General features: G+C 41.5%; 1 protein-coding gene across 10 annotated transcripts; it reads left to right on the top strand.

Annotated features, from left to right (window-relative positions):
• Positions 1 to 47,812: 47,812 nt before the first annotated feature.
• On the top strand, positions 47,813 to 131,838 carry ctif (CBP80/20-dependent translation initiation factor). Of its 10 annotated transcripts, none has more exons than XM_074617303.1 (15): positions 47,813 to 48,016; positions 69,332 to 69,570; positions 69,754 to 69,825; positions 73,728 to 73,850; positions 75,588 to 75,664; positions 79,600 to 79,704; positions 79,886 to 79,964; positions 99,659 to 99,735; positions 106,092 to 106,172; positions 110,765 to 110,817; positions 110,866 to 111,422; positions 112,248 to 112,547; positions 117,362 to 117,517; positions 128,124 to 128,177; positions 128,810 to 131,838. In XM_074617303.1, exons 2-15 carry the CDS (start codon positions 69,394 to 69,396, stop codon positions 129,032 to 129,034), a joined length of 2,136 nt encoding a protein of 711 aa, XP_074473404.1. In that variant the 5' UTR covers positions 47,813 to 48,016; positions 69,332 to 69,393; the 3' UTR covers positions 129,035 to 131,838. The 10 variants fall into 10 exon arrangements, with proteins under 10 accessions (XP_074473404.1, XP_074473403.1, XP_074473402.1 ...); XM_074617302.1 differs by having other exon boundaries at positions 110,765 to 110,823; XM_074617301.1 differs by having other exon boundaries at positions 110,765 to 110,823; positions 110,863 to 111,422.
• Positions 131,839 to 144,179: the final 12,341 nt, after the last annotated feature.

Here is a 144,179-nt window from a genome sequence, read left to right as displayed (position 1 = left end):
GAACATTTAAATCATGCAGCGTTTTGTTATATTTTAACCTAGTGGGCTTCACATTAGAATTCAGTTTTAATATTCAGCAGCTTATTACTAGAAGCATGCCCACACATTATACAAATTGTACGCCTCTTGATATAAAGGGTAGTCTAGTTTTATGACATCATCAGGTTGAGGTCATGAGGGAGCTTCATCAGCACTTCAGAGAACAAGGTAATTACGTGAATCATTTACTCACTTGTACTGTATCTTCATGTATACGTTGTGGTTGTGTACATGTGAAAACTGTACTTGTAAACCATAATATTATAGTTTGTGCAGTGATTATATATGGGAGATAGTACTGTGCTGTTTTTTTTCTTGGGTGAGCATGTGTCAGGCCAGTTTTACATTAATTAAAGGTGCTATTGATAACATTCAGCCACTAGCTGTCGCACTCGTCCTCCCTCGTTCCACTGCATTCACTTCACAACAAGTGGTTGCCAGTTCGGTACACAACCTGCATGTTGTACGGTCGAGTGGAGTGGTGATGAATCTTTTGTGGTAGAGTAATGAAGTCATTTTGCAACATGTAGCCGTAGACCTTCATTAGTCTGGTTAGTCTTTCCAACAATCACCAACAGTCAGCCACCCACTTCTAAATCCCCTCTGATGCGCATCGTCATTATACACTCTTTGAGGGAACTATAACGTTGGGAACCGTCACATCACTAATGCTAAGATGCTAACGTAGTTCCTAAGGAATTGAAGCTTATATTTTTCTCATTTTGACAATCAAACCGGTGGCAACACATTAGTTAAGGTTGTAAGGTCTATGGCTGTTTTTGTTTTTGTTTTAATATGCCGAAATGTAATTTTATGGGTTATTGTTGTTCAGACGATTAAGCTAAGATAGCTAATATGTGCTAACGTCAGTTGTCACTTGTGTCCATGGTTAATATCCACGTATTCTGCAGCCTAATGGAGACACCAGTGTCAGTGCGGCCAGGCAATGGCAGAGGCAGCCTCCTTTTATTGCTGAGCACTTGATGGATTGGTACCGGAGTGAAGCCGGACACTTTCCGTCAAACTCAGCCATTTATCCGTTTTTTTCCCCACAACTTGATTGCTGACGACCCAGAGATACCACGCGATACCAACGTTGTTATAGTATTGGGTCACAAGCCTTTCTAGAAGTGGGAAATAACCGTTAGATATCTTCCACAGATATGAACAAAACATTCATTTTGGAAAATGAAATATTTTTAAGTGATTAATTCACAGTCATAATAATTGTTTTGAGGAAAAGCCATACTTTAATTATTCTGCACCTTTCTAAAAGCTCTGTGGATGTGTTATTTTAAAAAAATTATTTGTCTACATAAAATATTATCAATATGACCTTTAATTTACTGTTTTTTATTTTTCTTTGTAGCGGATTTATGACATGTAATAATCAAAAAGTGATGCTTTTGAAGCTGTAAAACCTCAATTATTCATCACGGTTATGCTGAAACCCCCCAAAAGGGTTAGCCAAATGATCATCTTTCACTCGTCAAGGTCACAAGGAGCCAGATTCTCTCCCAGTATGCACTGGGACAGGTCAACGGTCCATCGTAGGTCTCAAACAAGTATGTAATCGTCAGCCCACGACTGCAGACGTCATGTGCTGACAGTCAGGTAGCCCGGCAGTTCGACAGATGGTACTGGTATTTCACTCTTGCTAATCACAAAACTCGCACTCAGCAGGGAGGCTCAGTGTTTACGGAGACGAGCCTTCGACCAGAGCAGAGTTCAACAAGCCTCAGTGGTGCAGTGTTGTAACTGAGCCTGGCCTTTGATTATACCTGGAACAGGGTAAGGAAGCTTCAATAATGTACAGTATGCTGCTAACTTACACTCAATTTGGGACAATAAACATGTCAAGCTGAGCAAATATGTAGACTATGCATCATCTGATTTCTGCTCTGAGTTTGATTTCTGCAAGTTGGGTGAGGTTGGACCCAGAGGTGGCTGGGTACTCACACTTGACGCACACATAGTTAAGAAATGCTTAGTCAGAAATGTCACCCATGAGTCACAGGGGACTGATGGGATCCAGCAGGTGCAATGTCTCTCACTCCTTCTCTCAAACTTAGGATCAAGAAAATAAGTTCCCACTTCCATTTTATCAGACAGGAAAGCTCTTGTTCTAAAAAGTGTAACTCATTTTGATAACCATACAATTAATTGTATCATGATTGGAATTAAAAGGATATAAAGGTTTAGGTTCTGGGATTAGGTTCTGCTAGTAACAGAGTATATTTGTTCATATATTTCACTTAAAGCTGCAGTGGGTAGAAATGGAGCAAATGTTATTAAAAAAAAAGTATTTTTTTTTATAAAACGGTCACTACACTATATCCTGACAGCAGTGCATGAGACAGGTAATCTGAAAAAAATCATGTGCCTCTGTGTCCTCCAGTGCTCCTAATGGCATCTGCAAGATTTCACAGACCGGAGGAAAACAATCAATCAAAGCTGATCTGGAGTCTGCCGTCCAGCTGTCGCTGTACTGTTTAGCTGTAAAATGAGAAAGTTTGTGACCCGGCAGCCATGTTGAGATCTCTTGAGGAAATACCAAGCACCGCCCACCAGCCGCAGCACAGCCAATAGGAACGCTCTCACTATGAAATGACCTGTGATTGGTCAAAGTCTCCCTTCACGGGCTAGATTGTTTAAAGCCTGAAAACAGAGCCATGAGGAGGTGCAGAAGTCTAGTTTTCTCTCAGAACACTTGAATTACAATATGCTGAAAGGTTATTGTTACGACCCCACTTAAGGCTAGGGGGATGGGGCAGTAACAATGAAAAGTAAAACCGGGTGTAAAAGAGGAAATGAGGAAACGGAGGTTGATGAAACAGCAAAGAATGTTTATTTAAACTAAATAGAACCAAAACTGACAGCTACAAACTCATATCCACAACTTAAAGTACTTAACTAAAGACATGCTTACTGACAAAGTAAGACAGCTAGATAACTAGAAAAACTCCTCCTCTTGCGAGGAGCGAGGAACGGCGTGAGTCGGTCCGCGCACACTGGCCCCGCTGGCTCTTCTTCTTTAAACTTAAGCCCGATTGCCAATTTGAAACACCAGTGCAGGAGAGGGGGGGGGAGGGCATCTGCATGGGAAGAGAGGCAGAGGGCAGGATCACCTCCAATACACACAAACGGCGTCACGGCTGTAACAGTTATTATGGAATATTTGATGCTAAAATTGTTTTGCCTACTGCAGCTTTAAAGGAACAGTGTGTAACATTTCGGTGGGGATCTATTGGTAGAAATTAAATAGAATATTAATAAGTATATTTTCTTTACTGTATAATCACCAAAATAAGAATGGTTGTGTTTTTGTTACTTTAGAATGAGCCGTTTATATCTACATAGGGAGCGGGGCCTCTTTTCACGGAGCCGGCCACCATTTCTACAGTAGCCCAGGACGGACAAACCAAACACTGGCTCTAGAGAGGGCATTACGCGTTTTCACATTTTCGCGTCAGCCACTGTAGTTTTCCTAAATGCTTAGCACACGGAAGAAGTTCAATAAGGTCTCAGTTGGTTGCAATCTGCAACCTCACCGCTAGATGGTGCGAGATCCTACACACTGCACCTTTAAAGCTGAAGTAGGCGAGAAGGGAGCAAAGATGATTAAAAATGAAAAAAATTTAAACGGTCGCTATATCCTGACAGTAGTACATCAAATAGGTATTCCGTCCAGCTTCTGTCTATGAGAGCCATGAGTCAATCACTCGCAAACTCCGACCAAACGGTCAAACTAGGCAGCGCTGATCAAATATGAATCAATATTCTGTTACTGTAATGCCTATTTCTCTCCTCAAATGTTTTCAGAATCATCTTGTAGTGCACGGTTTAGCTGTAAAATGAGAACGTTTTTGACCTGGCAGCCATGTTGAGAACAGTTGAGGAAATACCAAGCACCGCCCACCAGCTTGAGCACAGCTAATAGCAACGCTCTCTCTCTGAAATCTTCTGTCACGAGCTGAATTTTGAATTACAATATGCTGAAAGGTTATTATGGACTTTTTGCACAATGATGCCAAAAAATTGTTGCCTACTGAAGCTTTAAGTACAATTTTGATTTCAAAGGATAATAATTTACTGAACTACTACCATTTGAGAGACTTTTATATCTTCACTCAAATTAATATGTCATAAGCTTGTTTTGTATTTTCTTTTTGTCAGTGAGGCAGTTCATTAAAACACAGACGCTGACATTTTCCCCACACTGTTAATAATGCACAATCTGAACCGTGATCTGTGAACATCTTCAGACTCATTAGAAGAGATAAGATCAGTACTTCCCCTACAGAAGCTGAGGTTGGGCCTCGCTCATATCAGGTGTTAGAATCTTGAATAACAAACTGAAAAAGACAGGAGTCAATGATGCTATTTCCGTGACCTCAGGACAACAAATGTCATTATCACAGCGGGCTAAACAATACGTGCGTACAGTGCATGAGATAGAGGGGAGGTGAATCACTGGTCTTCGATTTCCTGATACACCTTTTCCTCTGATTAGGGTGCAAGATAGAAGAAAAGTCAGTGACAGATTTTCAGTCTTTTGCTCTCTGGTATCAAGATCTTTCTCATTGTACAATTGTTGTATTAGACTGCACTAGTTTTTAGCAATATGTACATTTGCAATTGAGTGTATTATTTCAGAGGAAGAGAGTATTAATAACACTAAATAATGTGCTAATGTACAGCTGCACAGGTAAGTTAAGCATCAGTGCACTTGAAATATTTTTTTATGCTAGAAACATCTAGCTAGTTAACACAAAGGTCAACAAAATGTGGAACATTAACAGGGGGAGCCGCTGTTTGTTTCCCTTTCCTACCAACATTCAGCGTTGAATTCTTTTAACTATGACCGTGATTGTTCACTAACCTAAACCACGTGCTCACTACGTAGACCGCATGAGATATTGACGTTGTCTCCGTGACGTCACCCATATATCTGAAGAGCCGTTGCAAAAATGTCCGGTGTAATCGGTAACACTGGTGTTACAAGTCACGTGTCACAAGTTTATTAACTGGTGGGAAAATGTTCCTCACCGTCACATCACTACCAACGACCATTACAGGCATCGTATGGTACCTTTGGTACTGTAGAAAAAGAGTACCGTCACTTTTTTGAAATTTTGGCATCGACTTGGTACCGAAGTATCGGTTCTCGTGACATCCCTATTCAGCACTATAAAGATGTTCAGATGCTAGTGTTATACTACTAAGGAGAATTGTCATTCTACTAAAAAGGATTACTACACAATCAAACAAACGTCATATCAATGACATCTGAAATTTAGAACAGACGTCATCTCACCAAACTTAAATTATGGGGAGTAATCCTGGAAATTGAGTTTAAATAATGATTCCTCGGGAAGTAATACTCTAAAAATCACATGAAATCCTTAAACCAATTTTTGTGAGTGGAAGAAAAGAGACTAAAGTGGAAATGCAACGAACAAAAAAAATGAGCAGGTTGCATAACGTCAATAGGTGTGATTGCACCCTGAGTGTCATTTGAAAAAATTACATTGCCTGTAATGGATATAGATGATGATTGAAGCATAATGTGACAAGCAGTAGTGTATACGGAGGACTGGATCTCCGTATGTGTGTGTGCTTGTATGGGGAGAATGAAGAACAGGAAGAAGCTGAGGACAAAGGAAGGAAGGGGCATCATGGGAAAGAGCGGTGGCCAGTGTACACAGCTGATGGGCTGCACTTTGTGTCTTGGGGGTGTGATGCCAGAGGTGCAAAATAAACTGGAGACAAAGAAAACAAGTACATGATGGGAAAACTGAGGCTGGCATGAACAACTAACTCTATGCCATAATAAAGATAGAAAAAAAGAAGCACGATCTTTAAGAGGACAACTGATGCAGGTTTATTTACTGTTGCTACTATGAATGTTGGAGGAGTGTTGTGGTTTGAGCTGAAATACAAGTGGATGCACCCAAAGGACAGTGGCCTTGTGTGACAGTAGATAGTGTGGAGCATGGGAGACAATGGCTGTATTCGAAACCTCATACTATACTAGTAGTGCGACCTGATTTTGCCAAAATGTAGCATGTAGTATGCAAACAAAAGCAAAATCTACAGTATGCTAAAAATACCCGATGTCGTACTGATTTGGGAAAAATCTCCAGTCTGCATCGGACCAGTCTACCTTGCCTTCTGTATCCCACAATGCAAAGCGCTGCAACGGTACAGGCTACGGTCACAACAGCACAGCTTGTTTTTTTCGTTTTTTTTTCGTAGCTATTAAATTCACTTCTGAACATTTTTGAGGCGAGAAATCGACTGTGTCGATTTTGAATATTGGCAGTTTTACAATATTAGACAGCAAATCGAACATTTGCTCCGTTTTCGGAGTTTAGAAGCTCCACAAACTGTCGTGACAGCTAGCTATAGCGCCTGCAGGGGACGCCGCCTCTCCAGCCGGGCGGTCACTCTCACAGACCGCTATGAGCTGACTGGAGCTCTCTCAAGACACCGGTGTCGTAGACGAGGGGCTTTTATTTCCTTGTTGACAGATAGTTTGTTTAAATATCACAACACAGATGTCCATTATAAATTAACAGGAACATGTGTTTGTCTGCCGACCATCTACAGAGCAGCAGAGTGGCGAGGGAAAGAGCTGCCTCTGACGGTGGCAGAGAGATACCTGCTGAGACAACATGACCCTTTTTAACATTCCTCTAATATTTGTAGGGAGATCAGTCCACTGTTTTGTTGCTGTAACTGAAAAAGCAGTTTGAGTTAATGCTGTGGATCAATATTTTATATTTCCCGTCTCCCCTCGTTGATGATCGTGTTTGTCTCACTTCACTATGAGCTGTTAGAATAAATAGTTTAAACCTGCAGTATCTTATAAAGAAAACATACATATACAAAAAAATCAAAGTTGTATTTTTCGATAATATTGTAATAGTGGTACACGTTCGGTTTTTGTTCAGTGCTTTAAGAGCTGGTTTAAAGGCTAAAGCCTGGCCTAGCATACTGCAGAATACATCGCTTTAATCGTTTCATACTACATACTACTGAGGAGTGCAGTACGTACTGTATACTGCATACTGCATACTGTATACTGTATACTGTATACTGTATACTGTATACTGCATACTGTATACTGTATACTGTATACTGTGTACTGTATACTGTATACTGTATACTGTGTACTGTGTACTGTATACTGTATACTGTTGGCGGTTTCGAAAACAGCCAATGTTTTGCAAGTAATAAGAGAGATGGAGCCTGGAGATTGAGTGGCGGTAGTGGCAAGTACATTTCCTCTAGCTCTGTAGTTATGTATAACTTTGAGGTACAAGTACTTTAGTTGACTATCTCCATTTTATGCTACTTTATACTTCTACTCCGCTACATTTTAGAGGGAGGTTTTGTACTTTACATATAGTTAAAAACGTGCGATCAGTTATAAAATATGATGCAATATTATAGATTCAACTTTGCAGCAGTATATAGCTAACTAGTTTTCCCTCAATCAGCTGCAACATTTACATGCAATTTACATATATATATATATATAATAGAATATAATAAAGATAATAATAGAAAGATAAGAGAAAGCCTGGGGGATGAAGGGAATAAAAGTCTTTATTCTTTATCAGGATACACGTTAGGTTAGGTTCGCAGCATTTCTTTACTTTCTTCTGCTATTCAGTGCACAATTTAATACGTGAAGTTTGACACAACTATGTTTTTTGAAAGTATACAGAAGTGCATTTAATGTTATAAATAATGTTTTCTTTATCAGCATATTATAGTTTTATAATGTTTGATGTATTGTGGCATCTTTTTCTTATTCCTACAGTATGTGGTATGGGCCAAATGTTTGCCATAAATATGGGTCCATTCAGCACGACGAATACTTTTACTTTTGATAGTTGAAGTACATTTTGCTGATGATACTTCTGTACTTTTATTAAAGTACAAATTTTAAAGGCAGGACCTTCATTTATTGGATATTTATTTATTGAAGGCTCTCTCTGTCCCTCCTTCCAGCCACATCCTCACTCCCCCCGAATCCCCCTGCATCTCTATTCACTTTTACTACCATTCTCCACCTGTCCACCAGATGCCCTCAGGATTTTCCTCATCCTGGTCACCTGACTCCCACGTCCACCTGTGTCTCATCAGCCCCTTTTTGTGCGCTTGCTTTCCAGCCATGTCGGTAAGCTTTTGTATTTTCTTTCTAGATCACAGACCTCTTTCTGTCAGCCTGGACTATCTGCATTAGAGTCCTTCCCTTTTTCCCTTTAGGAAATAACTAGGGATGCACCGATACCGATACCAGTATCGGGTCCGATACTGTGCTCATGTACTCGTACTCATACTCGCGAAACGGCTCCGATACAATGGCACCGATACCACTTTAAGGCAGCATGACGTTAACCTCTCAGCACCATCTTTCGGGTCCTTACGCTCCACCTCCCCGGCGGTGCGGGCGAGACGGGCCGGTGGTGCGCCTGACCCTGCTGGGCCGGGATCCCACCTCACTTTCATTGCGCCACAGGGTTTTGCTTGCACCCTCTGACTCGCGCGTGCGTTAGACTCCTTGGTCTGTGTTTCAAGACGGGCCGAGTGGGTTGCCGACATCGCCGCAGACCCCTGGCGCCTTTTACGTGGGCTGCAGCACAACGCGGTTGGGGCGCACTGAGGACAGTCCGCCACGGTCGACAGTCGTACCGGGAGCAGGGGGCCCAGTCCCTCCCCGGCGGGGAGAGAGGGAGCAGCGAGCCCTTTGTCCACGGTGTGGCGAGGTCCGGGCAGGGAGCGCTGTAAAGCTGCGGCCGCGAGCCACCTTCGCCCCGAGCCTTTCCAAGCCGACCTAGAGCCGGCCGCGGCGCACCGCCTCGTATGTGGGACTCCCCAGCCTGACGTGTGTCGCTCACACCCTCCAGCTGGCTGTTAACGAGGGTCTTTTGGCACAGAGAAGTACTCGTATCGGTACTCGGTATCGGGGAGTACCCAAATGTAAGTACTTGTACTCGTACTCAGTCTGAAAAAAAGTGGTATCGGTGCATCCCTAGAAACAAGCTATTCATCTGCTTTTATAAGTCTTTGAACTGCATATACATGTGAGATTTTTACAAACGGTACATACCGTGCATACGGTACTTATACATGTGACTGCATTCTCTGACAAATGTCACTCAATCAGTAGCTTTAAGAAAGGATTGCATTATCCCCTCTTCTACCCATTCAGCCAGATGTATGAGTGACAGGTGAGAGAGTTGGTCAGAAATTAAGGTAAAATCAAACAGAACAATGGTGACATACTGAGTCTGCATAGGTTATAAGTATGTTCTCCTGTAAGTGCTAGATCCTGCTGAGAAATTTAAAAGGTTTAAAGAGTGTTGCCTAACAATAACCATTAGTTAAGGTAAAAAAAAATAATCAGCCAGTCTTAATGTGTATTTGACATGCTGTATACCAGTTGGTCCATACATTTGACTGGTACACACATCTCCTCTGTGGCTGCTCTGGTCATAGCTGCTGTATTTCTGTGGCTCTAATCAGCTCACTTCCTTGGGCATCAGCCTCTGGCCGACGGCACAAAAGGCCACACTGGGACCACCAGAATCCTTCCTGGGCCATTAAATACCACAAACACATCAACCGACACACACAAACGTACACTCACACACACATACAAACACCTTCATACGTACACACACATTTTGGGATAGCATGCGACTGGATCTAGATTGTGTGGGTCAGATCATGCTATTTGTTGAATGGAGGGTATAAAGAAACGTATAGCTTTATACTTTTCTTTTAATATTTTTTTTCATTACTTTGAATCATTTGATAATAGAAATTAAAACTTTATTATACTCTTCTGTGTATCTTTCACTATTTCAATTCATTTCTCAGCTCCTTGGTTTTCTCTTTTAGTATTTTATTTTTCGGAAATTTAACATTATTTGAGGCAAATATTATTTGTAATATTTCAGGTAATTGTTTATTTTAAAATTGACTTTTTAAAAAAAAAGGAATTTAAATTTTATTATTTGGTTATTTTATTTTTATAAATTTAAAATTATTTGGGGCAAATATTTATAATATTTCAGGTTATTATTTATTTTAAAAGTGTCTTTTTTAAGGGCTCTAAATTGTATTATTTGAGTATTTAATTTTTTTGTAAATTAAAAATTATTTGGGGCAAATATTATTTGTAATATTTCAGATTATTATTTATTTTAAAATTGTCTGTTTTTAAGGGATCTCATTTGTATTATTTGGGTGTTTTATTTTTTGTAAATTTAAAATGATTTGTAATATTTCAGGTTTTCATATATTTGAAAAGTAATATAAAAACAATAAATTCACATTAATAAATACACCTACAATGTATAGGACATATATCAGACCTTAATTATGATATAACAATATAAAAACAATAAATCCACATTAATAAATACATCTATATGACATATATCTTACCTTGAAGACAATGTAACGATGTAAAAATGACGAAACCACATTAATAAATACTCCTATAGGAGTCACATATCAGACCTTAATGACAACATGACTTTGTTTCTTTCAACCATTTTTTAACATTATTTTTAAACTGACTCAAGCTAATACACTCTTATACTCTGGTCACTGTTCAACTCATCTTAAAGCAATGCAATAGATGTGGAACAATGATTGTTGTTCAAACAATAGAGAATACAGAGATGAGGTCTGACAGGTATCGTGCTTTCTATCCGGCACAAGCTGCTGAACAACCACCTGCAGATTCTGATGCTTTCATCAAACCGAGATAGTGTTTTGTTCTTTTTCTGAGAAGATCAGTAGAAAAGCCACTGTGAGTTCTGCTATCTGTTGCCTTTTTGTAGATGGATGTGAAAGGGCTGAAGTTTCTGGGTCAGTGCTGTGGGTTTGGCCGTGCTAGGCCATCACAAGATGGGCCTTTCCACATTGTGTCTGAGTTTCACGCTGATGGCAAAGATGAGGATGTTTACATGATGACCCCTTTAGATTAGAAAAGATGTCGTCTGCATTGTGTGTTTGTGCGTGCTGGTACTTACCTTATATCTCGATTCCTTGGTTGTGAAGTTTAAAGTCGAGCTGAAGTTCATTTTTTGCTGATGCTCACTATGTATGTCCGTTGTGTCTGTTTTTACTTGAAAAAGTTTAATTACCAAAAGAAAACTTTTAAAGGGGACCTATTATGCTTTTGTGCTTTACCCCTTTCCTTTACTGTGTTATATTGTTTTTTTTTGTGCATTTAAAAGGTCTGTAAAGTTATAAAGCCCAAAGTCCACACCAAAGGGAGTTACTCTCCCCCACAGAAACACTGCTCCTGAACTGCCTGAAACGCCTTGATCGAAAACCCGCCTTTTCTTCCGTAACGTGGTGACATCATCAAGTAAGACATTTGCATAAAATCTGGGAAGTGTCTAGAAGGGAACCCCCATGTTGGGGAAATTCTCGCAAAATGATTAAGATTAGGCATTGATCTCAAATAGTTAATATTAGGCAATGACCTCGAATAGTTAAGGTTAGGAGCTCAAACAGAGCGTTTCAGACAGAAGGTGAAAAGAAGTTGCTGCAGAACAGCCGGTATGAGAAATATAAAGTGTTTTTTAAACATTGCATGTAAAGGGTTAGGGTTAGGGTTAAGCATGTAAACATGTCCTAGTAGAAACCTCAATAAAGTTTGAACCTAAAAATAAGCATAATAGGTCCTCTTTAATTTCTTCTTTTATACTTTTTAATTTATTTTTTTGCATTGATAGCGCCCCCTACATACAATACGTATGTGGTTCCAACAACAAACAGTGATGCAATATCTGGTACACACACAGCGTGTCCCACCCACTGTCCACCACTCTGAATAACATTACACAGGCCCACTTGGACTGATTGATTAAGAATATCTGATTTGGCAGTGGGACATTTCACTGGTTGCCATGGTGCACATGGAACGAAGATCTGATCGGGGTTATCGCCATGGTGACGCATAAGCACTTCCCCTTGGTGTTCTGTAGGATGAAACGTCACAGTAGGCAACTGATATGTGTGTGTGTGTCCTCGTGCAGGTGTATCCAAGCAGCACTCTCACACACTCTCACCAGTTTCCCTTTTACTCTTTCCATGTCCTCATCCCTCCACCCCTCCCCTTCCGATGCCTTTCCTGCCCGCCTGAGAAGCAGAGGCACGGCCTCGGTGGCGTTGACCTCACCCTCAGACCCCCGGGAGACACTGACCATTACTGCGCTTCCGGCTGTCTCACAGCCCAGCCAGTTATCCCTCCTGAAATAGCATCTCACCCTCACATCCTCTGCCTATTAGCAGTCACATATACCCTTACCACTGTCCCTGCCGGTTGTAGAGCGTTAATGGCACAGCACAGGCTTTACAAAAAGTATTCAGTAAAAATCAAACAGGAACAGGAAAGACTTCAGGATTTCTTTTTCTCCTATTTTTTTTCCTTTTTTCTCATCTTTCTCTAAGCTTTTTTTGTCTAACAGAAACAATGTGACAAGTTTAGAGGAGAAATGTCTCTTTTAGTGGAACAACTCAGAGGAATCTTAATCGAAATCAAAAGTGTGTTGTCAAATATTGATTTCTGTTCATGGCCTAAGCACCCAGTTCAAAGATTACGATGCAAATCGAAATGGAAAATGGAAATCTAAGTCTAATACTAAGATATAACAAACAGAACAGACAGAAATAGTAAAATATTGGCAGAGATAATTTCAGAAAAATTTGTGCAATGTACATATAGTGCAACTTATTAGAAATATGTTCAAGTTATATTCTAGTTTATTTTTAAAAATTCACTGTAGGCAATTTAAAAACAGGCAGCGGGCAGCAGTTGGCCTGCGGGCTGGAGATTGGCTTTCTCAGGTGTAGCATTTCAGGGGATCTATTGGCAGAAGTAGAATATAATATTCGTAACTATATTTTCATTAGTGTATAATCATCTGAAACTAAGAATCGTTGTGTTTTCGTAAGCTTAGAATGAGCCCTTCATATCTACATAGGGAGAGTGTCCTCTTCATAGAGTTTGCCATGTTGCTCCGTCATGTTTCTACAGTAGCCCAGAATGGACAAACCAAACACTGGCTCTAGAGAGAGGCCACCGTAGTTCTTCGCTAGTGAAACTGCAGTAACGTGAGCCGCAGAGTGCAAAACAGTGGTACCGCCTAGGGTAGGTTGAGATGTTCAAATTTTCTAACCGGCCATCGTTGGCCCAACAACCGGTGATAGCCGATATATTTGCGCAGATGTCTCTTTGTGTGTGCGCGGATGATCAGCAGTTCTAGCGGCGGAGCATCGTAAAGCACTTCATTCAAACTCAACAGAAATGAAATAGAACTCACCAAAACCGTCTTGGTTCGTCTTTCCAAGAATCATCAACTTTGGTTTGGTCGAAATAACCCCTTATTTCACAGAGTTAGATGTGAAAATATGCCGACTCTGTACGTTGTATTCTCCCGCTGTCCCTCTCTGCCCGCTGAGCAGCACCTGGGCGGCTCTCAATCTTCAAAGGTGGACCATTAAATTAGCAAAATGACAAACAACAACCTGTGATGTACTCAACCCATCACCGATAGTCGATATATTCGTCCAGTCGGCCAACCCTAGTACCGCCAGCCGCCGTCTGACTTCCGTTGCTCCTAAATTAGTGTTATTATGGTAAAGATGGCCTCTGAGCGAGGCAAACGGTGTTACCACGATTTTGCACTCAGCGGCTCACGTTACCACAGTCTTGGAAAGGGAGGAGTGAGCGGAGGCGTACTCAGTCGGCTGCAATCTGCAACCACACCACTAGATGACACCAAATTCTATACATTGTACCTTTAAGTACAGTTGAGTAAATGTACATAGTTACTTTCCACCGCTGGGTTTAACATATTAAATGGTGTATGAACTCATTTTCAGCACTGACGCAGTGGACTGAGGTCACCTCTGAGTTCAGCCGATCTGTCGCCCCCGGACTCTGTTTGACATAATTGGAGAGGAGGATGATGTTATGAAGTGACATGGGAAAGAGAACAGGGAGGCACAAGAAGCAAGTCTGGACAAAATTATTTAATAATGTATCTATAGCCACATATTTCAGATAGAAATCTGTACATTTCTATTTGTCTGTCAGGACAGGACTACAGTGTTTCGTCAGGACTAGTTCTCTCACTAAACAAGAGGTCCATAATTGCCTAGAAATGTGTTGTTCTTCGGGTGTTGGGACATCTAATGGGTTTCAGGCAACAGGAAGCCCTTTGACATTACAGTCAAAGAGAAAAACAAGTGGTTGGTAAATGTTGTGAAGGAGATAAAGATCTTTTAGCATCAAGAAGCGGATGCAGTGAAAGTGTTTGTTAAGCGTCTTGTGGGGACTGAGGGTACGTTCGTGATCTGCAGCAACAGTTTCAGCTGGTTGTCTCCAGATATTCTGAGCACAGGGTGACAGAATCCCGTCTGGTTCTGTGAGACGAAGAGCTGGTTGTTGTATGGAAGCCGCAGGTGGTAAAGATACAGTACATCAATGTGAGCCTGGCAAGGGAGGAGGAGTGTCCAGAGTTTCATTATCAAGTCACCTTACAGGGCAGAAGTGTTTAGGAGGGAATCAGCACATAGACCGCTGTCTGTGTCAGTCAGCTGTGAGTTGATTGTGCAAAAGTAACATTTCAGTATCACACACTGAAATACACTGCGATGTTTTGCCCTACACATTTACACATTTATGCAGGAAATGATTAGGGATACTGCGATCAGACTTTTTCAGACCCGATAGCGATACCTGGGTTTTGTGTATCAGCCGATACCGAGTACCGATCCGATACCAGTGTTTAATTAATCAGCTGTATGCTTCACTGTGTGGAAGTGACTGGGATCATTCTTTTATGTGTGAGGCTACATCTGGCTTGACTTAAATATTGCCTTCCTAACAAAACAAAATGTAACAATAAATATAAATAATAGATAAAATAAAAAATAAATTAAAATAGAAAGAAATTAAAATAAAAGAAATTTAGTGAACTGTTATTTGTTATTAAGATAATAAATCTCACACCAGCAACTATAAAACAAATCTTCAAAATTAGCAGGAATTACAATTCAGGTGTAAACCTTTTTAATGCAGCAACAAATTGGTCAAAACGTAAACAGTTCCAGTATATAACGTATAAAGTATACTAATATAAAATTGAATTAAATAAATCGGCCCTATTATCACCAATATCCGACAATCCGACAACAATTACTGAATTAATTGGCATTATATGGCATATAATCAATGTGGAACTAATTGAAACACTCCTCATAATGCACAAGTTTTATTTTTTATTATTCTATTTATTTAGTATTTTCCATTTCATAGCATTATAGATGCTTTTTAAAGTTTTCTAACCTATTGTGAGTTGCCTTTTTGGGAAAGTATTTGTTTAGTGTTTGTACATACAGTGTAATACAGAAGTGTTGGAAATGTTCCTTATTTACCAAAGTTATCAGTGGGCAAAATGCTGCCTCAGTACCCAGCTGGAGGCTTCTGTCTGTCTTTGACACTTGCACTACTAGTCAAGATTGTCAGTGTGCAGTCGAAATAAGACACAGTGCACCAATGAAAGTGACTTTTTCTTTTGACTGATGTAGATTCTGGTTGCCTTTTAAAGTTGATAAAGATAATAAGTACAGATATTTGTGTTATTTTTATTCTAAAATATAGTTAAGTAAGTACAAGGATTTTGTTCAGTAAGGAGAGAAATAAGACTCCATCACTAATAGCATACTTTTTTGAAGGTAAAATGTTTTATTTTATAATTTTTCATGCATAAATTGGTGCCTTTGATTGGTATAAAAATCATGGTCCAAATTGCACGACAAAAAAAAAGGCAGGGTTCGCATCTTTGTCACCTTTTTCGCCTCTGATGAGTTTTCTGCCGGTGATATACATCAGAGACTACTAAGATGAGTGGTATTTTAAATCATTCAATTTTAGTGCTGAAAATGTATATGTTTCTAACCTCTTGGCGTTTTATCGTTTTTATGCTTCCAGTAGCAAAACAGCAATTTATTTTAGAGCCAACGAAATAGTAGTTAGACTGAGCAGAGAGAGCACACAAGACAAAGGAATAACTACAGAAACTTCATTAAAGGAAAGGAAAAGGAAATGATGTCCTCAAAAGTGTCCTCTCACTTGTGTAATCCTACCAGTTTTTACTCATGCATAATGCAGCTGTTCTTTGCTTCATTTAATGTGCTTTTAATTGAATAGCAGATTAACTTTTGTTAAAGGTTCTAAATTCTATTTCCAGAGCATTAATATATTAGCAAACAACTATTAGCTATGTAAAGATATGGAGGAGTAATGTCTACCTGAGCAGAGAATGAAGTCAATCTCCCTTTGTGTGTGTGTTGTAATCAGAGTTGCTTGTGAGCGTGCCACACTGGCTAGCTCTGGCCGCCGCTCTGCGCTGCTCTCATATGGTTACAGCTGATAACCTAGGCTCTAAACTAACTCTTTTTCACCATCCTCCCGTAACCGTCCCGAAATGAATGTGGACCGTCCCAAATTTAAAATCTTTGTTTTTCTACGTGATCATTAGTTAATCATTCAAAGTGACCTTTAACATAAATCGAACATCAAAAGTGGTTATTTTTGTTCATACATTTTAGGGATGCACCAATACCGATACCGATACCAGTATCGGGTATCGGGTCCGATACTGTGCTCATGTACTCGTACTTGCAAAACAGCTCCGATACAACACGCTCCACCTCCCCGATGGTGTGGGTGAGACAGGCCGTGGGGCCGGGATCCCACCTCAGCCGGCGCACGCCGGCCCTCACTTTCATTGCGCCACAGGGTTTTGCTTGCACCCTCTGACTCGCGTGTGCGTTAGACTCCTTGGTCCGTGTTTCAAGATGGGTCGGGTGGGATTTTTGGGATTTCAAAAAGTCAATTTTTATTATTATGTTTGTTTTGATTTTGATGTTAACAATGCAGCTAAGTTAAATTAAAACATTTTCTGTTGCTGCTACAGCTGTCGTGAGGTCACATGCCGGCGGTATGTGCTGTGTGCGTGTTTATGTTGTCAAGGAGGTTTAATAATAACGGTGCGCTACACAAAACGTGCAGTCATTTTCAGATATATACGTACAGATATATTTCTTTCAACTCTTGTCCAAAATTCGCCCTAAAATTAATTTTCATCCTCTCCGATCATATTTATTTTCGGCCCCGGGACGACGGAACATCCTTAAGCTCAAGCCCTGCTGATAACTCTGACTCGACCCACGGTGCTGTTGCGGAACCGTAGCCGGCTCAACCGTCGCCATGTTGAAAGCCATGCGAAGGCACAGAAATGCTCCCAAACTCACATTTAGCACCTTTAAAGGAAATGATTGTATCAAAAGTGTCCTCTCACTTATGCATCCCTACGAGTTTTTACTCATAACGCAGCTATTCTTTGCTTCATTTACTGTGCTTTTAATTGAATAGCAGATTAACTTTTGTTCAACATAATTTTAACTCTAGTTTTTTTTAACTCCACATGGCAGTTTCACTTGAATAAGTGACTGAATAATTGACTGACTGGTAAAATATAACAAACACCTACTGAGACATAACAATTTAAAACCGAACCATCGGAAACCCGACGCTCCTAATGGCGAACGCGGGAGAGAAAATTGTGCTGCAGTTAGCGGGCCCCCTAAATCATTCATTGTGAGCCCCGCACCCCAAACCCTCCCAAAAATGAATTGAACCAAACCTGTTTATGCATTCACTCCATACACTCTGTGGCACGTTACATTCTGCATTGCAAATGGGGGTGCAGGTAATGAAGCTTATGCAGTGTGAAAAGGCCAATTACTCTGGTGTGTGGTGGCTGGGACTAGAGTGTGCTCGGGCTCCCTCCAGGCTAGAGACAGAACCTAGTAAACACCTCATCAGCTGATGACACACACACACACACACACACAGACACACACACTGCTGAAGATCCTCATAGTATGACGATTGTGAGACACACAAAAACACGCTCCAATGAAGAGCGTACATGCGTGTGTAAGGCATGCAGAAATGCACATATGCATATAAACGAATGCATCTGAGAGGTATTAAAAACATGCATAGATCAGCATTAAAACACTGTTTATACAAATGAGAAAAAAAATAATCTGCATATTCACAACAGTAACCTTGCCGGTGGTTGAGTTGGTAGGAGAAGGGAAGAAAAGGCGGAGAAAGAAATGAGCCAAAGATCCCTCCTTTGTCTCTTCTAATACTTTAAATGTTTGCTGCCCATTTGTCCCATCCTGAATGAGGACTTGTTGTGGCTTGTTTCATGTACGCGCTCACTAAAGTTTTTCTTTTTTTTAACCAATAAAATCTGAGAAAAGCAAAGAAAAATTGAGGAGACAGGAATAGGGGGGCAGACGGGAGAGGAGCAGCAGGAGGCCACTTGTGTCACCAGTTACAGAGGGTCATGGTGGGGGAGGTGAAAATTAAAGCACGCGGGCAGCGTCTTGCACCTCGGCCCAGACTGAACCCCCCTCCCATGCCCTTGGTGGTGGCCTGTGTATGTGTGTGTGTGTGTGGAGGATGGGTTTGGGGGCGATATCTCAGGGGCATGGACATGCACAGGTGAGTCACAGGTGTAGCCGCTGCCACACGCGCCGCTGCATATTTCAGGAGTGTCATCACGGGGCGGGAGGGGCACTTGAGCGCGGGGCGCGCCATGTGCCTCCCTGTTCATCGGACAAATGATTGTGATGGGCTCATTGTTTAGAGAAGGGAGTGTGGACAGGAAAATTGAGCATAGACGTGAAACCTGTTGGTTGTGTTGAGAGACAAACTGTGCAAAAGAAATTAGCTTTAATCATGCTTGTAAAAATGTAGCCTGTTTTTCAGCAGCTACGTTTATATACACGTGGAAATGATGCCAACAGGTTGTGTTTAGAGGAAGTTGAAGAAAATATTGCAGATGAGAGGTGTCACCTTTACAGTTTAGTGTGTTTCAGGATGTTCAAGATACTGTATGTGATACGTGACGGATAAGCATTAAAGGTCCCATATCGTGCTCATTTTCAGCTTCATACTTGTATTTTGTGTTTCTACTAGAACATGTTTACATGCTTTAATGTTAAAAAAACACTTTATTTTCTTCATACTGTCGGCCTGAATATGCCTGTATTTACCCTCTGTCTGAAACACTCTGTTTTAGCGCATTTCAACGGAATTGTGACAAAATTGTGACAAAATTGCAACAGAATTGCGTTGCTAGGCAACAGCTTGGGTCCATGTGTACTTCCTGTCAGCTGATGACATTCACATACACTGCAACCAGGAATAAACTGGGACACATTTAGAATGTTTACGTTTAAAACTGTGTAAAGGGTCTTAATATTGTATATTTGTGACATCACAAATGGACAGAAATCCTGACAGCTTGTTTCTAATGCAGAGTTTCTAAATATGGGATGTGTGTATTTCCCTATGGATTGAGCGTTTCGATACTTTCACAGTATTAATATAGGACTTAAGCCTGCTTTATAATAAAAGAAACTTGATAATCTCACTTTTTTATAATATGGGACCTTTAAAGATTAAGAGTCTTTAGCTCTGTGAGGCTTTACTACTGCGCTAAATACTATTATCATCATGCTAATGTAACAGGTGTGATCTTGAGTTGTGTTATAAAGACACCACGAACCAGGATTCCCAGTTGAGTTGGTTTATTCTGATAACAGACAGTGCGTGTGTCACTGGACTGTTCTGGGACATGTATCTTCAGTAATGATGTTACTAGAAATATAGAAAACACTCACGTTACTACACGCTTGGTAGTTGGCTAATTTAGCTTGCAACATAGCCTACATGTGGTTGTTCGGAGATCTACAATCACACAAAAGTCTTTGTCCGTGACTCAACTCCTCTAGATACATACTGTACATTATACATTTATACGACACAATTATGAACCAAAAATGAACACTCTCTTAAAACAATCTGCACAGTGTTATAGTCGTGACTTACCGCTCACACGGTCAAGTTAAACTGACAAAAACACAACACCGTTGTTCACAAAGAAAATATATATATTAATATTATATTCCATTTCTGCTTAATCTTAGTAGATTATTATGTTAATGAACACAATGTTGCATTTAACTTTTTTTTTTATTCAGTTTGACTCTCCTGAATTCTGATTAAGCAGCTTGGATTCAAATTTTTTAACAAAAAAAGTATGTTTGTGCTTAAGAAGAAAAAACTAATAACTGGGCTAATTAGTCTACTAATAAGATGATAATTTTCTAATAATAAATAAGTAAACACCCATGAATTTAGAAAGTTTGCAGGTTTGTTAAATAAAATAGAAATATTAAAATATATAATATTGCTTTTAACAGTCCGTAGCAACGTCAATAGAGTGAGTGGTAATGTTGATAATAAACTGTCTTATTGGAAGAAATTATTATTATTTTTTTAATACTCAAAGGGCCAGATTGAGGTTGTTAAAGTAACGGATTTGAGCCAATGGGCCTCCAATTGAATATGCCTGTTTTAGTATATGACATACATAGTACATGTCACATGAAAGAGCATTATATATTATATATACTGTATAAGACGTGTAGTATAATGTTGTATGAAATGCGTATGGAGAAGCTCATAATCACAAACATAAAATATGCAAACATTGTTAAATGCACATTTGACTAATTAATCTATTTTTCATGAGTGAGCAAGTTTTTTATTTGTGATGAGCACTTTGCAGACATAAAAGTATGATTTCAACAAAAATATATATTTTTAGCGATAAAGATCCCGACTTCAGTATGTCAACAAAATGAGTCAACAAATTTCTTAATCACTCTGCTAGAAGTCGGTGTGAAATGTTCCCGTTGTTTACAGCAAACAGGTCAAATGGAGGCTGAGAGTTAAAGGCCCCATATTGTAAAAAGTGAGATTTTCATGTCTTTTATATTATAAAGCAGGTTTAAGTGCTATATAAATACTCTTAAACTATCAAAACACTCAATATATGGAGAAATACACACAGCCCGTATTCAGAAATTTTGCGTTTGAAACAAGCCGTTAGGATTTCTATCCATTTGTGATGTCACAAATATATAATATTTAGATCATTACACGGTTTTAAACGTAAACATTCTAAATGTGTCCCAGTTTATTTCCTGTTGCAGAGTATGTGAATAACATCAGCTGACAGGAAGTAAGCATGGACCCAAACTGTTGCCTAGCAACGCAATTCTGTTGAAATGCACTAAAACGGAGCGTTTCAGACAGAGGGTGAATACAGGTATATTCAGGCAGACAGTATTAGGAAAATAATGGATTTTTTTTAACATTACAGCATGTAAACATGTTCTAGTAGAAACACAAAATACAACTATGAACTGAAAATGCATAATATGGGACCTTTAAATAATTTAAACCGTGTGAGAAACTAAAAGATATTACACGTGCATGTGATGAGATGATCATTGAGAGCGTCTCCCTCTGCCCTCCAGCCGTGTCTATGTGTGTGTTTGTTTCATTCACATCCTATCTTGACCTATGTGACTCAGCATGGGTTTCTGTGGTCATATAATCGGGATGCCCTAGCACATAAACCATAATCATCTCCCTTTCCATCTCTCAACATTAAAGGCCACTCATTTTTTTCTACCATGTAATAATAGGGAACTTCCAATTCATGCCTTACAACGGCTTGTAACTTTGTACAAATCACATGCCCATCAAAACGCTGGCGCTTCCCCGCTGGTGTTTATTTCACTTTTGCTCTGGAGCCTGCAAAAAAAGAAAAGAAGACTTGAACAGATTTCTAAACGGTTGTCTATAAATTTGGTTTGTTAAGTCAGTGAGTTGGCGTGGATATCAAAAGGAAGTGAAATTGAAATCGTGAAGGAGAAAAGGGACGGATAAAAAAACGAGACGATGAAGGTCAGCGCTGTAGACAGGAGGAGTGACAGGACACGAATCTCTGAGAAACACTCCAAATAAAGCAGCAAGAGGAGAGGGAGGAGGGAGTAATCTCTGCCTCACCAGAGGAGAGGAGGGTGGGGAGAGCTTGGACACACACACACACACACACACAGACGCGTTTCCATGCAAACAACTTGGCCATGCCGGGCGGTTAGGTGGGAGGATGTAAGGGAGAGGGCTACACCCTTGTGCGAAGCTTTGTTGTGTGACACATAGACAGCCCACCCTAGCATTCCCACCCCTATATTTGGCCTTGAATACAATTGCAGGTTTGAGAGTGACAAATCGGACTGCAGGCAGGCAGACTCAGACGACGAGGACAAGGGCAAAATTACACGAGTGGATGGGGAAGCCGCTATGGCGGAGTGGCTGTTTTTGCAATGACATTATAGATAAGGAAGCTATTGTGGAGCATACATAGTGAAAACTCATTTTTAGGTAATTTATTAAGCTTTAAAATGACTGTTGAAGGGTCCTTCCTATGTGGAGTTCAAGTGAGCTGGTCACTGTAATCAATAGGTGCGACCTGCTGTCCACCCAGTGCATGCTGGGAAAGGCTACAGATGCCTGTGAAACAAGTCAATAGAGAAAAAGAAGACAGCCTTTTAAAGACTCTCAACACAACGGGGTTCAACTTTTCACACCATTTATCTCTGTTGTTCCAATACACATCATCTTGTATTACAGTATATTTCATGTCTGGGTCCTTGGTACCTGCAGATGTTCATGTTTAAAGGTACCATATTATAAAAAAGTGAGATTTTCATGTTTTTTTATTATAAAGCAGGCTTAAGTCCTTTATAAATACTGTGAAAGTATTGAAACGCTCAATCCACAGGGAAATACACACAGCCTGTATTCAGAAACTTTGAAACAAGCTGTAAGAATTTCTGTCCATTTGTGATGTCACAAATATACAATATTTATACCCTTCACACAGATTTAAACGTAAACATTCTAAATGTGTCCCTGTTTATTCCTGGTTGCAGTGTATGTGAATGTTATCATCTGACTGGAAGTACACAAGGACCCAAGCTGTTGCCTAGCAACGCAATTCTGTTGCAATTCCGTCGAAATGCGCTAAAACCTAGCGTTTCAGACAGAGAGTGAATACAGGCATATTCAGGCCAACAGTGTGAGCAAAATAAAGATTTTTTTGAACATTGCAGCATGTAAACATGTTCTAGTAGAAACACTAAATACAAGTATGAACCTGATAATGAGTATAATATGGCACCTTTAAGGAAACTGTAACGGAACAGCGGCGTGTAGAAACCTGCGGCCCCGCAGCGAAAGCTTGACTGGTGGACAACCATCCAACGGTAAAGATCAAAGTAAACGCTGACCGTCACCTTTTCTTGTAAAATGTGCGGTGTAATCGGTAACACTGGTGTTGTCACAAGTTTATTAACTGGTGGGAAAATGTCCTCACATCACATCTCTAACAGATAGTTTTAAAAAATAAAATATTTCAGTGCTATAAAATCAGTAGTAGGGGAGAACGGGGTCAGTTGTCACATTCATTAGATCTCACTCCCTCGAGGGCGCTGTTTAAATATGTTGGTACTGAAATTTTCAGAAAATAAGGAGCCAGACGTCACCTGCAGGGTCATTCCAGGAGTAAGATACTTGACATTGAGGTGAGAGGACTTCTAGTGTTTTTTTTATGTCAAAATGTAAATATTCAGCTCTTCTGCGTTTCTCTTCCAGGCTTTTACACAATGGATTCATAATAAAAAAAATATTACAATTAAAAAGTATGAAGAGAGAGCTAGTTTTTTTCCTAGAGTATTATATATTTATAAGGATAAACAATTCACTTGATTGAATGATTTTTCCTGTTTATGTTCTCTCGATTCAGGAGATGTTAGGTTGTTGCATTTCGATGAAATTAAACTTTTTAAATTAATTTTTAAGAGCCTACATTTTTTATTTTTCCTGAATAAAATAACATACAGTAGGAACCCCGATGGGGACAGTTGTCACAAGTGCACAAGACGTATTTGACATGCATATCTTCTGAACAGAATAAGCTCAAGGAGAGTAAGGTCACTGCATTCCTACCTGACACTTTAGGCTCCCTTTGCACATTGAAGGGATTCAAATGAAAGTAAAAAGGGTGACGACCAACCTCGTTCTCACCTACTTGAATTTCAGTGAATTTCACAGTTAGGTATTCAGCTGCTTATAAGATTCAGATCCTTACCACCCTTTTTTTGCTTCCATCTTCCATAAGTTATCTCGTCAGATTTCCATTTTTCTTTTATTTAAAGAAAAAAATATGCATATAAAACTAAATTTCTTGATTAGTTTTTGCAACATAGACAGGCATAGGAAAACATAATTTTCTCTCGAACCGGATTTGAAAAATAAAAGGGCTAAAAATGTAAAATAATGAAATAGTTGAGCTCTTATTTGAATGCACACGTACAGCAACAATGATTAAACCCTTTATACTAAATTAGAAGAGAAAAAAAACAGGATTTCTGTTCTGCAGCCATGCATTGTTTGTTGTTTATTTTTCTACCCTTGTGTTACATGTTTTATCCATGTGTGTACATATGAGTGTACAGAAGGTGCGTGCTTGTGACTGTGTGTAATTATGTGTGTGTTAGCCTGTGTGTGTAAGCCTGTGTGTGTGTGTGTGTGTGTGTGTGTGTGTGTGTGTGTTAGGGTAATTATACAGTAGTGGACTGGTGGTGGGACGGTAAATCAACTGTAGAATGGCTTGGATTGGTCTGCTTCGCCGGCAGCACTCCTCGTCCTAACCGGTCATCAGGGAGGGATACACTCTTAGAATAAATACTGTGTGTGTGTGTGTTTGAGAGTGTGTGTGAGTGTGTGTGTCTGCAATGTGCGCGTGTGTGTTTGGGTGCGGGCATGCATGCGTGTCTATATGCATCTATGCATACATTGAATTTACTGTATATTTCCGTGTGCACATGTTGTGTCAGTATGAAGGAGTGTACCCGTGTGTGCGTCATGGTGTGTGTATGTGTATATGTGCACATGCAGCATGGGCGTGTCTGTGCATGAATGTATTTGTATGTTGGTTGTGTGTCAGCAGAGTTCCTCACCCAAACAGGTCATGAAAAAAGGGACTCTTGACTGCTGCCTTTCCCACCGCAGTGTGGCCGCTCTGCCTGCAGCCACACGGCTAGCTGCAATTAAAAACACTCTCCACAAACCCAGAGTGAAAGAAATATTTCAGTGCGTCACTCACAATCTAAAAGCATTTCTCAAATTTTATGAGACGGCCCTGACTACAGAAGTGTAATTTGTTAGTTTCTTTTTTTGGGGGTTGTAATCTAAAAAGGGTTACAAAATGACAAAAAAACAACATATTTCCAGTTGTGCAGATAGTTTTGGTTTTGAGATATCTGTGTCCAGTGGCGAAGGATCCTTTACTTAAAGTAAAAGAAGCAATACCACAATGTTAAAATACTCCATTACAAGTGAAAGTCCTGCATACACAATCATACTAAAGAAGTACAGAACGATCATCAGCACAATGTACTTAAAGCTTCAGTAGGCAAAAAGTTTTTGGCATCATTGGGCAAAAATTCCATAATAACCTTTCAGCATATTGTAATTCAAGTGTTCTGAGAGAAAACTAGACTTCTGCTCCTCCTCATGGCTCTGTTTTCAGGCTTTAAAAAATCTAAGCCCGTGACGGAAGACTTCGACCAATCACAGGTCATTTCAGAGAGAGAGCGTTCCTATTGGCTGTGCTCCGGCTTTTGGGCGGTGCTTGGTATTTCCTCAGTGGATCTCAACATGGCAGCTGGTTCACAAACTTTCTCTTTTTACAGCTAAACAGTATACTACAAGATGATTCTGAAAAATTTGAGGTGAAAAATAGGCATTACAGTAACAGAATATTGATTCATATTTGATCAGCGCTGCCTAGTTTGACCAGAGTTTGCGAGTGATTGACAGCCGGCTCTCATAGATGGCAGCTCGACGGCAGACTCCAGATCAGCTTTGACTGGTTGTTTTCCTCCAGTCTGTGAAATCTTGCAGATGCCGTTAGGAGCACCGAGGCACATGATTTTTTTCAGATTACCTGTCTCATGCACTACTGTCATTTTTTTTATCTGTACAGGTGGGTGTTGTTCCTGCTAAGCTCTAGGCTTGCCGCACCTCCACCAGTGCCCACTTAGTTAGATGCAGGGTGATCAGCTGGGGACCACCGTTCATTGATGTTTCACCCCTTAGCCCAGAACATCTCCTTGTGGCGGGGCAGTGAACAGGGACGTCTCCCTGACACTCCCTGCAGCTAACCTTCTTCAGGAGTTGCTTGCTCCCCATGCTTTGTCCTGTCTTCTCAGCCAGAGCCAGAAGCTTGCCTTTTCTGCCTCTTCTAATATCTCCCTGGTTGCCTTATGCAGTCTGGTTCCCCGTAGCCTCAGGTCCTTGAGCAGACATGTTGTTGAGTCTCCAACAAAGCCCCTAGTACCCATCTCCTCCGGGTAAAGCCTCACACTCCATCCACCTTCCCTACAATCCTCCAACCCCTCTTCCCATGGCACTGTGAGCTCCACCAGCAGCGCTGATTTTCTGGCTGTGGTCCACAGAACCATGTCTGGCCGCAGTGTGGTGCTGTTGATTTCTCTAGGAAAGTGGAGTTGCCTGCCCAGGTCCACCTACATCTTCCACTCCACCCCTGGTGTCAGGGACTTAGGTGCTGGTCTCTTGATGGTATGTAGTGCAGGATCCCCCTGCCTGAAAAAGTGTATCCTCTGTTGGCTCCCTCTTGGACTCTCATTGTTTGCCCCTTGCCTTCTTTTCTCCACCACCTCTGCCAGCTGCCTGAGCACTCGGTCGTGCCGCCATCTAAACCGACACTGTGTCAGTGCAGTGTTGCAACCTGACAGAATGTGCTGGAGGGATGCATTGATGTTCCCGCAGAGGTCACAGGTTTGCTCTGTCCCAAACCACTGATGGAGGTTGTGAGGGCTGGGTAGGGTGTTGTAAGTTGTTCTGATGAGAAAGCTGAGTCGAGCCTGTGGCAGTTTCCAGAAGTCTGCCCAGTTGATCGCTCGACTCGCAACACCCTCCCACGTTGTCCAACGGCCCTGCTGCCCTTGCGCCACGGCCTGTACCCTGTACTGTTCTTGCTCCATTCTGGTAACCTCCCACCACCTCCTGGTGTAGCAGTCTGCTCACCGCCTTCTGGACTTCCTCCTCAGCCCTCCATTTCCTACCCGTCACCACTCGGGCATGCATGTCCTCTACTGCATTGTCAGAGGAGTCCCTTAGTTCCATCATATCTTTGCCTTTTCTTGCCTGTACCCGAGGGTGATAGATTTCAGGGGTAGATGGAATGAGTTCCACCCATACAGGCCTGCTGCTGAGAAGCATCGTGGGAGCCCTAGACATTTGCGGATGGAGGAGTTCCATCCGCATCCTGCTTACATCCATCCTGCTTACAGCTGATGAGGTAACTTTGCACAGCTTCAGCAGCCACATTATCCTTGGGTACAGGGTGAAGTGGTAGCACCACACCTTGTACTTTCCGGGTAGCTGGCTTGATTCGATCTTCGACAGGCCTGCTGAAAGCTACTGAAGAATGTTTTTCCCCATCTCCTTGTCTGAGAGACTCAATGTATATCGCATTCCCAGACTTTGGATGGGCTGGTCCACGATGCGGGGGAAGTTATCTCCGCCAATGGTAAAGATGGTCCTATCGTCCCGATCCCCTTTCTGCAAGGAAAGACTCCTTGACTTCTGTGGCTTGAATTTCATCCTTGCCCAGGTGATCAGTTCATCCAGTCTCTTCAGGAGCCTGGAGCCTGACGTACATGGTGCAGTTTGCAGCAGGCAGGTGATGTCGACCATGTAGCTTCTTAGTGGGGGAAGTCTCTGGCCTACCGACAACCGCACTCCACCCACTACCTGCCTTGCCCCGATCAGGATAACTTCAAAGGCTGCCACGGAGAGGATAGGGGAGATGGAACATCCCATTGCGATCCCTACTTCCAGCTGCTGCCAGTCGGTGGTGAACTTTTGCAGTGCAAAGCACATGTGCATGTCCTGAAAGTAGCTCATAACCACGGTCTTAATGTTTTCTGGGATGTAGAAGAAGTCCAATGCAAAAGCAATGAGCTGGTGTGGTACTGACCCATACGCATTGGCCAGGTCCAGCCATACAACATGCAGATCTTTTTTCTCCCTCTTAGCAGTCTGGATCTGTTCCCAAATCATTGAGGCATGCTCCTCTCAGCCCGGGAAGCCTGGGACTACGGCCTTCTGGCCGCTGGTGTCGATATAGCCATTCTCCATCAAGTAGGTTGTCATCCTTCTTGCCATCACAGAGAAGAAAATCTTTCCCTCAACGTTCAGTAGGGCTATGCTCCTGAATTGGTTGATGTTCTTGGAGTTCTTCTCCTTTGGAATGGAGACTGCCACTGCCCTTTGCCACTCAGATATGATGCTCTGTTTGTTCCAGGCGATTCTGATGAGGGTCCATAGGACCTTCAGCACTCTTGGGCAGTTCTTATACAGCCTGTACGGTATTCCGTTTGGTCTTGGTGCAGTCGCTGATCTTGCCCGTAGGATCACCTGCCTGACCTTGCTGAGTTTGGATTACATTTGGATACAATCACTGCGCTACCTTTATTTATTTATAACATTATGCATTCATGATCCGTTTAGAGGCAGGTGGTCAGCTGGTGTTAGGTCTGCTGGCGCTCTGTTATCCTACCGCAGCCACGCCTCACCGTGACTGTTCAAATTCAGCATGACTGAAGCTGTTGCAGGAGTGACATTAACATTATGGTTTTCAGATAGCACTAGCAGTTAATATTTACAGACAAATTAACAGCACACAGTGCAGTGGGCTCCGGTTGTGAACACGTGTCTGAAGTCAGTCAGAGTATAGTATATAGTATGTAATATTTTATGATCACACTCGAGAGATACAGACTGGAAATATTGTCTGGTGTATATGTGGCAGGTTAACTACTTTTTTTGCAAAGTAACAGTACATTTACTTGAGTACAATTTTTGGCTACTTTACCCACCTCTGCACCCATGAGTGTTATATTGTCATATAATCTATTATTGGTTAACTATTACTGACGCTCATGTATTTTACTATTGTATTTGGTGGAGTTGGAAGTCATTTGAACTATTTTATATTAGTTTGGTAGTTTATTCTCTGACAGACATATTTTATGTTTAAGTTAGAGCTGTCAAAGTTAATGTGATATTAACGCATTATCGCAAATTTGTTTGAACGCCACTAATTTCTTTAACACATTAACACAATAGATCTTTCTAGGTTGTAGCAGGCTCAGTTTTAAAGCTGGAGTGAAGATACTGACATATAAATGCCATATTCACAGGGGTCCCTTGACTTCTGACCTCCAGATATGTGAATGTAAATGGGTTCTATGGGTACCCACGAGTCTCCCCTTTACAGACATGCCCACTTTATGATAATCACATGCAGTTTGGGGCAAGTCATAGTCAAGTCAGCACACTGACACACTGACAGCTGTTGTTGCCTGTTGGGCTGCAGTTTGCCATGTTATGATTTGAGCACATTTCTTATGCTAAATGCAGTACCTGTGAGGGTTTCTGGACAATATCTGTCATTGTTTTGTGTTGTTAATTGATTTCCAATAATAAATGTATACATACATTTGCATAAAGCAGCATAATTGCCCACTCCCATGTTGATAAGAGTATTAAATACCTGACAAATCTCCCTTTAAAGTACATTTTGAACATATAAAAAATGTGTGATTAATTTACGATTAATCACAATTAACTATGGACAATCATGTCATTAATCGCGATTCAATATTTTAATCGATTGACAGCCTTAATTATCATATAATCTATTGTTGGTTAATTATTACTGACGCTTGAGCATTTCACTATTGTACCTGGTGGAGCTGGAAGTCAGTTGAACTATTTTATATACACGTTGGTAGTTTATTCTATAAAGTGCCATATTATATGGTTAAATTGATATTTGTGTACAGTAGATGATATACAAAGTAACTAGTAACTAATGCTATGAAATAAAAATTACATACTACATACAGTAGTAGGCTATATAATGGTAACTCAAGTAAAGTACAAGTACTTGAATAAATGCACTTGGTGACATTCCACTACTGTCTGTGCCTCAGATTTCTGCTAACATCCCAATACAATCCAACTGCAGCATGTCTCCCAGAAGGAAAGTACTACTCTGATAATCTGCAGACTTCACTGTTCACAGGGACTATTCCTCTAGAAGAAAGTAGTTTCAGTGAAACCTCTTCACAGTGTGTGATTAATCTCATTTTATTTAATGCTTTGTGGATTGAGAAGTATACATGTGTCCTCATTTAAACCCGATGACTGTGTTTGTATGTTTGTGTATGTGTGTGTATTCGTGATGATGATGAAACCGACACTGCTGCCAACACACAGAACGTGACTGACTACCAAACTAAGAAATCTGAAACATAGGCATGTTCCAGCATGAGTCACATACACACACACACACACACACACACACACACACACACACACACACACACACACACACACACAGACTGCCCAAATGATCCAACCAGCGATTATTGGCAATAAACACCAATCAGCTTGCTTGCACGTCGTGTCAGCGTGTGTTTAATTTCAATTCAATACTTTATTGCCATGTCAACACAGTTGAGAGGAATTTGCCACAGTGGTGCGGCTCTTAAAGGTCCCATGTTATGCTCATTTTCAGGTTCATACTTGTATTTTGCGTTTCCACTAGAACATGTTTACATGCTTTAATGTTCACAAAAACACTTTATTTTCCTCATACTGTCTGCCTTAATACACCTGTATTTACCCTCTGTCTGAAACACTCCGTTTTAGTGCATTTCAACGGAATTGCAACATAATTGCGTTGCTAGGCAACAGCTTGGGTCCATGTTTACTTCCTGACAGCTGATGTTATTTACATACATGGCAACAGGGAAGAAACTTTGACACAGTTAGAATGTTTTTGTTTAAAACTGTGTAACGGTCTAAATATTGTATATTCGTGACATCACAAATGGACAGAAATCCTAACGGCTTGTTTCAAACACACAATTTCTGAATACGGGCTATTGAGCGTTTCGATAGTTTAACAGTATTTATATAGCACTTAAACCTGTTTTATAATATAAAAGGCATGAAAATCTCACTTTTACAATATGGGACCTTTAAAAACACACACACACACACACACACACAAGTGTTACCTCTTCCTTTACAAAGCATGAATGTGAAACTTGGATGCATGTTTCTGTCAGTCTCCCTCCATACTGTGTCTTTTTGTACCATTTGTTCATGATGAAAAGAAACCCACACCCCATCCCTGCTGCACACACGACCCATAATGCACCAAGCCTCTCTGTATGGGGGTGGTTTACTGAAGCCACTGCTACACACACACACACACACACACACACATATATATATACACAGTATATTAGCACACAAAACCATTGGGCTCTTGATCACACCACAGCTACAGTTCAGCCCCCAACCTCCCCTCACCATGACGACCACGGGCCATCCGCAGACACACACACACGCACACGCAGACACGCACACGCACACACACACACACACACACACACACACACACACACACACACACACTTCTTGCACACTTGTGTCTCTCAGGGCTGTCATTAGGGGTCTGGATTTGGGTTGACGCCCCACAGGTGCTTCAATACTTAGTTCATGTTTTGTCCAGACTTTGATAATAGCAGCCATGTCTCTTGTATGGAACCCCAAAAGTGTCAATATTAAGTATAAAAATAAGAAATTATGACACAAATTTATGAATACGTTGTGTAAAATATATAGGCTTAATAATTTCTGGAATTACTTAAGAAAAACTCATCTCATTAATAGAAAATGTTTATCAAGTTGTATAGGAGTTCATTTTTATTTCAAAATGCCCTTTTGTAAAAGTCTGTTTTTTTTCATAATGGCATTTTCCCCAATACCTTTTATTTGATGTCATTTTTTTATTTCATAATGTTAGTAAGCTTGACCACTTTTACCAGATTTAGCCAGTTAGCTCTTGTTAGCTAGAGCAACAACAAAGTTAAAGGTAGGAGTGGTAGTGCTGTTCAAATACATTTTCTGTTATATTTGTTGAAATTCTCATTACATCCCGACAGCAACAAATAAATCAAATGCTCTGAGAAAAAAAACTGAAACAAATCCAGTATCTGTGGCTGTCGCAGGACCATAATAAACCCGTCCAATCCATAGACTGTATATAACAAGAAGACGTAGTCACTGTGACGTCACCCGTTAGTTTGTGGGCTGCCGTTTTGAAGCCTCGAGTTCGGCATTGTGGCCGTTGCCATCTTGTTTTTTTGGAACCAGAAGCGACACAAGAGGGTGGAGCAAACTACAACCGTACGCTGTTCAATTGTTTTTAGGCGACCAAAAAGGTTATAATTAACTTTCATGAACTGAAAACACACTGTGAAAAGAGTTAAAGACGAAAACACGGCCAAATCCTAGACCGGACAACGCCGTGGTAGCGACCTGTCAATCACAAGGTAGCCCCGCCCTAAAGCATCCCCTGCTTTATGGTCTATTTGACTCTAAATGGGACCATAATTTACTAAATGAACATCATGCTGTATTGAAGAAGACTTGAAACTAGCGATTGAGACAATAAACTCATGTTTATAATGTTTACTGAGGTAATAAATCAAGTGAGAAGTAGGCTCATTTTCTCATAGACTTCTATACAATCAGATTTCTTTTAGCAACCAGAGGGGTCGCCCCCTGCTGGCTGTTAGAAAGAATGCAAATTTAAGGCACTTCAGCATTAGCTTAGCTTTTCAGACCCTGGAGGTTGCCCACGGGTCCAATCATTTTATTTGACCTGAATGTAATGATTGGAAGGATTTTTAAAATCTAGCGTACTCTTGCTATTTTCTCAGCATTACCTTGACCGTACTTTTAAAGGTCCAATATTATAAAAAGTGTGATTTTCATGTCTTTTATATTATAAAGCAGGTTCAAGTGATATATAAATACTGTGAAAGTATCAAAACACCTAATCTATGGAGAAATACACACAACCCATATTCAGAAACTGCGTTTGAAACAAGCCGTTAGGGTTTCTGTCAATTTGTGATGTCACAAATGTACAATATTTAGACCATTTCACAGTTTTAAACGTAAACATACTAAATGTGTCCCAATTTATTTCCTGTTACAGTGTATGTGAATGACATCAGCTGACAGGATGTAAACATGGACTCAAGCTGTTTCCTAGCGTCGTGATTCCGTTGCCATTCCGTTGAAATGCACTAAAACGGAGTGTTTCAGACAGAGGGTGAATACAGGCATATTCAGACAGACAGTATGAGGAAAATAATGTGTTTTTTGAACATTAAAGCATGTAAACATGTTCTAGTAGAAACACAAAATACAAGTATGAACCTGAAAATGAGCATAACATGGGACCTTTAAGAGCCGCACCACTGTGGCAAATTCCTCTCAACTGTGTTGACATGGCAATAAAGTATTGAATTGAAATTAAACACACGCTGACACGACGTGCAAGCAAGCTGATTGGTGTTTATTGCCAATAATCGCTGGTTGGATCATTTGGGCAGTCTGTGTGTGTGTGTGTGTGTGTGTGTGTGTGTGTATGTGCGTGTCTGCGTGTGCGTGTGTGTGTGTCTGCGGATGGCCCGTGGTTAATCAAAACCAAGCTCACAACCCCGCCTATCTAGGTTACCTAGATAGGCGGGGTTGTGAGCTTGGTTTTGATTAACCCCGGCATACAGTGCTGGCTTTCATTATGAATGATTTTCGGTTGTTTTATTGCAACACAACAGAAATCGGTGCCTATAGAAAGTAGAAGAAAAACTCAACTCAATTAAAAACTCTTTGACACCTCTTTAAATGTAATTACCTGTAAAGGGACATACAATCTTGTATTTCTTACACTGATGCAGGGGCAGTTTTAAAAATAACTGACTTCATTAACTAAAGAGATATATGCATGCGAATACCATAGCAACTCTCAGCCTTAAGAGCTCACCTGAGCAAGTTCAATGTGCAAGTGAGCCATCTGACGACGATGCTCGAGCGTATATTTATAACCTTTATTTGCTATAGTCAAAGTGTTCAGTCCACAATAAGATATCAAGTGTTATAAAACAGTTGATACACGCTCTTAAGAAAGAAAGTGATGGAGTGAATAAGATAGATTGCAGCATTGTTTAAAGATAAAGTGATATTTAAGGCGTTGGCTGAATTTTGGAAACACAAAATAAATGAAAGAATGTATATTTTAAATACATATATTTTTTATTTGATCACAATGTCGTTGCATTTCCTTTCAGCTTTGTGTTCAGTTCCACTAATTGTATTACTTAGAAGTCTGGAAAATAAATACGTTTCAGCATCCGTGAGAACCGAATACATTAAAATGATTGCCGTCATGACACACACATGCGCACGCAAGCACGCATGCACACATACGCACACACACACGCACACACACACACACACACACACATAGAAGAAAGTGAGGACTTTTAATTAAAAAAAGGTCCAGAGGAGCCCACAGTCTCTCAGCCTTGTGTGGGATGTAGTTGGCATGAACGCAGCATAACCAGACACACTCCTTTCCATTTCCCCCCTCCCAGACAAGACACACACACACACACACACACACACACACGCAGATGTTATGTTGGCTAATTTTAACACCCTGCTCTGACCTAAAGGCACCTCATGCTATCACTCCGTGCACTGTACAGTTCAGACAAGGTCAGTTAGTGGGCTGAGATTTCTGTTTTAACACCCCTAGTCGGAGTCCTCCTGCTCAACACACACACACACACACATATACTGTACACACAAGTGTCCACATGCACACACACTAACAGGAGGAAAGGAGTGAATGTGAAACTATGTAGCCATATCATGCACAGTAATATTCATGGGAAAGGATGTTACTGGCTGTTGTTAAAAGCTACTTTTTTTTTTATCAAAACAGAAGACAGCATACCAGACCTCCCTCATATCAGTAAACAGACAACACAGAAAACAAGCAGACAGTGTGTGTGAGACCGGTTTATAAGTCACAAACTTCATAAGTTATTGCTGATCAATTTATATAATGGGAAATTATATTAGATTAAAGGGGAGACACCCCAGGCAAAAACATGATTTTTCATGAACTGGTCAATTTTGAGATTTTGCTTCTATAACATGTCTTCTTTCAGACTAGTGGAAAGAAAACACTTACAGTATGTATTATACTTATTGTAGTAATAAGTACGAATATTTCCTGGTTTCTTTATGCCTCTATAAGGGATGTACCGATCCGACTTTTTCAGTGTCGATACCGATAGCGATACCTTGGCTTTGGGTATACCGAGTACCGATCTGTTACCAGTGTTTAGTGTAATAGTGAGCTAATGACTGGGATCATTCTTTTATATGTAAGACAACATCAGGCTTGACTTAAACATTACTTCCTTTACTTTGTAAAACAAAATGTAACAAATAAATACATAGATAACATAACTTAAATTTAGTGAATTTTTATTTATTATTAAAATAATAAATCAGCAACTTGGTAAAAAAATCTTCTAAATTAACAGGAATTACAATTCAAGTGTAAACCTTTTTAATGCAGCAACAAATTGGTCAAAACTTAAACAGGAATTAAAATCACAGTATATAATGTGTATATATAGCATTTAAACATGAATTGAATTGAATAAATCGGCCCCATTGTCAGCGATATCTGATCCAGTATCGGTATCGGTGCATCCCTGTCCTCTATGACAGTAAACTGAATATCTTTGAGTTGTGGACAAAACAAGACATTTGAGAACGTCATCTTGGGAAACACTGATTTACATTTTTCACATTTTATCGACTAAACAGCTAATCGAATAATCGAGGAAGTAATCGACAGATTAATCGACAATGAAAATAATCCTAAATTGCAGCCCTAATTATGTGTGTCTGATTTGTTTTTTTCCCCACAAAAAAATCAATTAACCAGTTAAAATAATCTTAAATTACATTAACTCCTTCTCCCTCACTGAAAAATCAGGAATATCAATGAAAACTTTCATCTCAAAAATGTAAGAGCTGTGTACAAGATGTCTCCTACTTCACTGAAATGTCCACTCTCAGTGTTCAGTATGTGCACTGGAGGTTTGAGTGGACGACCCCGCTACATGCTCCATGTCAACAAGACTAAAAGTGTGTACTCACTTAACCATAAAAAAACTTCTCATGTAACCACTTCTCAAAAACAGACACTACCCAATACTACGTCATGTGTTTGTTTAAATCTATTGCACTAATCTTTTTAGTCTGAACATTCGTGACAGATGTTGATGACATGTTTCCTGTTCCTTTACGTCAGCCTTCAGGGACTTTTCATTAGACCATCTCCCCCCTAGTCTAGTCTCTCTCATTTATGAGCTATGTTAAGGCATTATTGCTGTCTGGACATGAGTAAGTGCTGGAGTCATTTCAGTCATTTCAGTCATTTGGAGACAAAAGGAAAGTTTTAAAAAACAATGTGAGGAATTGAATTTACAGCCCTGCGTAACAATACAACAGTTTAAATGTGTATTTGACCTCCTTTGGGGAAACACGCTATAATATTTGTTCTTTTTGCTTAATGGGAGACACCCCAGGTGAATGGGGTAAAAAATAAGAACTAATTGATATCACCATGAAACTTCCCCAGTTCATTACTGTACTTAACGCTTCAGTAGGCAGTATATTTTTGGCATTATTGGGCAAAAGTTCCATAATAACCTTTTTTACCTGTTTCATGTGCTGCTGTCACGATATAGCGACCGTTTTCTAAAAATTACTTTTTTTATTCATATTTGCTCCTATCTCGCCTACTTCAGCTTTAATTATTTTTGTAAATTTTTTGTATTACAAGTTTTCTGAAAATGTTTAAATATGCAAATTCGGCATTCTTTCATTAAGTATGTGCTAATTTGCATACAACAGAAATCTGAACATTGAATAAAGTCGGTTTCATTTTGTTGACATATTAGAGTCAAAGGATTTTACAGAGGGAATTTTGGATATCTCTTTTTATCGCTCCATAAATCAGAAAATACTGTTAACAGCCATAAAAAAATTAATTTTTTCCATGTTTTTAAGGAATAAAACGTTTTATAAATCAGGTTATGAATGATATATGAACAAACCCCTCAGTAAAAACCTTTATAATATAGCTAGGAATGAAACTGGAAGTCAATTACTTACAATAATTTCTTAAATTTTATGTTTAATTATGCAAATGAGGCATTATTTAATGTAAATCTACAGACACAAATAGACAAAGTAGTAAAATAAACACCTAAATGTGTATTTTGGATTAATCGAGAAAATAAGCAATAGATAAATCGACAGTGAAAATAATCCTTGCAGCCCGAGAATATTTCTTCTCACATCCAACTATCAAACTATTGTTGAAGGTCACACAAGTCTGCCTCTCCCTCCCTCCACCCATCATTATCACCCCCCCCCAAACTCCCAACTCCTCCATCCCATCCCTACCTGTCACCCTCCCTCCTCCCCCTGCTGCTCATCACCTCTCCCTCTGGTACCTGACACATCTCTCACCTCTCCATCCTTTACTCTCCCTCGTCCTCTTACCACCCGCCATATCCTTTCTCTCTGCATATCCGTCCACTCATTCTCTACCTATTGCCGTCCCGGTGGCTCTCTCTCTCTGAACCCCTCCCCCTCCGTCCTATACTCTCCGACACTCGATGTGTCGCTACTGAACTTCCTTCTGTGTTCCATCTGCCCTTTTCCCACCTCTCCCACTCCCTTCCAGCAGACCCACCTACTCAACGGGTGCTCACCATACAGGCAGGCGGGCACGCACACGGCCCGGAGCTGTCAACGCACTCCTCAGACGCTCGGCGCTCTGCTGCAGTTCAACAGCAGGGGGAGTGTCAGGCTGCCGAGGAGAGGACAGAGGGGGGGGGGTTGAGAGCAGAGCAGCCCCTCGGCCCCTAAAGAGGGAGGCTGAAGGACAAAGGAAAGAGCAAATACGTTCTGTTTGATCTGGTTGTTTTGTCTGAGTTGTTAGAAAAAATTTATCTTGCAACTTTAATAATCTCTATTTTTATGCTCCCCCTCCTTTGTGCACAAGCATGAAAATGACCAGATAAAACAGTTACAGTTCTTGATCACATTTAATCAATCAGTCGATAGTGAATTAATCATTTAAATCATTATTTAAGAAAAATATGGATATGTAAATTGTAAAATATTTAAAGTAAATTCATATCATTGGGTTTTGGACATTTACCGGTGTCACCCTGTGCTCAAGGACCGTGGTTCCACGTCAAGGACCCCTAAACTGACACAAATAAGACAACAGACCCCCATTTGATAAGATTTTGTCCTAGGGTCCCATCTCTGACAGGATATTTATTTTTTAGGGCTGCCCCCTTGATTAATCAGTCGTTTTGGTCTTAGTCGACAACATTGTAGGAGTGTGAGTCGACTAAGAGTTTCTTTGTTCGAGAACAGCCTTATTGCTTTTAGTCGTCTTATTACAGAAAGTGTAGGAAACCCATGACCAAAATAGTCATACTAATAGTGAAAGTAAATGATTCCCCTTTTTGCTGGGGAACCCCAGGAACACCCTCAAGGACCTGGACACCACTTTGAAAACCACCGCTGTAGGATATAATCACCCTTTTCTCTTTTTCCTCACATTTTATAGACCAAACAGTACTCTATTAATCAATAAACTAATCAATAAGGAAAATAATTTATAATTGCAGCTCTACATTTAATATTGTGGTCTGTTCTAAAAGGCAACACTGGGGTTTACTAGCTCAGCTATTTTTAGGGCTGTCAAAGTTAGATAACACGTTCATTTTAACGCCACTCAGTTCATCGCTCAGTGTTATAGCTAGACTGAAGCTACAGTTATCATATGAAACTAAAAAACCTGATGAATCCATCGGTACCAACCATGTCATACTAGCTTGTCATGAAGGAGGTTAAATAACGCTCCAAACATGCGCTAAATTTTTCTTACTTCCAGATATGTGAATGAAAATGGGTAGGGATGCACCGATACCAGTATCGGGTATCGGGTCCGATACTGTGCTCATGTACTCGTACTCGCAAAACGGCTCTGCTAACACTTTACTCCAGCTTGACGTTAAGCTCCAGTCACCATCTTTCGGGTCCTACCGCACACACTCACACCCCACCTCCCCGACAGTGCGGGTGAGACGGGCCGGTGGGGCCGGGATTATACCTCAGCCGGCACGCGCGCGTTAAACTCCTTGGTCCATGTAGTTTGCGGGACTCCCCAGCCTGCCGTGTGTCGCTCACACCCTCAAGCTGGCTGTTAACGAGGGTCTTTTGGCACAGAGAAGTACTCGTATCGGTACTCGGTATCGGCGAGTACCCAAATGTAAGTACTTGTACTTGTACTCGGTCTGAAAAAAGTGGTATCGGTGCATCCCTAAAAATGGGTTCTATGGGTACCCACGAGTCTCCCCTTTACAGACATGCCCACTTTATGATAATCACATGCAGTTTTGGGGCAAGTCATAGTCAAGTCAGCACACTGACACACTGACAGCTGTTGTTGCCTGTTGGGCTGCAGTTTGCCATGTTAGGATTTGAGCATATTTTTTTAATGCTAAATGCAGTACCTGTGAGGGTTTCTGGACAATATCTGTCATTGTTTTGTGTTGTTAATTGATTTCTAATAATGCACATATACATACATTTGCATAAAGCAGCATATTTACCCACTCCCATGTTGATAAGAATATTAAATACCTGACAAATCTCCCTTCAAGGTAATTTTGAACAGATGAAAAATTTATTGGCGATTAATCGCAATAACTATTGACAATCATGCGATAAAGACAACCCCGCTATTTTTATTTCACTGTTCTGTTGGAAAATAAGCAGCTGTTGTCCCTGTGATGTTGGGATCTTATTGTAAATGGTTAACACACATAGACTTGTGAGGCTTTGTGCTTTCATATGATATAGTTTGTCACGACTGAGTGAGAAATGAATCACAAAAAAGGTAACAAAAACCCCTCCCGGTATTCAGGCTCCTGCTCGTTGATAAAGTTTATGGGGGAAATTTAAAATGATCTTTCTTCATGTTTTATTATTATTTTCACCACCATAATTAAATAAATGTCCTAATAAATGTACTTGCAGGGATATACTGTAGTGTTACAGTAGATTGCATTAGTTATAAGTATTTCATGGTTTTCCGTCCACCCCCTGTATACGCAGGTTACAGTAGATCTCACAGCACATTATAATGGTAGCGCTCAGTGTACAACAGTCCTATGATCTGTCTACTGCCCCCACCTGCTGGTTAGAAAAGCATGTTTTTGTTACTCAACAAATTGAACCCTGGCCAATCTCAGTGTGTTTATTTGTCTGAGCGTTAATGTGTGTGTGCGTGTGTGTGTATGTGTACACAAAGAGATGTTCAGTCGCTTCCACCCACTTGGTTTCTCTCCATCTAGTTCGGTTGCTACTGTAGTTCACAGAGATCTTTCTCCCACACCTATCTCCTGCACCCGTTCGACCCGTAAGAGCAGAATCGCAGGGGACCACAGCATCGGGGGCCGCCGGCCTAATGAACTTCACACACTGACGAGCACAAATAATCAGCCGCCCCGTTGTAAAACCCCGCGAGTACAGTAATAACAGTTTGCTGGCCCAGTGTTGTTTATATCACACTGTTGCTCTCACAAGCCGCAGGAGGGTAGAGTCTGTGACCTTAAGAGCTGTGGGCCCTGCGCTGTCTAATTCCATGTTTATGGTTTTGCCTTTTATAACGCACACAGACCGGAGCTGCCCCGGCCACAAGCACACGGAAATATCATCATGCGCCCTCTCCACTGCTAATTGGTGCCTTGGTACCATCCCTCTGGTGAGGATTCAGCTTTGTGTGCAGGGCGACCTGAGGAGCAACGCCAATTTCAGCCCTTTACTTCTCTTCATCTTTCTCTTTCTTTAGCTCCACAGAATTCACCGCACCGCCGTCAAAACCAACATTAAAATGGATATTAAGAGCAAAAGTTCACTTTAATGAAAAGAAAACTGACTTATATTTAAATGTAAAATTCATATCTATTCAAAAAACTGTTGGCACTGCCTACAAAGAAATGTGAGATCATTATACTTTAAGATTTGTATGACCCTCAAATACATTTCTGACTCAGAAAAGGTTTAAATCCCGTCTCCTCTGTGGGTGTCTTTAATACGATTAAATACAATATGCTAAGAAATAATTTAATGGATCAGTTTTGTGAAGTACTGCGAGCACTTCAACAAGTGCTGACATTTTTAGAACAATGAGATCATATAGCAGCTCGACATTATGGTTTCCTTGGTAACAGTGCAAAGTGCTTTGACTCTTACAAACTTTTACACCTTAGCTTCACACAAGCCTCCAAACTGCGGCTCAGTCGACTCATTAATTTAAAGCAGATGTAAGATTTATAAGACAGAGAGCACATTTTGTCTGTATAAATTATAGTTTTCTTACATTTTTTGCTGAGCTCACAAACGGTGAAACAGGCAGATTTTAGGATGACACGTATTAAAAAATAAAAAAGCTATAGGTGTACTGAGTGTATGAGATGACGGGAAATGGAGCATGTGCACAGAGAAAAACGCACAGCAGCATGGGAGGGAAACGGAGGGAACGGCTGTGGGTGATGTGGAGAGGACAACAAAGTAATTATGGGACGACTAAGGATAGATATAGAACTGGGCGAGAGAGAGCGAGGAGGAAAGGGAGACTGGGAAGAAGAGGAAGGGGGCGGGGGGGTGTATAGTAACCTGCTGGAGTCTCCATCACGCCATGATAGTTAATTAGCCTCTGACTGTGGTGGCGAACATATTCTGTAGCCATCTGGAGCAGGGGGGGAAACTGTCTACCTTTCCACTTTCAGACGTGTATCTGCCTGTCTGCTTTCTGTGCGTCATGTCTATCTGTCAGTCAATCTGTCTGAGCGCCATCTTCCAGCTGTCTACCATATTGACTAAGGACCCTGTTAAATCCCTGTGGTTTTTATAATATATTCATTATACACATCCACAGAATCGCACACAAACACTTGAAACCAAGCAGGAGCAGTCTATTCCTCCAACTGCACTTTTATCAACACCCACAAGGGGTCATGATTATGTTGAAATGATTCTCCAACAGGTTCTAACTGTGATCTGCAGTCATTAATAACTAATTTCACTCGTTGAGAGGCATTAGGCCAGGATTTTAGGGTTAAGAAATATGAATGAAACACTTATGTTAATAATCCTAAAGTGTTTTTTAGGTGCTTATTTTAAGAAAAAAGTCAGCTGCACATGTAAAGTGCTTAAATGTACATTCAATCTGTATTCACACCTCAGATCTATCATACTGGGTTGTATTAGCAAGTTACTCCATGAAGTATTAATTACTTAAAGGTCCCATATTATGCTCATTTTCAGGTTCGTTTTAGTACATTTCAATGGACCTGCAACAGAATTGCGTTGCTAGGCAACAGCTTGGGTCCATGTTTACTTCCTGTCAGCTGATGTCATTCACATACACTGCATCAGGAAATAATCTGGGACCCATTTAGAATGTTTATGTTTAAAACTGTGAAATGGTCTAAATATTGTAGACTTGTGACATCACAAATGGACAGAAATCCTGACTGCTTGTTTCAAAAGCTCAGTTTCTGAATATGGACTATGTGTATTTCTCTGTGGATTAAGCGTTTCGATACTTTCACAGTATTTATATAGAACCTAAACCTGCTTTATAATATAAAAGCCATGAAAATGTCACTTTTTACAATATGGGACCTTTAACTGCTAACAACAAATAGCCCTCTGCCTAAATGGACCTACAGTTTAGGTTGAGAAGAGGAGAAATTATTCACATACATTTGACCTGCAAAGAAGTGGCAAATAAAGGAAAGTATATCACAAATTAGTCATCAAATTATTTCAAAAACAGCTGCTACTGGTGTCTTCAGCTGTGAGGACAGAAAGGTGAAAAGAACAAAATGGGATTATTAGGAATATTAAAACAGCTAACCTTTGAAAAAACTTCAACTCAACCAGACAGCAGATTACTGTCACATTAGGGACTGTCACCTTGCATATTCTCTTCATATTTTTTGTATTTATTTATTTTATTTAATTTTATTTTATATTATTTAGGGCGGCTGTAGCTCAGTGGGTAGAGTGGGTCGTCCTTTATCCCTCTGAGATCCACAATAGACCCGTTTTTGTCTTTTTTAGGGGGGTCCAGGGGGTGCAGGGGATCTTTAGGGGGAGGTAGCAGGTCAGCAGTAGATGTCACATAGAAGTGGTGTACATCATCTGAAAGCTGGGAACCTGAAGATTAATTTGAGATGCAGCTCAGTTTAGTGTCAAGTTGTTCTAGTCATAAATCAGAAATTAACATGAATTAACTAATTAATTAATTATTTCAAATTAATTGTAAAAGTGTATAAGGGTTAAGGACATTATGATGGAAGTATATAATGGTTATTCCCATGCTCTATTATGTCTCTTGTTGTAGCAATTATGGGTTGATACCATTTGTTACACAGATTTGGTGCTAAAAAGAATTTTCTACTCAAGAATTGATAAAAAATGATCAATAATCCCTCCAAAATAGCACATTAAGACACCAAGACCTTGAGGAACACCATAGAAAACGCCATGCTGTGATTTGGGATCAAAAACTTTTGACATTTTGAGATTTCTGCAAGAATTGCATTTTTCGGCAATCGGATTGCGAGCACTTCTGTTCTGTAAACTGCTCAGAAACCCCCTTATTGTCAATCTAGCTAGGAAAGCCATCCATCCTCTGAATGTTCTAGGTCTCTAGTTTGATCCATCCGTCCTCTGAATGCTCTGGGTCTCTAGTTTGATCCATCCGTCCTCTGAATGCTCTGGGTCTCTAGTTTGATCCATCCATCCTCTGAATGCTCTAGGTCTCTAGTTTGATCCATCCATCCTCTGAATGCTCTAGGTCTCTAGTCTGATCCATCCATCCTCTGAATGCTCTAGGTCTCTAGTTTGTGGCTGTAAAGTTTCATGAGGCTGTGATTATCCTAGAGGTCACCGCAGGTAATTTTATACAGTGAGGTCAAATTTCAAAGATAGCAGGTCTTCCCAAACTGTTTTGTTATTCTGTTGGTGGTGATACTCTTGTAATTTATTTCTATTAGAAGTGGTTCAATGTTTGGGTCAACAATTTAGACGTGTGATTTTGTTTTGTAACCTCAATTTAAATGACTGAATAAATAAATAAATAAATCAAAGGGTTGTAATTTACATTACTGCAATAGCTGAGATAAGTATTTGGTCTATAGTGGTGAAAGAAGTACTCAGGTCTTGTTCATGAATTATAATTATTGATACATGTATACATCCCTGTAATGTTGAAACTGGTAAAGGTTGGGGCTAATTTCAACTACTTTATTCTTTATCTGCTGGGTGAATTAGGTAGCTTTTCAAATTTAAATATATTTTTTTCTTAATCTATAATATTACATCATAATTTATTTGTTGATTATATTTTGTATTATTAATCTGAATCTGCAAAGTAACTCGTGACTAAATAAATGTATTTGAGTAAATAGCACAATATGTGCCTCTGAAATGTAGTGGAGTAGAAGTAGAGCTGGGCAATATGATGATATATATCGGCAAAACGACATAAAAATGTCTATCGTATTTATTTTCCATATAAAAACAAAAGAAATTTACTACAAAATCATGTATGGATTTGACCCTTCCAGTGAAACCACAGAGCATCTCTTTGTTTCATGCTCCCATACGCAGTTGTTCTGGAAACAATTCACAGAATGGTGAAGGAGCAAATCCACAGCAATGCCTACTATTGACCATAATAGTATTATTTTTGGTGTTTTATTTGAAGACAAAAAAATTGGACCTAATGATTAATGTTTTACTAATTTTAGCCAAATTCTGTATTCATAAGGCAAAATTCTTAAAGACCCTGCCCATCTTCATGTGCTATTATAATGAAACTCAACTCTATATTAAACCTGCAGTAGGCAGAATGTTTTTGGCATCATTGGGCAAAAATTCCATAATAACCTTTCAGCATATTGTAATTCAAGTGTTCTGAGAGAAAACTAGACTTCTGCACCTCCTCATGACTCTGTTTTCAGGCTTTAGAAAATCTAGCACGTGACGGTAGACTTTGACCAATCACAGGTCATTTCAGAGAGAGAGAGCGTTCCTATTGGCTGTGCTCCGGCTGGTGGGCAGTGCTTGGTATTTCCTCAGCAGATCTCAACATGGCTGCCAGGTCACAAACTTTCTCATTTTACAGCTAAACAGTTAGATTCTAAACATTTGATCAGCGCTGCCTAGTTTGACCACTTGCTCAGAGTTCGCGAGTGATTGACAGCCGGCTCTCATAGACGGAAGCTGGACGGCAGACTCCAGATCAGCTCTGAGTGGTTGTTTTCCTCCGGTCTGTGAAATCTTGCAGATGCCATTAGGAGCATCAAAGGACACAGAGACACATGAGCTTGTTCAGATTACCTGTCTCATGCACTACTATCAGGATATAGCGACCGTTTTATAAAAATAACTTTCTACCAACTGCATGCTTTAAGTCCCTGAAATGAAATCAAAATATGCCAAAGATCTCTTTATATTACTTGAAAATGATCCGACCCTATAACTAACGATCGCGTAACCCCTTTTTTAAAAACTTTATTTTATTCATGTAATGCTTTTATTTATTATTTTATTGTTTGTGTAAATGTTTTATGTCTCTTGTGATATATGCTCAGTTTTGAGGATGATAACTATATTATTGAAATGATTTTGCCTTACTGTTTGTAAATTCATTCATCTTGTGTATAAAAAAAACTCCTCAAAATTGTACTTCAGTAGGCTACAATACTAGAGTAAATGTACTTAGATACCAGTGGCAGCTGGTGGAATTTCTTCTTGGCGGGGCTGTGCCACATCCAATCAATTTCAGCAAACATCCAGGTAGGATTTAATGCAAAAAAAGTGAAGGTATCAAAAACACATTACTACTTTGCAGTTAAATAATTAACAATTACTTTTTTTCCAACAGGAAGAGTAAATAATGCTTTGAAAAACACAACAGTATAAAATGTACTCAGTGGTGGAATGTAACTAATTACTTAAATACAATTTTGAGGCACTTCTACTTTACTTGAGTATTTCCATGTTCTGCTACTTTCTACTTCTACTCCACTACATCTCAGAGGGAAATATTAGACTTCTAACTCCACTACATTTATCTGACAATTTAGTTACTTTACAGATTCAGATTATTAATACAAAATATAATCAACTAATAAATAATGTAATATTATAGATTAAACTACCCAGCAGTATAAAGTCATTAAAATGAGCTCCACCTTTACCAGCTGCAAGATTAAAGTGATGAACACATTAATGCATCAATAATTAGAATACAATAATATACATTATTCTGCATAATGAGTACTTTTATGTTTGGTACTTTAAGTATTCAGATGCTAATATTTTTGCACTTTAACTTTTGAATGCAGGACCCTTACTTGTAACAGAGTATTTCTACATGGTAGTATTGCTACTTTTACTGAAGTACAAGATCTGAGTACTTCTTCCACCACTGCATGTACTATAATACAATAAACATGTAATGAATGCAATACTAATATAATGTAACAATATAACATGTAATAGAAAATGTTTACTTAATGTGATGCCCCTATTGACCTTGCTTTGTTTGGTAAACCAATAGTGAGGCAAAGATCAGGAGAAGTAAACATGAAGTGCAATTAGGAAAACTGCTGTAAAAGGGACTGACAGCGCGCGCTGTCTCGGTCCACCTCTAGACATGAACGCGCGCTCGCTTCACACTGCAGAAGAGTTATTAGCTCTGAGAATATCTAGTGAATGTACAGTGGACGTTTGTGCAGAAATAAATGCTGCAGCTCCTCCAGACCAACAGAGGTTTTCCGTGTCTTGTGAAGTGACGGGGCTCCGCAGAGAGAAACGTTATCAGCGGCACCCGGTCGGAGACGGTAACGTTTCTCTTCCTGCTCAGTCCTGGCACCGACCCGCTTTTCCTGCTCAGCCGAAAAGCCATTATTGATTCATGGAGAGACCTTCGTCCGGTCAGCTAACATTACTGCCAAGTAGGTGAAATATAGAGTGATATTGTGGTTTTAGCTGACGTGTGTCGCCTCACTGTTTTGAGCGATGCTTGTTCACGTCTATGTAGAGCGAGCAAGCACGAGCCCGATGCTGACTTTCGTTGACTTAACGGCCACAGGTGTCGCTGTTAACAAGCATTTCTGAAAGTTACAAATAGTCCCTTTAAGTCCTGAGGAAATTCAGACACCTGAATGTACATAAGCATGGGACTCAAGTTCTCTGAGGGGTAGAGATAATAGTATCTAATAGATACTTACCACCACTGGGACTACCATAATGGGTTTTCATCACAAATATTTTTTTCTAAATTAAAAAAGTGGATAAAGTGTGCTGTGCTAATATTTTTTTAATTTTAGTTAATCACCCGGTGCTGTATCAAAACTGTCTGCCCAGCAGCAGGTAGGGAAGGGAGAGTGTTAAACCAGTTATGAATCAGCTATCTTCTCAAGCAATGCTTGTTTTAATACTACTGAACTCTATTTCCCACAATGCTTCACTCCTGAGCGCACGTGTCACCGCTGCCAGCAGACCGGACAGAACGTCACATTCCTGCATCATTCCCTTTTTCCTTCAGGACGTCGGAGTTCAGAGCTGCAGCTAATCCTCATCCTCTCCTCCACTACTCTTCTCTTAGACCAAACACACCCATGACACGGCGGCTCTGATCCCAGGAGGACATCCCGGGTTCACCAGGAGTCCCAGAGGAGTCCCAGAGGAGTCCAGTCTCTCTCCAGGGTGAGGATTGATCTCTCTTTAAGCCGGTGGAGGAGTCTCTCTCTCTCTCTCTCTCTGTGTCTGTCTGTCTGGTCGGACTGCTTTCACCGCTGTAGCCAGATAACAGTAAGGATCTGCTGCCAGTGTAGTGACCTGGTTGTGCTTTGTCCTCAGACCTGTTGATATAACCCGGTTAACGTAGGGTTGGTGGGTTAAACCCGTTAAACCCGGTACCGTGTGGGCCATGTTGTTTACTGTTGTACTCAATCACTAGCTAGCTACCGTTAGCTAGCCGGCTGGTTAGCCGCAGAGCTGTCGTCACCATTGTTACCATTGTCAGGCACGCCAGAGCGTGAGGAGGCTCCTCCACATGTGTCTTTGTTACTTAGACGTGGATATTACGCTGAAAGGAGTTAAATAAACGTTACCGTAAACGATATAAATGAAGACGTAGCTAGCTGTTGGCTAACGCATCCACACACAGTGCTAGCATCCCAGACGGCATGGGCGTGGTTAGCACAACACAGAGCTAAGGTGATGATGGGCTGGTGATGGGCAGTTGTTAAGGTCAGCTTGTGCAATCAGTTTGGTTTCAGTAAGGCTGTACCTGCAGGACAGGAATGATCCATTCATCATGTTAAAGCCATGGAAAGCATGCTGCAGATCAGCAGCCATTGACTCTAACAACAAAGAGTGGGTCACAGCTGCTGCTAGTCTGTGTTGGGACAGAGGCAAATCAGTGATGTACACCTTGAAATCACATGTAATCTCTCATCTCCTATGAAAACTGAAGGAGTTGAAGCAGATACAAGCAGTTGTTTTGGTAGTTGTATTGCATGTTTGATTAATTAGCACCTGGTGGGACATGTTGAATGTGTGCTGGAATCATCTCGTCCTTGCCACTTGAAAATCAATACATATATATATATATATATATATATATATATATATATATATATATATATATATATATATATAATTACTCATGTTTTAAGTTAACGAAGTCTTTAAACTAAGTGGTCTATCCTAGGAGTCCTGACTGCCACTATTTTTAAGTTATACTTCAGTTTGCTCACAACATTCCTGAGATTCCTGCTGATCAGACACTGACTGGATCAGAGTGACTTTACTGAGATAAAGGTATGTTCGCGTGATACCACAAGTCACACAACAGAGACCCTCCTGACTCGAATGTGACAGGATTTTTCACTCGTTTGATGCAGAAAAGCAACACCAAATTTGCATGATTTATCTCAGACAGCTTTTTTTTCAGTGGAAAATGGGTTAGTGAATTGATAATCAAATGTATCTGATCCTGCTGAGAGGATAATGTGCTCTATCTTTACTCAAGTTGCATTTACTGCGGTGTCTCAGCTACTGTAGTCATATGCTAATAAATAAGTCTGCCAAGTTGTAAGTCCGGTTCAGCCACTGTCTGTATTCACTGTGAAGAGACATTTAACTTTGCTTTGTGCCTGTCATCTAAAGTCTACCCTGACTGATCAAGTCATTTGTCAACTTTTTTTCGTTACCTTTTGTGAATATGTTACAGTCAATAGATAATTGACTGTACCAGTTAATTGGTGGATTAATTAATGGTACAGTTAATGAATTTATGAATTATATATCAGTGTATATAATGTAATCATAGCCCTATATTTATCTGTCATCAGCCTAGACATACTTAGCCAAAGTTATTTCCAATATGGAGAATGACATGTTTGTTGAAAAAGGGTCTTGTCTAGAAGGTAAACTGATACAATAACAATAACTTGCTAAAAACTCTCACGTGTCTCGCTGCCCGACAACCTATCCTAATCTTAACCATTCAAGTTCATGTCTGACCTCCATTTGAGGTCAATGTCTAGCATTAAACATTCAAGGTCAATGCCTAACCCTAACCATCTCGCGAGAGTTTTGCAACTTGGGTGTTACCTTCAAGAAACGACCGGAAAAAAGTGCCAGTGCTCAATTGTGGGCCTACGCTTGCAGGAAATTTAGGGTATGTAAGAAACCACTAAGCATGTATCCTTCCGGTGACACAGCTAAATAGCCATCAACTAACTAATCTAGAGAAAACTAGATTACATATAACATATGTGAGATTGTACCATCAGTTAAGTGATAGTAATTAACACAGAATAAAGCAAAGATTTAGTGGCACGCTATATTTACTGTCGGTAATCGGCCCTGATAATGTTGCATGCACGTTGCATTATGTCGTGACAGTGGCATGAGGTATTGTTACATTCAAGAAATAGTTGGTATGCATACACACAAACGTAGGTGTATACGTCAGTTACCTCTGCCAAGGCAGAAGGCCCAGGAAGGAGGTTATGTTTTCACCGGCGTTGGTTTGTTTGTTGGTTTGTTTGTTGGTTTGTTTGTTGGTTTATCCGTTTGGAGGATTACTCCAAAAGTCTGCGATGGATTTGACTGCCACTATTTTTTAAGTTAGACGTCATTCGATTTTGGTGGCGATCCGGATCATGATCCAGCTTCGGGAATTTTTTTTAATAACTCCGCTCAGCCTATACATTAACCCCACAGGCTTTAAGACATGCGCAGTGTAACTGATGACGCGTCACCCTGCCTCTTTCCTTCTGCCTGCAGAGAGAGAGGGGGGATGGAGGGAGGGGGGGACACCTGTAGATTCAGCGTTTTTTCACATTAAACCCGGAGAAATTTCAGTTGAGTTAGACCAAAGCTCACTTGGTGAATGTTGGAAAGAGTAACGACGACGGTTTAGGTAAGTTTTATTTAGTTTCTGTCCAGTTTGAATGAAGTGTTTTACGATGCTCCGCTACGTACAGCTGATCTCAACATAAACAAAACGGAGAGGGGGGGGCGGAGGTCTGCGCTCTCCGAGTGGCATTCTAGTTTTAAAGGTCTGCGTTTCTGCCCGTCCAGACTAAAACATGACCTTGGAGTTTTCAAACTAAAACATCATCAGCAGCGTTTTCAAACGTCTCCCTTTCAGAGGGTTCTAAAACGCTGGAGTAGTGTGGACGCAAAGCATAAACGTAGCAAAAGTTATGCATTTGAAAATGAAAACATATTTGTGTGGCTGTAGCCTAAGATGTTCTGGATCTCATTCAGATTCATGTTAAATACTGCATTTTATCCTGACTTTGTAATGTCTTGTACAGCTGCTCTTGCGGCTGCAACATATATAGGACTTATCCATGTATGAATTAATCATAGGTTTTATCCAAACTTTGTAATGATTACATGTTGGTGTGTACTTGATGACTGATCTGCTCACAGAGGTGGCATGTGAAATTTAAGTAGCATTTGGTTTAGGGTCCTCTTCCATGATTAATCTGATCTAATCTGATCTAGGCTTTGAAAAAGCTGATGGTTGATCAATAGCTGCACCTTTTATCATCTAGCTTTTCATTTTTTAGGACCTTAGCTAGGGCTGGGCAATGTGACAAAATATATATCGTCAAAACGATATAAAAATGTCTATCGTATATATTTTTCTTAGGGCGATTTTTAGGTTGTAGAGGGCTCAGTTTTAAAACTAGAGTGAAGATGCTGGCATCATTTGTAACTATAAAAAATTAGGACTCCATTGGTGCCAACCATGTCATAGTAGTTTGCCGAGAAGGAGGTTAAATAACGCTCCAGACTTACGCAAAATATTGGCAAGGAAAAACTGTCATGGCCATTTTCCTAGGGGTCCCTTGACCTCTGACCTCAAGATATGTGAATGTAAATGGGTTCTATGGGTACCCACGAGTCTCCCCTTTACAGACATGCCCACTTTATGATAATCACATGCAGTTTGGTGCAAGTCATAGTCAAGTCAGCACACTGACACACTGACAGCTGTTGTTGCCTGTTGGGCTTGAGTTATGATTTTTGCATATTTTTTATGCTAAATGCAGTACCTGTGAGGGTTTCTGGACAATATTTGTCATTGTTTTGTGTTAATTGATTTACAATAATAAATATATAGATACAATTGCATAAAGCGGCATATTTGCCCACTCCCATGATAAGAGTATCAACTCACTCATCACTCATCTTCAACCGCTTATCCGGGGTCGGGTCGCGGGGGCAACAGCTCCAGTAAGAGTATCAAATACTTGAGAAATCTCCCTCTAAGGTACATTTTGTACAAAAAATGTGTGATTAATTTGCAATTAATTATGAGGAAAATACTCAGTACTTTTCATTTGTCGAGTATTTAATTCACACGGGAATATACAAAAATAGGCTTTACCATGTGAATATTTCATATGATATATAGCGTTATTGAGATATGAAATTACCTATATCGGGATAGACAATTTTGGCCATATCGCCCAGTCCTAACCTTACCTGACTGCATCACAGCAACAGTCCAATTTACTCTTAATAGTTAACTATTGAGCAATGAAACACAAAGACTTAGATGGTGCTGTGTCCCGGTAGCAGAAAAATAAATGAGTATCGCTGATGTTTAAACTTGGCCCGAAACACAGCTTCATTTAGACTATCTAAGCAGAGTCAGTGCAGTGTCATCACCCCAGTGATCTGCAGTCCCAGCACATATGACCGAGCTGCATTGATGTGGTGAGTGATCGAGTCCATGAACTCTGACCTCAGAGGGTCAAACGGTGTCAGAAAATGACAGAATGATCCTGACAACAGTAACAGATAATAATGATGCCAGGGGTTCACGTGAGTACAGTAGTAGCATGTATGCCTCATGTTAAAGCTAACGCTAACGAAATGGGCTAGTGTTTACGCACCACTCAAGTATATGCTTAGCAGTGTTTTGAAGAATGTGGAGAAGGAGCGCGCCGTGCACACAGCTGCATGTCATGGAGAGAGTGGGAGTAGCCTGCAGTAAACTGGAACACCCTGACTCAGCCTGCGGAGCACAAATGTAGCCTCGTTTCGTTTGGGAACTGCTGCTGCTCATTACGGCCGCCTGAAGTGTATGGATGAGTGAGTGGGAAAAGAGACAATGAGAAGAGGGAGATCACGGGGGGTCATGATTGAGGAAGACGTACAGTAAGAGAGAGAGATATCAGGTGGTGGCTTAAAAATGAGAGCAGAAGGCCTTTAGCTTAGTGCAGGAATGCAGAGTAGCTCTCTAGCAAATGATATCGCCTCTATTTTATGGAAACAAGCGCTACAGAACTATTGTCACAGTCTTTCTATGGCCGACCTTTTTGTTCTCGGTTACTCGTTTTGTCATCATCTCGTGTGTTCAACCCCGCTGCAGCTCTGTTGCCGACTAACCTTTGTTGCCTCTCTTTTGTTGCCGTTCAGCTTTGAGGCCTCAGAAGTTCTACCTACACTCCATACATGTGTGTGAAGCCTTGTTTGTCTGTATTTGTGTGTGTGTGGATCTGGACAGAATAGCATTGTGTACAGTCCCACGGTACTGCACATGCCTTATGTTCTCCCATTAGGTCACTGCAGGGGCATAGGGGCACAATGGGGCTATTGTTTTAAGTGTACACAGTACACACACACACACATACAGCACACATTCCCTTGGACCCCCCCAGGCTATCTTTTACTGATCCGTTCCTCTAGATTCAGGTCATTCAGCTCCAACTGTATGAGTAAACACATTTACACGGTGGTGCTGTGGTTAGCTGTGGTTAGCACTGGCGCCTCACAGCAAGAGGGTCGCAGGTTTGAATCCGGCTTGGGGCCCTTCTGTGTGGAGATGGCATGTTCTCCCCGTGTTAGCATGGGTTTTCTCCAGGTTCTCCGGCTTCCTCCCACAGTCCAAGGACATGCAGGTTAGGTTCATTGTTGACTCTAAATAGGTGTGAATAGGTGTGTACCCCGCCTTCGCCCCCCGCGACCCCTAACAGGATAAGTGGTTGCAGATGATGGATGTTCACACCTGGCGTTAGAATGCGTCTCCACTAGGAATGTCACGAGAACCAAAATTAAAAAAAAGTGACGGTACTCTTTTTATACAGTACCAAAGGTACCGTACGATGCCTGTAATGATCGTTGGTAGTGATGTGACAGTGAGGATAATTTTCCCACCTGTAAATAAACATGTGACAACCCGATGTTACCGATTACACCAGACATTTTACAAGAAAGATTGCGGTCAATATGTGCAGAGCGCTGACTCTGATCTTTACCGTCGGGTGGCGGTGTGTCTGGCCTCTCCGGTAGCGCTTTTGCTGCGAGGCTCCGCTGCCGGGTTCTACCTGGCGCCGCTGCTCCGTGCACACCGGCTGTGACAGCTCCATCCACCTCACGCCGATTACCTCATTAGTGTTATGGTTCCCTTATAGCATTGGGATTAAACGTGAAATATTGCCAAATAGGTGCGTTTGCTTTTCACTTTGACCACAAATCCTCTTCCTCCTGCTCCTGCTACTCTGAGCTGATGGACCAAATGTGTTCACGGTCAGTATGTAGTGTCCGTCGTCTGACTATCGATTGATAACATGCCGCTGATACGCCAAAATGAACAAAATGGGTCAATCCTTTTTATTTATTACTTAAAGGTTACATGCCTCTGTTTTTTGTAATATTCAAATGTTTTTAATAAAAGAGTACGTGTTGAATTACAGGGGATTTATTGTTGTTTTGTTTTGTTTTTACCGTGGTATCGAGAATCGTGGAAATTCACTGGTATTGGTATCGACTACTAGATTTCTGGTACTGTGACATCCCTAGTCTCCACATTCGTCTCCAGTGGCCACTTGTGATCCGATCTCACTTCCCCGCTCTATATGCAAATAAACACGTAGTAAACACACTGATACAGCAGACGTTGTGACGTGATATTACATGAATGTCAGTAGCAATATCCTACATAATCGTGAATTCGGGTAAATTTTATTAACATCAAAATAAAAGGTTATTGTACCCGGGGACCTCTGCACCGCTGCGTTTGCCAGGCAACAGCGGGGTACAGCGCTCCAGAGAGCCGGGGAGGAGGGCAGACGGGCGGGTATCAGCTCCTTGCAAAGCAGCGCAACAAAAACACTGGCACATCTCCGACAATATGATCTCCGACAATATGATAATAATGCACTTTGCATGCCTAGTCTGTAGATATGTAGCCTATAGGTAAGATATATTTTAATAAAATACAAATATGGTCCTTCAATGTGGCCCAGCACACATTCGCGTACACACTGCTAAAAGAATGTGGCCATATGTTTCCCAGACCACCTCTGAATGTGGTCTGAAAGACCCGATCTCAATGCATCTTGAGTACGTTCATCCGATCACCGAGGACGCATGTTAATACCAGATCTGAACAGGGCCTTTGAAGTTGGTCTATAATTTTAGCTCTACAAACACATATTCCTTTATTTTAGTGTCGAGATCAACCTGGTTCCTGCTACAACTTTCTGGAAATGCCATATTCTAGTTTTTGGCTACTATTGCTCTCCCAGCTGAGTTTTGCATGCATGTCAGCATTTCTACATGCCTTTAACATGCAGCTGTTGGTTGAAAACTGTGTTTGATTTCCATGATTGACTGCTGATGTTGATGATGAAGAGAGTTCTAAGACTTTATACCGGAGTAGGATCGGGGTCAATTAATTTTTTTTTAATTGACTGGCACTGGCTATATAAAGCTTGATATTTTTCCACAGCGTTGTGAGTGAGTGAAGCAAGAAGTTGGACAAGCAATGTGAACTTTGTGCTGAAAACTTTGCCACTATTTCAGCAACCCTGATAACCCTGGTCCAACCCTGGTCATTGGTGTGAAAGGGGTATGAAATGACCTGTGATTTGTCAAAGTCTTCCGTCACAGGCTAGCTTAAAAGCCTGAAAACAGAGCCATGAGGAGGTGCAGAAGTCTAGTTATCTCTCAGAACACTTGAATTACAATATGCTGAAAGGTTATTATGGAATTTTGAACTGCATACTGCCACTTATAACAGAGTAAAAAGTAAGTCAAAGAAAGGCACTGGACATTGCTCTAACATTTGAGGATAAGTAGAGTCCGTAGTAGAGCAGATTAGGTGAATTAGCAGCTCTTACGCTGCATGGGGTGAGAATGTTGACTTGGACTCCCACTGGGGCGACTGGGTCTCATGTTCTGCTCTGTTTGGGATGTGTGGATTATGGTTCTTACTGTTTGGTTGTTGTGTAACCATATCAAAAGTAGTCTTTGTTAATTCTTAGTCGACTAAGAATTTCTTTAGTCAAGGACAGCCCTAGAAATTGCAAACATTTTGTTAATTCTGCAGCAGAAGAGAGATTACCCAAATCTTGTTCAAATCTCACACTGGCTATACTCTCAATAATGACCGTTTACAAAATGCTAAAGGACACCATACCAAACAAGATTCAAAGGTTTTATTTGTCACATGATGCTCATTCAGTATGTGCAGTGTAATGCAGGCTGGCATCCTCTTGAGGCTGTGCTAAAAAAGGCTGGTATTGTTGTGATAGAGGAGTAAAAACAGCATGGAAAATCATTAATGGCAACTTTGCATCTTCAGTCACACATCTGCTGAAATTTGAAAACTTTGGAAAGATTATTTTTTTCTGCAGTGCCACTCAATTTTCCCCCACAGCTGACTTTCATGCATCAATATGTATTCATACATGCAAAGTCACAACAGCTTTTTCTGACATTTTGCTGTTTGCAAATGATTACAATCGGGCTGCAGGATCTGTTAGTTGCTCAATCTAACCTCTCAAAAATAGACTACTCCAAATTATGTTTGAACCCAAGTGTGAGTTAGTTAAGCCAGCCAGTCCGTAGTAGACCAGATTAGGTGAATTAGCAGCTCTTGCGCTGCATGGGGTGAGAACGTTGACTTGGACTCCCACTGGGGCGACAGTGGATCATGTTCTGCTCTGTTTGGGATGTGTGGATTATGGTTCTTACCGCTTGGTTGTTGTGTAACCATATCGAAAGCTGCAGATAGTAGTTTATGATACGTGATGTGTTGTTTTAGTGTGCCGTGATAAAGCCAGTATGATTTGTTAGGAGACATTAAATGTTTAGTGGTATTGTGTCTTTGGGCCCAAGGGGATAATGGTTTACATAGTTGTTGTTGTTATGCTTTATGTTGCAGTTTCATGCAAAACTGACTTCTTTATGTTAGGTATGAACCTTGAGAATATTCTTCTAATATCTTACCTAAATCGGTACATTTTGGCAAAGAATTGTGTCTCCATTCAACCCCGTCTCCTAAAAATTACGTTCCCATACAACTAAACTGCATTCTCAATTAGTTTTGGAAGGAAACGTATTTTGTCGTAGATTACGTTTATCTTTTACGTATCACGAATACGTTTGTAATGATACGTAATTATACCACATTATACCTATGTGGTATAATAATGAGTATAACAAGTCGGCTGCCTCACTGATCTCCTGCGTGTGTCACGCATGTGGCATCCACGCCGGCAGTGTTTCTGCTGCTGCCAGCTCTCTTTCTTTCCACATAGAGTATGCCTTTCACAATTTTATTTCATTATAAATGTCATTTATATTTATTTTAGACAGAAAAAGGTTAAGAACCGTGTGGTAATTTGTAAATAATAGTAATGATCCACAATTAAAACCCCATATTTTATTCATTCATGGAGCCCTGCAAGTCACTGCATGTTCTACAACACTGTCCTGCACATATTTCACAATAAAAGCCTTGGGTTAACAAATGAAGGAATTCTGTCCACCGAAAAAAAATGCTTGAGGGCTTTTATTTTATTTTTTATTTTTTTAAAGTTATTTTTTTATTGACAGGACAGTGGATAGAGTCTTGGAAAGGGGGGAGAGAGAGAGAGTGGATGCGGAAAGGGCCACAGGCCGGACTCGAACCCGGGCCACCGCGGTTAGGACTGAACCTTGTTACATAGGCGCCCGCTCTACCAACTGAGCTAACCAGGCGCCCCCTGCTTTTATTTTTAAATAAAGCAGAAAGTGTTCAAATTAAATCTTTACCTTTTTTCATATCCGTGACATATTCTACAGATACAGACATTGAAACTGTAGTAATTGGGTCTGTAGAGTAACTCGCGAACTCCGACCAAACGGTCAAACTAGGCAGCGCTGATCAAATATGAATCAATATTATTTAATTATGTTAATGCCTATTTCTCTCCTCAAATGTTTTCAGAATCATCTTGTAGTGCACGGTTTAGCTGTAAAATTAGAAAGTTTTTGACTCCACTGCCATTGTGAAATCTGGTGAAGGAATGCCAAGTTCTGGTCACATGATCGGAGCACAGCCAATAGGAATGCTCTCTCAATGAAATGACCTGTGATTGGTCAAAGTCTCCCGTCACGAGCTAGATTTTCTAAAGCCTGAAAACAGAGCCATGAGGAGGAGCAGAAGTCTAGTTTTCTCTCAGAACACTTGAATTACAATATGCTGAAAGGTTATTATGGGATTTTTGCCCAATGATGCCAAAAACATACTGCCACTTTAACAGAGTAAAAAGTAAGTAATCAGTAAGTCCAAAAAAGCACTGGACATTGTTCTAACATTTGAGGATAAGTATTCAACACTCCTCATTCAGTGCGCCTGGGAATGTGTAAATTCATCACATCACCATGCCTCTGAATTACACTTTAGTTTCAAAAGTGACAGTGCTGCGTGTATTGTCGTGGACACACCATTTAGTTTAGTTGCTGGGTTGTCAGCTGTGTGTCTGCTTGGCGTACGTTACTCTGTCTGCTTGGCTTAACGTTACCGAGTGTCTGACAGACCGTGTCTGTGCTACGTTCACAGCTGTATCGTTGCCAGTGGCCTCGTGCTTCCCGTTGTCACACACATACGGCCTGTCAGCACGGCGTAACGTTAGCGAGTCTCCGTCAGACCGTGTGTGTGTGGCGACGATGGGTGTGGGGTTGTCGGTGGCATTATTGCTGTGAATATAGCTGTAGCTGTGTGTGTGCAGTTTATTTGTCGGTGAATAAAAGCTACAACTCCTCAGCTCAAGACCCGAGCCAACTTCCTGTATCTTGCAACAGCGGCTCAGACTCTCTTAAGGTGGGCTGTTAAGGTGGACCAGCTTTTCTCCGTAAAGTGACAAGCCGATAGCGTTAATCGGTTAAAATTCTTTATGTCGGTTAAACGGTTAATTATTAACATCCTTAGTCAAGATTGCACAATATATCATGATCACAGTTGTTTCATTTTGCAAGTAATCATCAATATACTCTGTCTCTTATGAAGTATGGATGGTGTAGATTGGCGTTTGTCTCAAACAAAGAAACAGTGTGCTGTCCAGTGCCATGCTGTGTCTGTCTGGCCAGTTCAGTATCAGTCTGAATGGTGCTGGGCTCCGGGCACAGTCTTCAGCGCGGTTTTACTGTAGTACATGCTGCTTTGCATTTTACAGTCTTGAGCTTTCTCTGCTGGTCGCCTTGACTCGGACTCCCACATCTAGTTTAAGCAGACCATTCATTTGACTCAATAACCTTCTCTGTATTTCCTTAGCCTGTTTTTCAGACCTCTGAATCACTGCTCAAATCTCTGAATAGTTGAGCGGCTCAAATACACTCAGCTGCCAGTTTCTTAGGTACACATATCTTAAAGGTCCCATATCATGCTCATTTTCAGGTTCATACTTGTATTTTGGGTTTCTACTAGAACATGTTTACATGCTTCAATGTTCAAAAAACACATTATTTTTCTCATACTGTCTGTCTGAATATACCTATATTTATGCTCTGTCTGAAACACTCCGTTTAAGCGCATTTCAGCGGAATGGCAACGGAATTGCGCTGCTAGGAAACAGCTTCGGTCCATGTTTACATCCTGTCAGCTGATGTCTTTCACATACACTGCAACAGGAAATAAACTGGGACACATTTAGTATGTTTACGTTTAAAAATGTGAAATGGTCTAAATCAGGGGTCACCAACCTTTTTGAAACCAAGAGCTACTTCTTGGGTACTGATTAATGCGAAGGGCTACCAGTTTGATACACACTTAAATAAATTGCCAGAAATAGCCAATTTGCTCAATTTACCTTTAACTCTATGTTATTATTAATAATTAATGATATTTATCTTTGTGAAAACACTGATCATGTTAATGATTTCTCACAACAAATATATAGAAACAGATAAATATCAATATGCAACACTTTATTTTTATATTTTCTCTAAGTGCACATGTTTTTCAAATTTTTCAAACATTTGAAAATGATCACTTCTACGACAGTCTTGTGAAATCACAATATCCCATTTTAACTAGCTAGCCACTAACATTTTTTAACAAATCATGAATTACTTTGCACCATGTTTGTACAAATAATAACTCATGTAAAATACAAAAATCAACTCTCAAATTTTTAAATAAATCATGTCACACTTTGAACTGGACACCAAATCTGTTATCTGTTTCTTTGTCAGTTAGTGGGAAGCCTGGCATTGCATGCTGTTAACCAGTGTGTTGTACTCTGGTGTGTAACTTGACACTGCAACTCTGAGTGAGTCTTGCAGATGTGCATCAGTGAGGCGTGTTCTGTGTTTGTTCTTGATGAAGTTCATGTCAGAAAAGGCTGATTCACAAAGATAAGTTGAACCAAACAGGCTTGCAACCTTCATAGCTGCTGCGCATACACCACTGTACTTTTCTGTGTCAAGAAGGCACCAAAAGTTTGGTGCAGCCTGATGGGCTTTGAGGTGGAGGTCATTTTGCAGTGTTACAATTTCAATCTCCACCTGTTCAGCATCCAGGCTGAATGTTGCACTTAACTGCTCAGCAATACATGATATGTCCACGTTCATGAAAGGATTAGAAATGAACGACACACATGGCTCAAGCTGATCCAGGTCACAAAACCTGTTCTCAAACTCTTGCCCAACTCTGTTTATGACCTGAGAGTACTTTTCTGCAACTTTGTCAAAAGCCTCAGATGCAGAAGCATTGTCTTTCAGCACCATCTGCACAGAGGGAAAGTGCAGCACTTTTTTTCTCTGTAAATGCACAAAAGGTTCATCTTAGCTTTAAATGCATTTAAAGCACTTATCATATCGGCGACAGTTTTACCTTTGCCTTGCAGCTCACAGTTCAAACTGTTCAGTTTCCCAGTAATGTCCGTTAAAAATGCAAGGTCAAGTATCCACTCAGTGTCCTCCAGCAGCACGGTGTCCTCACCTCTGGACTGCATGAACTCTTTGATTTCACCCAAAAGTGACAAAAAACGTTGCAAAATTCGTCCCCTGCTGAGCCATCGGATTTCTGTGTGTAGTAGCAGGTCATCATATTCAGCAACGAATCCTGTGTGTCGGCCGATCATAGCAGGAGCCCCATCCGTAGTCACTGATACCAGCTTTTCCAGCGGCACCTTTTTTTCCACCAAAAACTCCTTCACTGCGTTATAAATGTCAACTCCCCTCGTAGTTGTCTTCAGGGGCAGTAGTGTCAGAAGTTCTTCTTTTGTGGAGAAATCATCAAACACCATCCGGATAAAGACCATCAGCTGAGCCGTACTGCTGCTGTCCACCGACTCGTCACACTGGATGCTGAACCACCGGCACCTCGCCAGATCACGGTCCAGCTGGTCGGCCAAGTTCCCAGACATCATCGACACTCTTCTTACCATTGTAGTTGCCCCGAGTTGAACATTGGAGAGACTGGAGAGTACATCGGTTCCATACTTCTCGTCTTCAAGCACAGTTTTAGCAATTATCATCATTGCTTCTTTGACAACCTCCCCGTCTGTAAATGCCTTCTTTTTCTTCATCAAGAATTGCGTAGCTCTAAACGAGGCTTCGGTTGCTTTTTGGGAGTTTTTAACCGGTCTAGTGAAAAAAGACTGCTGTTTGCACAAAGCTGCCTTTAACTCGCGGGCTTTTTCTGCTCGCAGTGCGCTGCCCGGTGGGTAGTTAGCATGGTAGCTTGTGTGACATGTAGTGAAATGTCTCTCCACATTGTGCCGCTTTGCTATCGCCACAGTTGCCCCGCAAATGAGACACACGCAGGATCCTTTCACAGTGGTAAAAAAAAACTCTACCTCCCATTCGTCGTGAAAATGATATGTTTTCTTTCTTTTTTCTGCCATTTTTTGGGGTAACTCTTCTCCTCATTTTCGTTGCGTCTGCTAGCTTGTTTGTATGAGCGCAACAAACGCTACGTTTTGGTCATGCGCACAATACTGACCTTTGAACTATACTAGGTCAGAGTTCATTTATATTAAACACAAAAAACATTTTAAATTTTAAGTGTTTTTATATATATATGTTGTCATTTGTAAGTTACATGCAAGTGTGATTTAAACATCAATAGCAAAAAAATAAAATAAATAAAATTTAAAAAAAATAGAGGCAGCTCACTGGTAAGTGCTGCTATTTGAGCTATTTTTAGAACAGGCCAGCGCGCGACTCATCTAGTCCTTACGGGCGACCTGTTGCCCGCGGGCACCGCGTTGGTGACCCCTGGTCTAAATATTGTAGATTTGTGACATCACAAATGGACAGAAATCCTAACGGCTTGTTTCAAACGCACAGTTTCTGAATACGGGCTGTGTGTATTTCTCCATGGATTGAGTGTTTTGATACTTTCACTATCTTGATATCTCACTTTAACCTGCTTTATAATATGAAAGACATGAAAATCTCACTTTTTACAATATGGGACCTTTTTAAACGTAGTCTAATGCAACAGCCCTGCAATATATCTTACTTTCATGAAGTTTATGACGTGCAGTCTTTGTTGAAACTGTTATAGAGAGGTGTTGACTCAAATGTATTGTCATTGTGGTGCTACAGTTATAGTGCTGTTGAATTATGCTGCGTTCATCTTCCTTGAACACACAAACGCACTACTCCATTTAATGAGTATGGAGAAGATTACACAATGTTGTTGGCTGAACAAGATATTCTAGAAAGAATAGAAGTAAACTGTTGTTGTCCATAATTGTTGGATACTGATATGCCAGTTCTTCAGCTACAACAAAGCTTACCGGTTGGCAGGCAGTGAGCTCTTTGTTGGAACAGCTGGTAGAATTGAGGGAAGGGGAGCGAAAGGGTGGAGACAGGAAGGAGCAGGGGGGAGTCGGGGTATGTGGGACTGAAAGATGTAGTTTGAGAAGGGGAGGAGAGTGGGCCAGACGGACACAGATAGAAAGAGGGGGTCTCACACCATAATGGCCCATGTTACTACAGACAGGCCAACGCTACAAGCCACAGACAACCCACATGAACATTTTTTGCGAGGACGGCCGCAACAAAATGCTTCATCAAACACAATCTTTGTCTGTCTGACCAACTCTCTTTCTTGGTCTGCACTCCACAACTTGTTTTAGGTTTGGGTTTTTGATGCTAAAACATACATAATGAAGCAACAGAATGATATTAAAACCTAAAAAAATAATAATAATGGACCAGCCCTTTAAACTCAATATTTTTGAAAACAAGGAATTGGGCTGTGGGAAATTGTGATGGGCTTTTTTTTCTATTCTGTGGCATTTAAAGGGCAAACAATTAATTGATTAAAAGAGTACACCACCGGTTTAGCATTGCACTTCTATAGCATTTGTTTGACTCACGATGGGCAGTGTAAAAAAAAGATCAATCAGAATTGATGCAACAGAACCAGTAATGTCATCTTTTCTTTTTATTCCACACACTCTTCTTCCTTGTCAAAAATCTGGCGTCTAAACTAACTCGACTGCTGACTGTTTGGTCTGAGATTCAGGTGTGTTTTGCTAGTACTGTAGCTATTAGGCCTTGAGCTGCAAGCATCAAGCAGAGATGAGGAGCGGGATCCTGAGGTCTGGTAACCTCACTTCTTTCTAACACCACATCTCCAGATTTTTTTAATTTTCAAACTTCTTCCCCCAACCGACACTGACTCAAATTATGCCACTTAAAGGGACTGTTTGTAACTTATTACACGTATAAATCATTGTGGGTCGGTGTCCCATGCATGCTCGCGTGTGGCTACGCTGTTCAGACCCAGACTCCAACACAAACTACAGTGAAGCACCAAAACCTCTTGGTTGTATCTAGTGAAGCCCGTCTGTTAAACAGTGTTGGCCGCGGTCGGAGGACACGGGGGAGACCGTAGCTTTGGTCTCCAGGACCGGAGTCTCTGCTGTACTCTGCTTCTCTGCCTGCCTGCCTTCACTCACACACCGCGCTCGTTCTCACTCGCTCAGCTCGCTCCACCTCACGTGCATGCGCGCACACTCCACACTGCAGAAGAGTTAGTTTAGCTCTGAGAATATCTAGTGAATGTACAGTGGACGTTTGTGCAGAAATAACTGCTGCAGCTCTTCCAGACCAACAGAGGTTTCCCGTGTCTTGTGAAGTGACGGGACTCCGCAGAGAGAAACGTTATCGTCTCCGACCAAAACTCCGGTGTCTCCCCCGTTCCCTCCGGCCGCGGTCGGGAGGCTGAGGCAGGAAAAGCCAACACTAGGATCAGCATTGATTCATGGAGAGACCTTCGTCTGGTCAGCTAACATTACTGCCAAGCAGGTGGCACAATATATAGTACAATACATAGTCCCTTTAACAGGCTTCATACAACATGCTGTAGTGCCCCCCAAAGACCTGTAAAGAGGCGTTGATGTGTAAAATTGGTGCACAATAATCAAGAGATGAATCGATAATGAAAATAATTGTTAGTTGCAGCCCTAACTCATTCTCTTTTTGTTTGAGCGCGGAGGGAAAGACTTAAAGACTTAAAATGCAAACAGTTTTTATTGTGCGTTCCCTCATCATTTGCGTCAGTGTCTTGTAATGTGAGAGCCCATATCATTGCTTTGTCTTACAGTCTTGTGTTTGATAAATGTGAGAGTCTTTGCGATGCTATTTGTGCACCTGACCTTGCAGAGTCAGTTTCTCTGTTTAGTCAAAGATCAGAGGGGCCACCAGCCTGCTATTAAAACAACACACAGGAAGACAAACTTGTTCTCCTCCACCTGAAAAACATTGATGTTACTAAGCTGAAAGATAAACCCACCGTGGAAGCAAAGCAAATATAACCACCACTTATTTAAAAGCAGATTTGGAGTGGTGTGTTATGAAACGCAGCAGGATAGAAAGGACTTTGAGTCAGGTCTATGATAAAGACAACAGAACCAGTGTTTATTTTGGATATAGATGATGATGTTATTCAGCTTGACTATAATGCATGTACAGGCCTCATGATTTATTGGTCCTGCTGCACAGTAAGCACATGGACTACTATAAAAATATCATATGTTAAAATAAAAAGAAATCAAGGCAGAAAGACGGAGATGAGAGTTGGATTAACGGACGGGTCAATAGCTTGTTGGCAGCAGCTTCCCCTTAGGCAGTAATTCTATACTACATGTCAAGGACAAGAGTAGGACATCTGACTGAGCTGCAACCACGAGTCGACCAGTATGCATCAAACCTGGTCTCTTATCAATGCTCCTACAACCTCACATATCTAAACTGGGGTGGTCAAAATATAAAAAAACACAATATAGGCCTAACTTCACCAATAACTGCAGCTACTGCAGCGAGTCAAATAAATGAATGATTGTAGTGAAATGCAGGTTCAGTCTGATAATCTGGTAGGCTAGATGAACTGGAGAGTGGCATGACCTGAATGACTGGGTGAGAGCTGTCTTTTTTGAGATGTTGGTGTTGCGACATAGATGGTCTGGTTTTAGGGCAGCACATGATGTAGCAGGAATAGGACACAAAAACTGGGCCAGTAGTTCAGTTTGAAGTTTTTCTTATGCTCTCAAATCATCATGAAAATGGAAATGCAATTTAGATTTGGGTACAAGTATCTGACAGTCGTTATGAAAACAGCAGGAATAAGTAAGTAATGGAAATGCATGTACTAGGGGTGGCTGAAAAAAATCTATATATCATAGTATCGCGATATTTTGCGTGGCAATAAGATATCGATATATGGACGTAAAGTATTGATTTTTTGAATGTATAAACTATTAACCTCTTATGCCGGGATCAGACTACATGATATTTTTGTCTTTGACGATGGTCACCATGTCAGATCTAACGATCACAGCGCCATAAACTCTTGCAGTGTCTTGGTCGGGTGACTGGCAAGACTACACGTATGACCACGACCAATCATGGCACGTCGTATTCCACGATCATGCGCGAGTTCAACATTTGTCTTTTTTGACTCTGTCATGGTACTCCCTCGACGAAACGTCAAATAGTATATTGTAACTAATTCATATTGTGACTCAAGTATCGCGATATCGTATCGTGGAGCCTCTGGTGATTCCCACCCCTAGCTCTGTCTTTATAAAAACAGTAGGAAGATGTAAGTAGTGCAAATCCAAGTACATGAACCCATGTGTGTGCCCATACATGTACAGTATGTGCAAATGGCATACAATAGCCCATGAGGGTCATATCACATTATGCTGTTTGTTGTTGTAATTTCCTGAGGGTAAAAAAATGTCTTCAAGGCAGCTGGTCCGACTCCAAGCGCTGATGCTCCTGTAGCCCGCTGGCTGCAAATCACCAGGCTAATCAAATCCCCGGTATCAATGTACGGATGGATTATACTGTTGACATGTATGGGTTATACTACTAACACTAAAGTTGGTCAGATTAGAGACATGTTGACCCTGCCGCACAGTATGCAGAGATTAAAGCATTAGTCCTAAATGTACATAAAGAGTAGGGAGACTCCCTGTCCTTGAGCAAGGGAATGGAACCCGAACCAGTCTCTTGCTCAACAGGGGTGCTGTCCTGTAGTTGACCCTGAGGTCTGATCCTCTTTGTAATAACAACTCAGTAGTTGTAAACATGGTTTATAGTATTTATGGTACTCAAAAAGCAATATCAAGTTATTTGTCTTGTTGTTCTGTTGTAATAGTTGGTGTGATCTTCATTTTTTACTTAGTTGTGTTGTTGTTTGATAAGATACTACACAGTGCAGCAGTCAGTGAGCTCAGACGTGATGTAGGAAGTCTTTAGGATATAGCACTCCTCATTACCACGGCATTAGGTAGCCCTGTAGCTGAAAACCAAAACAAGGGGTTTAAACTTTGTGTGGCTGACTTGTTGGCTACAACATGCACACAGGGCTCCCCCAGTGAGTCCCCAGGGCTCAGCAGATACCATTCTGCGTGCTCCAGGGCCATAAATCCTCTTTGCATGGCTGGTGATCAAGCCATGATGTAAAGGAGCTTAGTAGCAATAGACAGCCAGGCGGGAAGCTGCTTCCCCGTTGGCCACTGGGTCAGGTGATCACACAAAACACAACAGAGAGACGGCAGGGGAAGAGGTGGAAAAACAAAGAGGGAAGTGGACATGGAGAGGTGTATGAATGGTGACACCAGAGGGAGTTCGGACAGAGAAATTAGCAGAGATGAATCGGAGGATGGATTTGATGTGATCTGAGTGAAAGCACAACCTGCTGGGCAGGCTGCAGCAGCCCCACACCCCGACAGTCTTGCTGTTGGACACTTGGGAAGCGAGCAGTGCATATGTGAATGTTTGTTGACAGCAGTGAGGATGTGTTCCTTTGAGTGTTGGGAAAGTTGAGGTGAGAGAAATGCCTATTGTTATTGCTGGTACTTAGGGTTACAACTAGGGCTGTCAATTGATTAAACTATTTAATCACAGTTAATGGTGTGATTGTCCATGATTAATCGTGATTAATCTCAAATAATCACATATTTTGTATCTGTTCAAAATGTACCTTAAATAGAGATTTGTCAAGTATTTAACACTATTATCATCATGGGAGTGGGCAAATATGCTGCTTTATGCAAATGTCTGTATATATTTATTATTGGAAATCAATTAACAACACAAAACAATGACAACATTGTCCAGAAACCCTCACAGGTACTGCATTTAGCATAAAACAATATGCTCAAATCATAACATGACAAACTGCAGCCCAACAGACACCAACAGCTGTCAGTGTGTCAGTGTGTTGACTTGACTATGACTTGCCCCAAACTGCATGTGATTATCATAAAGTGGGCATGTCTGTAAAGGGGAGACTCGTGGGTCTGAAGACTGAACCCACTACAACCTCCAAAAGATCGATTGCATTAATGCGTTCAAGAAATTAGTGGCGTTAAAACGAATTTGCGTTAACACGTTATTATAGCGTTAACATGTTGTCGCGTTAACGTTGACAGACCTAGCTGCAACTAACAATTATTCCTATTTTTTCTATAAAATGTCATAAAATCATCATAATTTCCCACAGCCCAGGGAGATGTGTTCAAATTGTGTTTATTCAGCCAAAACCCACAGACCTTCAGTTTACTGTCATATATGATAAACAAAAGTATAAAATCATATAAATATAAAATATATTAAAATAGAAATATAATAAAATATTATAAAAAATGAATACGATTAATCCATTATCAAAATAGTTGCCGATAGGGCTGCACAATATATTGTTTGTTTTTTTTATATTCATCGCAATGTCAACTTGTGAAATAAACACATTGCAAAATACTGCAATATTGCACTGAAGGATTTTTTGAGGTAGAAAACTGCTTTTTAAAATGTAACTATTAGGGAGGCACCAATCTGACTTTTTCGGTCCCGATACCGATACCTGGGCTTTGGGTATCGGCCGATACAGAGCACCGGTCCGATACCAGTGTTTATTATCAAGAAGCTGTGTATGCCTCACTGTGTGGGGGAGTGACTGGGATCTTTCTTTTATGTGAAAGGCAACATCAGGCCAGACTTAAATACTGCTTTCTTAACTTTGTAAAACAAAATGTGACAAATAAATACATATACAGTATGTACATTTACAGAATTTGTATTTATTATTAAAAAAAATGGTACACCAGTAACTTGGTCATTTTTTTAAATGAACAGGAACTTGTTAAAACCTTAACAATCATTTTTAATGCAGAAACAAATTGGTCAAAACTTAAACAGGAATTAAAATTCCAGCATTTAATGTATATAAACATAGAACTGAATTGCATAGATCAGCCACATTGTCACCGATACCCGATCCAACTATTTGAGTCAGTATCGGCCTGACATCCGATCCGGTATCGGTGCGTCCCTGTTAACTATCATTCTTTTCTTGTCGGTGTTTTTATTATTTTCATATATATATATATATATATTTTTTTTAGCAGAATACTGAAAGCAGCAGAAAGACAGAACTAAGTACACTTTAATATCTGTTTATTTATCGCAAGTAGTATTGTTATCGCGATATTCAACATTCATATATTTTCCTCATCTTGCAGCCCCAGTTGCAAATACATTTTTGTTAATCAAGAAATTGATTAATCACTTAATTGTTTCAGCTCTACTGGCGCTGTACTCAGCAGATGTTCTGATGTTGGAGGTCTTATTGTAAACACAGGCCGGCCTTCCAATCACACAGGAGATGAACGCTCTAACATGGAAGCTCTTAGTCATTTTGAATTTTCAGCTCACTCTCTCTGTATCTTTTCCTTCCTCCCTCCACAGGTCACTTTCCTCCCTCCCTCCCTCCCCCTCCTCCCCATCCACCCGTCACAGCGCTGGTTGTCATGGAGAACTCTTCAGTGGCGTCTGCATCGTCTGAGGCCGGGAGCACGCGCTCACAGGAGATAGAAGAGCTGGAGCGCTTCATTGACAGCTATGTGCTGGAGTACCAGGTGCAGGGGCTTCTGGGAGACAAGGCCGATGGAGACTTGGACTTGGACAACGGCGGCAAGGTGCCACAGGTCAGAGCCTTATTACACGAATGGATGATATTCTCTCATTAGTTGCCGTTAGCAGCAGTGGTTATTTATAGTGGTTTGTATCTTTCAAAACACACAGGCGGGGTCCAGCCTGCATCAGCAGCTACCCCTATTATTATAATGTATATGTAAACGTAGACAAATGCCCCCTTTTCTCTCCACCAGTGGACGGATGACTGTAACAACAAGAAAGATGGCAGCTGGACGTCTTCACGGGGGAGAGGCTCAACCAAGCCGGTAAGTGTGTGTGTTCTTATTCTGCTTATTTCACAGCTTCAGAAATGACCTTAATTAATGCACTGAATAATCATTCACAGTCTAGTTACGCATAGTGTAGTCATGATTCTACTCAAGCGCTGTAGAGACATAAAAAGGTTGGCTCACCTGTACGCTACCGTCCATCACCGTAATGAATAGAAAGATGGACCTATCAGTGTCCATCTCAAAAGTAATCTCCAATACATTCTATATGTTCTTTATTGTAATAGATGAGTGTTTTGGACAATAACAAGTGACTAATGGGGATTTAATGCGTTTAAATTAAAGCTGCATCACATTCATCATTTTATTATTTTTTTTCTAGATTAAAAATGTTGACTCTGGTTTAAAGCATCAGTAGGTGAGATTGGAGCAAATATGATTCAAAAAAGTTATTTTTATAAAACGGTCGCTATATCGTGACAGTAGTACATAAAACAGGTAACCTGAAAAAAATCATGTTCCTCTGGTGTCCTCCGGTGCTCCTAACGGCATTTGCAAGATTTCACAGACCGGAGGAAAACAAACAGTAAGAGCTGATCTGATGTCTGTTATCCATCTGCTGTCTATGAGAGCCGACTGTCGATCACTCGCGAACTCCGACCAAACGGTCAAACTAGACAGCGCTGATCAAATATGAATCAATATTATGTTACGTTAATACCTATTTCTCGCCTCAAAGGTTTTCAGAATCATCGGGTCATGACTGAAAGAACTAGATTGCGGCTACAAGCGGCCGAAATGGGTTTTCTTCAAGAGGGTGGCTGGCGTCTCCCTTAGAGATAGGGTGAAACGCTCAGTCATCCGTGAGGGACTCGGAGTAGAGCCGCTGCTCCTTTGCATTGAAAGGAGCCAGCTGAGGTGGTTCGGGCATCTAGTAAGAATGCCCCCCCCCCCCCCCCCCCCTGGGCGCCTTCCTAGGGAGGTGTTCCAGGCACGACCAGCTTGGGAGGAGGACACAGGGAAGACCCAGGACTAGGTGGAGAGATTATATCTCCACACTGGTATGGGAACTTTGTCCTTGCCTCTGTCTCCTCATCCCTTCCTTTACTTCTGAAGGCTCTATTTTACAAACAGCGCACAAAACAGGACTTAACCTTTCATAGTGTAATTAATACTATTGCCAATTAACAACATAATGTTGTAATGGTGTGGTAATTGGAAATGGAATTTGTACTATCAAGCTACGTTAAATCAGCAACAACCTAGATAAACTGGACCTGTTAAAATAACACAAATGACAAAAAACAAAGAAAAACTTAAAGTTCCCATGAATTAATCCTTTGTCCCTGTGTTAGTTTTTTTTTTTTTTTACCTTTGGTTATATGCCAAATATATGTCAAAAAATCTGAGTATATTTACATCAAATCCCTGTCTTTTCTCTCGATGTAAACAGTTTCAAATGTTTGATGACTCATCCTGCACACGGGGATTAGTTAGCAAAAATTCATGCGATCAAATGAGACTTTGGGCGACTAGCTAGCCACACTGGTTACACCAGCAACTTGGTAAAAACAATCTTCAAAATTAACAGGTACTTGTTAAAACCATAACAATCATTTTTAATGAAGCAACAAATAGGTCAAAACTTAAACAGGAATTAAAATTCATATTTGTAAAAAAATGAATTTAAAAAAATCATATTTTGCACCCGTTTACGTGGTAAACGGGTGCAAAATATGCATTAACAGTATTTTAGAATAGTAGAGATGAGTAAACAGCATTTACATGTGTTAAACCCTCCACTACAGCTCTGATTCTACTGCTACTTCCATGTTGTTGCTGTCCTCTTCTGTGCTCATCCAGACCCTCTGGTCACTGGAGCATCACTTTGATTAAAGTGTAGGTTTGCTCTGCTCTTGGTTCTGTACGTTCGGGTTAGTCTTTCCCTCTCAGTCAGCTGCTAAAGTGTATGATTAGAAGAGACGGTGGTTTCTGCAGACAAAGTATGCTCTTAATGACTAACACGGGATACTGTGAGGCTTGAGCCAGTAATTAAATAATTCTAAATGAATTATCAGTTAGTCTGCTAAATATCACTGTATGTGTGTGTGTGTGTGTGTGTGTGTGTGTGTGTGTGTGAGCTGCTCTGCAGTACACTCTGCAGCGATGTAGAGTATTATTGCTCCCCAGAGATTCGTTGGTATGATTCACCAGGAAGTGAGTGGTGAAGCAGCATGGGTGAGAGGTTCAAAGAGAGCAGAGCGATCCAAAATATGAGGGAGGTAAAGAGAAATGAAATGTCAGTATTTATATCAATACATCAAGTTACTGTCAACACATTTTTACATTCAGCTTCTGAAAAGTATAATGTCCAAGACTTGGCAGTGAAACTAAGAGTTTTGATGTGGTATGTCAGAATATAAAGAAACTCAAAAACAACCAACAACAATCAGAAACAATTCCGCAATAACAGAAACAAACCTCTCAGCTCAACAACCAAAGTGCTGCACTGTTTCAGTCCTGCACTGTTCTCTGTGCTCTGAATAGTTTTGTTAAGCAATAGAATACAATACAGGTTGTTGCTACACTCCTAATATGCACAAAAAAACAAGTGTAAAAGCAGGAGAAATGGCACACTGGCCTCCAGTGACAAAAAGGCACACCAACCATTAAACTGTTAACCTAAAACCAGCTCATTTCATTTCTTTTATTTATAAGGACATAGCACATTAATCAACTTTTCTGTGAATGTGCCAATGTCAGCCAGCTGGCTAACTTTCAACTACAGTCCTTTGGCAAGATGTTCTGAAACCAATGAAGTGATGTTTAACAAGACTCGGTCAAAACTGAGTATATGGCTGGACCGTAGATGGTCAGTAAGTGAATTTGTATACATACATATATAAACATACTTCGCGAAAGTTTATCAGCGTTGAGATATTCCCGCTGTCATCACTGATGTTGTTGCTGCAGTATTTATTCCTAGATGGCCTGGCACTGATCGATCAGAACTCCATTTAGAAAACAGGCATTTTAAAAGTTGTTTGCTTGTTGTGTTGCTGACAGACCCTACAAAGCGTGAATTCGGTCTTTTTACAAATCAACATCATAATGTCGTTATTTCGGCATCATTTTGATCCGTTTATTGCAATTAAATCACCGCACAGTCTGTTTATTTTGGGTTCATACCGCAGTAGCGACGTGTGGCTTGCTAGATAGTCAGTTCAATGGCGCTGTGTGTGAATACAGTTTGCCGCCGGGTGACGTTATGAATCCAAACACGACAGCGTTTGGTTTTCTGACATATCTGGGACTTCCACAACCTGTACAAAGCAGCAGCAGTGATTTATTTCTGGAGGAAAGCGAGGCGAAAATTTGCTTTGTGCTTGATGTGAATGTACAGTAACACAATAGGAAGCACAACATGACGTTACTTAAATGAACATAAACAATAGTACATGCACAACAACAGCATTATGTAATGTTACATTGAACCGCTGACACGCTCCCATGAAAACGTAAACACAGAACTGTTCTCCGCTTTTTCATTTTGAAAGAGCAACGACCAATGAGGAAATCCAACAGTCGGCCGACCAATCCTGTAACTTCATCACTCAGTCAGTCACTCACTCAGTGACAGACTTTTGCGTTTGTAAGGCTGGCCCTCTGTGATCCAGACAAAAATGACACACAAGACATTAAACACACCAACAGAGAGGCCGGTGTCCGTTACCAACATTTGGGTTGATAAATGTAACATTATTTAAATCAGCTAACACATTATGGACCCAGCTGCCATGGGCTTTAATCCAGTTTTTCTCAAAGATAAAACTGTTGCAGACTTATTTTGTTGTAGCTGTGGTTTCCTCAGTGTTCTGTGTTTTGAATAAAACATAACACTTAGTCCTTTTCTTTCCTCCCCTCTCTCACCTCTGCAGGACGAGTGGGAACACAGCAGCAACGGCAGTACAGGCTCCAGGCCCAGTTCAGGGTCTAGACCAGGGTCTGGCTCGCGCTCCGGCAGCAGAGGCAGAAACAACCAGTTCACAGGCCCTGCCAAGGTACAGATATACACATGTCTGCTGTCTCATATGTCTCCTGCTGCTGCCACATTCCCTCCTAAATGATCACCTCTGAAAGAAATGAAAGGTAACATCTCGGGAGACTCTGAGGGACAAATACATTGGTTACTGTTGTCAATGGTCATTGTGTTGTTCCCTCGGGAGTCTCTAAGTCTGAACATATCACCACAAATCAAATCTGCGTCATCGTTAAATGTTTAAGGGGCACTCCACTGATTTAGCACATGAAGATGAGTTTACTAAGGAGCACTACGCAGCCTGTGAAACCAGTTTAACATTACATTTCTGACAAAAAAAAAACAGTGTTACAAACTGGGGCGTGTGGAGTTTGACAGACGTGGGAATTTACCAGGCAAAGACGGTCTAAAGACAGACGCTAATGAGGTGCATTGTGCGTGTAGGATCCAACGCTTTTGAAGCCTGATACTAGGGACTGAATGTCAGGATATCGCTGCCTCTGCTGCTCCTATTCTCTTTTAAATCTCCCAACTGTCTGGAAGTGCAGTACTAAAAGACAAAAAATAATACTTGCATTGACTTTAGAACCTTTTGAATTCATACTTATTATTAATAAAAAAGGAACCTGCTCTTTAAGGGCATGTGTCCATTAGGGCTGAAAATAACGATTATTTTCATTGTTGATTAATCTATCAGTTATCTTCTTGATTAATCGATTAGGTGTTTGGTCTAGAAAATGTTAGAAAATGGTGAAAAATGTTGATCAGTGTTTTCTCAAAGCTCAAGATGATGTCCTCAAATGTCTTGTTTTTTCCACAAGTCAAAGATATTCAGTTAACTGTCATGGAGGAGTAAAGAAACCAGAAAATATTCACATTAAAGAAGCTGGAATCAGAGAATTTTGACTTTTTTTTTTCTTAAATTACTCGAACTGATTATCAAAAATGTTGACAACTAATCAATTAATTGTGGCAGATCTTGTGTCCATATAGCGTTGTTTTTTTTCAGGAAAGCACTGGCATGGCACTAGGGAATGCTTCAACCAAGCTTTTTATTAAAAAAAAAAACCGCTTCCAGCGCTTTTTTTTATTTTTTTTAATTTTTTTTATAAATGTTTCTATTACAATAATATCTTGACATGAATCTTGACAAAACAACATATCGCCAATCTAACCTCTGTTGTGTGATAGACTAGCACCGCCTCCTTGCTTTTTATTATCTATCTGGGCTACTATCTATTTGTTTGACATTGTTTTTTTCACCATGAGCACCAACTGAAGGGTGATCGCCCTCATACTTTGTATGGATGAGCTTCTGACAACGCGCATGGCAATAAAAGCACAACAATCACCAGCAACATTCAGTGTCCGCCCAGCTGACAGTGTCTGTCTGACACATAAAGCTCAGAATAGACAGACAAGAACAAAACATGCTTCTCCTCCATTTTCTACAGTGATGTCACCGGAGCTTTTCTGAAAAGTTCAGAGACTTTCGACTAGAAGCGTTCGAAGCGGCCGCACGAAATGCGGTGCGCTCAGAAAAAAAGACACTTGGTGCAGCGCTTTTCCTTTAGGTGGCCGCAAACATTCTCTCCTTATTGGGAACGATTGACGCTGGCGTTCAGAAAAAAAATGCTATGTGGACACTCAGCCAAAGAAGAGTAGTTCCAGTGGTGCATCTTTTCGTATGTGATGGTTTGGTAAGAAGTGTTTTGTAGTCACACTGAACATATTTTCCTTGTGTATTTTTTCCGTCTAGAACGGGAACAGAGACGGCGGCTCCCTTGACATCCTGGGGACAGACATATGGGCTGCCAACACAATGGACTCACGTGGGTAGGTGCCTCGCAAACCTAATATGTTGTACAGTCTACTGGGTCTGAATTCCAGTCATAGTTTCTGGAGGGTCATATGACTGATTTAGACACACACAGTTAGCGTTTGCCTCTTTTGCTCTCACACTTTGTAACCGTCTTCTCACGGTCTTTGGCTTCCTCTCAAACCTGACTTTGCTTGTCTTATCTACAGCTCTATTTGTTAATTTGAGGTCTGCTGTTTGCTAAATCTCAGTTACAGTAGTTTTCTGCTGGTTAGCCTCGGACAGTATTTCCCAGTTTTTGTCTTCAAGACCCGGATCACTGCTGGCATTTATCGTGTGTATAAACTAGGGCTGTCAATCCATTAAAATATTTAATCGCATGATTATCTATAGTTAATCGCGATTAACCACGGATTAATCACACATTTTTTATCTGTTCAAAATGTACCTTTTAAAGGGAGATTTGTCAAGTATCTAATACTCTGATCAACATGGGAGTGGGCAAATATGCTGCTTTATGCAAATATATGTATATATTTATTATTGGAAATCAATTAACGACACAAAACAATGACAAATATGGTTCAGAAACCCTCACAGGTACTGCATTTAGCATAAAAAATATGCTCAAATCATAACATGGCAAATTGCAGCCCAACAGGCAACAACAGCTGTCAGTGTGTCAGTGTGCTGACTTGACTATGACTTGCCCCAAACTGCATGTGATTATCATAAAGTGGGCATGTCTGTAAAGGGGGAGACTCGTGGGTACCCATAGAACCCATTTTCATTCACATATCTGGAGGTCAGAGGTCAATGGAAAATGGCCATGACAGTGTAACCTTGCCAAAATTTTGCGAAAGTTTGAAGCATTATTTAGCCTCCTTTGCGACAAGCTAGTATGACATTGGTTGGTACCACTGGATTCCTTAGGTTTTCTTGTTTCATATGATGCCAGTATCTTCACTCTAACTTGCTACAACGCAAGTTGCGTTAATGCTTTAAACAAATTAGTGGCGTTAAATCAAATGTGCGTTAACGCGTTATTATCGCGTTAACTTTGACAGCCCTAGTTTAAAATAATACATATTCCCATGAAATGCAATAAGGGGACATCATATTGAAAAAGCTCAGTCAGCTCTGTCACTTCATCCCAAACTAACTAAGCTGTTACACTACTGAACTGTGGAGTCTGTGCTGATGAAGAAAAGTATTTAGTTTCAGTGTTTTTGCCAACAGCCACATTTATATCACACAGAACCACCTGAGGCTCAACTGCTTCCTCTGTAAAAACATTCAGCATCAAAGCTTGTAATCAATGTGTGAAAATGCTTTTCAGCGTCTGTGTGACTAAAACAAGAGCTGGACCTGAAACTTGCTGTAGAGGAGGGGGGGGAGGGGGGGGGGGAGAAGGAAATGAGAAATGACATAAATCAGTTAACTGGAGGGAGGGCTGGTTGCCGTGGTAACGGCTGCACGGCAGCTTCAGCTACCTAAGATCCGGCCACGTTGGCATGTCTGAGCACACAGTGAAGGAGCACTGGATGATGTAAGCAGCTCTCCCTCCACGCAGACAAGAGATGAAGTGTAGTACAGATTGAATATTGATCAAAACCTCACACTTTAATTAGGAGGCATTTCAGCCTTTCTAGTTAAAGATGTGTGAAAGCAACAGCTTTACCATTGAAAGTTTTGCTGTGGCCTAGAGTCTCAAAATAGAAAATGTGGTTTGTAGATTCAGTTTTAGCTCGGTTGGTAGGTCGGCCAGTCAGTCATTGTAGGGTTGGTGGTTTGACCGCTAATTGCTCCCAATGTGTGCACAGATTTGGTGAAATATTGACTCTCTTTGGATAAAGATGTCAGCCAAATGGATGTAATGTAATCTTTTTTAGGAACAAATAATACATATAATTACAATAACAATGCCTGTTGTTAAAATACCATAATGAACAGTAGCACTGATGTATATTTTCAAGCTTTGAAATTTGCTGAATTCAAATTCTCCAGTTCTGTTTATCAAAACACTCGTGCTTCTCATATTATTTAATTTTTGTAGAAAATGTTCTATGCAGTTTTTAATGTAGTGAATAAAGTGAGAGTGTTGTCAGCCAGCCTCACCTAGTGGTGACACAAGTCTATTGTAGCATCTTGTGGTCAGTGATTGATGGAGTCTTTTATTAAAGTGCAGCCACCTCACAGTCTCTTGTACTGTGACTCAACTTCTGCTCCTGCAAGTCTATTTCTGGCATTTAAAACCATCTTCAAACACATGATCTTAACTGAGTGTCTGAACTAAAGCAGATTAGATCCAACATCGCATTTTATACCAATACTGTATATTATATATATCAAGCTGGAGAAAAGTGAGGTCCAAACAACCTGGTTCTGACCAACCATTAACGGAAAGAGCCAGACCTGACCTGCTATGTGTTTGATGTAATTGAAAGCCAATGAACAAATTCCATGTTAGATAAGCTGTCTTGCGCCGCTCACACATTTCATTACCTGCAAAGATGTATGTCAAGAGGTAATATAACTATCATACATTTTCTATTTTAGACATCAGCAAGACAAGGACCAGAGTCATTGTTGAGTTAACGATCATGAAAACCGATTTCCTCAATCAGCTTCTAACATTGAATGATGGGGTCCAACATGAACATATCCTTTTTTGAACTGAAACAGTTTTGGTTATTGCACGAGAGATTTCTGTATTTGCATGTGTGCGACTCCAACCAGTCACGTACTTCCAAGTGCCAATCAGGATTTACTAATATTTTAAACCAAATTGTGATGGCAAGTGTGGAGCTTTTTGATCATGTAGCCAGGCCACTGATCAAACTCCACCTACACAGTCCTGATGAAGCAGATTAGCTGAGTTTTTGACTGTTAAACTCTTAGTAAATAACGACTAAGGGGCGATTTCAACATTTACATAACATTTAGTCCATTTTAATGGAGCTCTGGTGTGGTTAGTTGTGAACGCAGTAATCGTACTACAGTGTGAACCAAAACAACCGGTTCGATTGCAGTGAGAACATAATCTGACCCAATTGCAGGAAGTGTACCAAAACGCCTGGAGATTACGGGCTTGATTGCGCCGGTATTTGTTGAGATGGACTGGGGGCAAACGACAGATTAACATGAATGAGAGGACTTGACATCGGGGCTGAAGAGAACATAACAGAATACGATAAATAAAATCCACAAAAGGAGAAGGAGTTTGTGTGCGCAGGAGATCAGCGTCAGTGTCAAGTGAAAAAACTTCAGTCTGCAATTCCCTGCATAGAAGTGGCAGCTCTCAAGGCGACGTACACAGCGAATAATTTAGTTTTATTTGGTCCGCTTTAATTTGTGCACTGTGAAAATGAACCAGACTAAATAGTAAACAAACCAAAAATAACCATTTTACTCTGATTTGGAGTAGCTAAACGGAGTATGGCGTCTTTTTTCCCACTTTAAATGTGATTGTTGCTTCTTTAGTCGTGACTATTCGATATTATAGAAAAATAACAGTTTGGGTCCATGTTTACTTCCTGTCAGCTTACATACACTGCAACAGGAAATTAACTGGGACACATTTAGAATATTTACATTTAAAACCACATAATGATCTAAGTATTGTATATTTGTGACATCACGGCTTGTTTCAAACACACAATTTCTGAATACGGGCTGTGTGTTTCTCCCTATATTGAGCGTTTTGATAGTTTAACAGTATTTATATATCACTTAAACCTGCTTTATAATATAAAAGACATGCAAATCTCACGTTCACAATATGGGACCTTTAAGAATTTTCACCCCAGGTTAACTTATTTCTTTTCTCCCTGTATGTAAAATGTAGAAGATGTATTGTACTCTTGAACACCTTTCTGCTCTTTCCTTATGCGTATACATGGATGCAGGCTGTCTCTAACCTTTAATGTGTCCCTTTGTCTCTTGGTTGTAGAGGTGCAGGTTGGGACGTGCAGCCAGAGAAGCTGGACTTCAGCCATTTCCACAGGAAACACTTCAGAGGAACGCCAAAGCACCTGCCACACATTGACCGAGAAGGGTAAGATCTTAGGCTTTGAGTCTTAGGTCTTCATCAACAGTAGTTTGGTTGAGCTGGCGCTGCCCTGCTCTGTCTCAGTATTGTTTTGGTCATCTCAGTTTTGTCATTAGGATCGTCTTCTGTCACTAATTGAGCTCATTTGTCTGCCTATCATCCCTGATGGTTATTTCCTCTCTTTCAGGATGAACAAAAACAAGTTTGAGGAAGATGACGGCATAGACATGAATGACATAGAGAGGTTCCTGCCCCATCTGCGCTCTGTAAGTCACCGTTTTTGTTAAAGTAAATGCTTCAATCTAGATCGGTTTCTCACTCTGGTAATGCACAATGTCTTAATATACATGTTTTTGTTCGACACAAGCAACACATGGTTTTGTAAAACAGTTCTTCTGCATTGATGTGACGCAGTACAACCTTGCAATCTATTAGTTGTCAGAGAGTGACCTCTGTTGGCGTAAAGGAAAAATTACAGGTGTTTTTGAACAGAGCAGTGGTGCATACTAGTCAGGTTCATAGAAAAATCAACAGAATATGAAACATCAGTGCAGAAAATTAAGAAAAATCATCTTTTTTTCTGTTGAAGAACAATGAATATGTGTAAAATCAGTCTATATATATTTATATTAATGATATCAATTAGATTGGTTGATTATAAATGAACATTTGGTGACGCCTGCTGGTCAGATGTTGAAGTGAGCTGTAACTGACATGATAAGTGCATCAAGATGTTACACTGACCCCTGGTGGTTACATGTATGTACAACATTTACACATTGAATCAGAATCAGCTTTAGTTGCCAAGTACATACATACATACAAGGAATATGACTCCGGTTTTATGCATTTCTCTCAGTGTACTTACACAGAAATAGAAAAAATAAAAGCTTGTGACAAGGACAACAAAGCTGGACAGATAAAGATGAGGAAGAGACAGGACTGTTGTGTACACAGGTAGTGATAAAATAGTTTTGTATATAAATATATATATAAAGATCAACAATGACCAGCAATAAAATGAGAAATAAAATGTCTATGTAGAAGTCAAGTGTTCTGTGAGTTGTAGATGATGCAAATAGTGCAAAGAAATAAATAGTGAATGTATATACATGGACTGGATGATTATGTTCAGTATGTACATGTAAAGATATCTGTATATACAGTGAGTAGGAATTATATATATAGAATGACACTCGGAGAGCGCAGACCTCCGCCAAGGTGCGTGACTTTAAAAACAGTTCACAGCTCACAGCTGGCGGTACCATGAGGTGGTCGGCTTGTTATTAACACGGTGTGTTTCTGTGTAACGTATCGGCGGATGCCTCTCTCATTCAGCAGCCTTGTTATGTCTGTGTAACGTTACACTACGTTGTCTCTCATCCCGTCATCTACCGCTTTTTTTCTTTCCCAACGCGGACGGACAGAAGCTCCTGCACACTGATCTCGCCACACACCCACACACGTATCTCTCTGCCTGCAGAAGGAGGCAGGGTCACGCGTCATCAACGCGTCATCAGTTACACTGCACAAGTATTATACCCCGTGGTCTTACATCCCTACCAATGGCCATTACAGGCATCGTACGGTACCTTCGGTACTGTAGAAAAAGAGTACCGTCACTTTTTAAAAAAAATTGGCATCGACTTGGTACCGAAGTATCGGTTCTCGTGACATCCCTAATAAAGACTAAATGTGGATGTTTCACTAACCAGTTGTTGTCCCTGCTCAGCCTGCTGCATAGTGTAACATTAGACCGTTGTGTATTCAACAATACTGAACAAAATAATCCAAACAGGTAGAAGTACAATGCAAGAGCAGCTCGCTCACGTCGCAGCCAGTTAGGGCACAGTGTCTAGTTTCATTACAACAACAATTTCCTAATTTCATTATAAGGTACTTCTGAATATGATACGTCAGGCGTCAACAAAGTGGGAAAAAAAAAATGTAGAATGATTTTAGCAGCTGCCATTTCAGGGTATTACTCATTGTGTTTTCCAAGGTGATTTGTGATTAAGGGGGTGGCAGAGTTCACTCCAGGTCGCCGATGTCACCCTCCTCTCTTCCTTCCCTGCTCTCTGAGCCAAGACGTCTTCCATCGCTCATAGTGTTTGAGCTACAGTGTCTTCCTCTTTCCTTCCCCTCTTGGCTTTTGTGGCTGAGCTGCGTTGCGCCTCTCGCAGCGTTTCAGCCAAGATGCCTCTAGTTGTGCTACCGAGACGGCTTCCTCATTGTAAAGCTCCCGAGCCAAGATCGCCGCTTCCGTTCATTCAGTCAGGGCCAAAAAGAAAGATGGGGTCACTTGCGTTTGTCTGAGCTTGGGATCGGATATGTGTGGGCACTGGGACACAGCGAGGTCGGAGACACAGAGCTGGGGACGTTTTCTCTGCTTCACATTCCTTTAGCTGTTTCTGACTTCAGCCATCCTCACACAGTCTCTCTTCGTTTTTTTCCTGGGTATCATGCCCCGGCATCTTTAAAGTTTATCCCAAAGCCCGGTCACTAATGCCCAGTTTTTTTCTCATTCTAATGAGGCCATTTCTTTCCCAAGACCACTGCGAGGCCACTTAAGTTTCCACTTTCCACTTCCAGGGCCAGTAGTTTTAGAGAGACCACACTGACTGTATCATAAAACACTGAAACCACAATCATTGTAACCTCCACTTGAATTGACTTGGGAGTCGTTTGCAATCAAGAGTAAGTTATTTTTTTGTGTCATGTCAGATGTCTAAATTGTTTAAAATCAAATTGATGAAACGTTTTTATTATATGTGCACTTTGCCGCAGCGTTTTAATAGGAAAATATTGGCATTGGACTGGGAATCTGCATGGGAAATGACTCGGATCAGGACAAAAATCACATGCAAATCACACTTCAAACTAACATAGAATATTCCATGAAGTATATGATATATCTGGGGGTGTGTGAGAGAGAGATGTTGCGTCAGAATTTCAATACTAACATGCTATTCAGTACAATAAAAGTGTTTGAGATTTTTTTAGTATGTCTGAAACCTTTGCATGAAACCAACAGTACGTGATTTGCATACTATTTCTGGTGAAATATTATAGTATGCAACGCTAGACATGACAGCGGCATAAATATCCCACAATGCAATGCGGTAGTGACGACAAAGTTCATAACAGACGTTGACGGACACCTCTGCGACGCCAATAACGCTTCAATTTAAATGCAAGATTTCACTTTGCTAGGCGTGACATATTTTTTAAGTAAGTTCAGACTTTGATTGTCACACCGTCGTTTTGGTCGTCTGAGGTTGGCACGGGTTACCATACTTACCAACCCTCCCGTTTTTTCCTCTCTCGAGGTTTCCTCCCGGGGTCACAATTCTCCTGTATTTCTCCCGATTTATGACAATTTTTTCACACCACCAGTTTCTGGCAACTGTACAGCGTTTATAAAGCCTATACTGTTTCTGCCCGGACGGCAGACTGGAGGAGAGCTGCTGGCAACAACGCGGGGCGGTTTGAGCTGCGCTCGCCGCACATCATAGCATCATTGCAAAGCCGCCGTGGCACTAGCCTTTGGAAATAACTGGTTTCAGGGCGCAGTGGTGCCGTTGTCGTGTTTTGTCTGAAAGGGCCTTCAGTGGGTGAGAGGAGAGGGAACTGGAGAGTACTAAGAGAAAGAAATGGGGGGCAGAAAATGAATGACTGAAAGAAAAAGGATGAGACAGCAAGTTCACGCCAGAGGTGCAAATTATTCAATTTTCTTTCCTTAGAATTATAAGTAGGCCTATTTAACAAAAAATGCTGTTGTAGTGTACTACCAGAATGCAGGAAACTACGTCTCTAAAAATAATAAAATGTCTGGGGACCCAGATGCCCTGCTTTGGTTTTGAAAATCCTCCCTATTTTGAGGTCTCAAGATTGGCAAGTATGATGGTTACACGTATCCAACCGGCAAGGCGGTTCTCAGGAAGTGACGACGTCAGTTACAGCTCAGGGCGTCCGAAAAGATACATACTACTGTTTATTCACCCAAAAGTACGTTGAACGATAGCACACATATTGGGTATGTAGTGCATAGAATGTGATTTCAGACGAAGCCAGAGAATTTTAGTCGTAAAGTGTCAATAGTGTTATGTGGCAGGGTATTTTTATTTGTTGCTATTAGGGATGTCCATAATTAACCGTTTAACCGTTAACCAACATTAAGCATTTAACCGATTAACGCTATCGTTTAAAACGGTTAAAAGAAATGTTAATAATTAACTCAAAAGCTGAGCGGCTCGTCTCTTTAAGGAGAACAGCTGGTCCACCTTAACAGCCCACCTTAAGAGGCGGAGCCGGAGTTGCAGGAAACAGGAAGTTGGCTCCGGTCTCTGGCTCGCTTGAGCGGAGCGGAGGAGTTGAAATTTCGTAGCATTTATTCACCGACAAATAAAGTGTCCACACACTGCTACACCTACGATCACAGCTAGAACGCCACCAACAACCTCACACTCACCGCCAACACACACACGGTCTGTTGGAAACTCACTAAAGTTACTCAGACTACGTGTGCGGTGGCGAGCACGAAGCCTCCGGCAATGCTAGAGCTGCTAACGTAGCACAAACACACACACTGTTTGTTGGTCACTCGCTAAAGTTCCACCGGGCAGACACACAGCTGACAACCTGCTAAACTAAACTAAATGTGCGGTGGAGACTTTTACTGGGAAAGTGGCTGCATGTCCGCGACACTACACGCAGCATCGTAGCTGCTAAGCTAACGCTCCGGACGGTGAACTGGGGACTCCCGTCAACCAATATCTGTTGTGCTCCTGCAGCTGGTACGAGGCACAAATCTTGTCGGTTAACGGTTAATAATCGGTTAACGAGGGTGGGTTAAGAACATTTTTCAAAATGAGCATCCCTACTGAAAACAGAGCCATGAGGAGGTGCAGAAGTCTAGTTTTCTCTCAGAACACTTGAATTACAATATGCTGAAAGGTTATTGTGGAATTTTTGTCCAATGATGACAAAAATATACTGACTACTGCCACAAAATTTCAAAATGAGCATCCCTAGTTGCTAATAAAACACATGACTGGCTGTCATGTCTCACCTTGCTCGTGGCAGGTGCCGGAATATAACACAGTACATTTCCTCAAGTACTATACTTAAGTACAGATCTGAGGTACTTAATTTCTTCATTTTTGTTTCCAATTGAAGCTACTTTAGTCCTCTCTATGTCTGCCCTCCTCTTAGGTGATAAATCTGTTGTTTTGGTCTCAGTCGACTAAGATTTCCTTTAGTCGTTTTTTATGCTTTTTTTCATGCTGAATGACTAATTTCTAAGAGACTTTACTCTGGTAAACACAACATTTAAAGTGGTGCTTTTGTGTGATTCTTTGCGGAGAAACTCAGTTTTACAGATCTGTTGATTAAATCTATTTTTATTTTATTCCACTCCATTTATCTGTCAGTTATATACTCAGTAGTTACTTTACAGATTAGTATTTTAAATGACAAAACATATGAAAAATTGCTGAAACGATCCCTCGAGTAACTTGATTACTAAAAATTATTGATTCTTTGTTTAATCCCCCCCATCCATCCAGAATGTAATATGGCACTTAAATGCACTAAATGGGTTTAGTTTTGACAAATATTATTGTTTTCAATTTAAGCAATAAAAATATAGATTTTTCTACAAAGGAAACCAATTAGTTGTTCATTTTTAGAGACCCGTCTTATTTTCCCTTTTGTATATTTACAAATGCTCCTTAATAAAGCAAAAGTATTAAGATTAATTAATGGAATAATCGGTAGAATGCTCGATTACTAAAATAATTGATAACTACATCTGTAGTTTCTGATGTCTATGAGTTGTTAGCCGTACCGCCAAAGAAACAGTTCCCCCTCTCAAATAAATATATACAATCAACTAAAGTGAGATGTTTGAGGCCTAAAGAGGTTAAATGATCCAATATCTCACAAAAAAAACATTAGAAAATTAAAAAGATTAGTGAATAAATAATATATTTGTGTATCAGAACTTTGTTGTTTTACTTTTGCTACCACATTAATCATCTCAAGGGCCCTCAGATGTATCTTGTGACCACCGGACTAAACTACCCAACTGTATATAAAGTAGTTAAAACTAGATCCAGACTAAAATAGCAAAATCCTTTTTACACATTGATGAATCAGTATTAACAATCTAATAATGTAATATATCATAATATATCAGTCACAGGACATTTTACTGCAGAACAAGAACTTTTAATTTTCAGTGGAATGTATGTAACGGAGTATTTAACATGGTTTTATTGATACTTGCAAACCATCTAAGTACTACTTCCACCACCGGCTCGTGGTCAAAGCTTTACTTGTGTGCATTGTGGATGTTTACTGTTTAGTAGATAAAGAACAACACCACGTCTCTTTTCCCCAGTCGCCACCTCCTCCAGTTACTGTAGGCAGGGCTTCATCATCCAAAATCCCCGTCTACGTTCCACACTTCCCGCCAACACTCACCTCCCCTTTTCCAGGAGTCGGAATAGACTTACAAATAGCCCTGGGATGTGGAAAACATCTCGTTTGTGTGTGTGGGCGTGTGAGCAGCTCTGTGAGAAAAGGGCTTCCTCCTCCTGCCCCTCAGATTCTGCTGCACCTCTACCGGCCTCTCTGGAATGTCAAACCTGCTCATACAATAACGCCGCCTTCGCGCTCCAGCGTCAGGGCGTAATGACGGAGGCATTCAGAGGTCAGAGAGCGAGTATTTATCCGTGGATTCATGCCAAGGTGGCGCATGGATTCTGAATAACATCAAACATAAACACCAAGAGTGCACAATTTTATTAAATAATAATAACAATGATGTTTATTGATGTACCACTCTGTAAAAAACAATGTTACAAATGACTTTACTCAAAACAAACAATTAATACAAAGATGCAGTAATAGGTTAAAATAAAATAATAAAAAAACAGTAAATATAAAACATATACAATCTAAGATGATCATATAAAACATTATGCAATCACGGATTGAAAAAACTAATTATTAAAAAATGTTGATAGGCCAATGCAGGTCATTCCAAAGCAAAAGCATGACTAATTGTAATTTAATTTATTTTGCCTGTTTCTAACAAGTTGAAGTTTAAACACTGTGAAATTGTTTACCCATTTGTGTAAAATAATTGATAACTACATCTGTAGTTTCAGATGTCAATGAGTTGTTAGCCGTTCCACCAAAGAGACATCTCCCCCTCTCAAATAAATAATCAACTAAAGTGAGATGTTTGAGGCCTAAAGAGGTTAAAAAATGATCCAATATCTCACAAAAAACATTAGAAAATTAAAAAGATTAGTGAATAAAGAATATATTTGTGTATCAGAACTTTGTTGTTGTGACGGCAAAAGCCCGGTTGGTCACCTTTGTTGACAAGTTTGGATTTTGGAACTGTTAGTAAGGCCCTGCCAGAGGATCTCAAGCATCGATCAGGCTCATAGGGAGTCAGCAAATATCCGATATAGGCAGGACCCAGACCATTCAAGGCTTTAAAAACAAGCAGTAAAATCTTAAAATCAATTCTAAAACTCACAGGTAACCAGTGAAGGGCAGCAAGGATCGGTGTGATGTGGTCACTTCTCTTGGTACGAGTTAAAAGCCTGGCAGCAGCGGTTTATATTAACTGTAGTCTTTGGATGTTCCGCCTGTTGATACCAGACTAATATATATATATATATAGAGAGAGACTAAGGATGCAACTTAAGATTATTTTCATTATTGATTTATTTGCCAGTTTTTCTCAATTAACCGATTCATTGTTTAGTCTTTTAAACATCATGAAATTGTGAAAAATGCCCATCAGGATTTCCAAAAAAGCCAAAAGTCCTAAATAAACAGTATTTATTTTTAGTGCTATAGAGAAAAGCAGAAAGTCCTTAGCTTGGAGAAGCTGGAAACAGAAAATGTTTTTTAAATTTTAGTGATTTTTTTTCCCGTTTTCCCCTGGAGACGGGAGATTTCTATATCCCCCTCACCTTTCCCTCCCTCATGATACATACTGTACAGCAGCGTGGACGCTGGATCTCACTCTCATGGTGTTTGGCATCATCAACATGATCATGTCAGCATGATCCTCGCTGTTGTGACAGCCACAGCTCATGTGTGTGGGTATATACAGTATGTACCAGGAATAATATCAGCAAACGTCTGCTTATCTGCACATCCACAGCTTTCTGTGTGAGTGAGTATGTGTTAAAGGTGATGCACACACATCTTTCTAGACCCATTTTGAACATATGCCTCTCACCTGTGGGGGGGTTTTCTCATCTGGAATAGAGTGGATACTTCTGTTTCTGTACAACTGGTATGACTGTTGTGACCTGATGTTCTTTCCCATGAGGTAATTTATTGGCTGCCAAGATCACGTCGGCTCAGTGTTACCGGGAGTCCAAGCAGTATCCACGAGGGACGGCCTCGGCTCGGTTATAGCTGAAAGCGATGTTATTAATGTTATACAGCATATGGTGTGTTAAAGGAATAGATCGACTTTTTGGGAAATACGCTTTCTTGCCAAGAGTTGGATGGAGATATGGATACCACCCTCATATCTGTGTACTAAATATGATCTTCAGCCAGCGTGTTAGCTCAGCTTAGCATAAAGACTAGAAGCAGGGAGAAACAGCTAGCCTGGCTCTGTCCATAGCTTTTACTTTTTTTTTTTTTTTTGTACGGATGAAACCAACAAGAAATAACGTGTTAATTAGTGAGCTTTAAAACTGCTGGTAGGTGGATTTTTTTAAGCTACAGAGCAGTTTCCCCCTGCTTCCAGTCTTAGTGCTAAGCTAAACTAAGCTAGCCATAGCCTGACTGTACAGTAGCTTCATATTTACCGTACAGACGTGAGAGTGACATCCATCATCTCATCTTAACTCTCAGCAAGAAAGCGAAAAAGCGTATTTCCCAAAATGTTAAACTATTCCTTTAAAGGGACTGTTTGTAAGAATCAGAAATGTCTTGTTAACAGCAACACCTGTAGCCATTAAGTCAACAAAAGTCAGCGTCCTGTCGCTCACGCTTGTGCTCGCTCTACATAGACATGAACGAGCATCGCTCAAAACAGTGAGGCGACACACGTCAGCTAAAAGCACAATATCACTCTATATTTCAGCTGCTTGGCAGTAATGTTAGCTGACCAGACGAAGGTCTCTCCATGAATCAATGCTGATCCTAGTGTTGGCTTTTCCTGCCTCAGCCTCCCGACCACGACCGGAGGGAACAGAGGAGACACCGGAGTTTTGGTCGGAGACGATAACGTTTCTCTCTGCGGAGCCCCGTCACTTCACAAGACACGGGAAACCTCTGTTGGTCTGGAGGAGCTGCAGCAGTTATTTCTGCACAAACGTCCACTGTACATTCACTAGATATTCTCAGAGCTAAACTAACTCTTCTGCAGTGTGGAGTGTGCGCGCATGCACGTGAGAGGGGAGCGAACGAGCGCGATGTGTGAGTGAAGGCAAGCAGGCAGAGGAGCAGAGGAGCAGAGTACAGCAGAGACTCCGGTCCTGGAGACCAAAGCTACGGTCTCCCCCGCGTCCTCCGACCGCGGCCAACACTGTTTAACAGACGGGCTTCACTAGATACAACCAAGAGGTTTTGCTGCTTCCGTGTAGTTTGTGTTGGAGTCTGAGTCTGAACAGCGTAGCCACACGCGAGTGCGCATGGGACACTAACCTGCAATGATTTATACGTGTAAGAAGTTACAAACAGTCCCTTTAAAATACGGCCATAATGAACCATTTTCTCAGTGATGCAATTTGTAGCAGGAAGTACAGTATATACTATACATTTACAATTTTACTTTATTTCAAAAATGATTCACGACAAAGAACTGTTTTGCTTCCACGCTGTCGGTGATAAACTTCACAATATATTTTAAAAATAGAGGGCACCGGAGGAGGAACAGGGGGTTGGGGTTAGACCCAGCAGAGACGGAGAAACCGGCTAGTCATTTGGGAGACATCCGGTCTCTGGTCCGTGAACAAAGCCGTCCAGCAGGGGAACAAAGCAGGAGCTGTGATATCACAGACTGGTTGGCCCCTCCGTCTGGAAGTGTACGTGCCTCAGAGCAGGACTCCAGTTGAGAAGGGACATTGGGGGTGTGGGGGGGACGGCTTGGGCTTTTTGGGCGGTCTGTCTGTCAGCTGTCAGTTTGTCTTGAGACCTGCATTCCACTCATAGTATTTCACACATTTACTGCTCCTGTTGTGTTTCTGCTCACCTCAAACACACTCGTTTGTCCTCCGCACGTCTCCTCTATCATCTTTTTACCTCGTCTCCCTTTTTGGTTCTTCCCATTTGCTGTTTCCTTTTTCCTATTCTCTTCTGACCACCATCATTACGCTCCGTCCTTCACTCCTCCCCCCTCCATCCTTCAAACGTCGGTGGGCAGCCGAACAATATCCAGGGGGTCATGGTGACCGGCAGCCCCCTCCCTGTGGTCTCTTCCTGCTATTGTTCCCGGTCCTACTGCTGCTTGGCTCCCTACACTCTATTAACCGCACACATACTGGCTTAATCACCGCTGGACACTGTTCTGCCTCCATCATGGGGAGAAACACTTTGGAGACTTGAGAACATGCATGAAAGCAGGATACCTTTGGGGAAATTCTAATTAATTCCACAGAGGTATTCAATGACGGCGTGCGAGCGACTTGATCTGGTAAATGATCACATCTGGATGAAAATAAATATGTACGCACAACAAGATTAAGCAAATTTATTCTATTAAAAGTGCATAATAATGAAATGTGCATTGTAAAACAGTCGATGATGGGGAAATACCAAGGCCAGAAAGGAGGATAACTTGATTTCATGCCCCTTTTTTTCTTCCCCCTCCCCTCTTTGAACTGATTTATATACTTGGCATATTACTGCTGTGCTAAATCCCAAGAAACGAGGTAACCTCCAGCCTCTGCCATAATTAAATTCATTTTCTATCCCCTAGTATGTGTTCATGATAGGTTGAGTGCTGCCCACGGTGTCAATTTATGGTGATAATATAGTAGTAAACTCAGCTTGTTTTACTGTGCGGAGCAGACAAAATGTCCTCACAAGAATAGGGGGTCGTTAAATAGTCTGAATTCAAACACGCACACAAAGCATCAGGTTTGATCCTGCCGAGAAGATGAGGTGACTGTCAATGTAATGTAACACAGCGAGCACATATGATTGAAGTCTTTTTTTTTTTGGGGAGGGTTATAACGGAGCTGTGAGCACATGAAACCAGCTGCAGCAGTGGCTGTCGCATGATTATATTTCTATAGGGTGCTACAGGTTATTTTCCTCTTTTTCTCTGACACTTTGATCCCACAATGGCTCCATCTCCTCCTGTAGCCAGACCCCCCGAGTTCTTTGATGTTGCCTGTCTATCTGTCTGTGCTCGGCTGTGGCCCCGGCCTCAGATCACTTATTAAATGAGACACGGATGTCAGGACCTCACATCTTTCCCTCTTATCACCGATCACCCACCATACCTGACTGTGGCAGCTTTAAATCTCTTCCTTTGGCACGGCTGGCAGGCATCAGCTGCAGAGTAAGTAACTACATGAAAGGCCTAAAAGTAGGGATCACGAAACATGGAGCAAATCTTTAACTACAGGGATTTTGACAGAGAAACAATTCTAAATCCTAAATGTTAACTTGGTTTCTGACACGAGAGAGCCAGACACATCCAGGATCATGGCGGTAGCGTGTCAGTGCCAATATCGAACGATGTAGCACTTCCTATCGCTTAATTCTCATGGTAATCCACATTTTTTTCATCAATTATTGTTGACTATCATGAATAAAAAGAAAATGATCACTAAAAATTAAGGGTGGGAATCCCCAGAGGCCCCACGATACAATGTAATCACGATACTTGAGTCACGATACGATCTTTAGATATTTTGCTGAGTATTGTGATAAGATATATTATGATTTATTACCTTTTTTTTTCAACTGCAAATGTCAACATCTGAAAATGTTTTCACTTGGTGCAGCTTTAAATTGCCTTTTAAAAAACACTTGTAGTTCATGTTGGTTGTAGAGCTACAACAACTAATCGATTAGTTGTCAACTAATGTAAATGAATCGCCAACTATTTTGATAATTGGTTTGAGTACATTTTTTTTAAGAAAAAAAAGTTAAATTTCTCTGATTCCAGCTTCTTAAATGTGAATATTTTCTGGTTTCTTTCCTCCTCTATGACAGCATGTTGAGTTTTGGACAAAACAAAACATTTGAGGACATCATCTTGGGCTTTGTGGGAAACACTGATCAACCTTTTTCACCATTTTCTGACATTTTATAAACCAAACAATTAATCAATTAATCAAGAAAATAATCGTTAGTTGCAGCCCTAGTTAGTTATATGTTGCTGTGTCTAATAATAAATGAAAACCATTTTATCACAGTTACAAAGCTCCAACTCACCAACAGAATAACTAAAGCTAATTTTCATATGAACACAGAAAATTGATAAACAAATCCTTATAAATGCCCCGTTATTCATTCATACATTGGTAAGTGGGCAAAAATGTCCAAATTGTTTCAGCCTCCCTCTCGGTATTTTACGTGCTCGCTATCTTGTATTTACAGTCTCTCTTGTTTCCATACTTGCTCTCTCTCTCTCCTCTGCTCTCAACAACCTGTCCTGTAATGCCACCCCTGGGGCAGTTTTAAATTTATTGCTTTTGGCCGAGGGCCCTCGCAGCATAAATAAGCTGAGAGAAACAATGGACGGACTGAATGAGCATCATACCAGGATTGTTGCACACTGGAAGGAGCAGGAAGACGTGCACTTCACTTTCTATGCTATTGCAGAGAAAGTTTCTATAATCGTTATTCTCCGTTTCTATTCTTCACATTTCCATCCCCGTTCGCTTTTTTCATTTCCTTACTTTCCTTCCTCGTTACTTATACCCCTTTCACGCTAAAGCAACGGCATTGTTATGAATGGATCGACCCAGGTCAGTGACCCTGCTGGCAAAACCCTCGGAAAAATAAAAAAAAAACTTCTTTTAGATACTACCAGGGGTAAATCGTTACTTTCAAAGAAGGTATGTTGTTTGTTGGGAGCTCCGTGGCTCCGTGGAGTGGTTGTAAAAAAGGACACTCCCTCTCCATCAGCATCCCAGGTAACCTCTCCCAGTGACCTGTGATTTTCCCTGGAATGCTCCGCAGTGTGTCAACTTCCTCTCAAGGCAGACGCGCACACCCAAGCACGTAACACAATGCGCACATAAAACACGCACCCTGATCAGGGTTGTAAAAATTCAACTTGACAGTAAACCCCTTGTTGGTTGTCAGGTGAGCTGTGCCACTGAGTGACAACTGAGACTTGATGCTCGTGCTTTATAATAACTTAATGTTCCACCTGTTTGCAAAACAGACACATAAATACATAGAAGGGGTGAGTGATATGGCTGATGAGTCTTCCATTGCGGTAGATGTCATTTATATCATGATAACGGTATATATCACAATATAGTAATTGCTCTGTAAATTCAATTAGAAACATTTGATTATTTTCTTCTTTTATTTGGAGCTTCCATACAAACAAAAACAACTGATTCACATGAGACAAAACAGGTATCGGACCCGATACAGGTATCGGTATCGGTGCATCCCTAGCCCAAATCATAATACTTTGCAAGGCAGCTGGATTCGCCACATCATGTGTGAATCACGAAATCACGCAAGAGTTGCTACCGCGGTGGAAACAGTATTGCCAAATCTCTACCGGTGGACACATTTCTACCATCGCATGGTATACGCCCTCATATCGCCCAACCCTAATACATATCCAGACAAATACGCTATTGCAGTCCACCTTGTCTCGTTGTTATTCTGTAGAGATGATCATTTTGAGTTGACATGTTATTCAAACACATTTGTCGTCGTAGTCCATGTCTAAAACATCTCTAAAATTGACACCTTTTAAGGATGAATACTTCACTTTTTAGCCCTGCCTCCAAAATTAGCAAGAATTTACGAACTAATCTGATAACTAACACAACCTGCTCCTTCATCCCCAACTGTCTCAAGGATATAATGACCTGGATGAAAACATTAAAGGTCCCATATTGTAAAAAGTGAGATTTTCATGTCTTTTATATTATAAAGTAGGTTTAAGTGCTCTATAAATACTGTTAAACTATCAAAACACTCACTATACGAAGAAATACAAACAGCCCGTATTTAGCAATTGTGCGTTTTTGAAACAATATACAATATATAGAGATCATCACACGGTTTTAAACATAAACATTCTAACTCTGTCCAAGTTTATTTCCTGTTACAGTATATGTAAATAACATCAGCTGACAGGAAATACACATGGACCCAAACTGTTGCCTAGCAACACAATTCCGTTGCAATTCCGTTGAAATGCACTAAAACGGAGCGTTTCAGACAGAGGGTAAATACAGGTATATTCAGGCAGACGGTATGAGGAAAATAAAGTTTTTTTTTAACATTACAGCATGTAAACATGTTCTATTAGAAACACAAAATACAAGTATGAACCTGAAAATGAGCATGACATGGGACCTTTAAATGTGTTGAACTGTCATGAATCTGAAGTCATTGGTCCTAAATCCCTCAACAAGCACATGCAAAGCTTCTCCCTCAGTGTCGACAGTTCCAGTCATTTTTCTTCTTGCATTTCATTCAAACTTTACATGAATCACATTGTCAAAACTGTCTTTTTTTCCCCATCAAAAAGACATCCATCCCTTTCATCTACTCATTAATCTCCTCTATGGTCTTCCTTCCCGACTCCTCCAGGATCCTGCTCGGCGATTGGCAAACCACATACGTGCAAACACACATTGATGCTAGATTACTTTGCAGCGCTAACGGGGTAATTCTAGTGTTTACCTTGTGATTGTCGAGATGGAGGGGTGAAATGATTGTGGCCGTGACAAATTTCTAGCTTTATAATATCCTGTCTGGATAATATTTTATATCCTCTGTAGCTGTAGCAACACATTCGCACCAACGACGCCCCTTTTAAGCTCTATTTTCAGTCTGAATGCCACTTAGGACCAAAGACAGATGATGGGGGTGAAGAGGCATTTTCCTGGATCACTCTCTTTATCCACGTTACTCACCTTTTACCAAAATACACCTTTACCAGTCTCCTGATAATCTTTGTCTTTACAAATAGAAACAAAATATTGTTTTTTTTCCTGTTTCTATGTGCTCTCAGTCTCTCTCCTGCTTCACACAGCCAGCCCCCCCCCTCGCCGTCTTTGTCACGTCCACAGGGCTCGCGCTGCCTGATGTGAGGTGAGGGGTCTCCTGGCTGGGGACCAGGACAGCACACGCTTCCCTTTTGATCTACCCCGCGCTGGCTGCTACCTGCAGATAGCATATTCAAACACACACACACACACACACACACACACACACAGCACAGCGCTCTCCCTTTCAGCCACAGAGACAACGCTACATCTCTCGCTTCCTCCTTCTCCCGTTTCTGTCGGATGCATTACAAACTGTGCACGCAGCTGTGGGTCTAGAGCTTTTCTCTAATGCGCTGCTGCTGTCCTCCAAAATCTGCTTCTTTTTATTGTTATTTGGATGAACAATTCAAAAGAGACTTTTTTTCAGCAAAAATCTGAAATAGTGATTGTAAAATACTAAAATGGTTTTGGTAAAAATGTGTAGTTTGCATCTGTGTATGTGTGTGTGTATGTGTGTGTGCTCACTGTCATCTGGTTACCATTTGAAGGCAGAATTACAGCTAATGATATCCTAGAGGAAAACTACAGTAGCTAAACATGCAACAGCTCCTCCGTTTCTTTCTTTTCTTTCTCCACCTACTTTTTCCTCCCTGTCAGACGGTTCCAGTGGCAAGTCTGGAAAAAAAAAGCAGCATTTCATAGATATTAATACTTTTTTGTAGGTTTCTATACGTAAACTCTCTGGTCATAGTAAAGCTTTGTACCAACAGACAGTTTAAGTGTGTGTTTGTCTGCCTTTTTTTGTATATTACTGTGCCACATGAATACAGTGCCCCCCCCTACGCACACACACTTTCTGCCTCCCACATCTGGATTTAATCAGAATCCAACGATCCCCCAGCAGCCTCTCTAAGAGAGAAGTAGGTTAGAGCAGCAGTGTCAAATATCAAGCAAACTCATTAGAGTATCTACAGTCTGAATGTGTACAGTATGTTTGTGCAAAAGAGAAAGACATTTTTACTCTGCATGTTTGTGTTCATGCAAAATCTGGCGGATGCAGGTGTGGCGTACTGTATGATCCTATATGTACACATGAATGCTGTCATGGTGGATTAGTGAAAGACTGCCTTAAGCCATTACAGCACAACCATTTTGTATAACTCTCCTTCTCTTATTTGCTTCCTTCTCTTTCTTTCTGTCCTTCCTCTATTTAACTGTACAGTATATTTAACACGGCCTCAGTGGGAAAAAAACTGACTTTTTCTTGTCTCGACTGTACAAAATCCACCACAAGCTCTTATTCCTTCTCTACCAATGGAAACCAAAAACAAAAATGCAAAGCGAAATCCAAAAACAGAACAAAAAACAAGAGTCCTGTGGGGGTATAAAAAGATGCATTGTGACTGCTTCTAAATCCAATGAAAAGAGGATTATATCATTATTATAGCTAGAGTGAAGATCCTGGCATCATATGAAACTAGAAAAACCTAAGGAGTCCTTTGGTACCAACCAATGTCATACCAGCTCCAAACTTGCGCAAAACTTTGGCGAGGAAAAACTGTCATGGCCATTTTGAAAGGGTGTGAAAATGGGTTCTATGGGTACCCACGAGTCTCCCCTTTACAGACATGCCCACTTTATGATCATCGCATGCAGTTTGAGGGCAAGTCATAGTCAAGTCAGCACACTGACACACTGACAGCTGTTGTTGCCTGTTGGGCTGCAGTTTGCCATGTTATGATTTGAGCAAATGCTAAATGCAGTACCGGTGAGGGTTTCTGGACAATATCGGTCATTGCTTTGTGTTGTTAATTGATTTACAATAATAAATATATACATTCATTTGCATAAAGCAGCATATTTTCCTACTGTTGAAAAGAGTATTAAATACTTGACAAATCTCCCTTTTAGGTACATTTTGAACAGATAAAAAATGTGCGACTAATTTGCGATTAATCACGATAAACTATGGACAATCATGCGATTCATTTTAAAGGTCCCATATTGTAAAAAGTGAGATTTTCATGTCTTTTATATAATAAAGCAGGCCTAAGTCCTATATAAATACTGTGAAAGTATCAAAACGCTGAATCCACAGGGAAATACACACCACCACAGCCCCTATTCAGAAACTCTGCATTTGAAACAGGCAGCCAGGATTGACAGCCCTAGTTTTAATTAATGTAATTCCTTAGAGGTAGTCAGTAATAGTGCACAAGTGACTTGATCTGTTAAATTGATCACATCTGAATGACAGTAAATATACTGCACATAAACAACATTAACCACACGTACTGTATTTCTTTTTCTACTTTTATCAAGAAAACCAAAAAGGAAGAAGTGAACTGCACCGAGAGCAGAAACATTGCACTGAGCCCCGCCTCCCTCTTTACACACTTTGGTCACCTTCTTGCACAACGTGTTGGGTTGAGAGTTTGGGGAAATTTGGGGCTTTTTGCTTTGCATCAGCCTGCAACTATTTTCTTCACAGCACACACGCACACAAACACACACACACACTTCCCTGAACTCTGATTGACATTGATGCTAACTGACACAAACTCGAGCATCCACATCTCATGCAGTGCACGGTATCTGCTTGTAACATGAGTTCTTGGATTCCCTATGCACAGTATATACAGTACATAGTCACATACACTTATGCACCATCTACCATACTGTATGTATACACAACAGCGCTGGTCCTAGGCCACCTGTAACCATGGTAACAGCTGCACATAGTGATGCTGAGGGGGCAGTGTGCCGTTTGATTGACAGGGCTGATGTTTAATGGATGGTTTTATTTCCTTTTCACAGGAAGTGAAACTATATAAGATTCCATGATAATATCCTATACCACAGCCACATGCCATCCTGCCTGAATAACTCATTTTGATCTTGTTTTTATAGTTTTTAATATCATCAAATATAGCTCCCGTTACCTAAGAATGCTTGGCAACATCCAGTTAAACAGGAAGCAGTATGTTTCCCGAGGCTGAGCCAAGAGTTTTAAAATCCTGAGAAATGTTTAAATATGGAGAGAAAGAAATTCCACTGATTCCTTGAAGTCTTGAATAGAGATCAGCGCCGCATTCTGCCGCGCAATATTAGTACACTGTTTTCCCAGCAGAGATAACGTTGCACAGCTTTCTGTCACACACAGGCTGAGTCTTCCTCCCGCTATCTGTCACACACACACACACACACACACACACACACAGGCACGTTAGCGCTCTATTGTAGCTGAAACGATTAGTCGATCGCAAGGAAATTATTACTGTTCTGATAATCAATTCATCGTCAAAGTCATTTATCAAGCAAAAAGGACCAAAATATACTGGTTGCAGCTCCTAAAATGTTAGAATTTGCTGCTTTTCTCTGTTTTATAACATTTAAACTAACTATTTTGAATTTTGGACAGTCGGTTGAACAAAACAAGACATTTGAAGATGTCGCCTCTGCATATTTTTTACTTGTTTCTGATGTTTATAAATGATTAATCAATTAAACTCATCAACAGATGAATCGACAATTTAAAAGGACTGTTTGTAAGAATCAGAAATGTCTTGTTAACAGCGACACCTGTGGCCGTTAAGTCAACGAAAGTCAGCGTCCTGTTGCTCGCGCTTGTGCTCGCTCTACATAGACATGAACGAGCATCGCTCAAAACAGTGAGGCGACACACGTCAGCTAAAAGCACAATATCACTCTATATTTCAGCTGCTTGGCAGTAATGTTAGCTGACCAGACGAAGGTCTCTCCATGAATCAATGCTGATCCTAGTGTTGGCTTTTCCTGCCTCAGCCTCCCGACCGCGGCCGGAGGGAACAGGGGAGACACCGGAGTTTTGGTCGGAGACGATAACGTTTCTCTCTGCGGAGCCCCGTCACTTCACAAGACACGGGAAACCTCTGTTGGTCTGGAGGAGCTGCAGCAGTTATTTCTGCACAAACGTCCACTGTACATTCACTAGATATTCTCAGAGCTAAACTAACTCTTCTGCAGTGTGGAGTGTGCGCGCATGCACGTGAGCTGGAGCGAGCTGAGTGAGTGAGTGAGAACGAGCGCGGTGTGTGAGTGAAGGCAGGCAGGCAGAGGAGCAGAGTACAGCAGAGACTCCGGCCCTGGAGACCAAAGCTACGGTCTCCCCCGCGTCCTCCGGCCGCGGCCAACACTGTTTAACAGACGGGCTTCACTAGATACAACCAAGAGGTTTTGGTGCTTCACTGTAGTTTGTGTTGGAGTCTGAGTCTGAACAGCGTAGCCACACGCGAGCGCGCAAGGGACACCGACCCACAATGATTTATACCTGTAAGAAGTTACAAACAGTCCCTTTAAGAAGTTAATAGTTTATATAATAAAAGATTGATACTTGAATACACAATATTGCCAAGCAAAATATAGTGATAGTATACTGTATCGATTTTTTTTCCCCACCCCAGTTGCAACCCTAATCACCATCTCGCTCTTTCCTTTCCACATTCTTACATGTAACTTCTCTTAATCTCTTTATTTCCAGCGCAGTAAATAAGACACAATTTTGTATAAACATGAAAAGGTTTCTTAAGAGGTCTGGCATTGATTATTCTCTCCATAAACAACTCCCTAAAGAAAAAAAAGACTAGAATTTATCAGATCTACTAGAAAAAACAGACTTTATGTACTTTTGCATGTAGTGGTGGAGGATTCTGTACATACTTTCCACAAAGTGATCTGTATTGCCGGTCTTGACAGGAGCTGTCTCCTTTTCTATGATTTGTCCCCAACAGGTCTTCCCACCGCTTCCTAATGAGGCTGAGATCGCACACACCAAAAAGCTCTTCCGACGCAGGAGGAATGACCGACGGTAATGACGCATGCAGGCTTGCACACACGCACACATACACACACACACACACACACACACACACACACACACACACACACACACACACACGTATACACGTATCTACCTCAGTGAGAGGGAATGTTTTTTACTGTTGATGTCAGATGTCAGTGCGCAGCCAGTCCTATAGCCTTAACATCTCTTCCCAGCCAAAGCAATGTCAAGACAGGAATGCAGGCTCCACACTCCACTGCAGACAGGAAAGAAAAAACACCAAGGAGACATTCAAGGTTTTTTTCATGTTTAATAGGTCACTCACCAAAAAATTAAGCCAGTTATTCAGTTACCCGTGTTTGCCTACAATACTTGAGCTCTCTTTCTTATTCCAATTATGGATTTACTCGCCACGCTTTGCGACATTTAACCTATCGTCCTCCTGTCCCCAAAACTCTTAGTACTGGCACATCTGCTCTAATTGTACACACTCTTGAAATTTAATTTCACCCAAGTCTGACTTCATTGAAACCACGTCCTTAAGAGAAAAGAGAAAAAAAAACATCTCTCTTTCTCTCTTTCTCTCTCTCCTTCTCCCGCTCCCTGCCCTGATGTCACTGGAAAACTGTTCTTCAGTTGCTAAGAGACGAGCAAAGAGAAAATATTTGGGTTGTATTTGTGGTTAAAAAAGAGGAAATTTTCGCTATACCAAATGGACAAAAGCACTTTCATCCTTCTTTTTAAGTACCCAAAGTAATTGGTTTTGTCCAGAGCTATTGTGTTTATGTGCGATGGGCGCAGCAGTGCAGGCCTGGCAGAAAGAAAAGAACAAAAATATAAACTTGGAGCAGCAGCTTGCTTAGGTTTCAGTCTATTTGTTTTGTGAGCTGGAAATATTAACAAGAGGGCCATCCTGTTTTCTTCCGAGCACACTTTGTCAGAGCTCTTACAGTTTGTGTTCAAGGGGAAGTTTCACGTACAGTACGTGCGTGTGTACAGCGTGTCTGTCGTATGCATATTTGTGTTTGTGTCGAGGTATCGTGACCTTTAGCAACTAGACAGAATCTGAACTTAAGAGTGAGGCCCGAAAGTCTGAGGCTGCCGTTTGTTGTTATCATGTTATATGTGAAGTGAAACTGTGACGTAACACCAAACAGACAAAACGGGTGGTGGAAATATTCACGTGGATGCTTCACTTATGTAGGTGGCTTGAATGGGATCAGCTGCACATTGACCAAAGATTTGGAGCAGAGGCACGGCTTGAATCAAAGCATACCACTTCCCCACCACATACACCCCCGCCCAACTCTTTTTCTATCATTGGGGACAATTGAGAAGGACTTGAAAAAGGATGCTCAAACAGTGCAGGACTAATAAATACTGCAAAAGGTTTAGGACTAAAGGAGTTAAACCTGTGATTAAAGGCTTACCAAAATCTACTAAGAAATGTTGAGCTTGAAGGCAAATTCTTATCACAAGATTGAATTACTTGGTCATTTTTGAAGCTTTCCACACAAGAAATGAGAAGTGCAACAGAGAGGTGAAGTCCCACCCTTTCCAGTGGACCCCATGGGACCTTATTTCGGAAAATAAACATGTACGGAAGTCAACGGTGGGAGACGAGTAATTTTTTGATCCCGTTTAGGGATGTCCCGAATACAATTTTTTTTGAGTTTCAAAGCTTCGGTGAGAAATATTCGAAGGTTTTTCGAAGCTTTGCGGTGCAGCGTAACGCAGAGCAGCAGGCTGGCATGTTCTTCTGTCTGTCTCCATCTCCCCCGTTTCAGTGCCGCTGCCGCACTACTGTACACACACACACACACACACACACACACCTCTACACACAACAGTGCTATCCATCTGAGAATAAATAATAATAATGAATGTTGACTATGAATAATGTCGTTGATTATCACTTATTTCATGGGCTATTTGGGGATTTTTACATTATTATTACAAAAAAAACTAAGCATTCGAATGTTGATTTGGAGGTCGATTACCATGGCAACCGTCGAAGCATTCGAGTCAGCCCTAATCCCGTTTGAATCGCGCCATGAATCACATATGTTGTTTGTCTATTTAAAAGATGATTTTGCAAGTCAAGAAAGTCTCAGTTTGTCGTAGTATCACTTAGTTTTGTGTGAAACCGCTCTGTGAACTAAATCTCTCGTCTCTCACAATATACATCACCAACACTAGCTAGCTAACTTGGCTATGTCCCACGCACAGATGAAACGTTATCTGACCTGATGTGTTTTATCCAGCGACTCCTGTTCTTTCTATCACCCGGGAAGAGAAAGAACGAGTCAGACCCGTTGCTCATGTGAGTCCATCCCAGTATGAAACACACAGACATCGTAGCGTCAGCGAGAGAGACGTCATTTCCGTGACTTTTGGGAGTGTAGTCTTTCTAATTACGTATTTTCACAGTCTGAAGGCCCCGATACATCGAGCAGACGGTCGGCCGTCGTAAAGTTTGGAGCTGTCGATGAGCATTAGTCGGCCAAGTTTCTTCGCTGCGTCTCACACCGTCGGCTCTAGTCGGCCCGCGTTGGAGTTTTTTCGATCGATTCAGCATGTTGAATTGGCGGTGAAGCCTTTCTCATCTCATCTCATCTGATCATTCAATACACGGATATTTTCAGAACGACATGAACATCTGGAATGAAGCTAAGCGGTGAGTGAGAGTGGTGTGAAACTTGTAAAATTGTCTTTTAAATTGACAAACATCATATGTGTAATTCATGGTGCGAAACAAAAATGATTTGTCTCTCGCCGTTGACTACCGTACGTATTTTTTCCCGGAAAGGGGCGAGACTTCGCCTCTCTATATCATTGGGCTAAAGATGTATATTAGTTTCTGCTCTTTAGTGGTGAACTTAGACTTTTGGACTGAATGTATTTTTCCTGTAAACCTGCTTCAGTGGTGAGTGGACGTCCCACCAGGCTATCATGTGAATCCAGCATTAGCATTGTGTTAGCATTCATCTCTTTCTGTGGTTTTATATTTTGGGGTCACATACTTACACAGGGAAAGGCTATTAACCTCAAGCCAAATCTATTTTGCACTGCAGAGATGGAGAAAGCAGGAATGAGGGTGGGGATGTAAAGCATCAAAGGAGAGATGAGGTGGAGGATAAGAAGACTGGACAGACATGAAAAGGGAAATCAGGACAACTCTATAAGCAGACTTTTATAAAGAGAAGTGAAGCTATGCCCGTTCTCACAATGCAGATGTCAGCAGCTGGCTAAATGATTCATCAAAGAGATTTCTGCCTAATAGGATCTCTGCGGGAAGCTTGGATTTTTTTTTTTAACAATACGCAGCACTTAGAAAGAGAGACAGGGGGTACAAAGTAATATAATACAATATACACAATATAAGAAAAACACCTTTTAGGGGAAAAAAGATTAAGATTTAGTCTTAGCAGGCCAATCGCCTGTGGGATAAATTATTTCTTATTATGTTCTTTGTAGCCAGAGGCGTCTTGTAGCACCTACCAGAGTCGATCTTTAGAGACAGACCTTCTGGGCTTTAAGAAATGTTTTTTTCATATGTGGAAAGGTTAGTAATGTAAGGTAGAAAAGTTCAGAAGGCTTTTATACACATTTACAAGGACTCAGGAAACATATGAATGTGATGTGAAAGGCTCGTCAGGACTAGCCAGACGACCCTGCTCCGGCAGCCGCAGGGTATGAAAGGTATAATAAAAATGTAGAAACGGGTTATTGCTGTAGTTGAAGAATTTCCAGTTGACACAGAAAATAGCCTCCGTACTGAAGCTTAGCATGTTTGCTCATCAAATACATTAATTTGTCGATCAAACATGCTAATCCTCTTACGGCGATATTGTCTCGAGTTCAGGTTCCCGTGGCGATGAATATTCATTGTATTTGTAATATTCAACACAGACAATGTTATATTTGTGTCGTACTGTATGTGATGTGTCAACGCAGCTGGGTGAAGAAAACAAAAAAAGCAACCGTTGATGAAATACGGAGATAAATATTGATCATTTGAGCACAATGTGCAAAGCGCGAGGGTTGTGTTGAATAAAGCAGAAGAAAAAGAGAGGCTGTGAGATTGAGTAAAGGAAAAGTGTAGGCTGGCTGCGGCAGGGAGGAAAAGAAAGGGGAGGTAGTTGCATGTGTTTCTACTTTAGTATGCACGTCAAGCAGGGCTGAAATTAGTTGTGATTTACTGGAATGTGCTGCTTACCGCTCTCTCTGCTGCAAAACAGAAAAAAGCGGGATAAAGAAGAAGCTAATATGCTCCTTCGTCTTTCCTTTCAGCTCTTTTTAGACAAAGATCTGTTCGTTAGTGAAGAGCTTTTACACATCTAGACTTTAATTTGTCGGTCTCGCTAGGTTGAGCATCCAATTTCCACACATTGTTATAAAGTGAAAAGCTGAACTTAAAGGGGACACATCATGAAACATACATTTCACTTCCAACCCACAAACTGTGAAATAAGACAAACCAGTCAGTTTTTTTCTGAGCTGCCTACATCAGAAAACAACAAGCCGTTCAGATTTAGCTCCCCTTCCTATGTCACATGGAGGCTCATTAGAATATATGGCGCCCCATCTGAGTATCTCCACCGTAGGCTGTATATATATATAGATGGGCGACGCGTCTCCACTTCCTCCCACTGTACAAAAGTGAATCCAAAATATCCTGGATCTGGGAGCTGCCATCTTGAGATTTTGACATTATTTGGAGCCGGAGTCTGTGCAGTAGTGATCCACGGTGGAGCTGCTGTATCGAGGTCCCGCCAAGCCCCCAGGAAGTGCGCCGGTCGTCGATCCCGGCCGCTGTTCAGACTCACACAAACTACACGGAAGCAACCTCTTGGTTGTATCTAGTGAAGCCCGTCTGTTAAACAGTGTTGGCCGCGGTCGGAGGATGCGGGGGAGACCGTAGCTTTGGTCTCCAGGGCCGGAGTCTCTGCTGTACTCTGCTCCCCTGCTTGCCTTCACTCACACACCGCGCTCGTTCTCGCTCGCTCTCTCGCTCCACTTCACGTGCATGCGCGCACACTCCACACTGCAGAAGAGTTAGTCGCTCTGAGAATATCTAGTGAATGTACAGTGGACGTTTGTGCAGAAATAACTGCTGCAGCTCCTCCAGACCAACAGAGGTTTCCCGTGTCTTGTGAAGTGACGGGGCTCCGCAGAGAGAAACTTTATCGTCTCCCCCGTTCCCTCCGGCCGCGGTCGGGAGGCTGAGGCAGGAAAAGCCAACACTAGGATCAGCATTGATTCATGGAGAGACCTTCGTCTGGTCAGCTAACATTACTGCCAAGCAGCTGAAATATAGAGTGATATTGTGGTTTTAGCTGACGTGTGTCGCCTCACTGTTTTGAGGGATGCTCGTTCATGTCTATGTAGAGCGAGCACAAGCGCGAGCAACAGGACGCTGACTTTCGTTGCCTTAACGACCAAAGGTGTCGCTGTTAAAAAGCAATTTCTGATTCTTATAATCAGTCCCTTTTAAATGTGTAAATATATAAATGTGTGTGTGTGTGTGTGTCCCTAAAATCAATTAATAATCATGATAAATAATCGTGATCTCAATATTCATTTTGGCCATAAATGCTTAGCCCTATGTGGCACTAAACGTCTCCACATTGAGTACCAATTCCAATCTGCTTTATGATCAATTGTGTGTTCGTACATTTATGCTTTCGAGTAAAAAGTACCCAGCAGGTCGGCTTGTTTTTCTCTACACCTACTACGAACCGCCTGCTTTTCTGCCTCTGGCCACGATGACTCAGAGTTATTGACCGCAATCTCCAATTTATGCATACATGTATGCACTCACATTCAGTATGTTCCTGAGATTTTGAATCTTAAAACTTGTTATGATGCAAATGTTCAGTCAGGCAGCCGAAACCCCCGTCTCCCCACAGTCCATTAAACCAGTGTGTTGTGGCCCGCATGAAGCTTTGGCCGAGTTATTGACCGACTGGCCTGCAGGCTTCTCTTCCCCCCCGGGCCAATCAATTTGCTAGTCTGGGTCAACCAATGGTCCAATGGGTCCACGAGTTCTCCATCCACAGCAACAGCTACGATCGATCATCAGTATCCTCCCTCCTCCCGTGATCATATCTGCCAATTCATTTCACCTTTTTAGTTACCTATTCCTGTAGTTCTGTGCATGTTGTTTTAATGACATAGTTATCAACCTGTAGTTTTTTTTTTTTTTTTGCTTGTTTCCCTCTTTGCTTCCTTGCTTTTTTTCCCTCCTCTCTTATCTTCTATAATCTTCTCCTTCATGCTATCTACAAAAACGTCCCCGCCGTTTTCTACAAATTGTTCTGCCACTTTACTCCACTTTTCATCCTTCCACTCGCCTGCACTGTGGCCTCTCCTGCTTTTAGAGCGGTTGATCAGTTCACCCGAGACCAGTTAACCATACTTCTGCCTACTGGCCCTGGGGGGAAGCGGCAAGTCTCAGCCAGGTTAGTGACAACGTGAAGCCAGATCCTGACTCGAAAATGGGACCTTGATACCTTTTTCCAACATTTGACAGTGATTTGATTTATTCAACTCGACAAAGCGTCAGCATCTAAAGGTCATCTGATGAGACTAATGTAAGGTTTTATTCATTAAATACTTGAATAGCTGAAAATAAGAAGTAGGTGGGATGAAAATAGAGGAATTTAATAACCTAGCCAGGCAACATCAAACACTTATTTAAATCTCATTAATACCGTAATGTTACCAGACTCATCACCGCAACCAAAAAAAAAAAAAAAAAGAAGATGGTTGATCACACCAGAGACGACCGGTTTAACAAGAAATTGCCAGATGAAATTTCATCAGTGGCCCCATCATTTATCCTTAATGCAAACATCTCCCCGGACGGCCGATCCGAGCAACACTCAAGCTACTGCAGAGCTCGCAGTCATTAAATGTGATTAACATTTTATTACTGTCTCACTTCTCACCTCTCCGCATCACCAGTAGATCAAGAGAAGGGCTTATTAGAGCTGAGCCTAAACTAACAGCTAGTGTAAAGATCAAATTGATCTTTGTGTGTGTGTGTGTGTGTGTGTGTGTGTGTGTGTGTGTGTGTGTGTGTGTGTGTGTGTGTGTGTGTGTGTGTGTGTGTGTGTGTGTGTGTGTGTGTGTGTGTGTGTGTGTGTGTGTTTCAGAGAGACTCCCGATTGTCTCTGAGAAAGTCTACGGCTTTGCAAAAGATTATAAAATCTCACCCTCTGCAGTCATTAAATGATATCTCACGATTTCTGTCAGTCAAAGTTAAGCTATTATGCTTTATTTTATGATTAGGTGCAACATTGGTTAAAAAAAAAAAAGTCAACTTTAATAAGCAGCTTTGTAGTAATTAAAAGTTTTCTGTTGAAAAAGCAGAGATTGAAGGATGCCTGACAAGAGGGTGTTGCCTGATCATTGTGTGCTATTATTGAAGAGCTTAGTTTTTGTGTGTCGTGCTGATGAACATACGACTAAGAAAGGCGCCGAGGAGATTTGCATAGAGTCGGAGGCAGGCTGTTGGGTGGAGGAGAGTATCGGAAGATGAACTGTCTGCAAACCTCCCTGAGAGAGTGGAGCAGAGGGGCCAGGCGAGACATAAACCAAATGAACCACACACACACAAAAAAGACTATAAATACACTTGGACACATTAATTTCCTCTGTGCTTCTGCCAGCACACACACATATTCATATTAGGGCTCTCAATTGATTCAAATATTTAATCGCAAATTAATTGCACATTTTTCATCTGTTCAAAATGTACCTTAAAGGGAGATTTGTCAAGTATTTAATTCTCTTATCAACATGGGAGTGGGTAAATATGCTTGCTTTATGCAAATGTAGGTATATATTTATTATTGGAAATCAATTATCAACAAAAAACAATGACAAATATTGTCCAGAAACCCTCACAGGTGCCCGGCAAACTGCAGCCCAACAGGCAACAACAGCTGTCTTGGTCATGGTCAAGTCAGCTGTGTGCTGACTTGACCATGACTTGCCCCAAAACTGTATGGGATTATCATAAAGTGGGCATGTCTGTAAAGGGGAGACTCGTGGATACCCATAGAACCCATTTACATTCACATATCTGGAGGTCAGAGGTCAAGGGACCCCTTTGAAAATGGTCATGCCAGTTTTTTCCTCGCCAAAATTTAGCGTTTTTTTTGTTTAAGCGTAAGTTTGGAGCGTTATTTAACCTCATGCGAGACAAGCTAGTATGACCTGGTTGGCACCAATGGATTCCTTAGGTTTTCCAGTTTCATATGATGCCAGTATCGATTCTAGCTTTAAAACTGGGCCCGCTACAACCTAGAAATCACAAGCTGTGTTAAAGAAATTAGTGGCATTAACGCGTTAACTTTGACAGACCCAGTTCATATATACATACAGATGAAAAAACAACTGGGGCTTCAACTGGCGACTATTTTCATTACCAACTTATCCGCCGATTATTTTCTCAATGAATCTATTAATCATCTAGTCTATGAAATGTTCAAATATTGTGAAAACAAACGCTCATCGCAAATTCTCATCGCCCCGACGTCTTCAAATGTCTTCTTTTGCACGGCCAACTTTCCAAATGCTTATTTAGTTTTCCCCCTAACCAATCGGTAATGAGCGTCATGTTTAAATGCTGCGGGGCGACGGAGTTGCTCTTTCCTACCTGAAGTGTTGCCGCTAGCATAAACCACACGTGTTGCACAGTGCTCACACAGTCGCCGTTTTATCCACCACTTTTTTTCCGTCATTTTCATGGTAACACTAAACCCGTAATGCTCAAATACAGCAGAGCCAAACGATGCTGGTGGATCCTCTAACTGGACTTTATCGTGTACACTCGCCATTTCCTTAACTGACTGACAGTCGCACTCACCACTTCATCCGTGAGGGGGCTGGGTCAAGCTTCATCAACACATGCGCAGTAAAATCTGGTCTGCACTCGCTGAAATTGAGCCAATAGCAACACACGACCACAGCTTCAGTTACACTGCGCATGTGTTAAACCCCGTACCTCAAGACCCATGTCCACCCCATGTTCCAGCCTCCTCCAATACGCCTTGATTTCTAGTGTGACACTAAACAGGAGCCTAACTCTACATGAAACAAATACACAATCGGCCTCGTAACTTATTTCAAATGAATCGAACGATTCAAACACGACCCGAACCGTGACTTCCCTAGCAGACATATACACTATAAGCTGCTACTCGCTTAGTTCTTTTCATCAGGCTTCAAACTCAAACTTTGTTGAGCAGAGCCCTTTTCCCTTTTCTTTTTAATTCCAGCAAAGGTCAGTTCACTTGAATTTTGCGGGCAAAATAAAATCCATCATCTCTGCCATGTATCAGTCTTTCTGCTGAAATGGATTTGACTTTTGAGTGAGTGTGAAAGTGACACATAGTTCTCTCTCTCACAAGGTTCATGTGCTTTTGTAATACAGTCTCAAAAATGTCTGGCTCGCCGAGCAACAAATTAAAAAGTAAGGAAAGGCTTTTGTGAGGAAGGATGGAGCCCACACCGCACTCTTAGCATTGATGAACTTATACAACATTTAGGAAAGTTGCCTTTCTTTGCTCATCAATCACTTCACCTCCACAAGGCTTAAACAGCCTGCTGCATGTCACAGAGCTTTTGTGCACCTTCATTAAAGCTCCGGTACGTTCGCTATAACTTCACTAATGACCTTGTCACTGAGTTCGTATGCAAGCAGAACAAACTTTTATTATTTTCAGAACTCAAAAGTATTGTGTGTGTAGACACACCTATTTCTAATATGATTATTTATGCTATATGCCGTGCTAATATGATGATTTTATTGCTTAATATTTTACTAAATAGTCAAATTACATTTTCCATTACTCTCGATCTCTGTGATGCGCAGTACGTGTGACTGGTTGTGTGTGTGTGTGTGTGTGTGTGTTCATACTGTGTTTATAGTCGTGTTTCCGCTGCGTGGTACGGCTCTGCTCGACTCAACTCACTTTTGGTACCAGGTCCATTTCTATCGCCGTGTTTCCACTGCAGATAGTGCCCCCCCCCCCTCACTATAGGCGAGATTTTCAACTGATCGCCATACTTAAGTCACGATACGGTCTTATTGCGATTTTAAACATTTTATTGTGATGAGGTATATAGAGATGTACTACCTTTTTAAACTGCAAATTATGCAGTTTGTCAACATCTGTTTTATGTAATAAGATACCTGTACAGTTTTCACTCTGTTCATCTCAGAGGTTTCATTCACATATCTTGTGGTGAGAGGTCAACGGACCCCTTCTCCACAAAATTTAGTTGGGTTATTTGGCGTTCTTCCCGATAAGCTAACATGACATGGTTGGTACCAATGAATTCCTTAGGTTCTAGTTTCATATGATACCAGTAACTTCACTCTAGCTGTAAGACTGAAAAACAGAATAGCGACTGGGCCAGATTGTTAAGAGGTTAATAGTTAATATATTAAAAGATCGATCCTTGACGTCCGTGTATCAACACAATATTGCCACGCAAAATATTGCGATACGATGCTGTATCGATATTTTTTTTCCCCACCCCCTATTCATTTGCCTGCGCAATTTCATGGTGTAAAAAAAAAAAAGCACTAATAGAATTGAGTGTATCTGAGCAAAGGTGTGCTAGTTCACAGACTGAGGCAGATAATAGGTTGCCTCCTCGGTGCCAGGGTGACTAATCCCCTGGACCATATGTCAGCGGCTTGTCCAGCCCAGAGCCAGTACAGCTAAAAGGACAGAGCTATGCAGGACAGGAAAACATAGACACACGGTGCGTCCACATGTAAGCAGCCAGCGGGCTTTTGAATTTTGAGTTACTTAAAGGTTGTATGATGATAGGGTACTGTTTGTGTCTGGTTGTGAGGTGTCATAGCATTTACAGAAGGTTAGTCACTGTGACTATATAAGTGAAACAAGTGTAAGTATGAGGGGGGGACGGAGGGGCAGGGAGGAGGTTGTAGACCATCATGGTGCCAGTTTAAGGTACAAGCCAGCTGTTGCTGCATCACAGTGAAGCTAACTGAAACCTGCTCTCATTCCAGGAGACAGCAGCGGCCTCCGGGAGGAGGAGGTGGAGGAGGAGGAGGAGGAGGAGGTGGAGGTGGAGGTGGAGGTGGAGGTGGAGGAGGTGGAGGTGGAGGAGGAAAGAACCAACCTCAGCTGATACAGCAACAGTCACCACAGCACCAGAGGGATCAAACCCAACATCAATCTCCAAACCAACAGCAGCAGAATTTAACAGAACTGGGAGATAACAGGAACAGTAGTGTTGGTGGTCGGCCACCTCGCCAGTATCAAGGCGGACATGGGCAGCAGCGCCAAGGAGGGGCCCCGCATCACGGATACAGCCAGAACCGGCGTTGGCACCACAATCAGAAAGGTCAGGGGCACGGACAGACGAACGCTTTAGGCGATAAAGGAGTACCCCCGAGAACAACCAAAGACAGAGAGACGGAGAATGTAAAACCGGGCGACGAGCAGATCAGACCACCTCACGACTACAACAGCAGCAGGAGTCCCAATGAGTCACCCAGACCTGAGTCAACACCCAATACCAATGCTTTCCCACATCTGACAGTTGGAAAGGAATCTCCCAACCTAGCAGGAAGTGGGAAGGCAAGCGAGGGCCAGTCGGAGCAGCCCAAAGTCAGCCTGCTGCAGTCGTCAAAGGAGAGGCTGAGGAGGAGACTAAAGGACAAGGTACCGAAAAGCTGCTTAGTGCCTGTCACTCAGTATTAAGGCAATCAGGACTAATGTGTATGTGTACACACACGTTACCATTTAGTCTTATAATTACTTTCATTATGTTCACGCACACGCACTGCCATTAATACACAGACACATTCTTTCACTGCCTCGCTTTAGTCATTCATCGACTGAGTTATTTAGCAGATTGACACACCCTGTCTGGCAGGGAGGTGAGCACATGTTCTCAGGTGAAGAGGGTGACGAAACTAAAGCGGCATTAGCTTAACCCTTTTTGATGTTTTCCACCGTGTGCACTAGACTGGCCAGTCAGCCAACTCTGTTGCTGCTCCTCAGCTTCCTCTTCTTCCTCTAACTTGTCACCAACAGGGGTGGTTTGATTTGACAGCAAGGAACTCCCCAGCAGGCAGCGAGGCAGGAATTAATAAACAGCGACGTCAATGAATCAATGAATCAATGAATCAATGAGTCTCTGAGCCAGCTTTTTGCTTGATTAGCGTGTACTGAACTCCAGCTAATGATATAGTTACTTTGCAACTTCTTTAAGTAAATAAATAAATGATTGTTAATCTTTGTATGTAAACTATTAATTCAAATCAATAGTGTTTTTGATAATCGATACAATAATACAAAACAGTGCAATACTCGTTATTTTCTTACACACAATAATCAACAGTGTTAAACAACATGCAGTTTAAAGTTAGCGTACAACCAAATCACTGAATAAAGCCACCTAGCTTGAGGTCAAACCTACATCATGTTGAAACTGAATATCATCACCTACCTACCACTCATGTCCTTTTCCATCTCCCGCCTCAGGAAGAGGCGCGTGTGGAGGCGTCAGGCTCCGGATCGCAGAGCATGGACCGGCTGGTGGACCTTCTCAACAGCATGAGGAGCAACAGCAGCGGGGTGGAGCAGCAGCTGGCCTCCTTCATGGAGGAGGCGCAGTGCTCGGCGCGCTCCGAGGAGACCCTGGCTCAGGTGGTCAGCACCATCTACTCCAAGGCCGTGTCGGACAGGAGCTTCGCCGCCACGGCCGCCAAGCTCTGCGACAAGATGGCGCTGTTCATGGTGGAGGGGACCAAGTTCAGATCGCTGCTCCTCAACATGTTGCAGGTGAGAGCGCTGAGAGGGAGTCGGTTAGTTACAGGTGCTGCTTCAAGCTTTCCAAACTCATTCATTTCATGGACCTGCCTTGTTTTGTTTTTTTTAAATGTACACCCCTAACTTCCCATTTAGTTAAAGTTAGTTGATGGAGTTTCCAGCAGGTGCTGAACCAGCGTAGTTACCTCTCACAAAGATAGTTTCAGAAAGCTGTACAGGAAATATTAGAGCCTGGACAGTATCAGTTCATCAAAGATGTATCAGTAGCGTCTAGTGTGGTATTTGTCAGCCAGTAAGTAACAAGAAATTGGTGTACAGAAATGCACAAAGTACACTCAGTTGCCGGTTCATTAGGTACACCTAGGTAAAATGGAGTCTAAAGGCCTTTACATACCAGGGGCGTTTTTTTGTGCGTTTAATTCCCACATGAATAGATTTTTTCAAACTGTTGTTTCAGTCATGAATACTTCCACACAGAACGCGAATATTGCGCAGCGGAAAAGCGACAATTTTGATCGACAAAGGTTGATTTTTCGGAACTTTCGCACCGTGAATAAAGGCATCAACCAATCACGTGTGTAACTGACATATTCAAAATGTACACTATAGTGTTACAACAACACGGAGGCTCCGTAGTCCGAACCAAGACGGCCAAAACTTTCAACCTTCACGAAGGCAGCGCAGACAGACGTTCTTATTTTTCACAATAAAAGCCCTGGACTGCGTAGCCTAACTGTTTACCAGAGGAAAATTCTTTCAGCGGCATTTTGCTAAAAAGAAACTCAATAAAATAGCTTACAGTAGTTTAGGCTATACGGCAGTTTACCTCAGACAGACTACCAGATGGTTCTCTGGGTCTCTCTCTGGGGGCTCTCCTGGTAGTTAGTCCAACTAATCCAGGGGTCAGCAACCTTTACTATCAAAAGAGCCTTTTTAGACAAAAAAACAAACAAAAAATCTGTCTGGAGCCACAAAACATTTGAGCATTGTGATGAAGGTAACACAGTTTATAGTCTAAGTATATAGAATATAAGTCTAATGCAGTGAGGGCCCGGAGCAAATGGACGACAGAGTATTAGGGCCACATAGATGGAAAAAACATCTGAGATTTACAGAATAAAGTCGTAATATTAAGAGAAAAAAAGTTGTAATATTACGAGAATAAAGTCATAACTTTACGAGAAAAAAAAGAAAATAACACATAACTATTTTATAATATTATGACTTTATTCTCATAATATTATGACTTTTTTCTCGTTATATTATGACTTTATTCTCTAAATCTCAGATTCATTTTTTTCCCTCAATGTGGCCCTAATACTCCGTCGTACCGTCGTTCCATAGACCTACAACAATGATAAATAAAAATGTAAATGTAAACAAAAAACAGTTATTCATTTCCATTTTTAGAAATCCACAGGGAGCCTCTGGAGAGGGGTTAAAGAGCCGCATGTGGCTCCGGAGCCGCAGGTTGCAGACCCCTGAACTAATCCATTCAAATCTGTTATTCCTACCTTTCTACTTTTACTTGAGTAAAGGATCTGTGTACTTCTCCCACTACTGCTTTGTTGCTGTAGGACACTGGTTACTGATCGTGCAGTACGCTGCTATCTTGATAATGAGCTGACAGAGCAGCTACAGTGCATCATGGTTAAAAAATGAGTTGTGATATGACCGTCTCCACTCCCGTCTGCGCAGCACCGCTGTTTTGAATTTCATTGGATCTTGTCAGCTTGTTAGTTGTCTTCTGTAAATACTTTTATGCACTTATATATTTCAATATACGTCACATTCTGATTCCCAGAAACATTTTTTGGGAATTCAAAGCTCCATTACAGGCTTGATGTGGGATCTTTGGGACTAGAAGTATACTAGTCTGCAAAAGTTGATTTACAGTGAAGTCACAATTAGTCCTGTCAATCTACAGTAAAAAAAATCAGTTTATATATTAAATCGTTTAAAGTCGAGCAAAAATGTCAAACATGCTTCTAGTTCCAGCTTTACCTGCTTTTCACTGTTTTTATATAATCAAACATTAAATATCTGTTAGGCTGTTAGTCACACAAAACAATCAATTTAAAAGACGTCAACCGTGGGCTCCGGGAGGTTGAGTTGCATTTTCCACATTTTATAGACTAACTTTTCTATTGATAAAACTTAATCATCAGATAAAGCCATAATGACCCTGAAGAGTTTTTCTACCTTTTGGATAAAACTACCTTTCATTATTTCACTAAAGTCTATTGCTTTACTTTTTAAATTCCTGTATAGCTTCCACACAAATATCCCAAGAAATTACTGTAAGCCAGATTTTTCAAAATGCCCTTATAAAGATCCTTGGGAGCTACCAGCTCTTTTTTCCTCATCTTTAGTAGATGTTTTTTTGGCAAACCGGTATTTTTTTATACAGTATGTTTTAAGAACTGGGTGTGTGATGCTGTAAATGTCAGTGGGCAAAGTAGCTAATCTAAACACCCAGGGGAGAGAGACCTGCCTCCCCCCCCACCACCACTACCTAACTGCACAGTTCCAGTCTTGCACCCATGATGAAAACATCCTCTCAGCCGTTATATATTTCACTGCCTCTCTCCCCCTCCTCGTCCCTCATGAGCTCTCTATTACGCCGCTCCCCCGTCTTATCGCCTCCCCTCACCCAGAACGACACGGGCCAGTGCCTCGTTACTTCTCCCTGCACACACTCTCTCTCTTTCTAACCATGCTTCACCCCTACCTCCATCCTGAGAGTCCAATAAACCTCCCCAGAGCACCAGACATTCTGAAAGACCTCCCGTTTCCTTCTCCTGCAGATGTTCTTTTCGACTGCACTCCTACACTTTTCCTTTTCCTCCTCCCCTTCTGTTTTTGTTTTCCCATTAAGACACCTCTTTCTTTAGATGTTGACTTTTTTTATCCCTGACCCAGCAGTAGTGAATCCTACTTTTTAATCCCTCTCTACGCTTTTTATTCATTCCCCCTTTTTTCACAGCTGTGTGGTCACCTCCTCTTCTTTTACTTCTCACTTTAATTCCCACTTCCCAGCCGGCACGGACCCCCTCCTCGTCTTTGACATTTTGGCTTTTTGCTTTAAAACGTTTTAAATGTCATAAGTGGGCTCATGAAGGCCGTCATTAATGCTGTTGCTCCCAGACCCCTGGATCTCAATATGGGGGCAATTAGTCTGTGTGTAAAACAGAGAGGCCTCAGGGTTTGTTGTTGCTGCCGTTAAACGAAGTCAGACTGCTAATGCCGTTGGCAACCCTCCTCATCATCTTTTCTTAAAGGGACTGTTTTGTAAGAATCAGAAATTGCTTGTTAACGGCGACACCTGTGGCTGTTAAGTCAACGAAGTCAGCGTCCTGTTGCTCGCGCTTGTGCTCGCTCTACATAGACATGAACGAGCATCGGTCAACACAGTGAGGTTACACACGTCGGTTAAAACCACAATATCACTCTATATTTCAGCTGCTTGGCAGTAATGTTAGCTGACCAGACGAAGGTCTCTCCATGAATCAATGCTGATCTTAGTGTTGGCTTTTCCTGCCTCAGCCTCCCGACCGCGGCCGGAGGGAACAGGGGAGACACCGGAGTTTTGGTCGGAGACGATAACGTTTCTCTCTGCGGAGCTCCGTCACTTCACAAGACACGGGAAACCTCTGTTGGTCTGGAGGAGCTGCAGCATTTATTTCTGCACAAACGTCCACTGTACATTCACTAGATATTCTCAGAGCTAAACTAACTCTTCTGCAGTGTGTAGTGTGCATGCACGTGAGAGCGGAGCGAAAGAGTGCGGTGTGTGAGTGAAGGCAGGCAGGCAGAGGAGCAGAGTACAGCAAAGACTCCGGTCCTGGAGACCAAAGCTATGGTCTCCCCCGCGTCCTCCGACCGCGGCCAACACTGTTTAACAGACGGGCTTCACTAGATACAACCAAGAGGTTTTGATGCTTCCGTGTAGTTTGTGTTGGAGTCTTGTCTGAACAGCGTAGCCACACACAAGCGCGCATGGGACACCGACCCACAATGTAACATACATACATGTAAGAAGTTACAAACAGTCCCTTTAAATATGCTCGTCTTTTCCGTCGCTTCAGTCATCTTTTTCCGTATGCTTTGCTATATGTGTGATTCCTGCCCTTTTGCTGGCTTGTTGTGCAAGTGTTTGAATACTACGGCGATGTCCTTGGAGGTGTGTGAGTGGTGTGTGTAGTTGTTTTTCACAGTGAGGTTTTTCTTTTTGTTGTTGGATCCGTTCAAGGCCGCACATTCTGTTTATGTACAAGCGGGCCTTCAGTGTTATTGTCTGTCGAGTACGTGAGAATATAAGCCGCTTGTGTTTCTAGTGCACTTCAGTAACAGGCAGAGTTCCTCTGACTGTTAATAAAGTTTCAGTTTAACCTGCCGTATAACATCTTTACAAGTGCGCATTACGCATTAACCCATATTAACCCCAACACTTTTACAGCACTGACACAGTTCACTACTCTTCACTTTCAAACCAAATTAACATATTCTCCTCCACTTCTGACAGATAAAAGAAATTCATGAATTTGTTTAATGTGCTTTTCAACTGCTTTTTGGCTTCAAGTACTCTAAGCTGCAAGGTTAATGTGTGCCACCTACAAAAACTCCAATCGGTGCGATAGCAGAGATGTTAATGGTGATTACCACCACCGCTGATGAATTTGTGAAACACTTAAATATCCACCAACCTACCTACCTACCGCCTACTTAGAGCTTGTATTACACATTTACAAAAGCTGGATGGACTGTGGTGTTTGAGTGTGTTTTCCAAACTTAATATGCATCTGTGTTTTTCTGTCTCCCCACAGAGGGACTTCGCCTGTCGAGAGGAGCTCCAGCAGTCAGATGTGGAGAGGTGGTTGGGTTTCATCACCTTCTTGTGTGAGGTGTTTGGTACCATGAGGAGCAGCTCCGCAGAGCCATTCAGGGTGCTGGTGTGTCCCATCTACACCTGCTTACGAGAGGTCTGTACACATTTTTTATCAATAAGTATTAGGGGTTGGAAAAAAAGCGATTCACCTATCTACCTCCATTTTTATTTTTTTAATGCCAGAATTGATATATTTGCGTCTATGGAAGGAAGTCCATAAGAAGGAAGTTACCGCTTTTATTGTTGTAGTCTGAGTAACAAGATGTCATATCCGTTCCGTATCCGCCAAACCAAGACAGACCACAGTTGGCCGCAACAAGGAAGTACAACGACCGGCACCCTCACATGTTAAATCCAACGTGGTAAACACTACACATCCAGTAAAGGATGGAAACACTTTGTGTTTCACAAAGCTGCATGCTAACTCTGTCACGGACAGGAAACGTTATCATATCACAGTAACGTGCGGTTGAGCCCACCGTCGCTCTCATCTCCGTGGTCATATCGGCTGACGTTACAACTGTAGAGCACCCATATACAGACATTTATGTTCTCTGCATTCAAACGGCCCCGATGGAGCTGACCATGGATGGATAAAGAGAACGGAGCTGACGGGAGCCCTAGAGACGGACTTGGTGAAGTTAGAGGAAGTGACTATGTCCAGTTTTCAAAATAAGGTGTTAACAAAGGGAACTGTATATATAAAATACATATATGGAAATAAGATCGATTTGATTATATTCACCAGAAGTATAAAACATTACACGTCCCTTATAAATTTAAAAAGAAAATACCATTAATTTGTGAGGAAAATGTCTTTATTCTTTGATTTTTGGGTTGCTGGAAAAACTGTAAAGAATAATTCCTGACGATGACTGATATATTTGACTTCAGGACGTCTCTGCTGAAAATCAATAATTTTTACTGTATTGAGATATTTTTCAGATTAAAAGTCCCTAGAAGTGTATGATTCAACTTTTTCCCATGGTGTAGTGCTAAAAAAAGTTAACAAAAATTGCAATAAATCACAATATCGTATCGCAATACTTATTGAATCAGCACCAAAGTATCGAATCGGGAGATAGGTGTATCGTCCCGGCCCTGATAAGTATGACAATTACCAATTGATCAACCCCATCCATGTGTTCCCGTAAGAGGGAAGCTGTGTCTGTACATCTTGTCCGTTCAGATCGATCCGTGCGCTGAGTTTCCTGTTTTTGACCAGACCTAGTCTAGACTCGAGTCACCACAGCAGGGTTTGGTTAGTGTTGTAAACAGTCTGGACACCATCAGTTCCAGGAAAATGTGTGACCCCAGGTTCAGTTCTCATCAGCCGGTCATGCTCTGTTACGCACACTCCCTTTGGTCACCATGGAAACCATGTAGGGTAGCCACAGCAGACGCGCCGTGATACAGAAGTGGTTAACGGCCGATGGAATATTGAAAGGGGAAGTGAGGGGAAAGCGGAGGAGACTGTGGTCGGGTTGACAGTTACTGCAGAGGAAGTCTAGTGATGCAACGACAGGTAGAAGAGAAGAAGGGAAATATGACAGAATCTGGGAGTGGAAATCATTTTTAATGTTTGGTCTGAGAGGTAGTGAAGAAATAATGGCAGGTTTGAGGCACGTGCCCGGTAGTTTCACCACCCACGTCCACACCTCTACCGGTCTGGCACTCAACACACACACCCCGCGCCTCGCTAACAAACACAACAATCAACACAAAACTAATGCCATCCACGCCCTGTCTGAGCGTATGCCCAGGGCATTATCTCAGCTTGTTAGAGGGCTCCGCAACATGACCGAGGGTGTGGACGCACAATGTAACACACCTCCGTATTCCTGCGACGGCGGTGTCACATTTAGCCTGACGGTGATTGAGGTCAGAACACACCTGCCAACAATGTCAAAATATTTGTGTAATGATATGTGCGGATCTGTGTGTTTGTGGTCGCTAGACGTACTTGTTCGACAATCTCCGTTTCCCAGAGCCATTGTTCCTGATTTTTTTATCCATCTGCTGTTTTGTCTATCCTGTCGTAACATGTAGTTGTCGGATTCCAGCTTCAAGCTGTGTGCCATAACGTGCACTCGCCTGTGTGTGTGTGTTTGCATATGAAAGTATATGTGCCTACACGTGCGTGTGTGTATGGCAGTGCATATTGCAGCGGCTGTCCTCTGTAGTTGTAGCCTGCAGAACAGGATTATGTAACATCTGAGGTGTGTTAGGAAGTGTGTTTTTCGAGTAGGCTATACATGGCAGCTGTACATATAGTCAGTGAGCACTGATCTCATCCATTCATGATTCACAAGCTAATAGTGTTTCTTTTAAATGCCACAATCCACATAGATGCACTAAGTTAGCCACAAATGTTAATCCTAAATTTATTGATTTTTTTTGGCAACTTAAGAGCAGCACAAGCTGTAAACTGCCATGTTATCAACTTTTAAGTTGTTATGGCAGAGATGTTAGTAAAAAAATGAAAAAAGAAACTTTATTGAATATTTTAGACTCACTATGATATTTGTGAAGCAAAAGTTTTCCTTGCTTTTGCTCATTCATTGGGCTTGCTACTGTTTCAGCTAGGGCTGTCAAAGTTGATAATAACACGTTAATGTCAATTAATTAATGCCACTAATTTCTTTAACACATTAACACAACTTGCGCTCCAACTTGCGCTAAATTTGGGTGAGGAAAAACTGGCATGGCTATTTTCAAAGGGGTCCTTTGACCTCTGACCTCCAGATATGTGAATGTAAATGGGTTCTCTGGGTACCCACGAGTCTCCCCTTTACAGACATGCCCACTTTATGATAATCACATGCAGTTTGCCATGTTATGATTTGAGCATATTGTTTTATGCTAACTGCAGTACCTGTGAGGGTTTCTGGACAATATCTGTCATTGTTTTGTGTTAATTGATATCAAATAATAAATATATACATACATTTGCATAAAGCAGCATATTTCCCCACTCCCATGTTGATAGAAGTATTAAATACTTGAAAAATCTCCCTTTAAGGTACATTTTGAACAGATAAATGTGCGATTAACGATGGAAAATCATGCCATTAAATATTTGAATCGATTGACAGCCCTAGTTTCAGCAGGTTACTGTAGTTACATAGGTTGTTAAGAAACTTTGTGGTGAATAAATTTTGAACAGCGATTGAGCCAACCAACATGTCAATTAAACAGCTTAAATACACTGGCAAATCAGAAATTCATATTTACGCAGACCATTGTATAAAAGTATGTAAAGCACAGCTTGTACTAAACTGCACAGGCAAGGTAAAAACAGATTCTTATTATAATACTGTACATTTAAAAAAGACAAAAGGAATCATCAAACATTTCTTTATTAAGGAGGAACAGTCCTACACAGCCAAACAGACACGAAAAATCACAAGGCAGGTAGCAGGGCACTCAAATTAACATATAAAACCATCTTTCACTGGCGTAATAGACCTGCATGTGGCCCACAGGCGCCTTCATCAGGGTATTGGTTTGCAGTTGCACACTGCAGAAAGCATGTGCATACACTGTGTCTGGTGGTGACCTCAGGGGCTATTTATATTGTGCCTTGGTATCAGTCTTTGAAAGTCAGCATGGGCCCTCGTAGTCTCATTCAACTCAGAATATACAATATATTAGGACAATGATTATGTACATTTAAAAAAAACTTTGAATATTTTTAGCATCAAGCAATTGTAAGTTCTGGTCCTGCTGTTGCTATGCAACTATTGAAAATCCAGTTAAAGTTGAAGTAGTCATAATTTTAATTTTGAGCATGTCATTAGTACCCTGATGAAACTGTGTAACTGAAATGTTATTTCTCTCAGCACTCGTACATAATTTTCTTTTTCTTTCAGCCAGCAGTATGATGACAGATTTCAAAATATGTAAATATACATGCGTCTGAGTAATTAGGTCAAACTGAAGGACAGATTAAGCCTCAGCATAATATTTAAATAAATAAGGATGTTTTTTTCTAGTTGACTTCACTGAGTCATTCATGGTGTTGCTGCCATTTTTTTATGCATTTCTTCCATTCAGTGTTATAAAACGATCACGGCTGTCCTAGATTTTCTTGCTTTTTATGTTCCTGATCAAATGTCTTTTGAATGAAAATACTGTAAATGGAAATCACACAGAATCCCCATATTTCCCTGTGCTGACAGCTTTGATTGAGCTTTGATTATGTAACTAACCAGCTTCAGCAAAGAGACTCTGTGTGTTAAGTAGTCTCACAGAAACAGGTTTTCTCTGCAGCTTCTACTTAAAGGTGCTCTAAATGATATCTAGAGCATTAACATAGCAGCAAACAACTATTTGCTTGTAATTCGAGCATCTCCTAGCTTTGTTGACATTGCCGGGCCGGCCACGCGTTTTTTTTTGTGCTTTTAGTGCATGTGAGCGTGCCCCACGGGCTAGCTCGCGGCTGCTCTGCACTGTGCTCATACGCCAGTTACAGCTGATAACCGTTGCGGAAGCGTAGCACCCACCCTTCGGTTCTCCCCCAGGTTAACACTGTTAGCTCTGTTAGCTGCAAGCTGCCAGCTCAGCCGTTGCCATGTTGAGAGCTGTGTGAAGGCGAAAGAGAGTCGAACACCCGCCCCGTCTGGTGGACCCCATGGGACCTTATTTCGGAAAACATATGTACGGTAGTCGACATCGAGAGACAAATATTTTTTTGATCCCTTTTGAATTGCAATTGGAGTAGGGGACTCCATGGTTCTGCTGGGAGACTTCAACACGCATGTGGGCAATGATGGAGGCACCATCAGTGGTGTGATTGGGAGGAATGGCCTCCTTGATCTAAACCCAAGTGGTCGTTTGTTATTGAACTTCTGTGCTAGTCATGGACTGTCCATAACGAACACCATGTGCAAACATAAGGATGCTCATAAGTGTACATGGTACCAGAGCACAATGGCTGAAGGTCGATGATCAATTTTGTAATCGTATCGTCTGATCTGAGGCCGCATGTTTTGGACACTCGGGTGAAGAGAGGGGCGGAGCTGTCAACCGATCACCGTCTGGTGGTGAGTTGGGTCAGAGGGTGGGGGAAGACTCTGGACAGACCTGGTAAGCCCAAACTGGTAGTGAGGGTGAACTGGGAACATCTGGAGGAGGCCCCTGTCCGAGAGAGATCTTCAACTCACACCTTCGGCGGAGCTTTTCTGGCATCCCTGTAGAGGTTGGGGGCATTGAACCCGAGTGGGCGATGTTCAAAGCTTCCATTGGTGAAGCTGCAGCGGTGAGCTGTGGTCTTAAGGTCTTAGGTGCCTCAAGGGGCGGCAACCCTCGAACACCGTGGTGGCCACCGGTGGTCAGAGAAGTCGTCCGACTGAAGAAGGAGGCCTTCCAGGATATGTTATCTCGGAGGACTCCGGATGCAGGTCCAAGGTACCGACAGGCCCGAAGAGCAGCAGCCACTGCCGTGAGGGAGGCAAAGCAAAGTGGGAGGAGTTCGGAGCAGCCATGGAGAAGGACTTTCGGTTGGCACCAAGGTGCTTTTGGAAAACCATCCGGCACCTCAGGAGGGGGAAACGGGGAACCATCCAAGCTGTGTACAGTAAGGATGGGACACTGTTGACCTCAACTGAGGAGGTAATCGGGCGGTGGAAAGAGCACTTTGAGGAACTCCTGAATCAGACTAATACACCCTCTATTGTAGAGGCAGAGCTTGAAGCTGATGGGGGGATCATCAATTTCCCTGGTGGAAGTCACTGAGGTAGTCAAACAACTCCACAGTGGCAAAGCCCCGGGGATTGATGAGATCCGTCCAGAAATGCTAAAGGCTCTGGGTGGGGAGGGGCTGTCTTGGATGACACGTCTCTTCAATATTGCATGGAAGTCGGCGACAATGCCTAAGGAGTGGCAGACCAGGTTGGTGGTTCCTCTGTTCAAAAAGGGGGACCAGAGAGTGTGTGCCAATTACAGGGGTATCACATTACTCAGCCTCCCTGGTAAAGTCTACTCCAAGGTGCTGGAAAGGAGGGTTCGACCGATAGTCGAACCTCGGATCAAAGAGGAACAATGCGGATTCCGTCCTGGCTGTGGAACAACGGACCAGCTCTTCACTCTCGCAAGGATCCTGGAGGGGGCCTGGGAGTATGCCTATCCAGTCTTCATGTGTTTTGTAGACTTGGAGAAGGCGTATGACCGGGTTCCCCGGGATATACTGTGGGGGGTGCTGTGGGGGTATGGGTTGAGTGGGGCACTTCTTAGGGCCACCCAATCTCTGTATGCCCAAAGCGAGAGCTGTGTTCGGGTTTTCGGCAGTAAGTCGGACTCGTTTCCGGTGGGGGTTGGCCTCCGCCAGGGCTGCGCTTTGTCACCAATCCTGTTCGTGATATTCATGTACAGGATATCAAGGCGTAGTCGAGGGGAGGAGGGTTTGCAGTTCGGTGTGCTGAGGATCCCATCGCCTCTTTTTTGCAGATGATGTGGTCCTGTTGGCATCATCGGTCTGCGACCTCCAGCACTCACTGGATCGGTTTGCAGCCGAGTGTGAAGCGGTTGGGATGAGGATCAGCCCCTCAAATCTGAGGCCATGGTTCTCAGCAGGAAACTGATGGATTGCCTACTCCGGGTAGGGAATGAGTCCTTACCCCAAGTGAAGGAGTTCAAGTACCTTGGGAACTTGTTCGCGAATGAGGGGACTATGGAACGTGAGATCGGCCGGAGAATCGGAGCAGCGGGGGCAGTATTGCATTCGCTTTACCGCACCGTTGTGACGAAAAGAGAGCTGAGCCGGAAGGCAAAGCTCTTGATCTACCGGTCGATCTTCGTTCCTACTCTCACCTATGGTCATGAGGGCTGGGTCATGACCAAAAGAACTAGACCGCGGGTACAAGTGGCCGAAATGGGTTTTCTCAGGAGGGTGGCTGGCGTCTCCCTTAGAGATAGGGTGAGAAGCTCAGTCATACGTGAGGGACTCGGAGTAGAGCCGCTACTCCTTTGCGTTGAAAGGAGCCAGCTGAGGTGGTTCAGGGATCTGGTAAGGATGCCCCCTTGGCGCCTCCCTGGGGAGGTGTTCCAGGCTCGACCAGGCTGGGAGGAGGCCACGGGGAAGACCCAGGACTAGGTGGAGAGATAATATCTCCACACTGGCCTGGGAACGCCTCGGGATCCCCCAGTCAGAGCTGGCTAATGTGGCCCGGGAAAGGGAAATTTGGGGTCCCCTGCTGGAGTTGTTGCCCCCGCGACCCGACCCCAGATAAGCGGTTGAAGATGAGTGAGTGAGTGAATGCGTCATGAATGATGATATGATGTTTGTGAATTTAAAAGATAATTTTGCGAGTCAAAAAAGTCTCATTTTGACGTAGTATCATTTAGTTTTGTTTGAAACCGCTCAGTGAACTACATCTCTCGTCTCGGACAATATACGTCACCAACACTACCTAGCTAGCTAACTTAGCTATGTTCCACGTACAAATGTAACGTTATCTGACCTAATGTGTTTTATCTAGCAGCTCCTGGTCTTTTTATCAGCTGGGAAGAACGAGCGAGACTCGTCGCTCGTACAAAACACACAGGCATCGTAGCTTCAGAGAGAGTACATCATTTACGCGGCTTTTTGGGTGTGTAGTCTTTCTAACAACAAACTCGTCAAACTGTGACTTTCTTAACTTGCAAAATGATCTTTTAAATCGACAAACATCATACTGTATGTGGGATTCGTGGCGCGATTCAAGCGGGAACAAAAAAATATTTGTCTCTTGCGTTGACTATCGTACATATTTTTTATTTCCAAAATAAGGTCCCGTGGTGGTCCACCGGAAGAGGAGGGACTTTGCCTCTCTATAAAATTGAGCATTTAGTACCTTTAAAAAAATGTAGGTAATATGGAGCGATTAATGTATGTTATTGTGTGGGAGCTACGGAAAAGTGCTATCGCATTGGAGAATGGACGAAGAAAAAAAAAGCTATCGCAGTGGATAGGAGAACTGATTAGATGAGTATAGATTAGACCATTTTAAAGCTATCGAGCAAAAACGTCACCCTGGGCTCCCCAGAGAACTCATTATGAGCTAATCCTGCATGTCACATAGCTCTCCTACTCCGGGAACGACGAGACTTTAGTTCCCACATCAAACAGCCACACTGTCACCACACCCGTCAAAGCATACTGAGGAGCTGACGTCTGCGCAACTGCTGGGCTTGAATGATAGGTGGAATACCATTAAGCTTACAGCGTGGAAATAACAAGGCCAGCTCGTATTGAGTGTGGATCATAGCATCGGATGGTGATGATCCTTGTTTCTTTTTCAGTTATGAACATTCAGACGAGAGATCCTTTCCATTTTTTTTTCTCTTTGAGCTCTTTTTTCTAAAGCAAGCGTTTAAGCATACATTAGTTTGTCTGTGTATGGAGTTCTAATACAAGTAGGGGTGTAACGATACTTTTTTACAACGATACGATACGATTTCCATGGTTCCGATACGATTCAGGACGATATTTGGCTCATCTAGAGCGATACGATACGATTCAATGATTTGAAATCGATACAGTAACTTTTTTTTGGCCAAAAATTCAAACAGTGTGACTGTGAAATAAATATCTGATACTGGTCAGGATTCCTAAAAGTTTTTCTTGTAAGGAATCAGGGATAAATTAATTATGGATATAAACAAGTAAACAACGTTTAATGGCAAATACATACACCTTTTATTTGAAAAGTAATAAAAAGTGCAACTGCAGGACCTGCTGATTCAGTTCTCAAGATACAAGGCAGTGCAATATTTAACAAAAAATAGAATCAATCAACTTCTATTCAAGTTAAATGAACAGTGGTTTAACCTGCTGCTTCTGTCCTCATTTTCAATATAAACTGTAGAGCAATAATACAGAGATCAACCGCTGATAGTGATCAACCGCTGATAGTGATCAAACAGCTGATAGTGATCAAACAGCTTGGGACAATAATCATTCTTATACAAACACTGTTTAAATAATCTACTTATAATAATCGAGTAGTCCACCTATAGAGTTCATTTGGGCTCTTTTCATACATGAAAACATCTGTAGAAACATTTTAAAACTACATTTGACTAACGTTAGTCGAATTTCTGCTTTACCGTCTGGATACGTGAGGCTGACGCTGCGTGATGCACATAGAGTAGATATCATGACGGGGAAAAGGAAAGTAATTTTCTCTGAATGAAAAAACGACACTGCACGGGGAAAGCGCCTGTGGGTGAAGCCGCCCTCGTCTCATGCAGACCGGTACTCATCTCCCTCCAGCCGCTACCGGGTGAGAGAGGAGTCCTCGGTTCGACGGCATGCACGCCATGGAGGCGTGCTCGCGTTGATATAATCGTTTTTTGCGTTTCAAAACGATTTTATATCGATATACGTCTCCCGTGAAGGACAACTTGCTGAGTACCTATCGATGTAGTTGTATCGTAGGAATATAAATCGATACGTTGATATAGTAGATGAATCGTTACACCCCTAAATACAAGTGTTAAAATGAAACCGATTTTTTTTTTTTTTTTAGTTCTCTGGCTTGTATGCATGCAATAGATGGGCTCCATTAGTTAGTCGGGTCACCTCTAGCCAACTCAAAAACAAAAACACTCTACTGTTCAGTTTGATCCCATTGATTTAAAGAGACTGTAACTTTTTCTTACGTGCACGCGTGTGGCTACGCTGTTCAGACAAGACTCCAACACAAACTACACGGAAGCACCAAAACCACAAAATTCTATCTAGTGAAGCCCGTCTTGAAAAACACTGCTGGCCGCGGTCGGAGGACGCGGGGGAGACTGTAGCTTTCGACCTACTGTACTATGAGGGGGGGTTTTTTAAATCTTTTTTCAACATACTATACGATGACTTTTTTTTTTTTACATACTATACTATTACTTTTTTCGACATACTATACGATGACTTTTTTTACATACTATACCATTACTTTTTTTCGACATACTATATGATCACTTTTTTATATAGTATGAGGTTTTTTTTTACTCTTTTTTGACATACTATATGACTTTATTTCGACGTACTATACTATGAGTTTTTTTCATGATATCTCGAAAAATGTCATAGTATAGTATGTGACCTCGTCGTTACCTCCTTTCACTTTTTCAGGTTAGTCAAAGTAGCACTTTGGTAACAAAAATAGTTTTGAATCAAAGTCTTTACTGCTGTAATCTGACACTAGATGTTTACAGTCTAGCATGGGGGGGTTCTCTGTTGTTCTATCTCCCTTTGTCGCCATCGCTCCCTGCATTGTTTGAAAGTGCCAGTTGTATGCCCATCTGTGCTTGGGGCCAGTGTTGGGGGTGGAAAGCCAGCTAGCATGTTTACCAGCTCCACGGTTTGTTTTTGGCTACAGTGTGTATGCAGATATACAGTGTGCATAAAGCCAGCCTTGATGTCTGATGGTGAGCTAGCTTGCCAGGATGAAAGCCTGGTGTGTTGTCTTCCAAGATTTAAAATGTTAATGTAGAAAATATTTACAATCGGGATTAGGTCTTTTTCTTTTTTCCTTCTCTTGTGAACCGATTAACACGCAAACACTTGCATTTGCTTAATCTCCCCATGTGGGCTGCATCCAAATATACAGTACATATATTTATCTATCTGCTAGGGTCCTTGGGTTTGCTCGCTCACCTTTTTTCATGCAGCTCTTTGCTTTGCAGTGTCGCAGTATATTCATGTGTCTGTTCTTGTCCCTTTTTAGCTGTTGGAGTCCACAGATGTTAAGGAAGATGCAGTCCTGTGCTGTTCCATGGAGGTATGGTCCCCCTATGCAAACACAAACACACACACAGTTAAGGCTGATTTGAAATGTGACAGCTGGGCAACAAAAGTAAATGCAGTAAAACATCTGAACGACTGTATGTAAGAAAGAGATTCCACCTATTGAAACCCATAAAGCCTGTATGTTATTTAAATGCACAGTACATGCTGGAGTAGTCTCCATTATGTACAATCTCAAACACATATCTTTGATATTCTATGGCAGTCTCCTGAGGGTTATGAATAATAAAGTGCCGGTGAATTTAAGTAGAACTATGGATTTAATCAGAGTTAGGTCCAATGTAGAATAGCAGAAAGCTCTCACCAGCAATGATATGAAAATAAGAGAGAGGTAACACAACAGAAAGAGCAAAGACAGGTGAGCTCTGGTTTGCAAACAGCTCCAAGATGCTCGCAAACACAACCACATCCTTCGCAGTCTTGATTACCACGCACACATCTTTGTGGCCAGAGGGTGTGTGAACTTCTGCTGTCTGACTGCATCCGCAGTAACAAGGTGCTAGACATTGTGTCTTGCTCTCTGTAAGGGACACACACGCTTTCTCTGACCTCCTGTCTCCTCACGTTCCTCCCTCCCTCCCTCTATCCCCTTCTTCTCTCCACCAGCTGCAGAGCATGGGGCGTCTGCTGGAGGAGCAGCTCCCAGAGATGATGACGGAGCTTCTAGCAGCCGTCAGGGACAAGATGCTCAGTCCGGCTGAATCTCAGCTGACCCGCTCTCTCCTCATGGAGGTCATCGAGCTGCACGCACACCGCTGGAGCCCCCTGGAGGCTCTCACCACCCAATACTACAACCGTACCATCCAAAAGCTCACCACCACCACTGCCTAGGTGCCAGCTCCCCACAGGAGGAGAGGAGACAAGCCCTCGCCCCCCCTCCCTGATGCCCTTTGGAAACATTTTCCATTTGAGCATCAATCTGCTGTTCTAGTTTTACCAAAACACAGGAATTTAATATTAACGTCACTCTCTTAACTAAATACATGCTATACGTGGGTTTTTGAAGGTAATTGTATAATTCGCTAATTTCTCCAAGATAGGGTGACCACTGCCACAAACAAACCGTACACTATCCAACAATCAGGTGGCCCCGAGCCATCAAGGCAACACTACATGTGGCGTTCAAACAATGAGAAGCATATTTGAGCATTGTATATATGGCCAGTAGGGACATGCTCGGCCACAAGGAGTCCGGGAGCTTCGCCTGGCTGCGGCCGCTGAGGGATAAAAGGAGGGAACAGACAAGAGAGGGGTCACGCAGGGGAGAGGAGGAGAGGGCAGCAGCCTGCCCGTAGGGAATAGAGAGATCCGTACCCAAAGATGAATGGAGGGGGGGGTAGGGGGGTCAGGGTAGTCCGTGTCAGTCTCTTCATTGTGTTCATTTGCCCACCACCCTCCCCTTCTCTCTGTCTCTCTCTCCTCCCCCTCCTCTGTCTCTCCGTCAGCCCCTGGGGTCTGTGTGGCTGATAAAAGAGAGGAGGAGGAGGAGGAGGCAGAGAGCAGACACGGTGCTGTCTGTCTGGGCCGTCTGCCCCGCCGGGCCAGGGACCAGGTCAAAGGGCCTCGCTGTGGAGCTCCCCAGCTCCCACAGCTCCTCCCCGCCTTTGTCTCCCCAACTCCACACCCCCCAGCAGGGAGCCTTTTTGTGGGGATGAGACAGCGGGCCTGCTGGGCCTGGCTAGGCTGAGGATAAGGATCAGGCTGGCTAGAGTAGGGTGGCAGATGGCTGCTTGAGCCCATGTGAGACGACACACCCCTCTGGCAGCCCTGCTCCCAGAGCTCGGCCCAGTGTCACCAATAGACGCAGTAGAAATATTGCAGTTGGAGGGGGGGGCGGGGGGCAGCATTAGAAAAGCATTAAAACAAACTGCTGTCTGATAATTCTTTTGTTTTTGTCCGACAGGGGAAGGTCTCTTCTCCTCTGTTAAGCCGTGCATGTACATGCTTTGTTAACGTCATCTTTGATATTATTATTATTATATTATTTTTTTAATCATTTAGTGTTTTTACTGTCGGTTCATTTTGAAGTCTTGTTTTTATGATAACATGTATGTATGAGGTATTAGTGGTAGGCCTTATTGCACAGATTTGATTTGTTTTGCACTGTTTTGCTTTACAATTTAAAAAAAAAAAAAAGCAAAAGTTTGAATTTGAATCAGTGCTTGTGGATTAATATTAAAAATCCCAATAGTGAGACAAATGGGTTGAGCATAGTGAGGGATTTTAGGATGTTTTAATGGACTAGTGGCCTTGTCATGTATCCATCTTTATAGGAGCGCTCTTGTTGCGAGGCCTGCAGGGTCGGCGGCAGCAGAGGGCACGCTGAGGACTAAACTCTCGGACTTATTCGCATCATTCTGTTGCTGAAGAAAAAAAACAAAACACATTTGAACAAGTGAAAAAAGTGATGTGACAACAAAAAAAGAGCATGGCACACAGAGAAACAGAAGTGAAATGCTTCTTTAAAGTGTTCTCCAACTCAAGCCATTCTTTGCAGTGGACATTTTGCAAGTGTTTAATATTGACTGTATTTGCTTTCTTTTTGAGGAAAATGACAACTATTAACCTGTGTATTTGAAGATGACAATGACAAAAAGAAGAAATCTTATTGTATGACCTCATTAGCTAGTCATATGTGACCCTTATTCCAGCTAACGTGTGTACTATGATATTGACGTACCAAGCCAATCATGTACCATTTGTAAATGGGCTCTATATATAATCTGCATACACTATATTTACAAGTATTTAAACCATTGGAATAGAGGGGGGAGAGTGCAACAGCGATGTTACACACAGGAAGACTGTGGTTGTGTGGCTAGAGTTTGGCCTTCCCATGCATTTCTATCAGGAGGTAGTTCTTTGTTTGGGAGTAGTCACACATACATATGCACATGCATACATATTCTTAGTTTCCCATTGAATCTCTGTGGGCAGTTTTAAGTGTTTTTATATTATTTTCTCTGTCTTGCATCAAGAATTAAGAATCCTGTGTGGTAGAAACACACCCCAGAAGATTAGTTAGATGAGAAGGGTGACTCAAAGCTCACAAATGTTTTTGGAGGTGCAGCCTAATCGTCTGTTAAGTGTGTCTGCTTAAGAAGTGATTTTGTTTTATTGTTTTGTTTTTTTGTTGTCTTTATTTTGTTTCTAGGTTTCTATTTAAATTATATTTAGCTCATTTATATATCTATTTTCCCATCTGGTGGGCTTTCAAGACATCTGAAACAGTTGTGATACCCAGCTTGCTGTGTAAGTGTGGTATTACCGTGTTTTAGTTTATGAAAAGAAGAAATACCCATCGGTGAGTTTCCATTATGCAAAGAGCGACTCGCTCTCGCAGCAGATGGGGGCAGGTGGGGATTGCCCCCCCGCCCCCCACCCCCCACCTCGTCTGTGGTACTGGAGCCTCCCCCACCCCGCGTGCCCTTAGACCCCTCTGCTCGGGTCACATGACTCACTCGACAATTGAATGAGACACCCCTTAATTTGCATATTCTTATGAATATTGAAAAACGAGGCTCTGGTCAGCACACAGACAAGCTGTAGGTTGGTAATAGTGGGTCATCTTGTGAACTCTCGTTTGTTTTGTTTTTCTAAGCAACTGAAAAATAAACTAACAGGGAAAAAAATGATGTGACGGAACAAAACTGTGGTGTGTCTTTCTGCCTGCTCACTTAACAGCACAGTCGCATGGAAGTCAGGGTGGTATCATGAAGATATTCAGACATCACAAAGGAAACACAATGGTGCAGGCACCGCTTCCTCCGTCATTACCAGATAGACTGCGTAACTAATCTTGGCACCGCAGTAGGTCATTATACTAACAATTCATACATGCGCACACTGGAACTCCTCATTTACATGTCTTCGCCTTTACATGGTCACACATTAAACAGACCACACTTCAGAATTTTAACAACCGTGTGCGTTGCAGTCTGTCCTTGGCCGGTGATTTGCCTTTGGTTAGCCCCTGACACATGCCTGGGGCTCCCCGACTGTGGGCATCCCAACGGGAGCTCTCAATGCCGGGGTTGCCTCCCCAATGAGGACCCCCGTCCCTAGAACCTATAGGACGTCCTTCAGCACTCGTCGACATCAAACAACGTAATCCCATGCGTCAGAATATTTAAATCCATTTGACAGTGTGATCCACAATTTAAAATTACCATCAACACCATGAGAAGCTTTGTTTAGTTGCGAGATAGATTTATGATGATGGTTTTCTTTCATCTAGAATCACAACACAAGTGTCTTTTTAATGCAGTACAAACAGGGACAATAGGGAAGATGTTATACAGCAGTGGACCAACTCATGCAGCTAAAGCAGCGTAAAGAAAGAAAGAAAGATTTAGTTACTGTAGTGGAAAAATAGAGGGGGAAAATAAGGAAGTGGGAAGAAATGGTGACAGATGAACTGAAATGAAACGTGTACATACATATATATCTATATACTGTGTATACATATACACCGATCAGCCATACCATTAGGACAGTATGGGCACCCTGAGCGGTCTGCGGCTACGCAGCCCCATACACAACAAACTGCTCCTCACTGTGTGTTCTGACACCCTTCTATCGGAACCAGCATTAATTTTTTCAGCAGTTTGAGCTCCAGCAGCTCTTCTATTGGATTGGACAACACAGGCCAGCCTTCGCTCCCCACGTGCATCAATGAGCCTCGGGTCTGATCCTGTCGCCGGTTCACCTTCCCTGGACCCCTTTTGGTAGGTCCTGACCACTGCAGACCGGGAACATCCCACAAGAGCTGCAGTTTTGGAGATGCTCTGACCCAGTCGTCTAGCCAGCACTATTTGGTCCTTGTCAAAGTCGCTCACATCTTTACGCTGGCCCATTTTTTCTGCTTCCAACACAAAGTTCAAAATGTTCACTTGCTGTCTAATATCTATCTTTAGTATAGTATGTCGAACAACAGTCATAGTATAGTATGTTGAAAAAATAAAAAAAAACTTTTTTTCGGCATACTATACTATGACTTTTTTTTATTTATTCGACATACTATACTATGACTTTTTTAAAGAATGTCGACATGCTATACTATGACTTTTTTTACAACATACTATACTATGAACTTTTTTTCGACATACAATACTATGACTTTTTTTTCGGCATACTACACTATAACTTTTTCGACATACTATACTATGACTTTTTATTTATTCGACATACTATACTATGACTTTTTAAAGAATGTCGACATACTATACTATGACTTTTTAAAGAATGTCGACATACTATACTATGACTTTTTAAAGAATGTCGACATACTATACTGTGACTTTTTTACAACATACTATACTATGACTTTTTTACAACATACTATACTATGACTTTTTTACAACATACTATACTATGACCTTTTTAAATTTTTTCGACATACTATACTATGACATACTATACCAAGTAATAGTATAGTATGCCAGAAAATTAAAAAGGTCACAGTATAGTATGTCGAAAAAGTCATACTCTGTAGAAAAAGTCATAAAAAAGTCATAGGCTGCTGGTATGTAAAAAAAAAAAGTCAGTCTGTTGAAAAAAGTCAACAACACCCTACAGGCGTTTCTGAGCTACTGCATTCACAAGAATGGGAGGATTGTGAGGTCACAGTGACCTTGACCTTTAACCTTTGACCACTAAAATCTAAGCAGTTCATCTTTGAGTCCAAGTGGACGTTTGTGCCATATTTGAAGAAACTCAAGCTGTTCCTGAGATATTGCATTCACAAGAATGGTACGGACGTGAGGTCACAGTGACCTTGACCTTTGACCACCAAAATCGAATCAATCCATCCTCAAGTCCAGGTGGACGTTTACACCAAACTAGAAGAAATTCCTTCCAGGCGTTTCTGAGATATCGCATTCACGAGAATGGTACGGATGGATGGATGAGTAGACAACCTGAAAACATAATGCCTCCAGACATAACAATAAAAAGGACTGTAAACTATATGGATTGGCGTAGGCTGTTATTATTGCTACGTTTAAAAAAAAAAAAATGTTTGCAAAGATTAAGAATGGACTACAGCTGAAATGACTCGTCAAATTAAGACAATTTATCAACAACTATCCTTGAATTTGTGAAGAAAACGTGGCGCACATAACAGTATTTTTACACTCTGGGATTGATTGGATGATTCTTGCCAAAATGCATCTTGGGAGACTTAATTAACTTCTAACCTGAATATTTTATGTATTTAGACTTGAACCTTCAACTTTTTACCAAAGAATCAGATATTTTCCAACAGTTTTTTTTTCTTTTTCTGATGGACATTTTCCCATTATTTTGAACATTTCATAGACTCAACAATTGCTTCATCAAGAAAATTATTAGCAGATTAATTGTTCATGAAAATAATCGTTAGGGTGTCCCTAATATGGACTACAGGGTTAAATCTGATCACGCGTGCTTCATGGCGCAGTATCATGACTAGAGCTTTGCCCACTTTCTCTGCTAGTACTGACGGATGAATGGATTTGTGTTCAGGGTGACTCACATTGTTTGAGCCAGACAAAAGCAGGCAGCATCCCAGCTGGCCTTGATGACGAACCAAAGACGAGGAGGGAGGACACTCGCATTAAGATAACTGCTTACACACTCACCACACACTCTCCCACAAACTTAAACAACACAAGCGCCAGCAGACCCCGTGTTCAAGTATCTCCTTGTCTCGTATCTTCAGTTGTCTGATGGCTCACACATTGTGTTGTTCAGACCTTTATGTTGTGCCCTCCTGTCTGCATAGTGTGAGTCTTTCTGTGTTTGATCAGTACTGCAGAATCTGTTCCGTTTGGTCCGAGGGGTACAGAGGCCAGATATTGTGTAAAACAAAGTGGAGTTGAAACACACAAGCATCCCCAGATGTTTTCCTACAGTACGTTTGCTGTGGGAGAAATCAATAACTGTGGGCTACGGAGTGGTTTTAGCTCGCTCTCTTGACCTTTCCATCTCAGCAGCAGCTACTGGGCTGTAGTTTATTTTACTGCCCAAAAAAAACAGATTCTATCTCAACTATATTTGGATTCAGACATTTCAGTTGTATCATGTACTGATTCTGGAGTCTAATGTGGCCCTCTGGACTACATTTACTCATTAAATGTTTTAGTATCACTATTTCTTTATGGCCAAATTAAATCTGTGTGTCATTTCCACCTACAGTATATACCTTTACATTCTGTACTCTAACTCATTTTTCATTGTTTATAAAATACATTTACAGTGTCAACTGAGCCTGACATTATCTCTTGTCCTGGCTAAAGTAAGACCAACAAATAACCACATTATCTGAAGGATTTATTATGGGATAGTTTTTGTACTGTAGTAGTGTTGTTAGAGAACGACATGAAGCAAGGCATAACGTAGCTATTGATATGAAAAACAGTCGGCTGCTGGTCAATAAAACCCCAGAATATAAAGAAATGGTACCAACTTAATGACTAGCATAAAAACTATTAGGCCTATTTCTTGGTCACAGCAGCCCAAACACACACTTTGTCTCAAAATGTTTTTGAGGTTTTTCTCAGGAAAAGAAAGTTTTTCGAGTAAAAGTAAAAAACGTCATCTCAACTAGAGCGGAAACTGGAAAGCTGTATTCCTGCTTCCTGAACTGGCAGTGGAGGAAATTATGTCATGACCTGCTCACTTCCTGAATGAACTGTTTCAGGGCCCCTTTTTGGTGAAGCACCTGCTGAGTCAGTAAATCACCAAATTATTGGTTTGTGGAGGCTGTGAATGGATCGCATCACCATTAATTCACTTGTGCCATCAGATACTGGGTGGATCTATTGAGCTTAGAACAGTTCACAAGCAAATTCAGACACCCATCAGTCTGCACCTCCATTCTAAAAAAAAATATTTTCTAATCTATTTTGGTGAAAACATACAGTAGATAAGATATTAGATATAGATGTTAACATTTTTTTTTTAAGTAATGTTTGCCTGTAATTGAGTCGTGAAAGTCTTATTTTCTTAACACGTACTGAATGACAAATGTTCTTGTGCTGTGAGATAATTTGAACCTCTTTCAAAGCAACTTAATATCAGAATTTTCCAGAATTAAGTGTATTTTTTCTTGACTCAAGTGAAACAATCTGCCTTATTATTGTCTTGTTTAAAGATAATGGCACTTATTTCTAGAAAATTCTTGAAAGAAGTTGATTTGTATCAGAAATATGCACTGGCATTTTGCAAGCTGCATGGAGAGGGGGGGGGGGGGGCAATCATACTCAGGCAGCTTGGCGGAGGTCTGCGCTCTCCGAGTGCCATTCTAGTTTTATTATAAAAGGAGACTACTAGAAGAGTCCACACTGCCAGCAGCGCTGTGAGGCTGTCCTTAGGCACAGTGGTGAGCTAAATGCTAATGTAAACATGCTACCATGCTCACAACGGCAATGCTGATGTTTAGAATGTTTGCTGTCTTAGTTTAGCATGTTAACATACTAACATCTGCTAATTAGCACTTAACACAAAGTACAACTGAGGATGATGGGAATTTGGCATGGATGTGTAAAGAGAACTGGATACAGCGTTGTAGGCAGGCTCCCGTTCATTCCTATTAGAGTTGCTCAGTGGCGCATGAAGCCAAAATGGCTTGACTGCAGAGTGATAAAGTACCCGGATCTTCCGCATCCATTGGGCCCATTGAGCAGGCGCAGTAGCGTTTTCTATAACTACGCCTCCCAGCCCTCGGTCTGGGGCTCATTCACATTAACGGAGGAAGAGAAACAACTCTAGATTCAGGTATTAGTGCATTTTTTGCAACTTTTAGGACCTAATAATTTAAATAAGGGCTATTCAAGTGTTCGTACTGAGAAGTTGATTCACCTCAAAAAACATTATCCACTGATTTACAGACATCTCTTTCCCAATGTAAGTCTATGGGGAAAAGTCTTTTTGGGCCCAAATGGCATCACGTGACGGACACAGAAGTTGCAATTTCACCGTTTGGCCACTACGAAAATTTGCTTCGAATCACGGCGCTCTTCCTGGGGGCTTGGTATTTGGTTATATACCAAAATAATGGATACAAAATGTTACCAAAGTCAGTCGGCTTCATCATCTGGGGACCATTAATGACTGTACAAAAAATGTCATGGCAATCCATCCAATAGTTGCTGAGATAACTGAGTTTGTACAGAAGTGGTGGACCCAACAGACCAAAAATTGTCTCCTAAGACTCGCCAATAAACTAAAATGACTTGATAAGATGCAAATTTGTCTACACTGTACAGTGCAATGTTGAAAATAACGTTGTGCCATCCCAATCACTCCACTATTTCATTCATACATCATGGATAGAGAGAGAAAAACAACCATTCATTAGTGTACTAAAACACAAACAGGGACCAAATAACTCAAGGATGTGTACCTCAGTAAAGCACCAGCCATTTCGGCCCAATGAATCACAGAACATTATTTCTCTGAAAGAAATATGAATTGCACACTTTCATGTACGCCAGTGACATGTCTTAAAACAGCTCTGCTTTGAGGTGAGGAAACATGACGTATTTGTTGTTCGGGAGCATGTGTGCCCTTGCAGCGGCCTGGCTGAGAAGTGTGCTGCAGTAGGCTTTTCTCACTTTGTTGCTGCCAGCAGCAACACACACACGCTGCCAACGTCAACATACGGATCTTTATGCAGGGAGAGAAGAACGAAGGTGAGGGAGAGGGGAAAATAAAGGAAATGAAGAAACTTCAGAAGAGGATAACAGAGAGGAATCAGTAGTTTATGTGGAGAGAAAATAAAGGCAGAGCGAGGGAATGATCTAATGGTTCCCCTCAGTTTCTCTCTTACAACATTCATCTTGGCTAAATGCTGTAATTTATGAGGAATGGCGGGTGTGTGTGTGTGTGTGTGTGTCATTTCCGAGCCTGACCAGACCAGCCACCCAGAAGTGTGTCTTCCTTTGTGGCTGACAAGCCGGCGTGAGCGAAGCTTCCGCTGTGAGCTGCACTCAGCGGCTGATCACTCAAGCAGAAATCAACATGCATACAAACACACACACACACACACACACACACATGTACACACCATAATTAGAGATGAGAAAGGGATATGAGTAGCATCAGTATGAGCCTCTGCTGCTAACTGGAGCAGAGGTGAACACACACATGCTGTACAGTGTACACACACACACACACACTGCAGCCGTTGGAGGTCGATGGAAGTGTCCGCAGACAAGCAGTGGGAAGTAACACCTGATGTCTTTGTTGCCAGGCTCCCGCCTAGCGACTGTCATTGTGGCAACCCACTGCGACAAGCACGACCCTGTTGCTAGGCAACCTGAACTTCTGTGACAGATAGTCGGAAAGTTCTGTGGTGAGAGCGAAACTGAAAGACAGAAAAGGAGAGAGGTACAGAGAACTGAGCAAAAAAAATAAAAAACAAGGAATAAAACACTCCATGAAGGTCTGTGGACAGTTTATCAAATGAAGCACAAAAACAGCAAGAACTGAAGTGTGTCTTCAACAAAACTGCTGCCTTCTCCTGCTTTTACAGACCCGCTGCCCTGCGTGCCAGCAGCCCTTTGATTTGTGAGGTGGCATGCTGTGCAAGGCGTGTTCCCAGTATACTGTGTGTGTGTAAACACACATAAAAGAGCTCAGCACACAGCCAGCGGATCACATGGAGTGTACAAGGTACTGCTTTGTCTGTGTCCATGCAGACTCTCCTCCACACACACACTGAACACATTCCCAATACTCAAACACATCAACTGAATACACCTCATCTACACAACCTGTTTCTTCAAACCCCTCCATGCAACATGTACATGTCAAGGTTGTGCGCTCCTCCTTGTTTGACCAGTTTGTACCATTTTATAGCAACATAACTAGCCGCAGTACAACTCACAGCACTTTTTAATGCACAGCAGCTACTGCATGTCCACAATTACCGGGGATAGATGTATCGGTGTTTCCGAGCTGCAACTTATGACTTAGTTTAGGTACCAATCAATCTATTGATTCATATGTTAATCAACAGATTCATCATTAAGTCTGTTAAATGTCAAGAATGATGAGAAATGTGAGTCATATATTACCAATTATTTGGGCTGTCAAAGTTAACACGATAAAAACACGTTAAAGAAATTGGTTTTAATGCCACTAATTTCTTTAACGCATTAACACAATCGATCTTTCAGAGGTTGTAGCGGGCTCAGTTTTAAAGGCAGAGTGAAGGTACTGGTATCATGAAACTATAAAATCTAAGGAATCAATCGGCACCAATCATCGGTGGTGTCATACTGAAGGATACTAAAGAACGCTCCAAACTCATGCTACATTTTGGTGAGGAAAAACTGTCATGGCCATTTTCAAAGGGGTCCCTTGACCTCTGACCTCAAGATATGTGAATGAAAATGGGTTCTATGGGTACCCACCAAGCCCCCAGGAAGAGCGCCGGTTGTCGAACACAACCTTCGTAGTGGTCAAACGGTGGTACTACAACTTCTGTGTCCGTCACGTGATGCCATTGGGCCCAAAAAGACTTTTCCCATAGACTTACATTGGGAAAGAGATGTCTGTAACTCAGCGGATACATTTTTTTGAGGTGACTCAACTCCCCAGTACGAACACCTAAATACCCCGTATTTAAAAAATTAAGTTTTTAAAGTTGTAAAACGTACCAATAGCTGAATCCAGAGTTATTTCACTTACTCCGTTCATGTGAATGAGACCCAGACCGAGGCTGGAGCGCAAGCTGTGACGACGGCGTGATGTTGGAACCCCCTGACCGAGTCATGTGACAGAGCGGACGCTACTGCGCATGTTCCATGTGCCCAAGATCCGGGTACTTTTCCAGACGGAAGTCGAGCCATTTAGGCTTCATGCGCCACTGAGCAACTTTCATAGGAATGACCGGGGCCCCGCCTCCAACGCTGTATCCAGTTCTCTTAATACATCCATGATACCCAAAAGTCTCCCCTTTACAGACATGCCCACTTTATGATACTCACATGCAGTTTGGGGCAAGTCATAGTCAAGTCAGCACACTGACACGCTGACAGCTGTTGTTGCCTGCAGTTTGCTATGTTATGATTTGAGCATATTTTGTATGCTAAATGCAGTACCTGTGAGGGTTTCTGGACAATATTTGTCATTGTTTTGTGTTGTTAATTGATTTCCAGTAATAAATACATACATACATTTGCATAAAGCAGCATATTTACCCTCTCCCATGTTGATAAGAGAATTAAATAACTTGACAAATCTCCCTTTAAAGTACATTTTGAACAGATAACAAATGTGTGATTTACTATTTTAATCAATTGACAGCCCTGGTAATAATGTATTTCATTTAACGTAACCATCGTCATATATTAGAGTCTTGACGATTAATTGCGATTAATTTGGGATTAACAGTGATTAACTATGGACAATTAAATATTTTAATCAATGGACAGCCCTAATTTTAAATTAAAATGTTGATATCCAAGCCCAAAATTGTCCATACATGTGTGCATTATATATTGTAGTATAATAGTGCTAAATAATGTTACAAGTCAAGACTGTGGCAGATCTGAGTCTCCAGCCCTCAGTTGTTGTTTTCTTTTTTTAATTATTTGCTGATCCACCAGGAGGATCTGGAGAATTATTTTTAGAAAACAAATAATGTCTGGACCTCAGTTGTCATGGTGAAACAGAGGCATGATTCTATATCCACAAATTAAATAATGCCTTGAGTGAATAATGTTTAGTCTGACAGAAAAAAAGATTTGTGTCAATTCCTACACTGTGTATTTGAATGTGTTGAAGGTCTGAAGCTGCATCAATACATATAAATTGGCAAATCCTGAGCCATGTTTATACAGTAGTGGTATGTGTGAGGAGTCACTGACATTTCAGGAGCTAAGACAAGATGTTAAAAAAAAAAAAATCAGTATAACCTGACATGCCTAATAATGGCCAAGGATGATTCAGAGGGTTAGGCAGTGGCAGTGCTACACCACTAAATATAACTGTTAGTGTCCAAACTCTATTAGTATTGGCATTGTGTGAATACTTGTGATGTGTGAGTCAGAGTGATTTTGACTGGTGAGTGTCATACGCCCACGAGTTCCGGGAATCGCTGTAGTCGCTCTGTCTAAATGATGCTGCATTACAGGGTGTTGTACTACACAATCCATTACAAGTAAGGATCTATTCATTTGTATTTGTAATCCTATGTGTCAATCTCTCAATATAAACATTTCTAAAAAGAGATTGCAGTGAGCCTGTGCAACTAGGGATGTCACGGTACCAGAAATCTAGTAGTCGATACCAATACCAGTGAAATTACCAATTCGATACCGATACCACGGTGAAAAAAAAAATCCCATATAATTCAACACGCACTCCTTTATCAAAACATTTGAACATTACAAAAAACAGAAGCATGTAGCCTTTAAGTAATAAATCAAAAGAAACGTCTATTAACATTGTAAAACAGAACAGTGGCATGTAGCCCTCAAGTATTTAAAACCAACAATACTGTCTGGATGTCTGTCTTTGAGGTGCTTTGCTAAATTGGAAGTATTTCCTCCTTTGGAAAGAAAAGTACGACGGCACCGTTACTGCACCGCATACTGTTTTTTGCGAATTTATTATTACTCCTTGTAAATCCGCCTCGAACGCAAAGTACTTCCATACCGGACTCTTGCTATTTGTTTTGTCAACTCCTTTTTGAGGCGGAGGTAGCGCTGCAGCAGCTGCCATCTTTCACGTCTCGTGTTGTTTTTTTCCGTGCCGTTACGGCGTTCTTCTTCTTCCTTCATTTCACGGCAGATGAGAACATTTGTAAGCGTATACTGCCGCCATTAGATCCGGAAGAATCTCCAGTACCTCTGCTCTGGTACCAAATAACCATTACAGGCATCGTTCGGTACCTTGGGTATTGAAGAAAACGAGCATTGTCACATTTTTTTAATTTTGGTACCGAGTTGGTACCGAAGTATCGGTTCTCGTGACATCCCTATATGCAACTTTTGCTTGGACCAAATGCAGGATACAACTTCTAGTGAGGTGTCCTGCTTCTTATTTTACCGCTGTTACAATATCTTTATCGTTATTGGTGACATACTAAAATGTAGCAAAAGCAAAGTTACACAACAATATCTACAGCTTTAGCAGCAGATGTGTATTGAACTAATTTATTTTTATAAAAGCTTGGTAACACTGGAAAGTAACACGGCAAACTTCATCCACACATTCTCACAAAATATGTGGTGCTAGAAGCTAGCGGATATAGGTACCACTCCTTGGGCTAGTTGGGGAACTACTGTTGCTGGTGAGCTAACCACTTACATGCTGGCCAGCCGGAAACATGCTAATGCTACTCACAGTTACTCTCCAAACTCACGCTGTCATTTACATTTAGCAGGCTAGTTAGCTCGGTGGCTAACGGGACAATAAATTGACAGAGTTTGTTCAAGCGGCGTATTTGTAAAATCCACTCCTGTTTTATGAAGCCCATATTATAATGTGCGTATCTGCAAGTAAGCGAGAGGCCGCGTGACGTCAATTCCGTCATCAGAGGGTGTACGTGTTTACGCGTAGGCGGACCTTAACTGTCTATGAACCATGTTTCTTTTGTGGAGCGGTTTATAGCCTACCAGATATGTCACAAGAACCGGTACCAAATTCGATGCCAAAATTCTGAAAACGTGACGATACTATTTTTTCTACAGTACCGCAGGTAGCGTAGGTACCGGGGATCGGGGCTCGAGACTAACGGCAACCCGAGGACGATAGAAAATTTCCCTGATAATGCTACACTGTGAACAAAAAATCGGTGTTGAAATCGGCAGGAGGAGAGCTAGCAACGTTAGCCGATAGCAGCCGGTGGGCAGCACAGTCTGGCTTGGCAAACAAATGGAGCTAAAAGCTAACGTACGGAGGTTGCATTGAGTTATATCATGATGCATTCAAGCTTTATTCAGTAAAAATGAGTATTGTACAAAGGTAAATTGTAATGTTATCATGATGTGTTCAAATGTAATCTTGTAAAATTTACTTTTTGGCGAGAAACTTGAGGAGGATCATCGAGTATTACCAATAAATTAGCAAAAACCAGTATGCAAACGGTAAAGGGGTGTATGTTGAAGTACATGGGATTTATTGTTTTGTTCTTGTTTTTTACCATGGTATCAAATTGGGTATCGAGAATCGACTAGAGAACATTTCTGGTATCTTGACATTCCTCTCGCCTACTCAGAAGATGTTAACTAAAAGTGGATGGTGCAAAACAGCTAATAAGCTATGATAGCTGTGTGTTCCCTCAAAGGTTAGCACTGTCAAGACTGTTTCCTATTGGTCAACGGCACAAATTTGGATGCTAAAGTTCACCAAAGTTGAACTTGACCTGAAACATTCATGCAGCTTTTGTTGAAATTAAATGATTTCACAGCTTAAATGTAACTGTTTTAAATGCTGGTGTGATCCAACCTCAAGACAGAACATGTTGTTGGATCATTAAATTTTTACATCGGCTTCCTTTACATTGCATAGAGAGATAAGAGAATTATGTTTTTCTTACGGTGCAGCATACAAAAAAGAGATAAATATCAAGCTCTAGACATAAAATATGGTGGCCTTTATCTACTTCTTCCTGTTCCAGATTGCAGGAGGCAGTAACACGTCACATCACAGCATGCAGGGCAACAAGCTGGACAGATAGCCAGTCCATCACAGGCTTAATACAGATAAACATACAACCACTTGCTAACGCTTTCACCTCTACCAGTAATTCAAAGTCCCCAATCCACTTGATTTGGACGGTGAAAGGAAAATTTGATTGATTTTATACCATCAGCCTGAGACTTTGTAAAACATGATAGTAATATCAAGCAACACAGAGACTGTTAATGAATGTGCTGTGGCTCAAGGCCAAGAGAAAAGAGAATAGGTAGCATAATTATACTGAGCTGAGAGCTCAGTTAATTCATCTAATTAAGAGTATTGTTGCAAGCGTATCAGCTCA

Source organism: Sebastes fasciatus, chromosome 19 (genome assembly GCF_043250625.1).
Source record: "Sebastes fasciatus isolate fSebFas1 chromosome 19, fSebFas1.pri, whole genome shotgun sequence".
Lineage (NCBI taxonomy): Eukaryota > Metazoa > Chordata > Actinopteri > Perciformes > Sebastidae > Sebastes > Sebastes fasciatus.
This window is presented reverse-complemented; position numbering and strand designations above follow the sequence as displayed.

Bases quoted from the DNA above. Each gene is read 5' to 3' on its own strand.
- ctif (XM_074617299.1), top strand. From the start codon at position 69,394: ATGGAGAACTCTTCAGTGGCGTCTGCATCGTCTGAGGCCGGGAGCACG. The intron at 79,965-99,658 runs GTAAGTCACCGT...TGTCCCCAACAG, and splicing joins TCCTGCCCCATCTGCGCTCT to GTCTTCCCACCGCTTCCTAA. The intron at 99,736-106,091 runs GTAATGACGCAT...TCCTGCTTTTAG, and splicing joins CGCAGGAGGAATGACCGACG to AGCGGTTGATCAGTTCACCC.